At 38.3% G+C, this 127,964-nt stretch overlaps 1 protein-coding gene across 1 annotated transcript; it reads left to right on the top strand.

The window, feature by feature from the left end:
• The first annotated feature begins 37,136 nt into the window (after positions 1-37,136).
• Positions 37,137-107,206, top strand: LOC145992121 (ubiquitin-protein ligase E3B). The gene is made up of 18 exons (XM_083128370.1): positions 37,137-37,243; positions 43,046-43,257; positions 47,351-47,500; positions 50,245-50,572; positions 58,867-59,055; positions 60,686-60,877; positions 62,375-62,810; positions 64,593-64,764; positions 65,396-65,514; positions 67,254-67,426; positions 69,727-69,872; positions 75,018-75,154; positions 75,959-76,122; positions 79,485-79,747; positions 93,920-94,049; positions 95,441-95,605; positions 99,625-99,736; positions 101,685-107,206. Exons 2-18 carry the CDS (start codon positions 43,091-43,093, stop codon positions 101,855-101,857), a joined length of 3,216 nt encoding a protein of 1,071 aa, XP_082984496.1. The 5' UTR covers positions 37,137-37,243; positions 43,046-43,090; the 3' UTR covers positions 101,858-107,206.
• Positions 107,207-127,964: the final 20,758 nt, after the last annotated feature.

The following is a 127,964-nucleotide window of genomic DNA, read 5'->3' as shown; positions in this document are numbered from 1 at the left end:
GTGTGTTAATATTTTTGGCTTTGGTATTTATATAAAATTTCTTGGGGTTCAAATCAAAACTCTATACTTAATAAAAAATATCAGTTGGGTTCAGCAGTGTGATTTGTGTGTGAGTGTGTGTATATGTGTATGTGTGTGTGTGTGTGTGTGTGTGTGTTAATATTTTTGGCTTTGGTATTTATATAAAATTTCTTGGGGTTCAAATCAAAACTCTATATTGGATAATAATTTATTGCACAGCATGATGCAATATAAATAAACCAGAAATAGGCCACAACTTGGCCACAAGTGGACCGGAAGTAGGCAAACCGGAAGTGGATCGGAAGTAAATATGTGTGGGTGTATGTTGGTGGGTGTGGGTGGGTGTGGGTGTATGTGGGTGGGTGTGGATGTATGTGTATGTATGTGTATATATGTGTGTGGGTGGGTGTGTCTTGGCCTAGATTTAGGTGTAGCCAAAAAAATATCAAGAGGGGCATATTTTTAACAAATTTATGGACAACAATCTCACAGAAGTGCCTTTTATAAGTGTGGGCAAATCAATCTGAAGTGGGTCATACTTTCTCGGAAAATTCCCGAGGGCATTTTTACAAAAATCTTGGATTAGACAGAGTTCCACACTTGAGCAAAAAGCTCATATGGGCATGTTGAGCTAGTTTTAAGTATAGGCAAATCTGCCTGAGGGGGGTTCATACTTTCTCGGGTTTATAATATCACAAATCACACTACTGGCGAGTGCAACGAGTGACTAAAATAGGGGCGACGAGAGACAGGGGGCGAACAAAGGTAAGAATGACGAAAGATAGGGGCGACGAATGATAAAGAGGGCAACGAGAGACAGTGGGCGAACAAAGATAAGAATTAAGAAGGATAGGTGCGATGAAATATTACAGCCGACGAAAGATTAGAAGGAGACGACAGATAGAAGGCGAAGAGGGGACGAATAAAGGTAAGGATGACGAAGAAAGAGGGAGGGGCGAGGAAAGATAAGCACGAAATGAACTTAAGAAGGTGAAAGTATTAGGGTGGATCAAATGAGTCGTGAGGTGACCACCCCTTCACAGAGGATCTAGAAAATATTCCCGCCACCTGTGCCTCCTCACTCACATTTTCATGCACAGTCACTGTGGAAAGGCCATAGCCAGGGAGAGAGAACAGCTGACATATACCCCAGCGCTACTAGGGTGACAAGGAAAAAAATTAGGCGAACTACAAATATCAATCTTAGTAGCTTGCTGCAAGGGCGAATTAAAGGCTTGAGGGGGCGATCTTTCTTCTCCTGAGCCTCTCACAAGAGGTTTCTTTTTTTTAAATGTATTAATAAATTCACAGTTGGAATGAAATGTATTAAACATTGTGGCATTTTATGAGATACCAAAGAGCTAAGAATTAGCACCCATGGAAGGTGTCACAAAGCGCTCTTCTTGCCTGTTTGGGGCAAGACATAGGTTAAACTGCTCCATTGTTCCCGACAGTCACATCTATTGGAATCAAAAATCAATGTAATTATTTTGATTTTTGAGAAATCTATTAGTCTTTATTTTATTGAACTTAAACAAGTTAGAATGATTGGTGTGCTACACAGTGGCGTAAGCACAGGGGAGGCAGAGGACATTACCTCCCCAACTTTGGACGGAAATCAATTTTAGGGGGGCAAACATTGACGGCCGAGGGCAGGGGCGCCGACTTGTCAAAATTATTGGGGGGGCTCTGATCACTGAAATAAATTAATGAATGACTCACTCTCTCCCTTTTTAAGTTTTGGCCTTAGTGTTCGGAATTTCATAAAAGCCCATGAATTCCTCAAAAATATCAAAATTTTTATTCACAGTTCGAATGCAGAATATTAATTGTCCACGGATGGATATGTCACAAGTTTCGTCAACTATAATAGCAAAATATTCCAGACTTTTAATATCTGCTACCACGGAGCGCAAAACAGATCTCCCTAATATATCAATGATCTCGTTCTGAATGTCATGTGAGAGCCATTTGTAGCCCGAACGTCCCATACACTACCCTAGTTCATGCACATCGTGTTTTGAAACTTTTTTTAGTAAAAATTTTAACAATATTCATAATTACATACTTAGTATATAGTAATAAGTCATGTGTTTTGCTGTCTCTGGTCATAGCCCCCCCCCCCCAAAGTTGGTGGTTTAGCGGTCTCAGCCCCCCAAAGTTGATGGTCTAGAACATTTCAAATGTGTATTTAAAGTTAAGTTCATGTGGCACAATTCATAGTAAACTTTACAAGAGAAGCAAAATAATACATTAGATCCTCTTAAGCAAAATTATTTGAGGGGCTCTGTCCCCACATCGTTAACATTGGGGGGCTCGAGCCCCCCCAAGCCCCATGGAGTCGGCGCCTATGGCCGAGGGCACCTGCAGGGGTCAATTACCTCCTTGGTTTCAAATTTTATGCAAATGAAAATACATTTCGTAACATTATTTTCTTGCTCGCTTCGCTCACAATACCTACTCTTCTTAGTCTCATCAAGTTCAGAACCGTAGCTAGGGGCCGGCGGGAATCAGCCCTGGGTGCCGAACAATCTATTATAAATTAAAAAAGTTGTAAAACAGAGAATGTCATGGCGCCGCGTGGAATTATTTGCGCCCTATTAAATCAATATTGTTTTCAGTTTGCAAGAAAATGAATCTAAAAATTTTCTTCCTCGCTTCGCTCGCAATGTATTTTCCAGTGGCGAAGCTAAGGCGTAAATACTGGGTAGGCTGAAAAATCTGCTTATATATTTTTTTTTCAGCAGGTCCATGCGTCGATTCTTGTTGGTTGCAAAAGTATCAATTACTCTTTCCTTGAAGCCTTGATCAATAGGAAGTTCTTTAACCAGTTTTTTTCAATGGCTATTGTAGTGAGAGAACTTAATCTTTCATTTTTCATTGAATTACGGAGATAATTTTTTACTCTCTTGAGGGTGCTCATACTTCTATCGGAGGAAGCTGTTGTAACAGGGAATATCAAGACCAACTTTATAAGTTATGTTACTTCTTTGTAGATTGTTTGAAGATCATTGCTAACTATGATATTTAGACGGTCTGCAGGAGGTAAATGCTTTTCTTCATCAGCATAGATATTTTTTAAATCATTTTCTAATCGTTCTTTGTTGAAAAATGGATATGTGGACAGAAGGTTGTTTAATTTTATCACTGGAAAATGTAGTTTATATCGCCCAAAACTATTTTGGTCTAGCAATTCAACATTTTTTTTCTTTTCAAGATCTCCAAAACGTATTTCCATTTCTACAGTCAGAGTGTCCAAGATTTCGAAGATTAAGCATCTGAGAGCCACGAAGTCTTGTTCACTTACATTTATTTCACTGCAAATCCTCTTAGAGTTTTCAACACATAATTTCACAGTATTATATGTTTATAACATAAATACACTACGTGACACACACACATACACACGCGCGCATGCACTTGAAGTAAATTAACATTCAACAATGCAGCGCGTGAACGACGCACTTTGCACAAGAAGACTAGAAGCACAACAGGTTGGTTCTGAGTACAGCGCCTAGAATAACGTAGTGTGGAAAACGGCATGCTTCTGCGCTCTCAGGCTGGTTCCACTCGAAAATGATCCGCTAGAGGCGCTGGTGTTGACCCCGGTGCTTGGTGTTCGACTGCTTATAATGGAAGTAAATGGAGTTTTCGCTGCAACGTCTGATTCTTTTACATGAAGCATTTCTATGAACGTGATAATTACTATGATATTTGGTACAGTGGTCGCGAAGATATTAACGAACATTCTAGACAGTCGACCACGTCCTGTTATCGTCATACTTTCGTTAATAATACGGGAGAAAAATACGCGTGGAATGTTCTTGGCAACTAAATTTTTGTGTATGAATTAGGTTCATTATTATTATCATCATCATCATTTCTTTTAAAGATATACACACTGAAGCATTTGTATTTTTGATATTTACTGTATCTTTTCTTCCGCTTTAAACTAATCGCGGCGATGATGATAATGATGATTGCATGAAACGACAAGGGGAACCCCACAAAACTTTCTTAGTGCCATCGACATGAGTGTAAGGCAACTTTCAAACCAATGGGACAAGCGACACGGGATGTTCACACTGTCACACACACTTCCAGATTGTAAAATAGCATTCATTGCACATGAGGGTCCAAACAGCAAACGACACGTTCATATGGCGTATTCGCGTGCTACTTGTTACTTCGGTCGGAAAGCTCCTTAAAGGAAGGGTGCTGAAACCGAAGCGACGCGCTACAGGGGGAGTTCCCAACTAAGTGACAAGCGACATGGTGCCTTCAGTCTATTAGCAAGCGTTGCTTGCGAACAACAGACAGGCGACACGATAAATCGCACATTACAACAACAGATCTAGGCGACACGATAAGCCACACGTGTCGCTTTGTCGCTTTGGTGTAAAATCTCCTTGAGGAAACGGTTCAGTCAGAGCTTTTGTCCCTACGGTTCGAAAGGCTGCATTGATTTCCGACTGCTCGCTTTCAAGCGACATTTGTGGTTTGTCGCCTCGGTATGAAATATCTCTCAGGATACTATTTATATTCTAATAACATAGAAAAATAAACTCTAATACACAGTCCAAGACCTGACGTCCGGAATCACATTGCGATGTTTCTTCTTGTGTTACGCATGCTATTTATTTATTAATTTTATTTTACTTTTCTTTCCAAATTAATGCCATTTCGTGACTGCAAATCACTCCACAAATATAACTGTTTCCATCAATTCACTTACCGCCTTTCTAGAGAAACAAATCTACACAATATATTCAAAAAACTAACTAAGCCTCATTACTTTCATAACAAAATTAGCACCTGGGTCGATCGCACTGCCTTCTACTTGTCATCGTCTCGGGGAACCAGTTTCTTGGGTCGTTTTCCACACTACGTTATTCAAGGCGCTGTAGTTCTGAGGCTAGCCGCTTTCACCCAGCGAATCGGCAGTCCCCTCCCCTTACCCTCAGCGGCTCGAACGCGCTCTCTCTTTCTTGCTTGACTGACGAGATATCTGGAAGGATCGGCGGAACCAAACGTTCGGATTAGATAGTTTAATTCGTTTTAATGAACTTTGATTGTGACAGGGTACAAGAACATTTTAATTTCAACATTTTTTGGGTAGGCTAAGCCTCAAAAGCCCCATAGGAGCTTCGCCACTGGTATTTTCTTTTCTGTAACGCATTACAATTTACCAGAGAGAGAAGTAAGACTTCTCTTTATTGATTTTGTCTAAAATGCATGAACAATGTTTGGAAGAAAGGGAGAGAATTTTGAGAGAAAATTTATGTAATTTAGGTTACACATGTAGTGCGGTCGGAACACCGGAAAATATTTCACTTCCGGCGGAGAACGTGCCTTTTGGGGGGTGGATACTACATTAACTCCGGATCCTAAAACGCCCCAGACCTCAAGTTTTTAAGCCTTCGTTTGTCTGTAATGGCGTCTTCAAAATGACAGTCATGACAAAGATTCCAAACCTGAAACCTGATAGTTTATTGCAGTTATTTATCATTCACGACATCTTATTTTCAACTAATTTACAGTTTATAACTGTATTATGATAATAAGAAATTTAAAAGGACCCACTTTATCAAATAATAATAGATATGGCGGCTAATATGGCCGTGAAAAGTCTAAAAATAACCCTTTCAGCTATTTGATCATGTTTTGGATCAACCTTATGTTTTGTATGTGCCAGAACTCAACAGTAGCATCGAAAATAGTGTCAGACTAAGACCATGAAATAATAATAGTTCAATTTTTGACAATCTGTATATGTACAGGGTGTTTCAAAATTCTTGACACTATAGGACAACTGCGTTATTAGGGCAGATGGCGAAAAATGGAAAGAGGGGAAAGTTGTTGGAAATATGAGGTCTTAGTTGGGAACTCTCTCTTCCTTTAAGGAGATTTCCGACCGAAGTAACAAGTAGTACGTGAATACGCCATATGAACGTGTCGTTTGCTGTTTGGACCCTCATGTGCAATGAATGCTATTTTACAGTCTGGAAGTGTGTATCACTAGTGTGACAGTGTGAACATCCCGTGTCGCTTGTCCCATTGGTTTGAAAGTTTCCTTGCACTTATGTCGATGGCACTAAGAAAGATTTGTGGGGTTCCCCTTGTCGTTTCATGCAATCATCATTACCATCATCGCCGCGATTAGTTTAAAGCGGAAGAAAAGAGACAGTAAATATCAAAAATACAAATGCTTCAGTTTGTATATCTTTAAAAGAAATGATGATAATGATAATAATAATGAACCTAATTCATACACACAAATTTTGTTGCCAAGAGCATTCCACGCGTCGGGCCTCCCTCATGGCGCAGTGGTAGCGTCATTGCCTTGTAATCAAGGGGTCCCGGGTTCGATACCCGGTGGAAGTACAAGTGGTTCGGATCCCACTTTAAACTGTAGGTCCAGTCCCGATTAGCCTTACTGTGCATAAAGTGGACTTAAAACCAGGGTTTCGGAGCGGAGCGGATCAATGCTCCGGCTGTAGCCCACGCTCCGGAGCGAGGAGCGAGATTTTAAGAAATGGTTCCCTCCGCTCCGGAGCGGAGCAGCGGGAATCGGAAAATTTCTCGCTCCGCTCCGGAGCGAGGAGCGAAATTTTAGGAAATGGTTCACTCCGCTCCGGAGCGGAGCGCTACCTTGACACGCTCCGCTCCGGATCGGAGCAGAGGAAGTTGGAAAATTTCTCGCTCCGCTCCGGAGCGAGGAGCGAAATTTTAGGGAACGGTTCACTCCGCTCCGGAGCGATACCTTGTGACGCTCCGCTCCGGAGCGAGGAGCGATATTCAAAGAACTTGCCCACTCCGCTCCGGAGCGACTCCGGAGCGCTCCGAGGTTGGATAATACGAGTACGAGTGTATACAGAAAACCAACGATCAAAGGTTCCGAGTTCATTAGTAATTTTGTTTGTGGAATTTGTACGGCATTTGAAAATCACCCGTTATTGTTTTCATAAAACTGATTATTACTAAACGCCACGGAAACAGTCCAGACAAGATTACGTCACTCACCTACAGTGTTGCCAATAAGCAAGGAATAATCCTTACACAATACACCAGGGAAGGCACAATGAACCGCCCGCATACGTACAACGCGCAATGTGTCAACTGTGAAGCGTAGAAGAAGTGTGGCAAACCTGCAAGGAACACGGAATACGGCACAAAACTAAGCTGTCTGTTGTATGTGGGAGGTGGGTCGGATAAATCCGCAGAGCAGAAAAACTGATTGCTTGAAATTATTCGTAACCCATTCAACACATAACAGTCAAACTCTTATATCTAAGAGTCACAATACAAAATAGTACATCTCAATACAGAAATACTATTTACGTAATTCATATTTCAACTTACATCAAATGAACAATTTACGTACTATAGCTCTCTCTCTCTCTCTCTCTATTGAGCCAAAACAACATTCTTGTATTGTTTTACGAATGTTTAATGTGCATGATTGATTTCATTTTACTTCTCTTCTTTGTCGCTTTTGGCTAATCGTGAAGATGGGGATGATCGATGTTATGATTAAATTGATGAACGATACACACAAATATTGTACACTCGCCTCACTTAGTACTCCGGCAGTTTGTTTCTTTATACAGCATATTTGCAGAAGATACAATTCAACATACAAGTGTATAAAACAAACTTATTACTAACTTCGTTTACCCTGTACAAGCTCATGCCGGGATTTGAACCATCCCACGGATCCCTGACGTCATAGGGTGCTGTGCTGTAGAGCGACCACAAACAAAAAAACTTCGGCCAAAAGTCCCCGCGCACCTTCTCCTTCACCTGTTCACCTTCACCATAAGGAAGCATGATCCACTCTGTCCCTCCCCTCCAAGCGGGGGCGATCATACAGACAAACAACTAGAGTACGTGGAAACAGGACCGCAGGCTCCGTCACGGAAGTTGGTTTTAATGTGCACATTCCCATTATTCATAGTTGCATTACAGCATTCGTGTAAAAAAAAAACCTCCTAACCGGATCGGAGCGTGCTGTCAAAAGCACCACGCTCCGGAGCGGAGTACTGCTGTATCACGCCCCGCTCCGGATCGGAGCGTGCGACTCAAAAAGTCGAACCACTCCGCTCCGGAGCGGAGCGTGTCTCTCAAGAAGTCGAACCACTCCGCTCCGGATCGGAGTGCTGTCGTACCACGCTCCGCTCCGGAGCGAGGAGCGGAGTAGAACTGACGCGTCGAAGTGGCTCCGGAGCGCTCCTTTAGTACGCTCCGCACTCCGCTCCGAAACCCTGCTTAAAACACCAACTCAAACCAAACCATTCCACGCGTATTTTTTCTCCCGTATTATTAACGAAAGTATGACGATAACAGGACGTGGTCGACTGTCTAGGATGTTCGTTAATATCTTCGTGACCACTGTACCAAATATCATAGCAATTATCATTCATAGAAATCCTTCATGTAAAAGAATCAGACCAGGGAGTCGTAACGTAACGAAATGGAACGGTATTTTCAATTACGGTTTCCGTTACGTTACAACCAGAAACAGAATAACTTTTTTCGTGAACAGAAACGTTACCTCAGGTATATGAACATTACGTTACAGGTGTGCATAACGGTACCGAACCATAACTGATCTTTAAAGAAGTAGGTCTTCACGTGACACTTTAACGTTACATCCATTGCCGGCAACCAGTAACGTTACAGGGTAAGAAAGAGGTTCGTCACGTATTGACTAGTAACTTTAGTGTGTGTGGAAAGTGATAGTAACGTTACAATTAACCAGTAACTTAATTGAGGTCACTACTGAAAAAACGTTACACTCCTTTTTTCAAAGCAACAACGTTATTTATAGCTGGTATCATACAGACGTTCCGATGTGCAATACCGTGTCCGATGCCGTGTTCCGGAGAGAATAACATAGGTCTCTCGTATAATTGTGCTCGTTACTTTTGTAACGTTACAGTTCTTTTCTTCCACAAAAGTCTGTTTCGAAAAAGTGATACACATATCCGTTACGAATAGCAAATACCGTTATCGAAGGCGTTTTCGAAGAAGTCTCATAATTGTTTGATTTTGATATGCTTTATTTGACTTCGCTTTTTTTTTTGCCACTTTTGGCTAATTCTCGAAGATGGAGATTGGTGATAACAATATGAAATTGATGAATGCACACTCACAAACATCCACGCCCAGGCCGGGATTCGGACCCGGGACCCGTAGCGTTCTCATAATTGTGATCGGCAGCATAGTAACATTACAATATTTTGACACCTTGAAAGTCATTAAGTTATAATACGTATTTTCGTTTTGGATGTCAGTGAAAACATTAAATTGTAAAACAAAACGTTTCATTCGGCGTGACAGAATTCTGGTTATCGGAATTTACTGACTAACTATGTATTTATCACAAATATATTTCTTTTCTGCATACTTAATCACTTTACGTGAATTTGTTCTAATTTGAATATCTATGCAAGATGAATTTTAACATGTGCGTTCACTTTATACAATAGGAAAACAAACGTTTGTTGAAGGAAAACGTTTCTATCTATCTATCTATCTCTCGCTCTCGGTTTACATGTGTTACATCAATTAAAAAAAAATACATTATGTTTTTCGATGAGAATGATTCGTTCTTAGATTAAAATGCTGAAGGACGAAACATAAAGGACCAACCATGGTCGAGCCAAAAAGTCATCCGTGCCACGCGTTCGTCCACATAAGCGAGAGGCAAGCTTTTTCCTATCGGAAGACGAAAAATAATTGCTTGCTGCGCGACCTTGAGAAGGCGAACCGAACTGATAGCAGCAGCACCACGCAAATCGGAAAATCTGAAACTTTGTACACGTGACCTTCGATCACGAAGCATCCGAGTAGACAACGCCCTGAGGCGATATGAAAGGCACTTTTAGCCAGTGGCGGCCGGCGGGTACTGTCAACGTGATCAAGAAATCGAAGAAAAAAAACCTCCGCAATGCCTTGGCCCCCCTCCTTGAGGTTGCCCCACTGGCCAAGATGTATATCCTTGTTTGGTAACGTGGAAAACAGTGTGTTTAAGTAATAACACACTAATACGATTCATCTTCACTCACTAACCTATCTTTAAACACTACAGGACACTTCACTAAAAACACAATTACAAGAGGAAGGGAAAGCAAATCTTCTCACCTTCTCCTCCCCCATGCACACGTATTCCAACTGGACGTTGAAAATATTCTACATTTGATGTAAAAAGAAATTGTCGAAATGCCAAAGGAATTTTTACTTTTATATTTTTAAAAAGTCTGGATGGCCCTCTAGGCGCATCTATCTATTATCAAAATGTTCATTTAACTTCGGAAAAATACTAGGTTCGTTTCTCCAAATGTTGGCAGAAAAGTAGATAGTACCTTTTTCACGAATTACTTCCCCAACGGGTCGTACAAATCCGTCGTATTTAGCGACTTATCTCTGAAGATGGCAACGGTGTCAACACTGAGAAAGTTCCCTCGCTGTGCTAAACGGGCACGGCTGGTGTCTTATGGGCTAACCCCATTGGCTAACACCACCCCCTGCCACCTTCTTCCCGGCTTATGGTGCAAAGGTTACTCGCTGAGACTTCACCAACCCTCTGCACGCGTTTCAACTTGGTTAGGCCAGCTCTTGGGTGGCGCCGACCGCTGCCTCGCCGAGGATACGAAACAGCTGGCGATGCAGTGAGGAGGTTGGGGCGGTTCATATCTAGTCTGTGGTTGGGGCGGTCGTCACGTCAGCTTGACCGATTGAAAGATTCGAATCTCATTGTCTGTAAACTATCAATGTATTAATTTAACAATACTTGGGCTAGGGGCTAGGTATGCATTTCTTCTGAGGGTAGTGCCATGGCACGGCGGCTCTCCCCCTTGAGCCGCCGCTGCTTTTAGCAAGTAGAAAATACGTATAAAGGATGGAATTTGTGTACGAAACAAATGAAACCGCGTTTTCGCAACTGGTCTGTAGCTAGACAGGGCCTTTGGACTCTGAAGTAGGCAACAATTGTATGGAGAGTGATTCTCAAAACTAAGCGAATAAAAGGACAGTACACGTATTTTACAAGGGCCCTCATCTGCTTACAATTTTGAAAATTACTTTCAGTAATTCGTGCCTTTTTGGACAGGAGATGAATTAAACTTTTTGGTGTAGAAACAGACAGAGCGCCTACCACGTTTGAAAGAAGAGCATAGGCAGACATTAAAGTAATTTTCAAGAATGTAAGAACGACAGTCGACATGGACATTGAGCAACGTGTGACTGAGAAATACAATCGGAACAAAGGACAAGATTCTTCAAGAAACAGTAATTTTATAAAACTTCCTATCATTAACTAAGTTCATCCTTTTATCCTCTTTTGTTTCTTCTACTTTTGTATTGTTCTTGTATCGCTTTTCTGCCACTTGTAGATAATCGCGACTATGAACATTAATGATGATCATATTAAATCTATGAAGGGATGGTTACCAAAGAAAACGCTCATGCCCAGGTGTCTACTCGAACTTGAAATGTTTGGTAGAGAGTTTATGAGTGGATCACTCAACGACTTCGGCTTCGAGGATACTGTTTCAGTTGCAACATGCAGTATAATTACGTTTCTACTACTCTCAATTGACCCAAGCATGTGGTATGTGTCCTTCATTTTACTTAAAAAGCCCCCTTGATACATGAGATACTGCAAATAATTTCAGGCATGCCGTCGAATTCACATTGCCTGGCACTTTTTTTAAACTAAGTAATGAAGTGACGTGTATATTCATATTACGACTAGCTCGAACTAAAAACTCTTGTGGAATACTGTGTATATGTTGTCCTTGTTGAAGTGAGGAACTTCATATTTTGCTAAGAAAATATGTATGAAAAAATATGTTTGTAGCTACTAGAAGAATTCAAATTATTATGATGGAATTTCAACTTGCGTATACTCTTCATATAACGTGGTATATAGTTATCGCAGACGAGGTCTTGTTTCGCAGTCAATTTATTTTTAGTTGAGGAACTCGAGAGTAAGTTGCAAATATTTAATGACCCACGTTGTGGTGTGCTGTTCGATTAAGCAGAATTGGAGTGAGAGAAATCATTCAACACGTCAATTTGTAACTGTGAATGCAAGTTTTCTTTGATTTAGCGGGAAATCAGTCTGCTATTGTTGTAAGTAATAAATGGAAACATATACATTTTCTGCTCGAGTAGGAATCCACAGGCGTTATCCAATCAATCAGTTTCTGTGTTTGAAACTTCTGTCTAGGAAAGCTACATAAAATTTGCTTTTAATAACAGCAGCTTCAAAATAACCTATCCATTCTTGTCATGCCAAGTAATGTTTGATTTTGATTTGTTATATTTAACTTTGGTTTTCTCCCACTTTTGGCTAATCGCGAAGACGAGGATGGGTGATGAAATTACAAAATTGACGAAAGGACATCACAAAGAAAAATGAAAATGATGCATAGGCTGGGATACGAACTCGGGACCTGTGGCGTCGTATTGCGATGTGCTAACCGCTCCGCCACGGAGGTCTGCAAAGTTGTATTTGACCATTGTACATTGTTAATGAAATAAAAACATTACATATACAGTGGCTCACATTAGTAACCGAAACGTAGCATTTTGTTTCATTTCTTCACAATATTTCACAATTAACAACATGTACATAAATATAATCCATTGTGAAATATTTATACGCATTTATTAAAGCTATATTCCCTGTTACGTTTTTCTTTTTTTTTTTTTTTAATTTTGGGTGTTTCAGCACTTAGGCTATTTTGCACCCGCCACGTTATACTGGGTCCAGCCCCTTACCACAACAAATAACATAACTGTAAGGTCGCATAACTGAAATATGAAAATATTCTGACTTAGGTTAAAAGCTGAGGCTGTAAAGGGGCACTCAGCACACATGACAAAAAGCAGGAGAACATACAGAATTATACTGGCCAGTCGCCAGAGACTTGTTAGTCAGCAAAAGGCAGCCCAGGGTGTACTACGTGGAACTGATTTTGACGATCGGGTGTATGTACTGCGTGGAAGGTCACCCCTTACACCCCTGTTACGTTTTCAAATCTGAAATTAGTTATTTATATTTGGGTGTGAAAAAAAAGATCACTTTAATATTCAGACAAATCTTGAAAGCCTTCTGTTACTGTTACATAGTTTTTTACCGGTCAACTACAATGCGGGGAAAGAACAATTCATGCTACTTCCTGACTACATCTGTTATGAGTAACTGCATTGATCCCTGACTGAAGTACGAGAAAAATGGGTAACAAAACAAAAAAACAACATTTGACGAACGACAGCTATTTATATTTGCCGTATCTAACCAAAGGGTGTCGGTACGTGCAAGGAAATTGAAAATGTTAAGTACATGTAAGCGTACCGTGGGTAACGCAATAAAACGTAATGAAAAGCAAAATGAGGTAAATTCCGTATCTCAGAAAATTCAACCAAGATAAATGGGAGAAAGAAATGAAGGAGCTTCGGTATGAAAAATCAAGACCCTTTCCTCACCCCCACCCCCTTCTCAAACCAAGGGCTCTGAAAGCAGCTGTGCAACTTGGAGCAGACATTGGGACTGCTTTACAGACGGGATAAAATGAAATGTACTTCCGTTTTCCTACCAGCTCAGAAGCGAGTTGGAAACTCTTCATTGCTCCTGTATAGATAAGAAAGTGGGGGAGGGCAGTAGCAGACAAGGCCACCACGGAAACTTGTTTCCAGCAAGCTTTATGTTGGAGTCTTGGCAGTTTGTGGAAGGATTTTGTGTTCTGCCTTCCCCCCCTCCTCTCTCTCTTTGGATTGAAAAACAGGGTGCGACGATTATGCGATGAAATACGGTAATATATAACGATAAAGCTTTATTTGATTGAAGATGATGATAATAATAATAATAATAATAATAACCCGTGACGCAACGGTCCGTGAGGGCCACGTCCTACCTACCGACTGCCGGCTTCACTTCCACCTGCCGAGGTTGGAATTATGGGGTGACGCGTGGTTAACAAGACAAGTCTTCAGCTAATCTGTGGTCTTCAGTCTTTGCAGGTTTCCATGGCCGCGTCACGCTACTAATTTGTAGCTCCTCAATTTCCTCACGACGGTGGATGGCCACCAACCCCATACACAGGCCGAAATCTCAGAACCAGGGGTTCCGGGTTCGAATCCTGGCCTGGCCATGAATGTTTGATCTTTGCAAATTAGCCAAAAGTGGCACAAAAAGCGAAGTATAATAAAAGAAAATCAATCAATAAATTGTTTATTGTTGGTTGACGTGAATTGTTAATATGCCTAAACTATTAAAATACTCTAATATCAGGTTTTCTGTTGCAAATTATTATTTGAATTTTGAGGGCATCCATGACGAAGTGCTTTGCATACTGCTCTATGAAACCGGAGACCCTATGATCGATTGATTGATTGATTTGCTTTATTTTAATTCGCTTCTTGTGCCACTTTTGGCTAAACGCGACGATGAGGATGGTCGATGAAATGATGAAATTAATGAAGGGACACTCACAATGAACACCGAATGAACACAATGCCAAAGCCGGTGTTTAAGCAAGCTGTGCTAACCACTCTACCACGGAGGCCGGAATCCTTCTTAATGTATAGGAGAAATCGTTCTTTGACATCGAACTAAGAACAGTTAATATGCGTCACCTCGGAGTTATTATATTTTAAATTTCGAACAATCAATTGAGATTTATTCTTCACCATTATTTTGTCCACATCAAAACTTCCACACAATAAGATCAATTACACTAAGGACAACAGCATTAGAGTCTATGCTTTAAGGAATGATTAAGCACACAACGATGACGGAAAATAATTCACATGATTAAAGTGATGCATTACATCAGTGAAACATAAATTTTCGGTCATGAAGAAAGATTGAAAAACGCAGGGACACAATAATCGATGTGTTTATTTATTTTATTTCGCTTTTCTTCCACTTTTGGGTAATCACAAAGATAAGTATGAAAGGTGTGTTAAGATGAAATTTGTGAAAGGACAACTACAAACGTAAATGGATAGGACACAGTCCAAACCCCACAGACCATTATACTGACCTTATGTCATGACGCCAGATCCTCGTTAGTGTGCAAAATGCACTCCATGGTCACAATGACGTAAGCATTCGTAGAATTGATTTGTATATCATTCTTTCTTTTTTTCAGAAAAACGCGAGCTAAACTATTGCGCGTTCTGTGATATGTTCATTACTTCTCAGGAACACTCGCGGCCTTCAACCAGTTTTATCCTTAAACAAAATTGCGGGTTAGGATGTTAACAGATACTTCAAAGACAATATCCAAAAAATTACTTGTCACATACGCAGAATGTAAAACATTTTTATTTTCTCGTTTCTTCTACATCCTTGGGGAGTAAAGACGGCTGGAGCGTGGTGCTGGTCATATGACCTCCAAAATGTCCGAACTCGAGAATATGCGACACCCTACTGCCACAAACCCTTAAATGTGCCTTCATGGCACGGTTCTATACGCACGACGAACTTTACCTTACCTTTACTACTACTAAGTACTCATGCCCGGAATTTTTGTATTTTTGATCCCTCATTATGTCTCCATTGCTAACCTGTTTCATTTCCAGTCATGACAGCAATTAGTCGATGCAATAAAAATACGTCAAACTTAAAATGAAACAGGTGTCGGCGCGCGCACACACACACACACACACACAAACACAAACTCAAGGAGAGAGAGAAAGGCGGGGTTGGGGTGGGGGAGGAACACAAAATCCTTCCACAAACTGCCAAGACTCCAACAAGACGCTTTGCCGGAAACAAGTTTGCGTGCTGGCCTTGTCTGCTATTGCCCTCCCCCACTTTCTTATCTATACAGGAGCAATGAAGAGTTTCCAACTCGCTTCTGAGTTGGTAGGAAAACGGAAGTACATTTCATTTGATCCCGTCTGTACATCCGAAATGGTAATCTGGCGGTTAAGAAAGCAACGATGAGTATGAGCGACGAAATGGTGAAACTGATGAAGGGACAATCACAAAGAACACTCCTGCACAGGTCGGGATTCGAAACCGGAACCCCTGGCGTCGTAGCGTGCTGTGCCACTCTACCACGTAATATTTTTTATGTACTCATTTTTAGCTACTTCCTTTGTTCCTTATTTTATTAAGTGTATCCGAATATTAATGTTGCTGCTATGTAAAGTCCAACGTTCATAATTTAATATCTGACTAAATTGTATTTTTTCAAAATTGTTCCACTTTGTATCACACATCTACGATACCGAAGATATTTTTTTTAAAAAAATTCTAACGTTCCTTCATTTAAAATGTGTCTGACATGCCTTAAAATGAAAACGTCTTATCTGGCCAAATATTCGAGAGTCTACCTATTTAGCGAAGCGTTTTTCTGTTGTTTGCGACGTGAACAACGTAACGTCTCGAAGGTAGTGAAGTATAAAGACATTTGTAGACATGTGAGCACTTTTGTTATCATATTCACTGATTGTAAATGTCAAATGATGGGGAATTGCAGAATTACGCCTGTTTATTTGATGGAATTCTAAGTGAAAAAGAAGAGAGGAAATGGAGATATTAATACTAACATTTATTGAACGTTTTATCCTGGATGCGAACCCGGCTTCTTAAAGGTAAGTGATCTCACTTTGTATTTGTTGAATATGTATTTAGTGTACACATTTGTGCCTAATAAAGAAGTCCAAGAAAAATGTATTTTTTAGCTAATACGTTTTAGAATTATTATTTTTTTAAGTATTTGTAGGTGTGTTTTACAACAAAAGAGCATTTCGGTATCAAAGCAGAGGGACACAAGAAAGAAAATGCAAGGGCATTAAATGAAAACTCCTTAACTTCATTAGGGGTAACATCTGAAATAAATAAATCAATAAATAAATCTAAGCGTACATATGGTGAGACATGAATCCATAGGGACAAAAGTATATTTTTGGTGAAATGGATTAGAATCACTGCGTGCACCCTAGAAAGTTTGATAAAACACCTCAAGTGTTTTTCTTAAGAGAAGTGTAATACTACCAAATAGGACCTCTGGCAAGAAATCGCTAATAGGCGGTGTGTGCCAAACAAAGAAGACGACGACAACCTATCTCCAGTTCTCAAGGGCATTTAGTGGAATGAGTGATTATAAAGTTTTATTTTGGATTTGTTCAGTAATATGGTGCAGGCGATAATCGTTCAGGTGTGTATATGTATATGATTAATTGAATTAGGTTATTTTACTTACCTTTTTGTCATTTTAGTATATATATATACTAAAGCAAGATATATATATATATATATATATATATATATATATATATATATATATATATATATATATATATATATATATATATATATATATATCTTGCTTTAACCCACGGAAATAACTATTTCTGCTTCTGCATTTTTCAGCAGTGTACAAATACGCCACAAGCTGCTTCTACATGGAGCCAATCAGATTCGCAGTGTTCGATTTAAGGGAGGGGTAGGAGGTTAGAACTACATTTTACAGCGGAGGTAGATGAAGAAATTGGGATCCTTAAAACTAGCGTGAATGGGAATCTCGGTCTTTTACGATTGGTTACAATGGAAGGAGAAGGTTCTTCGCTATCCAAGGGAAGAAAGAGAAAAAATCCCGTTCGCATGTTTTTCTCCTTTGATGACATACGACGAGAATCTCACTGTCTTATTCCGGGCTGCGGAAAGAAAGTTGCGGTAAGTGCAATCTTCGGGCAGGTTGAAATGTTTCAGTTCTCGCCGTAAATTCCGTTATTTAGGATTTCAGGATGGGACTTATCTTAACTTGTCGAATCTCATAGCCGTCCTAGACCGAAGCCACCTTGATCGTGTTATTACTATTTAAACATCATAAGTGTTTTCTATCTTATAAGTTACATTCTTCCTCTCAATTGTTCTGCCAGTGAGGGTCAACGTAGAGAACGTGGTCTCGAAAAAGGAAACTGAAAACAGCTCGTCTAAATGTCGGAGAGCCTTAGTTTAGAGTGCAATGGGGTTATACGTCGTATAGAGCGACCACAAGGGGAAAAAAAACGCCGAAAAGTGTACGCACAGATTTTCCTTCTTCCATTCAGCTCTGGCCATAAGAAAGCATGCTTTACTGTGCCCCTCTCCTCCACGCGAGAGTACGGTGCACGCGAGCCGCGAGTCTGCTCAGGTTTATATCCTTGTGGTCCCACAGTAGTTTCTGTTCATTTCTGCAGGAATTCAATCTTATCATAAAAAACTAACTAAACTTTTTGCTCTGATTGTCGTGGATTAAAAAAATGTTAGGATGCAGGCGAAAGGAAATGGAAAATAATTAACGTTTGTAAATTACACGTAGGATTGTGCACGAGTGCACTCTTGCTCACACATCACATTCTGCTATGAGCCAGCGTATTTAAAGGTGCTTGAAGACTATGGGCAGATCTTTTCATGTCTGCAGGTTTGCCTTGGGAAAATTCAAATGCCTAGTTTCAATACATTAATTAATTTAACTTTATTTGGGATTCTATGAAATTATTTGCATGGAGGTGCATATAGAAACGTTCATTTCATCATGTTAACGTTTGAAAGCAACTGATATAGTCTGACCGTGGGCAATAGTTGCTTCGGCATTTCAAAACTCGGCTGCATATGCATGTGTGGGGGGTAAAGGAGTATTTTATTTCCTATTTCGGCAATTTTACGTAGCTTTCCTACCTCTTCAGTTATTTACTATGTTGAGGTTGAATAGATATTGGGACAAACTCAATGGTACGTCCATACCTTAGCCAAGGTTTCAAATAGCAGCTTAGCTGATCAGTCACGGAGCAGGCAACGACTTTAGTCTTTACGGTGTTCTTCAAGCAGCAATTTTAGTATGGTGTCTTGATACTAATTTTTTCATGGCCATTATTTTGTTGGCCGTGACGATATAAGTTGTTATTGAACATGGTATCTAAAACTCAAAGTTTGCTGATTTACGTGAATGCTGAACTCTTACTCCAAATTGAAATGAATGCAATACTCCTTGACTACTAAAAAGTGATAGCGATACTTGAAGTGAAGGTCGGCTTCCCCGATGTCGCAGTGGTAGCGTCGTCGCCTTGTATTCCAGGGGTCCCGGGTTCGATACCCGGTGGAGGCACACAGTGGTTCGGATCCAATTTTATAAACTGTAGGTTCAGTTCCGATTAGCCTTACTGTGCATAAAGTCTGACTCTTAAACGTGACTCAGTCTTACAGATAAGAATTAGAAGTGGAAAAATGTCGATTTACTTCAAATACCCTTCAGAGGATTTTTTTTTTAACAAAACTGAAAACCGCATTTTTGTAGTTACGTTCGTCTGATTCCCGTAGGACGATAGGTGAAATAAGTTTCCCGAGAAATATTTGAAAGGAGTTGTGTTAAGATGTCAAGCATGTAGCCCACAGCCATGCTGTATGATGAAAGCATAGAGGATAAGCCCCACACTTAATCTAGGTTCACAACAAAGATAGCGACTGAGAGGCCTAGCGTAATGAAAGGCAAGGAAAACTGTTAATCATTGGAAGAGACAATGAGTTTCATGTTTAGATCATTCTATCATATGTATAATTAATGAAATTGCTTATAAAAATAAAAAATGGTACAAAATGCTTCAAAGTAATTGAAAATATCGTCTCCAGGAAAAACCGAGAAAAGGAATACGCCCATTCAAACTGCAAACCTCGATTTGCATACTATATAGAAGGAATTTCCACCACATACTTGAAATTAGTTTGAGAAAATCTAAAATACGAGGAATCCCTATTCTCGTGTTGTTATTTCCTGTCAAATAAGAGGCTGTTGCGGTCTACTTCCGCGCTATACATTGAAGAAACAACGCTTTATACTCCGAAGTAGATACCAATGGTTCATGGACGCCCGCATTTTTTTTCAGGGAAGGGCAAGCAAGGTAGTTTTTTCCAGGGGGGGAAACAAGGTGCATGTCCTACACCATAAGTGTTGTCTTTTAAAAAAAAACATTACTTTAATTTGAAGTTATGTTCATGCAATAATTAACATATATTATTGTAGCTGAAATGACATTATATGTGTGATATATATATATATATATAATTTTTGGTTGACTTTCATTTTCCAGGGGGGTCGTCCACCCCTTGCCCCTCTTTCGGACGTCCTTGCAAAGGTTCTATTTTTATTTCGCGTCTACCACTGTTAATCGCGATGATAAAGGATGCGATAGATGATGGAAGTGGTATAAAGACAATATCTTCTAGTCCAGGTTCTAATCAGACTTTAGACTTCGCATTGTATTACGCTAATTAATTTGCCACGGGATCGGCTACTTTGTGTTTGTCTGCTCATCAAATGATTAATTAGTTATTCAAACTCTATAGGTAGCAAAGCGATATAAAATAACGAAACTGAAAAAATCCACTTGACGTCTTGTAGTACTATCATCAACGTACAATTTCATGCTCACAAATCCACACAGGAAACTTCTTGTGGCATTAGTTTTGCGGAATGGCCTTGGGAAATAAAGATCGCCCATTTCCTTGTTCAGCTCTAGACAATTCAGGTGCCTTATCGAAGCTGCTCTTGAGCACGCAGGGTTTCTAACCTACTTCGCCGTAATTCAGTTGTTGTATCTTGATCAATATGCTGCATTGAACATTCCACTCAGAAATCCCATCCTATTCAACAGGGCGAGCTCACTACCATTCACGATTTTCGTCTGTATAAAGTTTGAAAAAGAAGAAATTTTCAGAAAACTCGTGTCTAATGTATTTCATTCTTTGATGTTTGTGTACAATTTGTAATACTATTAGTAATTGTAATACAGCGCGTCATTTTACTAGATATTCAACTAGTCTCTGTAGAAATAAGACAAAAAAGGAAGGAGGCTACTTAATGAAAAGGTGCAAACTGCTAATTTATAAATCTAAAGTCACGAAAAGAGTTCAGTCAAGGTCACGCCGCTCACCTAGTCTTGCCAGTAAGTAGACACATCCATATTTCGTTTTTGACGAAAACACGAAATGTGAAATGACATGCTGTAATGTTAATTTTTCATGTTTCTGAAAGGTGAGGTGCATTTTCCTACCCTGTTTCGTAACGAAATGATCTGCAAAATAAGAAATACTCCTAAACACAAAATTAGTTTATTTACCGATGCGATACTTTCTGAAGTTTGAAATATCCTGAGTTAGGTAATTCACGGAGAAATGATTAATTCTGCTGTAAATATTTGAGAAGCATAAATTGACCCCTTTATACAGAATAGACTTAATACTCTCGTAACTACATAAATGCGTAGCGTTCCAACAGAACTGATATGCTACGAATGTACTATAAGGGATATACTTATTTTGTGTAATAAGTGCAGTTTTTTAATCAAATTTAGGATTATATTCAATTTGTCATTTTATACACCACTTTTGATCAGATTTTTCACCGCTATAACAACGAATTTTTATTTTATTTAGCGCATTTGAACCCGAAAATTGTACCGAAATTTTGTATTATTTACCAAAAATATATGCCTCTTCTACCAATAAGCAACAATTTCAGCTGACGCAATCAACCGCATACGTACAGTGCGATGCACTAATATTGCTCGGCAAATTGTCCGACTATTTTCGTTATTTTTCTCGTACATCCTATGTGTTTTAAGCGATGGATTTTTATGTATACTGGTGCAGAAGTTGTCAACAGCTTGTTTTGAGTTTTCTTTTAATTCTTGAAGCTCTTATTGGGTCAAATAAAATGCACTAACATGGTGATGGACAATTTGCACGGTAATACTCATGGATCCCACTGTACAACGCGCGAAGTGTCGACTGAGCAGCTAAGATGTGTGGCAACCCTGTAGGACCAGGGGTGTGGAGGAGACAAGGGGAAGCTCAGACTTTGACTGGACTGTTTTCGTGGAGAGAGCAGTCGTGGGAAATTCCTACTATCCATTAGCTAGTATATCCATATAAAATTGCGGAGGATGGTTACATTCTAACATTCCAAGTAGGACCTTTATTCCATCACTTGAATTGTTTAGTAAAATTTATTATTTTAATTCGTATATGCAAAATTGGACTAAATTGATCAATTTGATGGAGTGGTAAGTTAAATTTTACGTTTGGTACATACATTATATTTCGTCAGAAACCAAATGCTTTATTGATGGCGTTGCGGGCCAAAACTGAACGTATGAAAATATTTCAGATCAAATTGTGACTCTACTGGAAAGACAAAATATCAGGTTCAGGAAAGATTTCCGTGGGTTGTAGTTTATAAAACACACCTCTGAATGGGTGTCCAATATGTCCAGGATTGAATTGCAGTAATTGGTTAATATCAAGGAAATAGCGTTTATAACAGGGCGAAGCAATTAATGACCTAAAAATAAAATTTTAAAAATATATCATTTGTTATTAATTCCTTAACAGTTGATGAGTTAATTTTTGATAAATTTAATGGATAAGTGTAAAATGTTTAAATTTACTACAACTTGTTCGGAAAATGGAGTAATACACACTGTTAGCAGCAGTGAGATTAATGCAGAATTGGCAAATACGTGAGATTTATAATCATTTTTTTTTAAAAAATGATTTTATGTTGTATTGTTACAGAAGACAAAAGTTGCAATGGCTTTTCAGAATAAAGCTGAAGTAATATGATCAATAAACACTTGACGGAGATTCTAAAATAAAAATGATTGTCTGCTAGTAAAGACGTGTACAGTACGATACACAAGTATCGTGTGGGAAATTGACAAAGATTACTTTTGTTAATTTTTTTTCTTGCATCGTGCGTGTGTTTGAGAAATAAATGCTTGTGTAGAGATTCAGTTGCTTGTCTGGCGCTTTGTTCAAATTCGCAACTCTCATTGGGTAAAACAGAACAAACGCGATGGTGGATAATTTGCTTAGTAATTAATACTTATGCATCGAAATCAGCATGGAAAAGCTCCTCTATACTCTCATTGAAAGAACTGAAAGATACTGAAAGCAGTGTGTCCTAGGTTTACTTCAGTCAGCAAGAGGACATTATCACATGACAAAATTTGAAAAATAAGGGTAAAAGATATTCAATTAATAAAATGTCAAACTCTACAAAAAATCTTCAGAAAACTACTATAAATGTTCAAAATTACCTAGAATTGACAAAAGTTACTTATTACTTAAGCATTAAAAATTCAAAGCAAATTTGCCTGAACAAATTGGCTTTACTGAACAAAGTTTTTACGCACATTGTTCTTGCATTGGAGCAATCTTTGCATCCTTTTTTTAAAATTCAAAATCAAATTACTTGTTCTATTATTATAGTAAAAAGAGCAAAAGTGTGCCCCTTCATCATATCACTCATCCCAAACTTCGCAATTAGACAAAATTGGCAGAAAAGCGAAGTAAAATATACTAAATCAACTCAAATGCATATCCCAATCATTGACTTTCAATTTTTCCCAAAATCTCAAAATCCATAAGCACAACTTTCTCCCTATAACCTGTAGAGTTTATCTAGAAGTTAGGCGAGCTTATACCGCAAATTAGTCTTGTTCTGTCACTTATCACCACGCCCCCCTCTATAGTTGCCTCCAGCTCGTTGTCCTGTAAATTCTCCACACGCATTGTAGTCTAGCTTTCCCCATGTTCAAGAATTTCGACGTATTTTATATTGGGGAAGGTCCACTATGTGTAGGGTATTCTATAGTATTTTAATCAGGCGTAAAAAGTGCTGGGATTCCAATTTGTGACTAATCTCCATACATTAAGCATATTGTTATATAATGACAGTTAGTGGTCTCCATATATTTACGTATATGGGTATATTGTACGAATACACAAACTCGCACATAGATTTTACTTTGATATTAATTCTTTCAGTATGAATAAAACTATTTTCTTTATAGGGAGATCATAGTGGTAACCTAGAGAAACATATCAAGCGGAGGCATCAAGATAAGCTGTCATTTCTGCAGAAGAAGAAAATGAGAAATGCTATCTCTAGTAATCCGAAAGCCAATATTCTCCTAAATGTAAAGATGACCGCAGACATCCTCAGGCAGTCTTGCATCCGACTCATCTCGGAGCACGGACGTCCTTTTTCACTGATGAATGACCAAGCATTTCAAGATATAGTGAATCCTCTTTTGGAAGCGATGCCAGCTTCTGACAGGTGCGTATTTTCATCAATGTCGTCAGATTGTCCTTTACATGTATTCCTTAGTATGTTCACATTGTATACGAATGAAATTATTTTCATTGTTAGTAACGGACAGTCTTAATCAGTGTTCGGAAAGTTACTCGAGTCAGTTGCTTGGTTCAAAAAGTAGGTTCGGTGCAGCTACTCAATTTAAAGAATAACTTACTTTTGCAGTTACTTTCTGTTGGATATTTTATTGCGAAAAATTGAACACACCCAATGATCATTAATTACAAGAAAATAAATATTTAAGAAATTTTATTTTGGATTTTATGTCTGTGGTATGTCATCGCATTGTAATATTATGACAACAATCAAGATTAAACCAAACACTGAAGTTTTAATGAGCAACTAGAAATGACGAATTGCAACAAAGCGTGGATGTCCTAAATTCAAAATGGAACGAAGCCCAGCTTTCTTGCCTTAGTAGGAGATTCCGAAAAAAAAAAGGAAACAAAAGCGTCCAGAAAAGAAATAGTTGGAAGCTAAACTACCCCTCTAAGAGAAAGGCCCTTAAATCAATTTGACGTATACAAACAAGACTAATTATTCAAATGCCAACAACTCTAAGCTGATTTTTCAAAGGATGACGCTTGGTCCGCGCATAGTCCATCGCAGCTATTTCTGGCTTTCAAGACAGAACCCACTCCTTAACTAGCTCAACTACTGTCCTCGCGTAGCTGGGCAGGACTGAAATTTTGGAGGGCTCCCACCAGGAATTTAACCCTGGACCGCTAGCGCCAAATGTTAAATCACTAATAATTTGGCTACGCGGGAGCCCATAGTTGAAACAGTGTTGCCAAATTTAACTTTTTCCCCCAACGCTACAAATTTTAAAGTTAAAAATTTGTCTTAAAGAATAGTAAAAGTAACGTCATAAAGTTACATCTATTGCAAAAATGAAACTCTGCTACGGTTACAGCTACCTTCTTTAGTTAGAATTCCTTAGAAATTCATTTCAGGTTACTTCAAATACATTGATTTTATTGATCCAGCCTCATGTAATGAAGGTAGAGAGTTCTGTATATCCTTACAATGTTTAGAAGGAATGCAATTACGTTAAGTTAGTTTTTCAAATAACTGTAAAACTAGTTACTCACTGACATAATCATGAGTAATTTCAACTGCAACAGTTACTCTTTGAATAAGTAAACTAAGTATAACTGTCTGGAAAAGTAATTTTCTGAAGACTGATATGTATGAGACACATTTTTTCATCAAATGATATTTAACACACTTTTGTACACTCAAACAAAACTAATTAATATAAAGTTTTCAAATATTATGTCAAATTTTCCTCAATTTTACAAAGTTGTTACATATACAGTGCGTTCGTTTTAAACTCTTATAACACAGGTTAGGTCGGAATATGTAATATAAATACTGTATAATTGTCTGCATGCTAGACGTTACGGGACGAAAATGCGGGCATCTGTCCCATATCACGTGCTAACTCTGCGCAGAGACAAAACAAACTCACTGTACTCCATATGCCTAGAGACAGGTTATGCTAACATTCTGTAGCTTTCCAGTGCTGGATGGAACTGAGCATGCAGTACAACTTATTTAGATATCCCCTATATACTATTGTTAATATATTTTAGAAAATAAAAAAAATATAGGTGTCACATATATCCTTTTCACAGCCTTAGGTATATCTGAATGAAGCAAAAAGACCTATTGCCAAAGCCCAGTGCTGTGACCAGGGAGGGTGGTGTTATAACTTCCTCATTAGTTCAAACTTTACTAAAGAGCGTTGATTGCATCAAATAACACTGTTTATTGCATGCAAGCTGCGTTAGTTTCTAGACACACTGATAGAGGTTAACCTATTATGGTTTTAAATAACAATCTTTTTCACTTTCACCAAAAAAGTGTTCTGCTTTCTCATATTTGTAGCATTTGCCTAGTTGATGAAAGCTTGATAATATAATTAATTCATACTATTTGAAAAATATTTTTAAGAATTTTAATTCTATTTTGGGTTTGAAACAAATGTCTTGAAAATTTCAAAAATCAAGAAACAACTTATCAATTAAGGATTAAAGCAAATTTTATTCTCTGCAGGTTTATCGTGAACAAGGAAGGTGTACGGAACATGCTATTCAGTCAGGCCCAGCAGATCAGAGAAACAATACGCGGCGAAATGGAGGGAAAATTTATACATCTAAAAGTTGATTCTACTTCGAAAAATGGACGATCATTCTTTGGTGTCAACGTCCAGTTTGTTGTAAATGGGGCTCTCCAATTGCGTACTTTGTCAGTTCAAGAGTTATTTGTGTCTCAAACAGGTAGCAATTTGCGTTACGAATTGTTGAACATTCTGGATAAGTATAATGTGCCCGTGGAGAATATATATAGTTTAACTACAGACACTGGAGCAAACATGATTAAAGCCGGGAAACTTATTGGGGAAGATCAAGAAACAAAGATGTCTAATATTTCTCAAGACACTTACGAAGATGAAGATATTGAAATGGAATTGACGAGTAAAGATTATCGTCTCCAATCCGTTCGTTGCGCGTCGCATACTCTTCATTTAGTCGTGAATGATGCTCTCAATTCCATTCCTGAAGTTAAGGATATTATTGTGACATGTCAAGCAGCATGCCGTGTCTTACGATCGCCTACAGCACGGCGTCAATTGAATGCAGAATCACTGCCGGTACCATCCCTTGATGTCCCGACAAGATGGAACAGCACAAATGATATGCTCCAGTCACTTTTTACACTTAAAAAGTTCATAGGGGATTACTATCAAGAGCAAGTTAAAATAAAGCAAGAAGACTGGATATACATTGAGGCTATTTTGACGTCACTGGAACCAGCCAAAGTAGCCACAAAGAGGCTGCAAGAAGAACAGCTTCTACTTGGCGACTTCTACGGGATATGGCTGGAGTGTCGCCTTAAAACATCAACAATCAACACAGACCTTGCACGCCACATAGTAGAGGGCATGGACAAACGAGAAAAACAAGCATTATATGTCAATAACGAAGAGAGACTTCCATCATTATTTTAGTATCCAGGATTTCTTGCTTCTATTTACATGGATCCCAGGTACTTTTCTGTTTTAAGTGAAGAAAACATCCATGTGGCGAAGGTGTATCTCCAGAAGTTGTGGTTAAGACTTGAACACATGAAATCCTTATCAGTGTGTGGAGAGGTAAAGAAACAAGAAGATTCCAGCACTGAAGATGATGACAGTGACCATGTCACAAACTACTTAAAGAAACAAGATTTATTGCGGCGGAATACCATATCTGCACCAAAGTTTAATATTGCGTCATTATTGGACACTTACTTTGTTTCAACTCGAAGACTGAAAAGGACTGAAAATGTTCTAAATTTCTGGGAAATTAGAAAATCAAGTTGTCCCGAATTGTACATTTTGGCTTGTATTGTTCTCTCTACTCCTGCAACACAAGTTAGTGTCGAGAGACTCTTTTCATCTCTGAAATTCATACTAAACCCACTCAGGTGTAATATGGCAACCGAAATTATTGATGACATACTTGTTATTAGAAATAATTATATTTTCATGAAAAAAAATCTAACTAAATCTTCATTAAAAAGCAATCTCAGAAATAGCAGCACAGAATTGACTACAAACATTGTAGCAAACTTTGTGGAATCCAATGATACACCACAGAAAGATCTTGTACAACATGTTGAAAATGTGGGGAATATTACTGTCTAGATTAATAATGTATATAATTACTTGATTTTTTTTGTGATCTTATAGTTCATTATACATAAGTAGCTGTAACCAAAGAAAATCTTTTCAGAGGTTCCATAAGAAGTAATTTAATTAAAAGAACAATTTTGCTCGTACTTGTTTAATGTTTCCTAGTAATTAATACATTTAGTTTTGAGTAGCTGTCTTACCTGCTCACAAAATTGCACAGATATACTGATGTTATACAAGAGTATGAAATATATTTTTATTCATGTCAAATTTGTGGAATTCTGTTTAGTTTTAAATTGACACCTGAAGGAAATGACAGTGTATTTGCTTTGTTTTGAAAGATACAAAATTTCTCTAGTTTTTTAAGTAATAAGGTCTTTTTTTTTCCTTGTTTTAGAATTTACCTTGGAATGATTAAGAGAATAATAAAGATATTCAACAAAATTTTAAAAACTGTTTCAATATATACTTTTCAGAACCTCCGTTCTATTCTTATGCTTATACAGTACGAATGCATACTTTAAATATATGTATATTTACATTTTTTTAAAAAAAATTGAGCTTCGATGTTGTAGGGAGTTGAATATATGGCAAATATTGTTATTCCTTGGTTGGTGAACAAATCCTAATTTTTTTTTATTGTATTAATTCCCATGATATCTATTTCTTTGTGAGAGATTAGTGTAAATTTTTAGATTTTTTATGATAAATTTGACAGCCATTTTAGAATGTACCTCAAAATGTAACATTTAGAGCAAATTACTCAGGAACACCACTCAATAACAGACGTTACTGTTGGCCTCCTAATATGTAACCTAAAATCAATTCTTGTTTTTCAAACACGCTACTTCCTAAGGTTAAGTTTAGTTCTCTTGTTATAAAATTCTCTTAATAAAATATCAAAAAATGGCAACATCATTGTCATTATCTTGTCTAAGTAATTATTGCATGGCATCTGATAAATTATCAAAAGACGCACGCAAATGCAAATTAATGTACATTAATTACCTTGATGGACGCACGTGTCTGCCTGTGTGTGTATCCAAATCAGCATGTTACTTTCTAATGTTCTGGACAATGAGTTTTTGAAGAATGGAAACCGAATAGTCAATCACTCTACTACCAAATCATCCCGTGTAACAGCATGGAATGTAAATGGAGATGACAAATAGCATCCACATATCTTTTGAACTTGACTCATTTTGTTAGAATCAGTCGTTCCACATGTCTTATCGATACCCCAAAAATACTGAACCCACAATTGTAATATTAAAATGGGCTCCAATAACTATCAAAGTTTAATTTTTGCATGGCTGAGTTGGGGTCATGTAAATTCTTGTCCTCGCTAAAGTACAGTATGCGTACGTTGCACAAGACTATATAAAAACAAAGTAAATTTGTTACACACACATAAGTGCGCGCCCGCAATTGCATAGCTGAAAGTCTACTGAACACACACACACATCAACTTTCGAGCACTAACGATGACCATTGCCATAAGCACAATCTCTGGCGTGTGTCCAAACATGCACTTCTATGTTCACTATCTAGTAGTAGCAATTTATGGTAGAAATCAATGGTCACTAAAAGTGCATGTTACAACGTCTGCCCACACCTGGGAGTTAGGAATGGAAGACATCGCCATTATGTTATTAAGTGTCCTGTTCAAAATGTCCTTACTTTTATTTTTAAGAAATTTGCCAGAGAACGAAGCGCGATAGTTTTCAATTACATAGAAAATGATGCACCCCCTCAGAGGAGTAACCACAAATTCTTGTCTGCGGGGGGAGTACTTGGATAAACTATTAATAATAGTAGTAATAATGGCACTATTATTATACGTACACAATTTATATAGCCTATATTAATACATTACATAATGAATTCATTCGCCCCCACAACAAACAACAAAAAATATGCCTCTGAAATGTGTGCGCTTCTTCTCCCCCAAACAATTGTTCATACATTTAAGACTCAACTGTTTGTAATAGTCTGACGTACTTACTTCTTGTTACTTCTCCCTCTGGTAATTTACAATGCATTACAGAAAATAAATTGCTAGCGAAGCGATCAAGAAAACTTTTAGATCCAAATTTTTGCAAACTGAAAACAATATTGATTTAATATGGCGCAAAAAAATCATGGAGGCCCATGACATTCTCTTTTACATTTTTTTTTCTATTTACATCGTTCGGCGTCCAGGGCTGACTGCCGCCGTCCCCTATACATCGACCACAAGGAAAAAAACCTTGGGACGAAAAGTCCCCGCGCAGCTTTCCCTTCTTCCCTCCACCTCGGGCCATAAGGAAGCATGGTCCACTCTCCCCCTCCCCTACAAGCGGGAGTATGGTGTACAGGAGTCGTGGGTCTGCGCAGGTTGTTTTGCTCATGGTTCCACTATAGCTAAGGGTTTGAAATTGACAAGACTGTAAGAAAAGCAGATATTGCGAGCGAAACGAGCTAGACAATTTTATATAACTTTATTTACATTTGTATAAAGATATAAATCGAAAGGGGGCAATTGCCCTTCTGTGCCTCCTTGCAGATGCTCTTGACCGTCTGGAAGAAATAATGCACGAAAGACGTGAAAACTAAATCCGTCTTTAGTATCGTTTTGTCCTGCAACTCTTAGATTCTGCAACCTTTCTTTCCATAGTTCAATGTTTGCAACCTTACCCCTTAGAATTGATTTCCGTCCAAGGTTGAGGCCCAATCTCCCCCCCCCCTGTGGTTGCGCCACTGCACCTTCTTTAGCCGTAGTTGTTTTGTGAACTTTCATTGGCTTAAAAATACTTCATTTTCTTCAAGAGCATAATATAGTTTAATAACCGGCGATAAAATTCCTCTCCCCTAAATTTCTGGATTAAAGTATAATAATATAGGGGCATGGAAATCTGAAAGGGGGGTGCGGATGGCCACCTCTCTCCTTTAGAAAACGAATGTCAGCTAAAAGTATATATTTCACACGTATAATTTGATTCCAGTCATAGTAATTTACATTAATTATTATAATGGGTATGCAGGAATGCGATAATTTCGAATTCAAGTGGTGTTTCTTGAGGGGGCAACACTATTATCGGGGTAATATGCCCCATGGAAAAATACCTCGCTTCTCCCTCCGTCGAAAATATCTGCAGACGTCCATGATTAGGGCGGGGCATTAACCCCCCCTTTGGACTTCGTGCGCACGCCTATGGCTACTCATTTCTACACTACATGGAAGGTTTATTCAATTTCGAGCCAAAAATGTAATTTTCAAATCAGGGTTTTTAAACGTCCACGAACCCATCAACTAATGGGTTCTATTGGGTTCCGCAACAATACCGGAACCTGTTCTATCACAGTGTAAATTCGGTCCAAGTTGCGTATTGTTTCATTTCAAATATGGAACTTAGACCGTCTTTAAATTGATCCGGAACGAAGGACCCTGTGCCGTATTTCAATTGATCCAGAAAAAAGGTTCCTGGAACTTATTTAAATACCTTAAACATAAAAAGGCTCTTTACGGTCCAGATCCATTTATGCTTGCTAATATTCCCTGCTGAACCTGAATTGAATTGATTTAAAATTCCTGATCCTTTAACAACCCTGGTGGAAATTCATTAATTTACAAACAACCATATTTTTAACGAAACATTAATCCCACACAATATACTGAGTTATTTTTCGCAATGTTCCAATGAATGGCAAGAGATTTGGGCTATTCCTTTTTCTTCCTTGATGTTTAATAGATTATATTTGTCACGCACCTATAACGTTACTAGCAAACATTTGTGAATTGTTCTTTCCTTGTAACGTTAACATCTACCATACTGAATTTATTTACGTTCCTTATGCAGATGGTATGTACCCAACTGCATTTTGTTCCGTTCCGCTACAGTGGTTTACATTTTGTTACATTCCTATGTAACGTTAATTAACCATATTGCCTTTCACTTCGTTCCGTTACGGAGGATTGCATTCATTACGTTCCTATGTACCGTTATTTACTACCATGTTGCATTTCGTTACGTTTTTTTGTAACGCTAGTATATACCACAATGCATTTCGTTACTACGTTCCTTGTATCCTTGTAACGGTAGTATATACCATATTGCATATTACGTTATGTTCCAATGTGCTCATTTCGTTCCGTTCCTTTATAACGTTAATATCTACCATAATACATTTTGTTACGTTCTCTGTAACGTCAGTCTGTAACATATTGCATTTCGTTACGTTCCATGGGTACCAGCAGCTGAACCATACTCTTCCTCCTACAAAATGGAACGTACCGTGTAACGCAAATTGGGTACGTTACGACTCCCTGAATCAGACGTTGCAGCGAAAACTCCATTTACTTCCATTATAAGCAGACCAGGGCTGTTTCAGTATAATGGGAGATTGGTTGACCGTAGATAGTATTCTGTGTTTCTACTGTTCCTCGCGAACCGGCTGAAGTCAAATTCGTGTCCATATTCACGAACCTTTTCTTCTACTAAATTTTATTGCGAGAATGAGAGTAGAATACGTGTAATATTTACAAATAGTACCAGGAATGTACGTATTCTACAACTCTTTCATTTACACAATATTTAGTTTCTAATTTGGATAAGTAGCTTCATCCGGCCGACCAGTCTGTTTACATTTTGAAATTGTGTCGTCTGATTCTTGTAATTAGAATATTATTTTGGGGATGCGATAAGTGTTGCCTAATGTAGTTAATGAAATCGTAATTTAACATTGTATGAAATCACTGCGTAATACGTATCAAAGCTTTTTTCAAAAAGTGATAAAGAAGTATCGCCAAACGCGAACCAAATTCCGTTCATTTCATCTCTGTGGTACAGGCTTGCATTCAGTATCGAAATCGAACTTTCTGATTGTAATTGTGTATCATTTGTTGTTTAAAATAAAAACTCAGGAATTTTAATGAAATGGTAATAATATTATATACTGTTCTGTAAGGGCAAGTTCCACGTGTATAACTTATTCTGTGATGTTATGCTTCTACAATAACTTATTTTTTAATTCCTGTCGTATTTTCTTGCTTGAATGGTTTAGGTGGACCAGGTTTGGTTCTCTTACTTTTATAATTATACACACGCGCGGAAATAATCAGATAATTAAACCTAATGATCCTATCCTACTTATGTTATGATTCTGGTAATTATTTGAAAATAGTCGCAGCCTTTTCTATTTGTATGTAGCTAATGCTTAAGGATCATTTGAGGTAAATGCAACTTTGTATTGAAAGCAACATATTTTCAGTTACTATTTTCACCAAGTGGTCAACCTCGTTTTTGTGCAATTTTCACCTAAACTCATGATTCCTCACAATGTGGGAATTATTTTATAAAACAGTCACGTTCTCTTGTAAGATTTTGTTTTGCATTGCTTGTTAGGTTCTATGTCTCAAAAAATAATCATCTATACCATGTGATATCACTGCTCTCTCTAAAAAGTGGTAATAATAATCAATAATCATCATTTTTAATTTGTGTTAAGCTCTGTGGTTAGTTGAGTGATTTAACTTGCAAAAGTTGACAATGTGTGAAATATAATAGCATCTGTACTTAATAATAAAGGTACCAGTTTCATAGATCCGAGACACATTAAAATCAGATATTTTGTGTTTTGCATGGTTCGTACTTACCAATTGTGTATTGTGGAACATAGTTCAAGGTGCCAATATGCTTTTTACACGAAAAAAAACACTTTTTCTACTAATTTATCTAAGTGCTACTGAACGCACGTAACGGTGCTATATCGCTTACTTTGTGAATGATATAGCTTCTTTTGTTTTCGAATATCAGTGTTTTCCAACCTTCACCGAAAAATACCTACTATTGTGTTCGTCACGTGTGCAAATTGTACATTATGCACTGGTAGCTGACGGACAGACCCACGAACCATTCCGATAAGGTTAGGTTTGGTTAGGTTAGGCAAGAATAGTTAAAAAAAAGGGTGGGTTGGAAACACTGACATGATTTCCCGGTCAAATAGATACCACGATGAAAGAAAATACCTCTACTAACGTTGGAAACCTTAGAGAAACTCATTTCCGTAAGTAGTTTCTTCTGTAAAAATGAAGAAATGTGTCTCCGATGTATGAAACTGTTACCATAATAAAAAAAAATGGTGAAAATAACTTGTTCTGCTAGTCTCAACACCTCATGAATGTAGTTGCACATTTTTTTTTTATTTTGAGAATAATTACTGAAAATCATGGTTCCCATTGTGTGATTTTTTTTATTTTTTAGAAGCTATACAAGAGAATGAAAAGGTGCTTTCAGTACTGCAAACAACTGTGGGAATAACTTTGCAGTTCGGAGAAACCTTTCTGTGGGAAAAAAACAACATTTCCACAATTTATCTATTTTGATGAACATTTTTGTGTTCAGTAACATGCATGTATCATGCTACACGCAGTACAGTAGTTACTGATATAACAGATAATCAAGTCCAGTGAGATGTATGAAAGTAAGTAGTCTCTGCTGCACACTGTTTATGCTGTACTTCATTAAATACTAGTTGCTCATGTTATAAAACTATTCGTAATAACTACAGAAAGGAGGTATGGAGTAGCAAGGTCCAATATGAATTTTTCATTCTTGTAATGGTGCTCGTATGTCCTTAGGAAAAAGCAGCCAAAGTTGATAATTAAGTCATGCATTTCTTAAAGTGAGTACATTAAGTACATTATTTTTGTTTGTTTGCCATAGCGTCGGTCAACTTTATTTTTTCAAAGTGTACTCTCATTTATGTGGTGAGCATTCTAGCATGTTGGCTACTGAAATGTTAGTGTCACCAGGGAAACTATGTTACCCATTGGGCAATTCCCAGTACATAGTATTTGAAGATGAAAATGCAAGAAAATGAATCCTACTGTACGGCACTGTAGAGCATTTATTTAATTTCTAGGAATTATCCACCTGTGTGCGTGTTTTATGCACACATCAAGATAGAAGAGATACAAATGCAAAGTCCGGTATGGGACTTGGACGTGGGAAGTGTAATAAATATGGCACTTCTCTGTTTAAGTCTTGTATCAGCTGGCACAAAGTTCATCGTGGAGGGAAATAAATCAACATTTCTTCATTCATGTTCAGCTATTTAGTAAATGATGAGTATTTGGTTTTTAAATAAGCTGTTTTATGTGAGAGATATTGTAGATATCATTTTATATATATATATGTGTGTGTGTGTGTAGATATTATTTTTGTTAATATTTTCTGTTTTTTTAAAGTAGAAATATTAATTTTCAATATTAGGGGTTTTCATTCTTTCAATTGCGTTAAATGCTGAAAGAAGTCTTCAAGGAACAACTATTAATTTTCCAAAGTATATTTTCATACTTTTCTTTCAGTGTAAAAAGCATATATGTATAGTAGGTGCTGCTGCACTTGCTACAATAAGGTATGAAATTTCACTTCAACTTAATGGTCAGTGTCATGACAGTAAATTTGTGTTAAAAGGCTGAACCTTTTCGTAGCATTCAACCTAGTACTTTTTATTTATTTGATTTTTGAGAAAACTTCCGAGCATTCTCTTGGTAATTATTATATTGTTTCTGTGCAGACTAACCTATTTCTAATCAGTGCCATAAGCATGGGCATCCACAGGATTTTTTTCCAGGGAGGGGCAAGTAAGGCAATTTTTTTTTCCAGGGGGCAAAGGAGTCATATTTTCCCCCATAATAGTGATGTCCCTTCAAAAAACACTGCTTCAGTCTGAAATTATCATGTTCTTCAACGCCCTTATAATAATTAACATAAATTACTGACTGAAATGAAATTATGTGTGAAATATATACATTTTGTCAGACATTCATTATCCAGGGGGAAGGGCGTGCCCCTCCCCCCTTTCGGACGTCCATGGCCATAAGGTATGTGAACTGATCCCTGACAGTATTGAAATTTTTATTATCGAATGGAGCGTAGTTGCTGTAGGCAGTTATTTTTTTTCGTTTTAATATGTGGTAAACAAAATGTTTTATTGATCGGTGTAATATCTTGCAATACAATCCTGTATAGCAGAAGGATCAGTCAGTTTTTTTTTTTTTTTTTTTTTTTTTTTTTTTGCAAATATGGATTAGCATGACATAAATCGTTCTGAATTATTGTATCCTTATTTCATTCCATTTCTCCACCCAAGAAAAAAAAGTCACCTATTTTAAGACTGTCATTTTCGTATGATGAAGAATGTTTTTAAAAATGCCTTTAGAGGAAATTATATATTTCCGCTTAAAGTAAGAGTGCAATTTCAGGAAGTTTTGGTAATAGTACGTTTTCCATATAATTTTCGTATACTTTTATTTTTGTGATAGAAATCAATTTTAATGCGAAAAGTTTGTACTTAAACGAAAGCATTGCATATAATTAATTTCCGCCACTTCTAACTACGTTTAGTCAATTTGCGCGTATAATTTATTATACGCGCAAATCGGCTGAACGCGGTTAGAAAGTATCCGAACGCGAATGGTACGGAACACGATAGTGTTTTGTCGTTTCGAACAATCCGCGAATCCTTGCGCATAGCGTTCGTCTTCTGTTTTTTTTCCCCGACGGTGCTGCCGTCGGTGGTCGCGAGGAAACGACCTTCCAGTGCCGCCATACTGTCAACCATTTTTAACCCGCAGCTGTAACATCTTGTAGTAGTATGTCTATGAAGCAGACGAATACCAAGCACCGGGTCCAACACCAGCGCCTCTAGCGGTATCATTTTCGAGTGGAACCAGCCAGAGAGCGCAGAAGTATGCCGTTTTCCACACTACGTTATTCAAGGCGCTGTAGTTCTTAAGATTTGTAACATCCTCTTAACAGACAAATTACGTGGCAGGAGCAAATTTACGCTTATTCTTGCTGCTGACACGCGCGCGCGTGGCAGCAGACACGGTCTTAATTTAAATAGAAATTCCAAGTGTGTGAGGTGTAAATTTTGAGAGAGAGAGAAACCATTATTGTTCGGATAACAGAATTGTAGGGTATAGAAAAGGTCATAAACTTTGATTTGCTTAACTTCGCTTTGGACTTTGTCAGTGCCGGGGATAAAATCTTTTGTGAGGAGGATATCCACAGCATCTAGGTTAATTCGCACACTGATTTTAGGTGTCCGAGAGGAGGTATGGTCACTACATTTTCCGATAAATTTTTTCATGTCTTATCAGGTAGGAGCCAACGCTCCTTCCATTCTCCTCGTGTAGACGCACAGGCTGCTGAGCAATTACGCCGTACGTATTAGCAGATTAGGTTTAAAAAGTTTTCCGCAGGTGGGCGTTGCAAATGCAAGACACTGTGTTTTGGTTTTGTTGAATGTCGTAAATGGCTCCATCATCAAAATAAACATTTTGGACCAAGGATGGAAGATAAATAACGAACCGAAGACCGAATGAGTGTTAAATGCAAGTATTATAAATGACAATCGTGTTTCATGGTATCACGCACAATAGTTACAACATTTTAAAGTTATTGAGAGAAATTATTTCAGTGTTACATAATCTATAAATCTCGTATAGTGATGTTAAATGTCACAATTTTTTATTCTTAACGTTAACTACATTGTTTTCTTTGTTTTTTTTTATTAATGCGAAGTTTATTTTAGAACGACGAGTTGCCAATAAATTTGTGGTGCGATGATCATGTAGATGACTGTAGAGAGGACTAGTTTCAACTTGTAGCTGAAAAAACTTATGATATTGCGATTGCAACAGGGTGGATTGTTTGCTCACAGTTTGAGAACCATGTAGAGTTGTTTCCTTATTTCATGTGAATGTATCATAAGTTACATCATAATTTAATACTGGGTTGGGTTAGAGATGATGCTTATGCTCAGAATTTTAAATAGGCTTAAAGAAGAACATCTTTCCAAATGTGTCAGATAAACTTTAATTTTCAAATCATTGGCTTTATATTATTAACATTAACAGCTTTTGCATTTACGGTACTATTATAGTACGGGGGTGACACCTACAAATCATATATTTCGCACTTTTTTACATTGCTAACGTTCTATTTTGGAATGCGGAATATTTTCCTAAGGTGAAATAATGTATTTCTAAGATAATGTCTATTTCTTACATTTACAAGTACTTACTGTTACTTGTTATTTCGATTCTGTAACATTATGGCGGGCGATAGCATACTGTGCGAATGTTTTGTCGATTTATGCAGTTTTGCAACCTCGTTCACCGGAAAATATCTACTTTCGTGCCTGGATTTGAAATTATGTTAATACCTCGCAAACCATTGATGTTAGCCTCACAAACCATTGACGTTAGCCCTACAAACCATTGACGTCAGCCCCAGAAACCATTCACGTTAGCTCCAAAAACCATTTTCCGTAAGGTTAGGTTAGCCAAGCATAGTTAAAAAAAAAAAATACTCAACACGTCATGTTCTAGTGAAAATACGGCAAGTTTGAAACACTGACTATGGGGAACATTGTGCTCTCGTGCAGAAAGCAAATGGCGGCAGCAGAAACAGCGTGTCGAACAGAGATTTTCGCAGAAAACAACATGTATTTGCATTAAAATGGATGAAAACTACATTCACGAACTTCCACAACGCTACAGAAAATGATTTCCTTAAGTACTTTCTCCTGTAAATTTGAAGAAATCCGTCACCCCTATACTATAATGTTACCATTATTTATCGCAAGATTTTGCATTTTGAATACTTAAAGAACAATATATAGGCAACACTTTACTATACCGGAGATATTCCTGATATTACTACGACCCCAAAATTTAACTATGTTTGCCTAACCTAACCACACATCAATGGTTCGTGGGGCTAGCATCAATGGTTCCCAATTATTTTGCAATTTCTAGATTCTGATACTACCACGACACCAAATTTTAACTAGGTTTACCGAAACTAACCTAACCACACGTCAATGGTTCGTGGGGCTAGCGTCAATGGTTCGCAATTATTTTGCAATTTATAGACGTTTCCACCAAATTTTAACTTCAGATTTGTCATTAGCATGCCCCAATTAGTAAGTATGTGAAATAGGAAGATAATCGGAGAGGGGTCCGGTCATCTATTTACCCAACCAAACCTGACTAAAAAATGGCTTTTCCCAAAGCAAAACTTACGGAAGAAAATGGACATTACTTCCTTCCTTCCTTCAAAAGACACCATCTTCCTCACATGAACAACTGACGAAATTGAATGTCTCACTTATCGCACAACACTTTATCAACCTTCTTGTGTACTGAACGCAACGTAACAAATAACTGGTCTCACTTATCGCACAACACTTTAGCAACGTTCTGGACGCAACGTAACGAGTTGCGAACGTCACTTGTTCACATGAGAAAACATGGCTTCTTCGTTGTTTATGTATCGACAATCACCGTGGTAACTCACAATGCTATTTTACAACTTCTACACGTTAATTTACAATTTCTACATGTGACCACCAAATCTTAACTGCAGATACGTGATCAGAACTCCATAATTAGTGAGTATTAGAATTATTAACGAAATTATGCCTTTTTTGGTATTTTAAAATCACAACCTTCTACACGTTATTTTGAAAGTCCCATACGAGAGCACCAAATTTTAACTGCAGATTCATGATTAGGAGCCCTAAATTAGTCAGTATGCAAAATATGGACGAAATTGGAGAAGGGTCCGGTATTGTAAAATCATACCAAAGATTCTCAACAGAATAACTATGTAGATTATTGGTTTCTATGAATTATCAAATTATGACAGATCTGCATGTAATTGGGAGAGAGAGATTTTCGTTCACCCTGCATGATGTGATGAGAAAGGGCTTGGATCAAATTCCAATCGCAGGTTGCTGATCTTGTCATGGAGTAGTTTATCCGGAATTTTCCATCCGGTGGATGTTGTGAGGGTAACCTAAAATGACATCATTACTTGGACCTCTGTAAAAAATATGGGGGAGGGGACAAATTGTGGATAAATCACTTATTATACACATACCTGTTCTGTATCATATTGCCAACTGAATGCTGTTTTGTCGTATCTTCACATCATCAGAAATGAGTTGACGTTTTTTGTGTTCCATATATGCTAATGCATTACAATCAGGTGATTTATCCTGATGTTAAGTGCTGAGAATTATCAACAATAATAAAATGTTTGCCGTACAACATACGAAAACATAATATTCAGCCGGTGTTATGAATTTTCGGTACTACTTCCATATAGTGGAAACACCTAGAAATAATTTCTTTCGAACTTTTTTACATTGCTAACGTGCAATTCTACATTGCGGAACATTTCTTTAGGTGTAATAATGAATTTCTAATGAAAATAATGTTCTTGCTGTTTTTCCGGTTCTGTAACACACAATGTGGCGATACCGTACTACTTGATCGTGCGTTGTGGCAGTGTTTTCGATTTGGAGTGTGTATGCAGTGTTTTCAACCTTCTTCACCGAAAAATACCTAATTTCCTGGCCGGATTTGAAATTAGGCTTATACCTCGTTAGCCTCACAAACCATTGGCGTTAGCCCCACAAACCATCGACGTTAGCCCCACAAACCATTCACGTTAGCCTCACAAACCATTTGTTGTTAGCCCCACAAGCCATTTCCGGTAAGGTTAGGTTAGGCAAGCATAGTTTGAATTTTTGAAAAATAAAAAATCTTGCAACAAAAAGGCGTGTTTGGAAACATTGACAATGGGTTAAGTCATGAAACGCATGGACCATCCTTGACTTATAGAAGCAACAGGAATTGCTTGTCGGAGAGATATTTTTATAGAAAAAAAAAGATTTCACGCTAAAAAATATTACACGGCGAAAGAAAACACATTGAGGAACTTCAACAATGATACAGAAAGTGATTTCCGTAAGTAGTTTCTACTGTAAAGATGAAGAAATCAGTTTCCACTATACGGAAGTGTTACTCAATTTGGTAAATATGCGATAACGCCCGGACACCTTTAACTCATTTATTTCCTTAATTTTACCACTGGTACTTACCTTTTCTGCATTGCGGAACATTCTTTAAGGTGAAGTTATGCCTTTTTCCATAAAATAGTGTCAACTTCTCATATTACGAGTGATTATTTGTCTTCCTTGTTCCGCTTGGGTAACAGACAATATGGCATGCACTCATCATGGATCATCGTGCCGTGCTTGTGTTTTGGAGTGGGTATGCAGTGTTTCAACCTTCTTATCCGAAAAATACCTACTTTCATGTTCATTATGTCATCACAAACCACTGACGGATAGCCCCAAAAAACCATTCACGATAGCCCCAAAAACCATTTCTGGCAAAGTTAGGTTGGGTTAGGTTAGGTAAGCATAGTTAAAAAAAAAAATTCTCGTAAAAAATGCACGTTTGGAAACACCGATGAGACCGTGTGACTTTCGACGCTCTCGCCATCTGCACGCACACAATGGAAACAACGGCATAATGTGACAGGCAATGCAAGTTTCTTACGTAAAAAGTGATTAATTCGTGTTCGGCAGCATTCAAATACGAATTTTTTAGTTTCCCGTGAAACAAAATACCTCCAAGAACGTCCAGAATGCTAAAGAAACTCATTTCAGTAAGTACTTTCTCCTGTACATTTGAAGAAATCTGTCCAGGCGATATCGCGTATTTACCCTGAATTTTCTGCTAAAGGCTGTTTTACTAGGAAGTTTTTTTAAAAGTATGCTATTTTTCAGGAATATTGAAATCTTCAAAAGTGGATACGCTATAAGGATTCCCATTGACTTGGAATTCCTGCCAGTTTTTGTAAAAGCTATATTTTACTTTTGCGAGAATTATGGAATTTGCAGAATGTGTGTATAAGAACAACCATTTTGTATTATATTGTTCTTTGTAGTATTTTACCATTGGAATTGAATTAATAGGTGTTTAATATGGAAAGAATTTATGATGAATCAGAGGTAGATAAAATTGAAAATAATTCAGGTGCCAGTCCTTTTTTCTCAGGAGCCAGCATTTTTTCCTTTCTTTTGCAAATTCAGGACAAGAAAGTCATGAATCCAACTAAGAAAAAGCCACAGATTTTGAAATGTCACCTTAAAACACCTAATTAATTAATGCAAGGTTAGAAGTAGTGGTAAATTTAAGTATCCTTGAAACATATTTCTTCAATTTTACAAGATAAATTACTTACTGAACTGACTTTCCGTACACTTTTGAAAGGTCGTGGAAGTGTTCTTTCCCATCGCTTAATTTATTTCGCCGGTAAATCACGTATTTTTGAAGATTAATGTCTCTCCACTGCACGAAAGCTGTTGCCTCTAGGTCCTTCCACTACGTGAATCAAATGTTGCGTGTGTTCGATGATGTAACCCCCGGCCAGTGTTTCCAACCACACCATTGTTCTCCAAAAACATGACAATTTTAACTATATTTGCCTAACCTAACCTTGCCGTGCATGGTTCGTGGGGCTATTTATGAATGTTTTTAACAATTTTGAACATGACAATTTTAACCATGTTTGCCTAACCGAACCTTGCCGTGCATGGTTCGTGGGGCTATCCGTGAATGGTTCGTGGGGTTTTCGAACCTGGAAAAAAATACAAAATCAGTAACACGAAAGTAGGTATTTTTCGATGAAGAAGGTTGCAGCACTGCATAACCACTGATCATCGACAACGCTAGTCAAGATTTCTCCGCCATATTGCGTGTAACGCAAGCGAAAACGAACAAAGAAGAATTACTTGATATGTCGAAAATAGAGATTATTTGCACGAAAAAAATGAAATGGCACCGTCAAGAATCCTTAGGAATGTAAAATACGTAAGTACCAATGTGAGAAAGAAGAAAATAAAGGAATTTCAGACATTTCGGTGATACTTAACATTTAATAAAGTAATTAATTCTTGCACCAGAGTGGCCTTCCTAAAGAATGCTGTACAGATATAATTTATAAGTATGGAATACATTCTAATTTCTGGCCGACTAACCATATCTATAGAGATTTTACAATTGGCTAGCAACAGTGCAAAAATTGAATATAACATGTTTATTATTTTGATTTAAAGATACATATGATACAGAAAATACATATTCTGTTCTCGTTATTTAAAAAAAAGGTAATCGAAATTTTCATAATTGAACTCAATTTGTTAAAAAAAAAAGTAATTTTAGAACTGGGTTTCAAAATTCAGGCAGCATGGCAACTGAGCATCCTGCACTTTTTCTACCTCTGTGATGAGCAATTATAAAGATAAAGAATATGTTCTTATCCTTTCTTTACAGGAGAGTGTATGTCGATTGTAGACGTTTGGGTCTGTGTCCACAGCAATGGACATATTTGTCAAGACCGAGTCTAAAAAGGGCAGTTTCTTGGAACAAGCGAAGGCAGCCCGGGAAGAGAGGGCGCAAGAGAAAAAACGTGAATCTGCTGCGGTGTGCATTCAGTCTCAGATTCGAGGATGGTTGGCAAGGCAGAAGTTTGCCAAAGAAATCTTGTAAGTGTTCACAGTAAATTTATTGTTTTTAAGTTTGCGTAGTTGTTTTTTTCCTGTGTGTCTTTTAAGAAAATACTGATCATATAAAATAGCCAGTAGCCAATATTAATGTTTGTGATATATTTCACTCTATACTGCTTAACGTTGCTAACACAGTGGAAAAAATCTAATCTTCGTAAAGCAAGAAGTACTTGAACTTGAAATATGTTTAAGTGAGAATTTTTTTCAATTCGATAAACATTGATTGAATGATTTATTTTGTTTAGCATCGCTTTTCTGTCACTTTTGGTTAATTGCAATGATGAGGATGAGTGATGATATGATGAAAGGACAATCACAAAGAATGCCCAGACTGGGATTCCAACCTGTTACCATCGATAAACACTATTAACGGAGCGACTTTACAATACCGGAAGTATCTTCAATTGCTTTCAAATTCGGCATACTTAATAATTTTGGCCTCCTAATCACGAATCTGCAGTTAAAATTTGGCGGTCACGTCTAGAAATTGCAAAATAAGCCGAAATAAGTGGGTCCATGAATGGAGTAAACACCCTTGATTTATGAAGAAAAAAAACAATTTTTTGCAATGATTAGCGTTTCAAAACTATGTTTATGATGACCCTTAATTTTAACTTTGCTTGCCTAACCTAACCTTACCGTGAATAGTTCATGGGGCAAACATGTTTTCCACCTTTACGCAAGACACCATTTTCTCACATGCAAATCAATGCACCATGCAACAGGTCTCAATTATTGCACAACACTTGAGCAACAATGTGTATGATTGTCAGAACACAAGGTAGCAAGACCGTTGTGCGGAAAGGAAGACTTCTTCATATCAGAAAACATGGTTTCCATGTTAGTGTATGGAGAATCAAAGCGGTAACTGAGAAGGTTGTTTTGCAATTTCAGACATGACTGCCAATTTTTAACTGCAGATTCATGATTACGAGGCCAAAATTAGTGAGTATGCCGAATTTGAAAGCAATTGGAGATACTTCCGGTACTGTAAATTCATACCCTATTACCACCAACAAGAAGGACTAGTCATGTCTGAATCTTTGTATGCAGACGAGAGGAATTCACTATGGTATGTGTATGATTTCCTTATAATTTTTAGGGAAGAAAAAGATCTCCAAGCTGTGCTAAATTTTGAACACAGTACACCCTAACATTAATGTCACATATGAAGTGAGGAAGGATGGTTGTCTTCCAAACAAAATTCACCTAGAACCAACCAGGGGGAATTTATTTACACAGAAGTTCATGATTCCTATGTCTTTTGTGAATCGGACTGTAAACCTCTGCATCATGCAGATAAACACGGAAGAGGGAATCAATGTTTTGAAAAAGCATGCTGAAAACAAATGGATATTCCAGTTACACGATAGATTTTTGTGTGAGTATTTCTCTTGTAGTATGGTTTTTTGTACAAGCACATAAACACATGATTTTTGATGTAATGTTTTGGGAGAACACATGATCCCTTCATTAGACGTTATTTTTAGTTTCGTTAATGTTACAGTTTCCAATAAGCTTTTAATAACTAGGGAACGGATTTTAAGCTGCAGCACCTTCCCAAAAATATAGCTGTTCTCATACCGATTGTTTGAGATATGTATTTTAGGTCATGAAATCAAGCAACATGAACAAACTTTGTTGCACCTTTTTGTGAGATTAGCACATTTAGCCCTTTTTACCCCCTCTTAGATGCTTCAGCACCTTTTTCTTCCATGTTTTGTTAAAAAAAATGGACAGATATAAAATCCTATAGTCTCATTTTGTAGAGCAGAACGAGAGCTCTAAAATTATATAATATAATCATTGAAGCCACAGTAGTTCCCAAGATAATGTAGCAGAACACAAACTTCAACAAAACCTATTTGGCAGAATTAAGTTCTCTATGCAGTCTGCATGCATTACGTTACGTATCCCTCATTTTCATTTTCGAGTTACGTTTAGCTAGGCAGTCTGGCAGGAAGTATAGGAAAGTGTTAACTTCAGCGCCAGCTCAGCGAAAAGCATTCGCCAATATTTGCAAAGGAAAATTGATGAGAGAGAAAAAGGGGAGGAGTTTTGATGAGGAGGAATGCAAGTTGGATCTGGCTCGAGGGAGACAGGGAGTTGGTCTTGGGTTTTGAAGAGAAGAGGAGAGTGGTTCGGGAGTAAGAAAAGGGGGTTTGGAGTTTTGGAGAGAGGAGAGTGAGTTTGATTTGGAAGGAGATTCAGGCTGGATGCAGACTTTTAGAAACTTGTTTGGAAGTGGAGTGCAGCGAAGCTGGGTGACAATTTAAGAGGCGAACTTCAGCAAGCGAGTGAGAGTTACTTTAGAAATCCTTCGGTCCATGCTTCTAAAGAGAGACAGGTAATATACTTTTATAATGCCATCCTTTGCCAATGCAGACTTAAGGTCATAGTAACCCAAATCTAGAGAGTTGCCATTCTATAAAGGGTTCAGTGCAGTTAGCAGATGCAGCCAAGCGAGAGCTTACGGGCTACCGCTAACCCCCGATTGAAGAATAATTACTTTCATCTAAAGGGCTCCAGGTTCGATCCCCGAAACTTTCGAGGTTCACACGCTTAGTAAAAGTGTGTCTCAAGACGATTACATACAGAAGGTGCAAAAAAAGAGACCATTGAATAAAGGAATTTTATCAGCACCTATTTTTGCACCTTTTTGGAAACATTTTCAGAACCTTTTTTTTTCCCTTTCCCGACCATAATTTTGCACCTTAAAATTCCCTAGTAATAACCATAAGCTACAGGAGAGGTAATTCTACATGTGCATACAAACATATTTTTGAGTGGGAGAAAAACAAAAACACAAACTGGAGGTAAATATATACAACCTACTACCAACCATGCAGAGAACTTAAAAATGAAATGGATAAGCCTCCCTAATGTCCCTTGGGTGTCCAGATGCCTAACCATAATATTTAAAAGAAAACCTGGAACATTACCCGTAATGCTGACAGAAGCATGGGTGGCCATTTATCCAAATACAAGAATTTTCCTTTGTCCTTTAGATAAACCCAAAATCTACATTTCTGCTTGCAATTGCGAAAGGAATTATATTTGTCAGTCTTTAGACCCATTAAGAAGAGAATTAATAAAGTCCATGCTAGCTATATCAGAAGAAAAGAAAAGAAATCTAGTTTTGCTACACATATTCTGGACGAGAATCACAGCTTTAGTTTACTGGCAGATGCCCCCCCCCCCCAAAAAAAAAGTAAATTACCAAAAAGAATGTTAAAGACATTTATAGAATCATTATTACCAGCGATGAAACAGGAAACAATTTCTCATATTATCATGCAATAATAATACTCCACCCTATGTCACATGATTTGGCTTCCAAACTTTTCGTTAGTTCTTTTGTTTTCAATCTGATTATGCATGAATGTTGTGCAAAATTCCATTTTGATGTGTTGTGCAGTGTTCATTTTGATAGTTCTTAAATTAAGAATGTAAAAAATATATATAATAAATTAATTTTCATTAAACAAAATGTTTGACACTACAATGAAAATGCCATTGCAGACTGTGAAGAATCCAAAATGTTATTTTTTATTAGGGATGAGTCGATATGTAATTTTGATCGATACCGATATAAAATTTGCCAATAATTTTCTACCTGATATAAAACTCCAAATGGTCCTTGAAGACTTGAATGGTTCATTGACCTCCTTAATAAATGTATGTTTAGACATTTACTTTTTTTTAAAAGAATTAGAAAATGGAGATTATTCATAAAAAATATGGCAGAATGGTATAATTTTTCACTAAATTGTAATATATTCATAAATATATCGGATCCGTAAATTGATCTGTAATTTTACCGATGCACCGATATGCTTAAATCGACTGATACCGATAGAGTACCGATTAATTTGTCCCATCCCTATGTTTTATTATTTTTGGTTTAGGCAATTAAGGTAGTTTGTTGAACATCTTTGTTTCTCATGTTGATTTGTCTTTACATCAAAATATTTTTTTTTCATATTTTAAATATGGAATTAAATTATATTGGTAAGGGAAATGAATTAAATTCCAGCTGAATATTTTATTTTTCATATAACTTTTTTTACAGGGAGGAGTTTGACTCAGCTTTCTCCCATAATTGTGACGATGCCAATCCTCCACCTTTGAAACCTGCTCTGCAAGTGTACAAAGCAACATGCAGATTTTTACTCATCTTCAGAAGGGAACGGGATAAGGAGAGATTTGAAAAGTTGTGCAGGTGAGATACATACATAAACACGTAATTTCTTCTTTTGTGTAAAATAATTTGAGATCCTCCAATTCTAAATTAATCACTTGTAATAATCAAACTTTTTTTGTGCTGTTAACATGTTCAAGACTTAATTCCATATGTGAAATCGATCAAGCTACAATAATTGTCAGTCTGGTGTTAGTTTCTTCACAGTTTACACCCACTTTCTTGATGTAAAGAGCCTGTCGATGGGGCTAACTACATTGCTTTAGAGATTTTAAACAACTGACTTGGTGTTAGAAGAAAAAGAATTGCAAAAAATGAGATTGGTTTATTTTACTTCACTGTTCTGCTAGTTTGGGCTAATCACGAAGATGAGTATGAGTGATGATATGATAAAAATGATGACTGGACATCACAAAGAACATTCATGCCCAGGCTGGGATTTGAACTTGTGATACTTGGCAACGTAGCATGCTGTGCTAACCTATCAGCCACGGAGGTCGGCAATTATAAATATAATATAGTTTATTGATATTGTACTTTTGGTTTGAAAGCACCAGACGTTTATTTGGAGCTACAATGCGCAAAACTGCAAATGTCAACAATGGTGAACACTACTTTATCGGTGCAGTTTTGGCATGAAAATTTTTGGGTTCATTGTTTCATGTCAACATTATTCACCATTTCTTTTGTCAAGGGTTTATGACACACATATGGAGAACATTAAGCCAAGCGTCAAGCTAAATTTGCAGCATGTTTTATGTATCAATCTGCCCGAGAACTGAGCTCAGAATCTTCCGTGCAAGTCTTGCCTCAACCGGCGAGCTGCTTACATCGTAGACACTGAGAAAATTCACAGTATTGCCAACCTCACAACACATCAAAATCCGCATGCATGTCAAGCCGAATGTATTTTTGCTTCGTTTTGTCTCCTGAAACATAAAATTTTAGAAGTGCTTTCTGCGCATTGAAATAAATTATTTAATAAATGTATCAATACTTAATGTAAATGCGAAATAACTTCTAAACAGAGCATGTGTGTATATTTCGAGCACGCAAAAAGAAAAATAAACAAAGATAAAAGTAAACAACGATGGGCCCATCTTGAATTAAACGACAAATTGTTGTTTTTGATTTAGAAAGAAATACATTTATGAAAAACTTGGTTGCTTCGTTCGTAATACACCTGTTACTGTAAGACACATGCACTTCAAGTTATACCTGCAAAAAAAGCATGATTTGTTATTGGTGACAATCAGATGCATTATCTGCTGCTATTACTTTGGTTTCAATTTATGAATCACTTCACTAAACCAGGATTCAAATCTTGGTCTGTGCATTTCTTGAATCACCCTTCCCTTTCTTTGCTTTCTTTGCACGGAACAGTAAATATGCGCCTTCAACAAAGACTACATTGCCGCCAGTGGGTGAAACAATAAGCCCCACCCCCATTCCCCTCTTCTTTTCTCGTCGGTTTCTTCAGCCCTGGCGGTGGTTTTGTACGGTGGTGTCCTTCAATGTTTGATTCAATGTACGCCCCTGCCTCCTACCCCCCACCGAGTTAAAGCACATCTCGTCCAAATAATAAACATGTTTCTTATAACGGCGGTATCTTTTAATACCGCGAGAATTCTTTGGTCCTCAAACAACAAACAATCGTGTCCTCTTCCTAAACTTAAAAACCGCAAATCATTCATCACCCACGATACAGTTCGTGCGCACATTGATGGCAAATCACCTCACGCCCTGTTTTACTTTGATCATGTTGTCGTAAGGAGGATTATGCATTTCAAACAACTTGCTAGATTTGAAGAGCTTTTCCCTTTGGATGAAGCCAAAAATAACACTCGGGTGAAACCACGTGCTGAACCGGAGTCCTGGATTCAGCCATTCTCGCTGCTGTATAGCACCATTATTAATCAATCACATCACAATAAACATAGGGTTAAAATAATGGGATGTGCAACACTGGTATCACGGATTCCACGCACTCTGCAACGTATTCAGTCTTGCTCGACTCGCTCTTGATCTTCAGCGATTTTTCAGCGCAATACAAACTCCAGTTGGCGAATCTGCGGATCCTAGTTCGTCTGCACAGTGATTGCAACCGATCAAGTACATACCTGCTCATGGATGTATCATTTTGTCTGTATTTTACAACTTAAATAACTGTTTTCTTGCAAGTATGCAGTTGTGTCGGAATAGAACCCGTCTCAGTGGAACTATATTCTGCACGCACGTTTGGATCTACATATGCGAAAACATGCTGCAAAGTTGACTTGATGCTTAGCTTAGTGTCGTTTTTCAATGTGTGACGGCTGTGATACCATTGGTGAGATAGACTCAAGAACCAGACAAGCTTTAATTATACGCATTGTATTGCCATTTGTTCTACATTAGTTTAATTTCTAAATTTGAACAAGTGTCCTCGGTTTACCAGTCAGTTTAAATCAGCTTTAGCATCCAATGTTTCAAGTGCCTAGATTACTCTCATCATCAGGGATGCTAATGCCGATTTGTTTATTTGACTTATTTTTTTAAGTCCACTTTATGCCCAGATAGGCAAATCAGGACTGGACCTACAGTTTAAAGTGGGATCTGAACCACTATGCAATGTACCTCCATTGGGACTCCTTGATTACAAGGCGACAATGTTACCAATGTGCCACTGGCTACGGTAACACCGATTTTACCCAGCTGGTCACCCGAGAACACTTTGAATCATGTTGCCAAGATAGCCACAATTTCTAATTTCTACATTGTTACAGGTATCTTGCATCGAGCTTGGAATCAGATTCCGTGAAACTCAGCTATGTTGGGGTAGCTTTAAATAAGGACTATGCTCTCTTGTGGATCTCTCACATGAAGGCCATCCTCTGGAAGTGCTGCGAATGCATGGACGATCTGAAGCCGGAGATATCGAGTGACATGCGTGCTATCCTAGTGTTCCTCCATACCCTAGTGTTGTTCACATCAACTAACACATGGCATATATTGAAGATGAAGAACATGGAGAAGTTGAGGCCTGGGATGAATCAGTTGTGCGCGAATATATTAGGACATTTATTTTCTAAAGGGTTTTACGTGACGCTGAAGGTAAGCTGTTATTATGGTGGTATCCCACATGCATAGAAATTTTGAGTGTAATGAATGAAACCCTGTAAGAACAAGAAGAAACAAGGTTCGGTTCATGGTTGAACCCACAATTTTCACTAAAAGATGTACAGGGTGTTGCAATAAAAAGGTAACTCAAAGTATGCAGAACGCACATTGTTCAGTTACCTTTACTTTGCAACACCCTGTATATAATTGTTGAACATTTTGATTAGGAACTAGAATAGAATAGAATTTATTTCAAGTATGAGCCTTTACAGCTATACATCCCATACAAGTGAAAAATTTTTGGTACACTTTCCCTACACCCTTCCTCCTCTTAGTCTACTTGCACATTCACACTATTTCATTTCAACTCTTTCCCTATACTTGCACTGTTACCTAAGTGATTCCTAGATTTTTCTTAGATTTAGTTATTTATTTAGTAGCCCCCGTTTCACACATTTTCGCTTTCCCCACTGAGCTTCTTCACTCTGTTTGCCCAGACATAGTGTAGGAAAGTTCCCAGATTCCTTATTTGCACCTCCCCCCCCCTCTCAGTCTCTCCCTCCTAATAAAGGTTGTCATTATATTCTCAATGTTATCTTCATTTATTTCCCTGATCTATTTTTGTCTTGCCTCCCCTGTTTTTTTGCACTGGTGGAGAATGTGAAATTTCGTCTCGTCTTCTCCACATAGCTGGTGTTCTACGCCCGTCCTCCCATTTTAGTTTAACTTGTGCCCATCGCCCCAGTCTGAACCAGGCCAAACCTGACCTTTCTTTTGCCCCACACAAATCCACGTAGTTCCTCCTTCCCGATTCTTGATCCGTATCCACTATTTTCGCTGATGTCAACGATATTCTTGTGCCGCATTCTGCCAAAATTTTCTGTTTGTTAATGTCTTCCAGTCTGGCACGAATGGACCCTAGCATCTGCATTTTAATTCTCCCCTCTATTCCCTCTTCCCACACCCATCCCAGCCCTATACTGTACAATACCGTCTTTATTTTTGTTACCCATTGCCTCCCATTACCCCCCCCCCTTATCTGTGATTGTACACAGAGTTTCTTCAAATTTCCCCCCTCCATGGTGATCAGTTTTCCCCAGTATTTAATGCTCCTCATTTTGGCATCCACTTCCTCTCTTAATTTTCCCATTTCCCTAAGTGCCCCACATGTTGCCATACCCCTCCCTATTCCTAGCCCTTGTTTTAGGAATCTGGACTGTATGACGTTTACGGTTTCCCCTCCTTCCCAGACCCATAGTTCGATGTCATAGAACAGTGTTGCCTTAACTGTGGCCTCGAAGACCCCCTCCAGAATTTTGATTGATATATTTGGTACTTTGTATTTTATTTTTCTTGTTTTTTCTAATGCAAAAATTGCTTTACATTTATTCCTGTGTACGTGCCTTGCCCACCTGCCTGTCAATGTCATCACCATGCCTAAATAATCGTACTGTTTCACCCTATCGACACTTCTCTCTCCGTATTTCCATTGTTCGTCCTTACCAAATACATACCCATTCTTAAATACCATTATTTTGGTCTTCTTCATATTCACTCGCATGGCCCATTTTCCGCAATATCCGTGTAATGTGTCTAGACCGTTCTGTAGACCTGTTGTTGTGTTCGAAATCAGTACCAGGTCGTCTGCGTACAACAAAAGCGGTACCTTTACGTTGGATATCGTTGATGGATCTGTGTCCCTCTGTGTTATTTCCTCCACGATATCGTTGATGAAGAGGATAAACAGCAGAGGGAAGAGAACGCACCCCTGCTTCACCCCCAGTATTGATTCATTTGCCCCTGTAATGCCCTCATTCCCGCACTTTACACAAAACTTAACTTTTTCATATGCTGCTTGGAGAGATCTGATCATTCTGGCGGATACCCCAATGTCCCACAACTTTGCCCACAACATTTGCCTGTTAACCGTGTCAAAAGCCTTTTTGAAATCCACGTAGCAGCAATATAGTTTCCCCCTTTTGACCCCAAGTTTTTCTTGTATCAATGTCTGCAATAAAAGTACATTGTCTATTGTCTGAAAATTTTTCCGAAATCCAGCTTGCAGAGGGGAAAGAACATCAAAAATTTCGCACCATTTTTGTAAGCGTCTATATGATATCGGGCAGTACACTTTGGTCAGTACCGACAGTAATGAGACCCCCCTGTAATTGTTGGGATTGCTTTTTTCCCCTTTACCCTTGTAGAAGGGGCAAATGATGGTATCCGACCATTTTTCCGGAAACAGCCCCTTCGGGTAGAGCCCATTCTTAATTTCCCTGCCCATTTTCGCCATCTGTGAGTTTTTATTTGTGCCCTTCATAATCTCAGCGGTTAAACCATCCCTGCCTGCCGTCTTCCCGTTTTTTAGCGAGTTGATTGCTAGAGAGTATTCATTTTCTGTTATATCTTCATCTAGAATTGGTATGAAGGTGCCCAAGTAATTTTCATCGTTCCTAGGTGTATTTATTTCTCCCTCCCTTTCTCCCATTATTCCCTTAAAGTGTCGTTCCCACGTTTCGGGGGTAATCTCCGCCTCCGTGTACTCTTTCCGTCTTAAGTTCCGGATTATTCTCCATAGCTGTGCTGCGTCTCGCTGTTTCATGGCCTCCTCTAGTGCCTTAACCCTTCCCTCCTCCCATTTCTCCCCTTCCCTCTCCAGTATCGTAGCGTATAGTTTCCGCTGTGTCACATACGTTACTCTATTTGCCTCGTTGCTGAGTATTTTGAATTTTTTCAGAGCCTGTGTCATTGTTTTTTTCTGAATTTTGCATGCATCATTATACCATCCTCCCTTTTGAGTTTTCCCTCCCTCCGGCTCATCGGCCCATCCTGTATCATGTGCTTGGCTGCCCTCTCCATGCAATGATAGTATAATTTTAATGCTTCAAGTACGCCCCCCTCGGTTAGTAAATTCAACATTTGGTTCGTCATTAGCTCTGAAATGTTGTCGATTAATGTATCTGAGAATTTCCGATACCTCGATACCTCCGAACTGCTTTGGGGGCAGTGCCGCATGTTGCCCCTTCCCTACTCCTCTCGTTCATATTTCCTTCCCCCCCCTCTGTAGTTCAGAGTTGCTATTAACGGAAGATGTTTGCTCTCTGTTCTCGCATCCACCATAAATTCTGTTACGTTTTGTGTTAAGTCCCTCGACATAATAAAATAATCTATGACGCTAGCCCCATTATCAGTGACGTATGTGAAATTCCCCTCCCTGTCCCCTCCGCATCGTCCGTTGAGTATGACAAAGTTAAAAACTTCCACGAAATCCAATAATTTCCTCCAGTCTGCATTCACATGCTTTGTCGTGTATAAAATATCCAGTCTTCGTTTGATGCGCCCCTTTCCCCCCACCCCCATGATCATCCTCCCCGATTATATCATCTATCCCAATTCTTGCATTAAAGTCTCCCGCGACTAGCATGCTTGCATCAGGGAACTTGTCCTCAACCTCGTGCATAAACATGGTTAAGTTTTGAAAATGGTTTTCATCCCGATGTTTGGACCCCGTTGGTTGGTTATAAACCGTTACGAGACAAAATTTCAGACCCTCCAGCGCAAAGAGAGTCCCCAGAATCCCATCGTGCTTGGCATCCAGTAACGTTACTTTCCCCTCCCACTCTGGTCTGAAAAGTATCATCAGCCCCTCTATGTTACGCCCCCGTTTTGCCTTCCTCTCTACACATTTACTAAAACCCCTAAATTTCAGATTTTCAGGATTGTCTTCGGCAGCCTCCCACGTTTCCTGGAGGATGACAATATCGAAGGACCGAACGTATTCTCTAAACCCCTCTTGGTTCAACTTCCTCTTCAGCCACTCTACGTTCCAGCTCAGTATCTTTATCTTGTGCCCCCCCCCCGTTCCCCCCTCCCACGTTGGTTCTGGGAACTAACCTACACATACGAGGGTCACTATTTATATTTTGAGCCTAACAATGAAAAAACAGGAATTTGGCATTGAAAACTGCTTTATTGTTTTTCGAAGTATTCTCCTTTATGGTCAATACACTTTTGCATTCATTTGAACCATTTGTCAAAGCAGTTTTTCCAATCTTCTTGAGACACCTCCATAATATGGTTTTTGAACGCATCAACGGCATCTTCCGCCGACGAAAATCGTTGTCCACGCAATTTATTCTTTACATTCGGGAACAAGAAGAAGTCATTGGGTGCCAAATCAGGACTGTACAGCGGATGACCCATCAATTCGATTTTTTGACTGTTCATAAAGTCGGTTGTTAGACGAGATGTGTGACAGCTGGCATTGTCTTGATGAAGAATGATCCGACGGCGTTTGTTTGTTTTCCGTGTTTGACCGAAGACCTCTGGCAAACAAATTGTTGTGTACCATTCAGAGTTGACCGTTCTACGTTCCTCTAAAGGCACAGTTGCCACATGACCAGTTTTCCCGAAAAAACAGGCGACCATTTGTTTCGATGTGCTTCGAGCGCGAACAACTTTAGTTGGATTGGGTTCATCTTGAAACACCCATACAGTCGACTGCTGTTTATGTTCCGGCTCATATGCATATATCCATGATTCGTCACCTGTTACAATCTTATATACGTCTTTTGAAGCACCACGATTGTATTTATTGAGCATTTGTTTGCACCAATTGACACGAGCGTCTTTTTGAGTTTTTGTCAAATTGTGTGGGATCCAACGAGAACATACCTTTCTCACATCTAAATGATCATGTAATATTTTATATATGCTGGTGGAACTAATGCCTATGGTTGCCTCAATCTCACAGTATGTCACATGACGATCTTGCAGTATTAGGTTTTGCACAGCATCAATGTTTTCTTGAACAACAACTGATTTTGGACGACCTTCGCGAATCTCGTCTGTGAGCGAATGGCGGCCACGATTAAATTCGTTATACCAGCGTTTCACAGTGGCAAAGGATGGGGCTTCATCGCCAAATGTGGAAGTAAGTTGATCGATGCACACTTGTCTTGATAATCCACGTCGAAAATCGTAAAAAATCATCGCACGAAAATGTTCACGAGTTAATTCCATTTTATTGTTGTCGTGCAATCTCCAAGGCAACATAAACAACACAAATGAAGCTATTGACAAAACATTTGATGTACGTTATGGTCAATAATGCCAGACGATTCCGTTAAAACGTCAAATTGAGCCTAACTTCAATCAGTGTTGCCAAGGCTCAAAATATAAATAGTGGCCATCGTACCTGATTTCGACTGCAGCTCCGAAGGACTCTCCTTGTCCATCACCCTTGGCCGTCTGCGGTCCGAAACATCACACATATCGGCACAATTTAAGTCCGAATTTCTAGAACGCACTCTCGTCGAGCCCTTTCCCCCTCCACTACAGAGTCCGGAGGTCATTCTGTGCCTCTCCTTTGCCTGAGCCGTGGATCCCTTTTGTTTCCAGTTGCCTCCTGGCTGGATGATTTCGGCCTCTCGTTCTAAGCTCCCCCATCGTGCGCGACACGGTCACCCGTGACCTTTTTCCTCTGGGAAGCAATCCTTTCCTGGCCGTTGACCTCTCGTGGACCGTCCATTCTGCTGCCGCCGGGTTCACCTTTGTCCACCTCCCGTCCCTGGTTGCCAAGTGTCCGTCCTCCGTGTCCTCGCCGTTGTCCAATGCATATGATGTCAGAGCAGTCGTCGTTCGTAACGAAAACTTGGCCATCAACTATTAATTTATTATAACTAATGAATGCCCGTCTTCCCTCTCTCCTGGCATCTCTCATGTGTTCCGTGAAAAGTTGCCTCTGCCTCAGGATCTGCGGCGAGAAGTCTTCTCGGAGGAATATGGAGGTGCCCTGTAGCTTCTTCCGGCTTGCCAATATCTCTTCCTTCTTCTTGTAGTGGTGGAACTTAACGATGATCAGCCTGCAACCTGAGACTTTGTAGTTGAGCCTGTGCGCTCTCTCCACCGCCAGATCGTCGACGTCACGTTTTGAAGTTGCGAAATCTGTGGAAAAACTGTATGTTGTCATCACATTTTAATCTTCTCATGTAAATCTTTAATATTTTGAGGCAAAAATTACGATCAATTGATGCTTATAATTGGAATACAATACTTACACACTGATATTAATCAGCATATTGAACAACTTATCATTATTGCAATTTTTAATCATATGTATTGGTGGGAATCTGTAAGAGTATCGGCATTGATAAGGGTATCGGCTCAGACCGATTACTAAGCTTAATATTATATTTTTTAGCTTCATTTACACTGGAGGGAATGGCACAGATTAATGGCACCTACTCTAGTTAGATTTGATTGAATCGTTGTTTTAAGTCCATTTTAGGCACAGAAAGGCTAATCGGAACTGGACCTACAGCTTAAATTGGAATCTGAACCACCATGGGCCTCCACCAGGTATCAAACCCTGGACCCCTTGATTACAAGGCGAAGACGTTACCACTGCACCATCGGGGATGCCATCTCTAATTGGATAGAATGAGAAGAACTGGAGAATCCAGCCAAGCTCCGTGGCGGAGTGGCTAGCACAATGCTTGGAGTCGTGCATTCGAATCCTAGTCTGGGCATGGGAGTTCTTTGGTAGTGTCCCTTTATTGGTTTCATCATCTCATCACTTATCCTCATCTTCGCTGAAAAACGAAGTAAAATAATAAAGCAAGTCAATCAATTGGGAATGTGTGTGAAATCAGTGTTCGCTGAAGATTGTGCTTGGTGTTTACTCAGAAGCTATAAAAAAATAGTGAACCATGGAAAACTAGTGTTGATGACAGCTTGCATTAGCTTGCATAGTGGGTAAACAGAAGAAAGAAAGATAAAAACTTGTGTGTCATTGTATTTAGAACAAATATAGAACTAGGGAGAGCATGAATGCCCTTTGAGTATTTGCTCGAAGACCGAGAATGGGTGGATCTTCAGCGAATGAGAACCAAACCTGATCAAACACCATGAAATGGTGCTCACTACACCTAAGTGGATCTATTCTCTGTTGTTCATTTGCATATATTCTCCGTCTGCTAATATATCCTAACCTCTAATTCTCCTCACCTTTCCCTCCAGTTTTTTAATTCCTTGAGTTTGTGATTGCAACTTCTTAGAAAAAGAGGGTGATTGAAAAGTCCCTTAGCACCCTCTATAACATCTAAAGAAGCTGTGCTGGGTACAATTGGTCATGATAGAACAGGTTATGGCTGAGGACCCAAGCAGAGGTCCGCCATATTGGATTGAACTAAAATAAATTAAATTAAAAGGGGATAATGGATGTATATCAAATCAGGCTAGAATTTCAAGATATATCACACCACCCCTTCCCATTAGGTCCTCCCGGCCCTAACCTGTTTCTAGCATGACCATTTGTACCCATCATAAATCCTTTAGATTTTGTAGAAGGTGTTAAGGCACTTTTGACTCACCCTGTATTTCTAAGAGTCGGTTGTCAACATGGTGCCATGGCGAAAATCGTTCCTGCCTGTAAGTGTTGCCACCTATAATGGAATCTGAATGCTAAGGAGGATTCTTAAAATCGATCGAGAAAAATAATTTGCGACTCAAGAAATCATACAGTTTTTTTGAAGATAATTACTTTTAACACGTTGCGTGCTTTAGGCTGTCTCAATAGTAGAATAGTTATTTGCTGAGAATAACTCTATTTGCCCTGAGATATGATAATCTACACCATTCTACTTATTTCAGGGTTTATTGCACTCTTATTCAGGACCACTTGTAACTGTTTGCATATATGCAGTTTACTGCTGCCCAAGTGGTCATTCTTAATCTGGTCCATAAACTACTCGAGCTGGAAAGATTGTATGGACGCAACGGCGATACCCAACTCTGCCTGTTGATGACCTGTGAAGGGTGGAAAGACTGCTCCCTCAAAATGCCGAGAAACATGGAAGTGCTCGGTTCCTACACTGACATCCAGTATAAACTTCCAATACACTACGAATGCAGTCATAGTTCACATTCCTTATTGTCTCTGTACAAATAGAGGAACAAAAATATATAGATTGTTATTTTCACTGAAATTTCCTTCTTTTAATTTGATTCTTTTTCTGTATTTTCATAAATCCCATTGTATGCTCTATTACAGGGATGTCCAAACTTTTTACTGTACAACTTTCTTAGGTTGTAGAAATGTAGAGGTTATTATATTAATCTGGGCCACATTAAAAAACCATAGCAGGCCAGATGTAGGTTACGCTGTTGTTTGGACAGCCCTACTACATTACAGACCCATCTGTAGATGAAGGATAGCACAATACATATGTCTTGTAATTCTTAAGCTTTCAGTGATGCAGCTAGACTCCCTATTTTTTCTTTTCCAGAATTTGCTGATCAAAGGTCTGGCTCGATCCAAACCTGTTTTGAAGCATGTGTCGCTGGTTGCCATAGTGACTCTAGCACTTCGCCCGTTGATATCAGCAGGGTTCACAGAGAAGCTGGTGACAATGTTTTTGATAAATATTTTAAGTGTTCCCGCTCTTATTTTGCATCTCCAGAACCAAGCACCTGAAGTGAGTATAAAGTTATAAGCATTAATCCTACTTTTAAAATTCTGTAGAGAAATTTGAACTTAATATTTTTATTTCAGAATGTAGCTAGTAAATAATGTTCTTGTCTGCAAATAAACTCTAGACTGCAAAACTGTGGTGTTCAAGAATGCTGTGAATTTGAAGTCTTGGATCATCTGAATCTAGTGACAATAAAGAGAACTCCTTCCTTTATATAAACATGGAATAGAGGTGAATGCCCTCAGATTTCACTAATCATTTGTGTCAGTAGGCAACCATTGCTAACATTGATTTGTTTATTATCTTTCATTTCATTTGTAAAAAATAGCATGATCAACTTTCGTTCTAACCATTGAAATTCCTTGGATTCAAGTCCTAGCCAGGGCTTAAGTGTTCATGCTCATCATGATTACCCAAAAGTGGTAGAAAAGCAACGTAAAATAACAAAGATGCATACATACAAAATAAGTTACATCATGTACCAAAATAATTGAAGTACCTCATACATTGAAATATGCGTGAGTACGTATTACAATTTAGTTGTATATTCAGATGATTTGTTTGCAATATGTGAAACAGCAAAGCATTTTCAAAGTTTGTTTTAAGCTCATTTTATGCTCAGATAGGCTGATTGGGACCGAAAGTGAAGTTTAGAAATGGTGCTCGTACTACTGTGTAAAGAGCCTCAACCAGGGACCCCTTGATTACAACGCGAGATAGTTATCTACCATTTGTAGTGCCTAAAAATGCATGTTTTGAGATTTAGTTTCTACTCTGCTTAATTTTTGTCTAAAAATGCATTTTTTGGTAAATTTTTCTCATTTCCATTTTCTTGTCCTACTATGTTTCTCTCTACACTATACTGCAAGGTAATCTCTTGTGGGTCTTCCTGAACGAAATATAACCGTCATTCTTTACCATCACCGTGATTAGCCAAAAGTACCGGAGAAACTAGCCGAACGTAAGAAGAATTACATGGAATGCAATAGACAATAACTGGTCTCTGACAATGAGAATCAATACCGAGTTCACGTTCTCCGTTTCTTTTGATGCCTTTTTAAGTTTTATTTTATTTTGGAGAGCCTGTTTTCATTATTTTTGGTGTCTACTTTACAAGTTTTTAATGCCTATAAAACCCCTCCATAGTAATTTGCATATTAGACCACTTAAGACCCTTCACTAGTTAGAATAAATTGAGCTCATGCTTATACAGGGGAACGTAAATTTTAAAATTTTCAGGGTTGTTTTGGTTGTTCAAAGTCTAGGAACCCATAGGTTCTATTGGGGTCTGTAACAGGACCAGCACCTTTTTTCTCGCACAATTTAAATTCGGTCCAAGTTGTGTATTGTTTCATTTCGAGGTAGAAGGTTCCAGGACCGAATTGAAATACTTAAAATGTTCTTGACTGTTCGGAATCCGTTTACGCTTGCCAATTTTCTCTCCCGGATGGGAATTTAATTTTTTTACAATCCCTGGACGTTTAACAACCCTGTTTGGAACCATGAATGTGCAATGGGGAAAACGTAAAATTGAAGTTCCACTGTATTTCCATTATATCAAATTTATTGTATTTTTGTTGGTAATGTTATTAAAAAATAGTCCATGTTTTGATTTATCCATGCATATTTTCAGTCCGTTACAACCATAAGGAACCATGGTCTCTTTGCGAAGAGTTTGGATCTCTTGAATACGGAGCAAAATACTCGGATCGTTTTTAATGCATTGGAGGGGAATTACGCCTTGTGCCTGCTGGCTAATCTGATCCACCTGGGATACATTGAAAAGGATGATGTGCTGCCTGATGTTGCGTTCCCAACATTTACGGTGAGTGTGCTTCAGTAACGTGTCAGATAAGCAAAATAATAATTACAGCTTCCATATGTTGTTGTTCTTATATATATAAAATTTATTTATTTTTTCATTTGACACTTGAATAGGGTAAATACTAGTGCACATATTTTTACGCAGTAGCACCAACTTTTGAAAAACAATGGGTCAGCTTAACTCAGATTTGTTTTATAATTTTATACTATAATATCCTAAAATACCTTTTTTATTCCTTGACCAGAAAATGTAGGTTCTTACATTTAAAAACCCTTTCAGGCCAATTCTGAGAGGAATACATGTATCTTGCGGTGGCCATTTTTGCTTATTTTAGTCGTAAGTGCCTATTTTGAAGATTACTGATTTTTGAGTGTCTAATCCAGGATAATGATTAAAATTCTGCCAATGTTCATCTATTTTAGTGCTTATTTTGTATTTTGCTTGTGGCCTGCCTATTTTGAGAGTTTTTAGTGCCTATTATATAAATTGGTTGAACTAGGGGCATTCCACAAATTGATATAAAAATTGTAATTACTGATAGTGCTTGTTCTTTTAAACTTAATGGTTTGTTATTAATAATATTTCATATATTAGTTTTTATCGATCCTCATCCTGGTCATAAGCCTTTATCCTTCCTTTCCTTCCTAAGAACGATGTGACCACAGATAGTGTAAATAATATAGGACATGAAAAGTATATTGGAGATGTAACAAATTTTTATTAAATATTTTGACAACACAGTTAGTAAACAAGTTGAGAAAATTATTAAAATGTAATGAAATATTTGACAAGCAAATTATTGGATGGGTTGGAGCCCCACAGGCCCATATAAGTTGGCTCCGCTGTTTTTATTGTCAAATAGTAGAGCATCTTAAAGAATTTCAGCCATTGAAGAAGCAAAGTTCTTATTCTCAAACTCGTCAAATCGAGCAGGAAGAGTGGGATATGGTGATGGGGAACAAGCTTCATGCTATTAAGCCTACCATAGATGCATGGCATCCTTGTCCCATCCTCGTCGAGAAGAAGTTCTTCTCACTCGACTACATATTGGACACAGCCGTCTAACCCATGGCCACTTGCTGCAAGGGCTGGACAACTGTTTGTTGTCTCCACTGTATAAGGAAACAACTTTTACTTCATTCTTACTTTTTAATGTTTTGTGTTCGTCTTGTGCAGGTCCCTTTATAACCATGCACTTTTATCTTTTTCGCAAGGGGAAACAAACACCCTTTGTTTTCAAATTTTGAAGACATTTTTTTAGATCAGGAGATACTTCCCCATATAGATTGAAGGGTGCAAAATGGCCTAATGTGCCAACGCACCCACCTATGTTAATTCAATCAAACCATTTTTAAGCTACATATTTCCCATAACTCTTTCATTGGAAGTAAAGTATTGTTAATAAAATAGGGATGGGCTGACATGAAATTTTAAAAATTTTTATGGTACCATTATAAATTTTACCAATACCGATATCCAATATTCTATCCATTTCAGTTTGTGATAACGAAACTTCTCGAGAGTTGCCAGCATTATGTTGTGAACAAGCAGTCCAACTTGACTCATTGGCATCCGGTTCTGGGTTGGTTTGCGCAGAACGTGGATTATGGACTTCACGAAGCTATGCCTCATGTCAAGAGTCAGTTATATCTGTTGTGGAGTGGGCCGATGATAAGTGTCATGTTCAGCAACCTTTACGAACTATGTAAGAATCTCTCGCAGGACGATGCTTCGCCGAGTTGCAACGAGAACTTTTGCGAGAAGAACACGCCGAGCAATCTGTTGAGGAGAGCTCTTGAAAGGACCAATAAAACAAATGCAGCTAAATACAGGAAGCTTGGTAGTCCTGAGTGTACAAAAGTGGCTTTGCTGTCTTCGCTGTACCAGACGGCTTTAGGTACACTGACGCAATTGAAACTTGATATTCTAACAGGTAAATATGTGGTTCGGTTGTGCAAGGGGTTTTCCATTGTTGATTCTATAAATGTCAGAAGACGGATAAGCATTTTAAGTGAATGTCTGTTTAATGGCTTTATTTTTATACAGTGTCTTCATTTAAGCATTGTGCCGCTCGAATACTTGCCCATGTGGTTGCCGAAACTATGCTGTTCGCCGGTGAAACTGGACAACCGCAGCCCCTCAACTGAAGCATATAGATTTATTTAATTGAAATATTTTACATTTACATGTAAAGTAATTATGTACTTTTATCACGGGAGACATTGGATATGTTTCCTTGTACCGGCACACATTTTTGCAGTGCTCGAAGGTAGGGGGGATGCAGGGGGATGGTATTTTCCCAGCTAGCAAAGATTTTGGCAAAACATTCCCCCAGCTGTCTCACTGTCATCATTCCCCCAGCTAACTTCAAGGTTAGACCAAACAGCTAACATTTTTCACTTCAACCACTGCATTTTTCATATTATTTGATTTGATTTGCTTTATTTTACTTCGCTTCTTGTGCCACTTTTGGCTAATTTGCGAAGATGGGGATGAGTGATGATATGATGAAATTGATGAATGGACACTCACAAATATCCATGCCCAGGCCAGGATTCGAACCCGGGACCCCTGGCATCGTGGCGCGATGTGCTAACCACTCCGCCACAGGGGCCGGCTCATATTATTTGAGAAAATTAACTTCAAAAATTGCTGACTCACACTTTTGCATGAGTTTGTTTTCAGATATGAACTGTGCATAAAACATATTTGTTCTAAAGTGTACTTATGTTGTAGTATTCTAGCAACAGTAATAATACTTATCAACACTCAGCTCTTATCTGTTTATTATTTACCACCTTAGCAAACTGCACAGAAGCGAATATAAATTTTTCTTCTTGATACTTCCATCCGTATGAGAGCAAATACTGACATTCACGGTGAACAGAGAAGTACCACACTCCAGCAACAGGGACCTGTTGTCAATAACATGTTGAAGACCACAGTTATCTCTATTGCTGTCTTCCTGGAAAGCTACCAAATGCCCTGTACACTTGAGTTAATGCGAATAACACATCCAACCTTGCTGGCTGGCAAAGGGAGTGGTTTTAACTGCCACATAGGCACATGCTTGAGCGGCACAATGTCCAAATGATAGCGCTGTACAATATTGAAAGTCTTATTTATTTTTTATTAAAGTAGTTTGTTAGACATTAAAGATATATTGACTACTGTCATTCACCTATAACGAATTATATCTTACAGGCATATTTCACCAAACATCTTGTATTTTCCTCCCAAGTACTTTTCTGGTTTGAATGACTCCAGGTAGGCCAGCTCATTCAAATACCCAATGTATCATGATACCATTGGATTCCGTATTGGAAAGTTTTGGCTAGAATTTTATTACTGATAGTGATTGGTACTTTTATTGAGTCCTTGTGTCTCTCAGACCATAAAAATACTGTGTAGCACTTTCATGAAGTCTAAATTTCTTAGAAATTATGCAACATGCATAATGTGCATTATTTTTGCAACGACCATATGGGGAGAAATGATTTTGTGATTGAATCGTTATCTTGCAATTATGAACATTTTAAAACAAAACTCTGGTAGAATGCTATGGTATATTTGCAATGGAAACATTTATATTTTCAAATTTACTCTCAGTTGTTACAATTTTCAAGTATCCGTACTGGCTAAGCCATAATTGCAAGTAATAATTGGATGAGAGAAGCTTCTTGTACCTTTGCTTACTTTTTTGTTTGAATTTCAGGGCTGTGTTACCAAGATAAAGTTTTGTACAATTTGTGGCTGTTTCTTCAAACATTGGGTCCAAACTGTGGTCTAAAAGCATTCCTCGATCATTTGGCGATGAACACGAAGTGTACTGCACCAGAATTTCAGATGTTGATATTGTTCTGTGATTTAATGACACATTACGTCACGTAAGTTAGTTGTTGAGGTCATTGTAATGTTTGTAACATTTTATCTCTAATTTATGTATCGTGGTGATTGTGTAATATCAGTATATTTACTTTTTAGTTCTTTAATATAGTATATTAGCATAAGCCAGCCTTGGAGCCTATACCCACACTACAATCTGATAATCATTCATCCTTTAAAGTTATAAAATCTGAATAGTATACCATTTACTATAAAAAAATTACTAATTGTTGTGAAAGATTCTTCACAAAATACATTCATGACATGATTAAGACAAGTTTTCATTCTCATCGTTACAATTAATATATTGAAGTACAAAAGGAATGTAATTTGAACAAAACAGGAATAGGAACATTTGTTTGAATATTCACATAACCATCGTACCACAGTAAGGAAATAAAAAAAGGTGTAGTTCTTGTCCAAAAATAATATATATTTAAACATTTACTGTTCGCCTTATTTATAAACCATTCATTGAGCTACTTTTAATGTTTAAACCCTAGAGAAAATGTGAAGAAGGTCTGAGAACAACGGGTTGGGGACACCTTTTCTATTTTTTGTATTTTCAGAAATATAAATGCATTAATTTTCTTCCTGTTTTTATTTCTTAAGTGTACATGTATTATCTTCTAGGATTCTAGATGACCTTGAGATGTACGAACAACAGAAGCCTTTTAGGATAGCAGATTTTGTGCTGATGTCGAATTTTCTGAACCAGTTCATTTACAAAGGCATTCTGGGGAATCTATTTGGTAAGTTGCTCATTTATGAGTCACTTTTCAAAAGTAAGATCACTCTTGAAAGGACCTCTTATATTAGGTATGTTGAATAAGTTGTCTTCAAATATCTTCCATATTTGGTTAATTGTTCGTTAATTTTTTTCTTCTTTACTTCGCTATCCTGCCACTTTTGGCTAATCACGAAGCTGATAAGTTGAAATGGATGAAGGTACAAACAGACATAATTGAACCCCCACAGAGAATTATTCTGGCTGTGGATGGTTCAGGTGCCAGAGCCTTGTTGGCTTAGAGTATTGTTCCTGGGCGTACCACATGGAAGTGAGGGTCACACTGGAGTGCCTCTTACACCCCTGGTTAATTGTTGTGCTTGTTTATTAACTTTCAACGTTTTTACGTTGAAACATGTTCATTTTGTTCATTTCATATCTAAGGAACCAAATTTAATTGATTCATAAAAATATTGGTAATTCTTATTGTCCAGTAAATATGTCCCATCCATACTATATAATAGGATATGCATTTAGCAAAACAGTAATGATTAGTGCAAAGTATCTGATGTTGAGAAGTTGAAAGCAATTAGTTCAGAACCTGAACAATGTATACAAGCTTCATGGTAAATGCATATAAGCAGGTGACTTATGAGTTTTACTTTAGGTGGCAAAATGATGTACTAGCACCAAGATTTCTGAAGCCTTGGAAAATATACAGGTTTCCCATGACTTAAACGCTGCTCCCATGCCAGGATTTCAAATACGGTGCTAGATCTATAACACTGTCTTCATGTAATCAATACCTGGTGGAGGCATATTCTACAATGGTTTGGATTCGTTAAGCTATATCCAATCCTGTTTAGTCTTATCTGAGGATAAAATGGACTTAAAATAAACTCTGACAAAACAGTAAGTACATGCCAAAACTAAACTTCATTACTTAGTGAAAAGATGGCATGTGGTGTAATTTATGCCTTATCTAAACTTTTTGGTTTTACTTTAGAAGAGGAATTGTTGTGCTTAAAGTTACAGACTATTGAAATCTCCAGTCAATAAAATTAACTGTGAATTTGCCGACAACTCAATATTCCAGTGTGCTATTGTTGGCTGTTATCAGTTCAATGGCGTGCCCAGGATTATCGAAAGGGAGGGGTTATGTACACTTTCTCTGGTAGACAGCCTTCATTTTGTCATCTTTCCCTACCTCTGACGTTCTTTTTTTTTTTTTTTTTTTAGTAATACTGTGTTAAAGGGTGGGTTATAACCCCCATCAACCCCCCCCCCTTTTTGGGCACGCCATTGTATCAGTGGTATGGTAGTTGAAGAAGAATTAGTAACATGTGGTAGAAAAACTACACGAAATAGCCAACAAGTAAATTCTCTCTCTCTCTCTCTCTCTCTCTCTCTCTCTCTCTCTCTCTCTCTCTCTCTCTTTCTCTCTTTCTTTCTTTTACCTTTATACATAGGGACAAATTCATGCTCTGTTATATAGTCTGTAGCAGTAAGCAGTATCCATTCTGACCTTATTGAAATATATCCACACCTGGTGCGCAACTGTCACTCTTTCCCTTAAAGGTAGTGAAAGAAATATCTTCTTCTCTTCAATATCAAGCTCGAAGACAAGGACTATTTGAGGAAATGCAATAATATTCCATATCATTGTTTTGACCCAAGAGGAAGAACAACAATGTAAAATAATTAGTATACAAGGTAATATTGCTGCGATCCTAAATTTGAATCTTTGCAAATGTTTTGTTGCAGATGTGAAAAACCTGAATTCCAATGCACTGTTTCCATCGGTGCATACTTTACTGATGGTGTTGTACCGGAGGGACTGCAGACGGAGTTACACCGCTGATAACCATTGGCTGATCAAAGATGTCCGCGTGAGTTCCTTCATGAATGACCTGGAGAAGGGAAAGAAGGCCAACCAGGTAAGCTGATATCTCACTTGGACCAGAAATTGTATCAGACATTTATGTGATGTGATCATTTTTATTATTTACTACACTTGAATCTCTACAAAATCATTTTATAATAGTAAGTTTTAAAACATTTTGCTATGTTGGGACCATGATGATCAAATGCACGGGGGTTATCTTTTAAGTAAGGTCCGTTTTAAAATAAAAACTAAGTAAGTAAATGTGTTTCAAAAAACATTTATTTTCTGAATGCACATACACTTCTCTATTTTTCTACATAATTTCCTTGCGGTTTAAAGATTTATCGTAACGAACTACGAGTTTTTGGATACCCTCCTCATAGAACTCTGCTGCCTGTGATGATAGCCAGTTACTCACGGTCATTTTCACTTCTGAAAATGGCTGAAGAGGTGGTAGTCGCTAGGCTCCCTGCATTCTTTGAGCATCATCATGGCAACTGTGTTTCGGGACAGGCAGGGTGTTTTGTTAATGTACTGTTTGCCACAAGGAATAACAATTAACTCAGCTTCCGTGAGTAACTGGCTATAATCACAGGCGGCAGAGTTCTATGAGGAGAGTATCCAAAAACTTGTAGTTCGTTATGATAAATGTTTAAACCGGCAAGGAAATTATGTAGAAAAATAGAGAAGTGTATGTAAATTCAGAAAATAAATGTTTTTCTGAAAAACATTTACTTACTTCGTTTTTAGTGTAAAATGGACCTTACTTAAAAAATAACCCTCGTATAATGCGGGAAAATGTAAAATGTGGGAACGTAAGATCTGAGTTCTACTGTATTAAGATACTTGTTAGGTAATAAAAAAAATACAGTTTTTCACACAACTTGTGCAATAAAAAATTCAAATTTTGCATCATTTCCAAGATAAGTGTCGTGTAACATTTTTGCAGACACTGTGAAAGACCAAAATGATGGAAAACTATCAACTAAGGTCTAAATCACCATCCCTGAGACCTTCTGTAAACAAACGGTCTCACCGATTCGATGTATCACTCCGCGTCAGCTGATCCATGACCGCAATCATCTGCTGTTACACTCATAGTTCGCCGCACCTATTCATTTTATATAAGAGCCTCTGAATGTGAGAACCCGTTCTCAAAACATCAGACGAATATGCAGCCGCATACATTGTTACTCTCCCGGTCATTCTCTCTTTCATGACCCTTAAAACTGCAGACACTGACACACCACTGCACTGGGATACCAACTTAACCACTTCATTTACTGGTTTCTCAGGATACTACTGACAGAACGTTACATAAATATTGAGTACAATCTGTTTCTCACCTCTTTTCAAATTCTGTCCTTGCTGGTGTTTTGAAAGCAAGCTCGGAGTAAACGGAGACTTTCCCTCACGCATAGAACTCGGCATGTTATTTTTCTAAGGCTAAGTCAGGCAATATTACTAAGTTGCACTACTTCCTTGCTGTTCACATGATTATTTTTAGAAAATAACCAATGTTATAAAATATCATTATGTACACAAATCTCTAAGCTCATTGAAAGTTATATTACTACAAAATGTTCACACTAATCTTGCCTTGCCATGTCACCAAGTTATTTTACGAAGTGCACTATATTTGGCGGAACAAAAATCGTTATTAGGATGCTTGTCAAAGTTTCCAACCGCAATAAATTTACGAACTTTTGTCTTGTTTTGATCATCATCAATATATTTATTGGACTTACAGCAATGCATATGGCTGTTTATGCCCATTATATATTTTATTTACATAAGATACAATTTACATAAAATGTACAAATAAATTTCAAATACACTCCTATCTATATCAAACCTTAGAAATATGCATTACCATGTTATATCATTTTGTCTAAAAAAATGCAAGTCACCAAGTAAAATATATTCAAAGAAAGAAGACAAATTTATGGGAAATGATTACTGGTGCAAAGAGTTAACCATAAAGGTGAAGCAATAAGTAAAAAAAGAAAGAGCATTGGGTTTAAAGTGAGACGTCATTTGCGGCAGCGTATCCCATACTACAAATTTGCCATTGTTTTACCTTACGTAATGAATCCTGTAACAACGCTGGATTTTCGTGTGGATTATTTTACTTCTATGAGTTTGCAATGCTTTCTGCATGCAGGTGGTTTTGTTTACAGAAGGTGTCAGGGTTTGTGATTTGAAGTATAGTATCTGTAAATAAATTCTGACCAATACTTTTCGATACTGATACACCAGTTTATGAGTTCTGTTTATTTCATTTTACTCGTGTATTAATTAATTTGCGTGCTTTTCTGAGTGGGTTATATGTATTTGTGTGCATTGCTTCAGATTTTACTGCAGAAAGTTCCACACATAATACCTCATGAAGAGAGAGTTCTGCTGTTTCGCAAGTACGTTGCGAATGAAAAGATGGTTCTTGGCCTCACAGAGTCTGCGTGTGCATCACCACAGTCAACACTCATTACTGTTCACAGGTATGTTCTCAAAATGCAGTACAGTTTTAGGAGTGTGTGTGTGCATGTTTGTGCTTTTGTACTTGGCATTATTTCAACGAGAGACTCGTACAAATTGAAGTAGCTATCAGAATAGCTTTGGCAAATTAAATTTCTATGGCACATAACCCCTTTGAGGGTAAAGGTATGCCAAACAGTGTATAGAAATGTATTTAAAAATGCTGCAGAACTGGTTGTGTCATTTTGTAAGGAAATACGTCAAGTTTGACTAGTATTGTGGAATAGATCCAAGATGGCTGCCAGGAGTAGAAAGCTGTCAGATCACGCTCTGAAAATGTCCGGCTTTTTGGCGATCGTTGTTTATTTCTGTGTTATTTTACTGTGCACGAGTGTCAGGCTTCTGAACAGTGTCCATGGCAAAAACAATAGCCTTAGTGAATGGAAATGCAGTGAGAGAAGTTTTGTTTTTCCAGCGGCAGGCATCTTCCTGGCGAGCTTTCCAGCCTCGCCGAGGGAGACACATTGTATGGACAGCGGCCAAGGTTAGCCCTCGAATCACCGGCTGTTGAACTTTCTCTTCCTTGTGATGTTGTGTGGAGACATTAAGTTGAACCCAGGCCCAATGCCGATGGGAAACCGATTCGACGCTTACTATCAAAATGTGCAGAGCATTAAAAATAAGCTCACTGACTGCACTATGGAGATTGCATATTTCATGGAACAAGATTGCATTGCAATCACCGAGACGTGGCTTAATGACAGCGTTCTTGATTGTGAACTGCACTTTTTGCAAAACTTCAACATATACAGGAAGGATAGAGGATCAAGGGGCGGGGAAGTGATGCTTTGTGTGAATAGCAAGTGGAAAAGTGTGGTGCGAGGTGACCTAGAGCGTGATTGTGAAATATTATGGGTGGAGTGCTTCTCGCCAAAAAAAGCAAATTATTCATTGGCTGTTTTTATAGACCGCACAAAACTTTCCCTCCGGCAGTTCTAGAGGCTTGCTACCTTTCAGAGCTGTCAGCATCCTCTATGGGAGATGTAATTCTTTTCGGAGACTTTAACCTCTCTCTCACATGGACAGACTCCACACACGGCATTGCAAAAGACAACCAGAACAGCTATTTCATGGATTACTTCATTCATGGTATCGCACTTCACCAGCACAACTTGCACAATACTCGGAAAAACAGCAACCTTGACTACATTGTTTCCTCCCTTCCTTCAGTGCACGTCACCCCTTCAAGAAACCTCATCCCTTCGGACCACGAATCACTGAACGCTGAATTCTGGCTTCCAGACCACCTGAGGAGTCAACGACCTACCACCCCCGGATGCAAACACCTCGTTTGGGACAAAGCACCCTGGAGCGACATCCGTTCGGTGCTGGATTCCATCCCCTGGACGATTCTGGAAAGTGAAAGTTTGGAGGATGCGTGTGACGTGCTGACAGATGTGATTCACGCAGCGATAAAAGATTACGTACCACTTAAGAAAACTAAATCATGGAAGTTTCCTTCTTGGTTCGACTCTGAACTCCTACTTGCCCTGGGAAACCGTAAAAAAGCATGGGATCTCTGGAAACAATTTCCTAACAAGTACACTCGAAAAACCTTCACCGATTTAAGATGCCACTGTAAAAAGCTGCAAAAAATTAAGTATAGTGAATACATCGGCGCTATCGCAAACAACATCAAATCAAATCCCAAATGTTTTTGGTCACTCATCAAGTCTAGGAGGAAAAATTCCGGAATACCTTTCGAAGTTAAGCATGGAACAGCACACGCAGAGGGCCCTGACAGATCTGATCTCTTTAACTTCTTTTTCTCTAAAAATATAGTGTCAAATACACCGGCTTCTTCTCTTCCTAATCTCGCTCCAGTTTGCTGTCACACTCTGACATCTCTCTCCACGTCTCCGGGAGAAGTTCTAAGCATTCTATCTTCGTTGCCTGAAAATCGCACAAATGGTCCTGACGAAATCCCTTCTATTTTCCTCAAAAACACTTCTTCTTCTCTCGCTATTCCCTTCTCAATTTTATTAAACAGATGCTTCAATGAGGCAACATTCCCGGATTCATGGGAAAAGGCTAATGTGGTGCCGTTATATAAATCTGGCGACAAGGATGCTGTTGCTTCTTATAGACACATTTTGCTGTTATCACCACTTTCTATCGCCTGTGAAAAAATAATAAAGGACCGACTTTACAAATTCACCTCTCCATACATACATACAGCACAGCACGGCTTCTTACCAGGCAGCTCCTGCTTAACTAACTTGAGCATTGTATTATCTGACGCTATCAACTGTATATCTGAAAACTCTCAACTGGATGTAATTTATCTTCATTTCTCCAAAGCCTTCGACTCTATAAACCACAACTACCTCCTACACAAATTATCTCATCGTTTTAATATTCGTGGGAAATTTCTCTCTCTGCTCAAACACTACCTCCGAAACAGACAACAAAAGGTTGTACTTTCCAGAACCTCTTCTTCATGTCGAGGTGGATCTTCTGGTGTTCCCCAAGGCAGTGTTCTTGGACCTCTTCTCTTCATCCTCTACCTTGATGATCTTCCATATCTCTCTGACTCTTGTAAAAACCTTCTTTTGTTCGCCGATGATTGCAAAACATACAGTAAAATATCAAATTTAAATGACATGACACTTTTGCAAAAGAACTTAGATTCTCTAATAAAGTGGTGTCAAATATGGAACCTGAAAGTTAATCCTCAGAAATGTACCACCATGACCTTCTCCTTAAAGAAAAACACATTTAATATGCAATATTTCATAGAAAACAATTGCGTTCAAAGGGTTGCCGCACAGAAGGACTTAGGCATCATATTTGATGAGAAACTCTCCTTTTCTGAACACATCTCTGCAGTCACTAAGGGTTCCATGCGTACGCTGGGTCTCCTCTATCGTTTTACTGAAATAAACAACCTGTCTGCTCTCGGCACGTTTTACAAATTTTTCGTTTCACCTAAACTTGAATACTGTTCTCCAATCTGGTCTATGGCATGCCCCTCAAAATTAGATAGACTAAATTCTGTTCTAAATTTCTTCCTGGCCATTGTTCGCCACCGAATTCCATCCACAAAACATTTACAAAAGTCCATCCTTCTGAAAATGCTAAATATCCATACCCCTAATGATAGACACATACTTGCAGACCATATTTTCCTCCATAAAATAACCAATGGGAACATAAGAAGTGATCGCCTTCTTCAGGAAATTCACTTTCGAGTACCATCTCGCACCACAAGGAGCATTCAGCTTTTCACGTATCAGAAACCCAGATTAAGTCTAATACAACGTTCTCTCTTCCACAGACTACCCGGCCAATACAACACTCTACCAAACCAAGTTGATATTTTTGAAACCAGTCACTTTATCTCATATGTATGTATGCACAAACGCGAAGTATGAAGGGAAAAAATGAGGTATTTTAGTTTATGTTATTATTATTTATTGTTACTTACATCGTTATTTTTTGTTATTTCCATTGTTATTACATTCCAATGTAAAATGGCCAAAGCTGTATTTGGAATTCTCTGGTAAATAAATAAATAAATGAATTCTGCAAGCACCAGCGGCAGTTCCATTAAAAATGACTGCTTTCACACATCAAGAGCGAGCTTGCTGGGTGTTTTGGTTTGAAGGCTGCATCCACTAACAACACAATGGTGCACTACCTCACTACCTCATCAAAGTCCAGTGTATTCTCCATAACTAGTTTCCAGGTTGATGAATGAAACCCCCCCAAAAGTAAAAATCAAGGGGTGTGCAAGTCAGGCGAACAAGGTGACCATGCAAGTGGCCCACCTTGACCTATCCATCGACTTGGAAATCATTTATTGAGGATATGCCAGACTTCAATGAAGTTGTGCACCATCTTGTTAGAAGTGGATGTGGCCAAAACACACAACAAGCTAGCTCTTGACTTGTGAAAATAGCTATTTTGAATGGAACTGCCACTGGCTCATGCAGTGGTGGAATTTGGTACTATTTTGTACAACGCTAGTCAAACGTGATGTATTTCCTTACAAAATGACAACAACCCAACACTTACAAAGTTGTAAAGTCTTTTGGACCACCCTTTATATGTATTCCTTTATAACCATACCCTAATTGTGCATATTCCATAATTTCCATAGTATTTAGACTCCTTGAAAGTGTCATGTGGTGATAACATATTGGGTGTTATGATTAAGAGGAAAGAAATCTCTGCTACACTTACTAGCTTTGTACATCAACATCTATTATTTTTAAACCTTTCTCAGATGCATCCATGTATTTCCAGAACTTTATATAAAAGTGCTTTTTTCTTCATGTACTACATGTACTTGAACAACATGAAAGTGTTAATTATATTCATTATCTGTGTGTAGTTCATTAAATATATTGTAAAGAAGGAAACATAAAGCTAAATCATGTGAAAACTTCTGTATCAGGAATGGCCAAATGTGGATAATTTTCTGATATCTGGATAGTTTTGTAGTTTATCCATTTTACATGTGAGGATATTTGAACGTTTATTCGGTAATTTTTTCATAAATTTCAGAAACTATGCTTACCATAATAACTTACTGAACCTGAAATAGTTAATAGTAATCAGGAGATTATCCGAATACCTGAATTATCCATATTATTTGGATGTCGGGATTATCCAGATATTCAGATATCCAGATTATCTGTTGCTTCTGAAATATATCAGATAATTTGAAATCCAGTCCTCCGTGGCCATGCGATCTAAGGTGCTGTACTTTGGACTCTGTGGGACGGCATGGGTTCGAGTCCACCTGAGTTCAGTCTCTGGGTTTTTGGCCTGTGTGTAGGCTTGGTGGCAACCCACCATTGTGAGGGAATTGGGGAGCTACTAGTGAGTAGCGTAACCCTGGTCTGGGAAATCTCCTATAACAGCTGAGGGTTCAACGTGCTGACCATATCACCCCATTTCCATTTGCAAATCTCCACACCTCTTGGTAGGATTGTGGGAGGTAGACTGGCAGTCGGGAGATAGGCCAAAGTCCTTCCATGGGTTATTGTTATGTTAATGTGAAATCCAATACTCTGAACCCATGTTAGGTTTTCATGAGGTTTTTATCAATGTGAAATATTTTCTTGTGGGTGGTAGGAAATAGTTTGTTATATTCTTTGCAGATCCAGAATTGTGGAGGACGGTTATAGGCAGCTGGCCCTGCTACCTCCCCAAGCTTTGAAAGGTGTTATTCGAGTGAAGTTCATCAATGAACAAGGGTTGGATGAAGCTGGCATTGACCAAGATGGTGTGTTCAAAGGTAGGTCAATTTTCAGAATTTCAGACTAAATGATTTCCAGATGCAATAGAAAAATTAATCCTAGGTATAGTTGAAATAACATTATTGTGCAATAGAGGAATAGAGTCACGTTAGCTACCAAAAGCTTGGAAATCCTTCCAGAATTCAGCTGACAGACAGCCCTAGAGAGTCTATTCATCATTGTCACCAGAGACTTACTTCAACTATAGATGTGTTTAGAAAAGATGGAGTGAAAGATTTGTATTTATGATCATCAAAAAAGTTTGTCAGGCATACCTCGTACACACTGATTCAAACCAAAATCAAAGAGATGCACACAGTTATGCACTTCGATCTGAACATTGACAGTGGTCAGGCACATCATGTTTGGCTCCCGCTATTGCTACAACTTAAACAAATTGCACGCAGCAGACGAACTGGCTACACTAGCGCTCCTAGTGGAAACGAAGGGAAACAACAGGAACTGGAAGCGAATCTAGCAGTAAAGCAATGAGTTCCCAAGCGAATGGTGACAAGAGACCACCAAAATTAGTAGAACTTCTACAAGTAAGTTTCGCAGATATAAATTAGTTACTCGCTTTAATTTTTATCAACCACGTCTTTTAGTCCCCAAACATGAATAGAATTTGAGGACCCTAGTGAAACTTTCATGCGATGTCAATACCTCAATCATAGTATGATGCAGTGTACAGGGAACATCTTTTTTCTTTGCATTATTTTTATCGAGTGTGATAAGTTTGTAAATTGGTATTTCACATTGTCAGGCAGGTATAGTAACATAATTTGTGTTGAACTTACTTTCAGAATTTCTTGAAGAGACTATAAAAAGAGTGTTTGACCCATCGTTAAACTTGTTCCGTGTGACAAGCGAAGAGCGTTTGTATCCTTCTCCTACATCATATCATCAGGACAACCATCTTCAGCTGTTTGAGTTTGTTGGGAGGATGCTAGGGAAAGCAGTCTATGAGGTAAGCATTATGAAGTATATTTGTGTTTTTCTGCAAAGCAAGCAATCCTGGAATGTGTGTGACATTCTTTGGAATGGGTTTGAAACCAGAGATTATCTTGATAATTTGGTGCCAAGACCCAGGTTCAGTCCCTCACATTTTTACTAAATTTTAGAACTTTAGCACATTCTGCAAAAGCAACGGACATAGTTAATCATACAGCTACTGTCCAATAAGACAGGCGACCTGACCTGCATAGCCTTCCCTTCGCTATACACTCTTATTGTGAATGAAGGACGGGCTATAATCGCACCATGTCTCTTGTGAACCTATGTTGTAACCACCCCTTTCAAATTCCAAACACTAGATGTCTCATTTTCTTTGTTGTTGAATTTCACGTGCACTTGTTCCGAATTATGTTGCTCTTTTGCTTATACTCGTGAGAATAGCATTGAGCAAATTTTTATGCACATTGTGGAAATTCTTTACAAGGATCCCCTTTGAATTTCGCAGTTATAGCCTGACAAGTTAAGTCTCGATATGCGCAGATCGCTGCGGAGCACTTCCTATTACGTCATCTCCCCACCACTCTTCTATGTACTGGTATGGACTTGAGAGTACGAGTGGTGCCACCTCAGCTAAATTAAGCTAAAACATATATAACAAACGATTTTTACTGTGTGGTGTGACCGTGCAGGTTCATATCAGTTTATCAGTGGTTCATTTGATTTAATCCGGTCTTTGAAAATGCGTGCGGTGCGTGGATCGTAAACTGTAGTATTACGCACGCACGTTAAGGTTTATAACGAAGAGAAACTTCTGGGCGAATGACTTCATTTTCTGAATGCGACATCGAGCAGTGGCCTGGTTTTTTTTAAAGCCGAGTGGGGTGGGGGTTCTTTTGTTTATTGTACAACAAGAAAGCAATCTGATAACACGCTTGCCTGTGTTATTTTTTATAACATTGAAATGTTCTTGCTCTTTACTCTTGGCTGCATATTTTTCAAATGCAAAAATCAAATCATACCGGGTCCAACGAAATCCACAATCTGCTCTGGAAAGCCCCTTAGAGGACAGGCCAGATAAATTATTTACAATGTTGCAACATATTTGCAAAATCAGAAGGAGTTACATAAACTTATATCAACTCTAATCAAAACGCATACAACCAAAATAATAATAGAAATAACTCCAATAAACAAGTCTAATATCAAGATTCTTATTTCTATTCATTTTACTTTTAGGACTATATCATGAATGGACATAAGCGCCACCACGGGAGTATCTAAGTGGATGGTTTCTCAAGTTTTAAAAGAATTGGATTGGATTGATTTGTTGTTTTATGTTTACTTTATGCACAGTAAGGCTAATCGGACTGGACCTACAGTTATTTATTTATTTATTTCACAAATTGAATGCAACAGGTATATTACCCATTAATGGCATTCATTATACAATAATTTTGTGATAACATTATTGAAATATTGCACAGATGAATGTAGTATATAGACAGAAAACATTTAACAAACATACAAGTCTTCTATCGTAATTTATGTAATTTTACTATATTCCTTTTCAAAATTGCGGTCGGGCAAAATAAGTCCACACTGTTTTCACTTTTGATGGTATCATTAAATGTTTTACACATATTCCAAATTGGGGATAGTGTCAGAGCGTTGGTTCTATTATGACGGAGGCTGAAGAGTTGCCTTCTTGGTCGTAATTTGCTTGAGGGGACATAGAAGCCGAGCTGTGACAGGGCAAAAGGAGCTTCAATGAGATTATTTAAAATTTTGTGGAGGAAAATGAGCTGATGCATGATACGTCTGTTGTTGAGAGTTGTTAGGTTAAAATATCGAAGGTTCTCACGGGATTCCATTTGAGGGTATATACCATCTAGTTTGTACTTTAAGTGTCTTAAGAATTTACTTTGAATTTGTTCTATTTTGTTTATATCTTGCTGGGTTTGAGGGTGCCACACTATGCTTGCGTATTCAATTTTCACTCTAACGTAAGCATTATAAAGCATCATTAAGCTTCCGACATTTTTGAATTCTTTGCATGTACGCATTATAAATCCCAGAAGTCTATTAGCCTCGTTTGTTACAAAGTTAACGTGTGCGTGAAATGTAAGTTTAGAATCAAACAGAACTCCTAGATCTTTGATTGTTTCTACCCATTTTAATTTTTGTTTATTTATGCAATAGTCGTATTTTATTGATGTAGTGTTTCGAGTATATGACATTTGGTAACATTTTTCGCTATTTAAGATTAGTTTGTTGCTTTCACACCATCCAAACCACTATGTGCCTCCACATATTATAACCGGGATCCCTTGATTACAAGGCGATGATGCTACCACTGCACCATCGGGGAGTTCAAGTTTTAAAATAAGGAAAAGAGTCTGTACTCCGACAGGTAGAAAACAGCCTAGGAAAAAGCGAATACAAATTTCGTTGAAAATCCTCGGACCATTCCTCTCCCTCCAGGCTGCAACACTGCAAACCACCGTCGCTGCTGAGAATAGAGTGGTTAAATGTGGTGTGAGCTGCGCAACAGCAATTTGCAGCATCTTGTTTTTAAACTTGTCAAGTTATAGTGATGATTTCGATCCCAAGAATAAGTTTATATGTTATTTTTCATTAATTATTTCTGTATTATGTATTGAAAATATTTTTTCATGAACTTTTATTACAATGTATATTTTTTGATCCAAAAATTGTTACAGAAAAACATTAATAAATTGAGAAAATGTATATAAAATGTTATATATTATGTATATGTGGGAAAAGGACGCATTGTAGATTTCAGAAAAAATTGTTAAGAAATACCACACAGCAACACATTTTCTATGATTTTCTGAATAACTGCAAGAAAACCATTGCCTAGGAAATAACCCAATATTTTCAGGCCAGTTTTCGAGGACATGTATTCCCCAGCCCCAATTTTGACAAAAAAAAAAAAAAAAAATGGAAAATACACAACTACATTTTTAACAAAATAATAATTTTTGGGTCAATTTGAAAATTGGAAGTCTCCCGCTGGAACCCTAATTTATTGCACATTGTGAATATTTAATTTTTGTCATTATTACATGTAAAGCATTTAAGCCAAAAACGGACGTTGAAAAGTATGTTACATTTTAAATAACATTGCATAATTTATCTTAGAAAAAACTGATATTTTCAAAATGTATGTGTCAAAAACACTAACAAAAATGCATTGTTTTGTCACTCCTGTATATCATACCTTGATATGTATATAAATGAACAAGCAAGAACTGAAATACTATCTGCAGTGCATAACTTGCGTGGTTTTGTTTTTAGCCAATCATGTACTAAGGGTTATTGGCGATGGTTAAAATCGGGTCATTTTTGTTCCAGGGCATACTCGTAGATGTTCCTTTTGCATCATTTTTCTTGAGTCAGTTGCTGGGCCAACAGCATCAAGCATTCTACAGCTCAATCGATGAGCTTCCATCTTTAGACAGAGAGCTGTACAGAAGCCTTACCTTCATCAAGCACCATGAGGGAGATGTACAGGATCTGGATCTCACATTCTCCGTTGACGAAGACTGCATGGGTCGCATTGTGACACACGAGCTGATTCCGGGAGGCAAAGTGATTCCTGTAACCAATGAGAACAAGTAAGTTTCTTAAGTATATAAGTTATATAAGTAAGCGATTGTTATATTTTGAATCATGTCAATGCACTAAACACACAACTCAGAAACACTTTGGTTTTCATGGACCCACTTTGTATTTATAAATGCTTAACATGCCTTATGTGTAATTCTGGTAGGGATGGGACAATATGAAATTTTGGCCGATACCGATAAAGTACCGATATAAAATTTACCGATACCGATAACCGATATTCTACCGATCCAATATAAAATTAGAAATGGTCCTGGAAGAATCTGAAAGGTTCATTGACCTCCTTAAAAAATGTGTGTTTCAAAGTGACTGCAGTGCAAGAGAAATTGCGTATTTAGACATTTACTTTTTAAAAAAAGTAGGGCATGGAGATTATCCATAAAAATTACATGAATGGCAGAATTTTGCACAAAACTATCAGATATTTATCGATATATCGGATCGGTAAAATTATGGGTAATTTTACCGATAAACCGATACACCGATATGCCTATATTGGCCGATACCGATAGAGTACCGATTAATCGGTCCCATCCCTAATTTCTGGCCTACATTTCTTTTATATACATTATTTAATTTTCAGTCATCTTCAGGTTAGCAGAGACAGGAAAACCTCGTTAATACAAAGTTCAAGGGACCAAAAAATGCCAACTTCAAATTAAACAACTTCAACTGATCCAAACTTTTCAGGATGGTGCCTGTTTTTCAGGTGTAAAGTAGAGTATAAATTACTCCCATAACAGATGTTTTATACTTGGTAATAGCCCATAAATTTAGCTTTATATGTACCATATAATAATATTGTAAGTTTTAAAGAAACTGTAAAAAATGTTACACAAAATGAGGGCACGGAGTTTACGGGGACACTAAGATTCCTTGGAGACGGTAATGCCATTTATCATTCAACCTGTTATGCACAGGATGCATGTTGTGGGAAGGAAAAGGGAACATGAAAACGTTTTCACAAAAAAGGATTTAAAATAATTTTCTTTTCTTTTAATTGTGCACAGTTGTTGCTCTTCCCCAAAATTCTTACAATTCTAGTTCATGAGAAACCTGGAACGTTGTTAGGGGGTGCATGGGGGCACTTTCCCCGGCAAACGTCCATGTGGCCCCGGGAAACTGTTCTGTATTTGCTGGAAATTTTACTTTGTTTGATGACAAATATTGCAAAATTATTCTTCAGTAAATTTTGCTTGCAGTTTGAAACACTTCTTCAATTTTCAGTAGTACAAACCCAAGCAAGGCATTTCTTATTTCCCTGTTTTTTGCTTGTTGAACAAAAACAGATGTATTGACAGAGGATGCAGTTAATGGTTTTATGGTCTGCCTCAGTCAGGGAAGTCAGAGACCTACTGAAAATGCACTTTTCCTCCCTGCTGCACACCAGATCCTGAATCCCCCAAAATGCACACTTTCTCTTCATCTGGCATTGCACTGGCACCATGGTGACACAAACAGGAAAATTTAGCTGCAGGTGGCTAGAACATTCTGGGTTAATTATTTTATGGCTCAGAAATGATATGCCCATGCATTTCCAATTCTCAAGAACAGAATTCTATTGCTTGTCCCTTTTTTGGCACTGGAATGAATGACAGCGGTTGTTCTCACATGCACTCAACCCTCCTGCTAATAACCTGCCATACAAAGGAGGAAAAGGCAACTTTCTGAAAATTCGGAGAAACATCGAAGCGGTCGGTTCATCTGTTGATTTGGTGGACAATTGATGTCAGTCAGATAGTTTAAAGTAGGGTTTGTGGTCCGAGCGGTGGTTAACTTACTGTAAACGCGAGAAGATAGAATCACGAAGTGTTTATGATCTTGTTTTCCTATGTCGCGAGTGAAATGTTGAATGAGATACTGCTAGATTGTCTTCCTCTGGAAACAATGGATCAGGATCGACTGATCAACCAAATGTCCAACATATTGACGTTCGAAAAGAGAGTCTGACTACCACACAGGATCCTGGGTTTGACTCCCAGGGTGGTTGATCTCATGTACACTGCTGTTTGTGAAAATTGCAACACCAAGAAGGAAACGTATGATTGAAATGAACTTTATACAAAGGCTGTCGCATAGAAGGTGAGACTAATATCTGTATAGGAAAACAGCGACCTCCATTGGTTAGCAAATGTACTAGGGTGAAACTTTAGTTCATTAGCTGCCGATTGATACCAAAATGAGCGCAATAGGTCAAAATGTCGTGACTGCGTAGCAGTTAAAAGACAAGCATGTACATGGACCCCTCCAAGAATCATGAAAATGAAACAAAAAAATTACAAACCACAAAATTTTTATTCAGAATCAGCCATATCGAGTAAACGTACATCTTTTTCAAAATAGGCACCATTGACAGCTAAGCAAGCATCCATACGCTCCTGTGAAAATTCGTCGTCAGGTAGCGAACTGAAGAAAACTTGTTCTGCCTTGATCACTTCTTTGTTTGCCATGAAATGACGACCACGTAAAGCGGTCTTTAAAAGTGGAAATAGCCAAAAGTTGCAGGCTGCAAGGTCCGCGCTGTATGTTGGATGTGGGAAAATTTCTATTTTTCTCTTCGTTGTGTAATCCTGAAAAGCCCACGCGGTATGCGCACGTGCGTTATCGTGGTGCAATTTGAAGGAGTTCTTCAAATGCGGCCTCTTTTTTGCTACGTGCTGTCGCAGAGTCTCAATGACTCCTTGGTAATACTGTGGCTCTACTCAGTCTGTCTTGATCGGCATATGCCTGTTGAAACATTGCATATGTTTCCTCAGCACTTTTCCCTAAACGCCAACAAAATTTTATGGCATGTCGCTGTTCATCTTGAATACTCATCGCGAAAAGCAATGTTATACACAAAAACCTGGAGGGGCAAATGAAACACGTTCCACGTAAATCAACACAGCTGCTCACTAACGTGGTTTCGCAACATGTGACAACTTGCTACGGAAACAGAATGAGTCATACTACACGACACGACTAGTGCCGAAACAATAGGCAGTGTTACCAAGCCAGGAAAAAATCTGTCTCACCTTCTCTGTGACAGCCTTTGTATCACAGGTTAGGTACATGCCAATACACAAATGATTAGGGTTACAGACCTGTACATGGTCTCTGACCTTGAGAATTCAGTATGGTGTGAAGCCCCCACGTGCTGCAAACAGAGCCTCTACACGTCGTGGCATGGAATCAAGGAGGGCCTGGATATGTTCCTGGGGAATCTCCCTCCATGCAGTTTGTATGCGAGTCCACAAACCATCAAGAGGGGTTGCTGGAGGACCATGATGAACAAGTTGCCAACCAACCATATCCCGGACATGTTCGATGGGCGACATGTCAGGTGGACGTACAGGCAAGGGAAGCAGTGGTACCCGTCGTTCTTCGAAGACTGCTTTCACATTCCTCGCCACATGTGGTCGGGCATTGACCTGCTGAAGTATGGCATGTGCAGTTGCCTGAAGGAGGGGCAGTACCTCAGGCTCTAAAACCTACCTGATGTAGCGGTTGCTGTTCAGATTGCCTTCAATACGTAGGAGGTGAGATCACATGTTGTATCCAATGGCACCTCAAACCATCACATTTGGCTTTTGTCTGCTATGCCGCTCAACAATGCAGGCTGCCAGATTGCATTCACCACGGTAGCATCTAACACGTATGTGGCCATCACTGTAGGACAAGTTGAAGCAAGAATCGTCTAAAAACACTACATTTTGCCATTCATCATGCCAGCGAGGGCGTTCACGTGCCCATTTCAGTCTGAGGCGTTTGTGGTTTCTGGACAATGGAAACTGACGCATTGGCATGCGTGCCACCAGTCCAGCCTGCAGCAGACGGCATCGAATCGTCGACGCAGACAGGTCCACAGCCGTTGCAGTGCTCCAGTGTCGAGCCAAGACTGTGGATGAAGCTGTACAGTCCGTTACAGCCATGCGGACAAGATGGCGGTCATCCTGTGCTGTGGTCACATTGCGTAGTCCAGTCCTGTCGCTGTGTACGACCCTCTTCTATCCACTGGCTCCAAACACGGATCACTGTCGTAGCAGCATGCCCTGTACGAGCCGAAATGTCATAATATGACAAACCCGCTTCCAGGAGACTTATCTTTCTGCACCATTCGAACTCACTCACATGCTGATATTGCACCCTTTGACGTCAACGAGGCATACCAGCACTTGCTTTCAAGTTTCCACTTCCTTTGACGGCTCTTCACTGACTGAGCTTGGCGTAACACTGACCTTTCCGGTCGCACAAGAGAGGGCGCTGCTGGGCCTATGTACACACCATCTCTCTGCAATCCTAATCACTTATTGCTGGTACACTGTTCTACACTTCCTCCGAGTTTGGTTTCATTTGGGCCATTATTTCTGGGTGTTGCAATTTTCACAAACAGCAGTATACAATGAAGAATAAACCACGTTTCAATTAAGGAAGAAAACTAGGTATGTAGCATTTTTTTTACAGCCGTCTGCATGCTCTGTAAGTACTACGAGGGACACTATTTATATTTTGAGCCTTGGCAACACTGATTGAACTTAGGTGCGATTTGACGTTTGCACGGAATCATCTGGCATTATTGACCATAACGTACTTCAAATGTTTTGTCAATAGCTTGATTTGTGTTGTTTATGTTGCCTTGGAGATTGCGCGACAACAATAAAATGAAATTAACTCGTGAACATTTTCGTGCGATAATTTTTTATGATTTTCGACATGGATTATCAAGACAAGAGTGCATCGATCAACTTACTTCCACGTTTGGCGATGAAGCACCATCCTTTGTCACTGTGAAACGCTGGTATAACGAATTTAATCGTGTTTCAAGATGAACCCAATCCAACAAAAGTTGTTTGTGCTCGAAGCACATCGTAACAAATGGTCGCCTGTTTTTTCGGGAAAACTGGTCATGTGGCAACTGTGCCTTTAGAGGAACGTAGAACGGTCAACTCTGAATGGTACACAACAATTTGTTTGCCAGAGGTCTTCGGTAAAATACGGAAAACAAACAAACGCCGTCGGATCATTCTTCATCAAGACAATGCCAGCTGTCACACATCTCGTCTAACAACCGACTTTATGAACAGTCAAAAAATCGAATTGATGGGTCATCCACCGTACAGTCCTGATTTGGCACCCAATGACTTCTTCTTGTTCCCGAATGTCAAGAATAAATTGCGTGCACAACGATTTTCGTCGGCGGAAGATGCCGTTGATGCGTTCAAAAACCATATTATGGAGGTGTCTCAAGAATATTGTAAAAACTGCTTTGACAAATGGTTCGAACGAATGCAAAAGTGTATTGACCATAAAGGAGAATACTTGGAAAAACAATAAAGCAGTTTTCAATGCCAAATTCCTGTTTTTTCATTGTTAGGCTCAAAATATAAATAGTAACCCTCGTATGTTTCAAAATTTGTATATATTTCTGACTTTCTGTGATTTCTCTTCATTTAGCCTCCACCTGCAAATGTGGAAGCTGCTGCTGCTTAGGTGGCAAGGTTGACGAGACATACAAATATAATTAATACCTAGTCATACAGCGAATAATACAAGGTAACCAAAAAAGTTCTTACCGTTTTAGAGCAGTGATAAACAAAGAGCAATACAGTGGACGGTACGTACCATTAGGTTTCGAAGTAATCTCCATCAGCATCCAACACCGTTTGCCAACGTTCCTGCAGCTGCACAATACCCTGGTGATAAAACTCGGCGGCCTTGGATGCAAAGAAGTCCGTGAGTGCGTTCCGCAGATCTCCCTCATTTGCAAAGGATCTACCACGGAGGTGGTTGTCAAGGGAATGAAACAGGTGGTAATCTGTTGGTGCAAGGTCCGGTGAATATGGTGGATGGCACAGTGTCTCCTAGCCAAGTTGCTGAAGGGTCTCCCGGGTCCTCTTTGTCACATGTGGCTTGACATTGTCGTGCAGGAACAGCACACCCTTGCGATTCACCAATGCCGGCTCCTTCTGCCACAATACACAGTGCACCCTTTGCAACTGCTGAGAGTAGAGGTCAGCAGTGATGGTCTGACCAGGTGGAAGGAGCTCGTAATGCACCACTTGCCGACAATTCCACCATACAGAGAGCATAACCTTTCGTGGGTGCAGAGGTGGTCATGAGGTGTGAGGAACAGGGTCACGTAGAGACAACCAATGTCTGGTACGCTTGTGAGTGTCATAGAGGACCGACCCACTTTTCGTCACCAGTGAGCAAGCCTTCAAATATGGGTGTGTTCAGGTGCCGAGTGAGCAAGGACAAACAGGCTGTTCCTTGTTGGCTGCCGACAATGTGTGGGGTACCCACTTGCTTAACTTGTATGACTTCCCTATCCCATGCAGGTGCAGTCTGACTGTTTCAGTGGAAACATGGGACCTTTCTGCAAGTTCATCACACATTAGACCACTGTCCTCTACGATGGCTGCTTTTAGGGCCTCGCCATCCAACACATGTGGTCGTCCGCTGCGGGGTTCATCCGAAAGGCTCACATCTCCCGAACGGAATTTCTGGAACCAATGCCCGGCAGTGCGTTCATTCACGGCATTCTCCCCAAATGCCTGGCAAATGCGGCAACTTGATGCGGTAGCTGACAGGCCCACTTTAAAGTCATACAACAAACATACGCGAACAAGCTGCTTTGATACCTTCATTTCTCTTCAACACTGGACGAGCTATGTCTGCTGTGTGTGCACAACGTGCCTGTATTACTGACAGTCGATGGTCAGACTAACTCCCGATCGCTTGGCAGGCACGTGCGTCATTTCGTTTCCTCTCTGTGAGCACATGATTAATGGGACGTCAAAAACGGCAAGAACTTTTTTTGTTTCCTTGTACTTATATAATATAATCATGAGTTACGGAGAAGCAAATTACTTATCAAGCATTTTCTGTTTCTATTTGTTGTGCAGTGGTTAACAAGGTGCACTAAAATGCCAGGGGTCCTAGGTTTGAATCCCGGACTGGTCGTGTGTGTTCTTTATGATGGTCCTCTCATCAATTTCACATCACTCATTGTCATCTTCATCTTCACGATTAGCCAAAAAGTGTTAGAAAAGCGAAGTAAAATAAACCAAAGCGAAGTAAAATAAACCAAATCAATCATTTATATATTTCTATATTACGCTGCTTTTCTATCTCTTGGGTTAAATGCGACGATGAGGATGAATGATGAGCCGAAGGAATGGCGATGGGACAGATATGATACAACCATACCTGTCCAAAGTCAGAACCTTAGACCTCTGGTTTCGTAGCGTGTTATGTAGAGGAATTCTTAGGAAGAAAAACTGTAAAATTAGGGTAAAAAGAAGCAAAGTTGTACGTTGCATAAAAAGCCATGTTTAGTTCTTCTTAACCTTTAGGATCCCAAGCGTCTCGATCGAGATACCCAAATGTAACCCTCACGGTAGCCAAGCGTCTCGATCGAGACGCTGTGTCAAGGTCATAGTTTTTATGTTATAACTTTTCTATTTTTGGCTAGAATTTCGATTTTTTTAACATTGTTCCTAACACATGTATTTAACAGAAATGTTTTTTGCATTTTTTTTTTGTCTTCATGAAATGGAGGGGAAAAGGCAGGAAAAGGGACTTCTCTTTTGCCTCTCTTTTCAAGGTCAATTTTTTGCCGACAAAGGAAGACCGGCTTTGTTGTTCTAAAGCAATTCTTTTCACTCCCTCCTGTTAACTGCATTCGAAGGAAGCTTGTTTATCAGTATCCGATGTCAAAATGAAAGTTCTCCGTGAGGGCGCAAGCAGGGGGAGGGGGAAGACTGGTTGTTGAATCTGCATTGTGAGAATGAAATTTCGAAGCGCGCTGAAGGAAACCTTTGTTTTTTTTTAGCACAAGTGTCCACAAGTTGCAACAGGGGTTACCTTGCATTGTCTAAAAATAGAATTTCAAGCAGCTGCAAGAATCGGTCACTCATTTTTCACTGCGTTCTAGCTTTTTGTCCGTGAATGTTGTGCATAGGTGTCGTTTTGTACCCAAGTGCGAGGACATTTTTTGGGTGTAGTGACAATTTTTTAAAATAATTTTTGGCGGTTTTCTCCCTTCGCCCTCCATATATATGCCACATTTGCATAAATTATATATCGTCTGAATCTGTGATTCATTCTGCATACAACGGTATATCTTTCATATCTCTAGGGCATTTAGCTTCTGAGCTATAGTCATTTCAATGTAACTCTGCAGTTCGCTCAATTCCGAAGCTTGAGACAGTGGCGTACAAGCCTTTCGTTTCAGGGGTACAACTCGCGTAATATTGGTCATATGACAAAAATGAAAATATTTTTCTGTTTCTTACATGCCAGCAATAATTTCTATGTGCATTTTGAACTTTTCATATCCTTTTTTTCGGGGAAGGTGTGGGGGAGAAACCCCATTTTTTTTTTAAAAAAAAAGTATTTTCAGGGGATTTCCCCCCTTTTCCCCTCCATATATACGCCGAATGTGCATAAATTATATATCGTCTGAATCTGTGATTCATTCTGCGTACAACGGTATATCATTCATATCACCAGGGCAAATAGTCTCTCAGCTAAAGTCATTTCAAGGTACCGCTGCATTTTGAAGCTTGAATCAGTGGCGTGCCGACCATTCCTTTTGGGGGTACAACTCAAGTTACATTGGTCATATGATAATAATGCAAATATTTTTGTGTTTCTTACATGTCAGCAATCATTTCCATGTGCATGTCGACACTGTCATGTACTTTTTTCTTGAGGGGAGGGTGGGGGAAATTTTTTTTTCCGAAATTTTGGAATTTTGAGATTTAGCCCCCTCCTCTCCGCCACATACATGCCGAATTTGCATAAATTTCATATAGTCTGAATCTCTGGTTAATTCCGCGTACAACGGTATATCACTCATCTCTCTAGGGCAATTAGTCTCCAATCTACACTCATTTAATTGAAACTCTGCATTTTGCTCAAAATCGGCTCGGGACTGAGAGGCTTATATTTGAAAATGACCTTGGGACTCAAAAGGTTAAACCTTCCAATTGTCGAGTTTGTGTTTTAAGTCCACTGTATGCACAGTAAGGCTAATCGGGGATCCGAGCCACTATGTGCCTCCACCAGGTATCGAACCTGGGACCCATTGATTACAAGGCGGCGATGCTACCCCTGCGTCATCGAGGAGGCCCAGAAAAGCTTACAATTAGTAAGTAAAATTAATATTGAGGGACAATGCCTGCGAAGAGTTATTTCATTCAGTTGCACGTGGTCATCACATCGAGTCCCACACTTTCAAGAGTAGAATTTGCTTCCATGTCGCTTTCACGTATTTTCCAAATTGTCCTCACGATGTTGGAACAGCACAGAAATTTTGGAACTAATACAAGCAGCCACGTACCCAGGGAAGGGGCTCGGGGTCTGCAGTCCTTTCTCGAAATCCTACAAATGTCTGATTTAAATAATGTGTAGTAGTAATTAAATTTACTTCATTAACAGGATATATGGTAAGTTGCAATATACCAAGAAATTCACCTTCAGCGCATTTACCCCTCCCCCCAACCTTTTCGCCTTTAGATGGTGGCTGCCGATAAGGGATAAGCCCCTTCTGAAATCAAATTCTGGCTACCGGCCTGACAACCAGGGATCGAACCTTGAACCTTTCGATTGATTGATTAATTGAACTGGTGTTTTAAGTCCACTTTATTCACAGTAAAGCTAATCGGGACTGGACCTACAGTTTAAAGTGGGATCCGAACCACTATGTGCCGCCATCAGAAATCGAACCCTGTACCCCTTGTAGGACCTGCCAAATCAAAGATGAGGGTGAAATCATTTGAGCGTGTGGGAACTTTGTTTTATCCAGTGACATCATATATTCAGTTTTCCACACACAAATAAGATTAATTTTAAGAAATTAGACGTGTGCATACAATTTCTTATCATCATCATTCTCCAAGTGAACAATCAGATGCCATAGAAGACTCGGGCCCGTCTCGAGCTAATTTACAAATCTAAAGACTAATAACATTGTTCTTGGTGTATCAGCCATTAAGTTAATGAGTTCATTCTGCATTTAGTTTCCCGAATAATGGCTGTGGATTTGACCAGTCTATATCCGTAGACTGTTGGGGGCTACAAAAGAAAATGCTGTTCCTTTCCAATTTATTCATTGATTGAGTTGGTGTTGTAAGTCCACTTTGTACACAGTAAGGCTAATGGGGACTGGTCCTAACGTGTAAAGTAGGATCCGAACCACTATGAGAATCCACCGGGTATTGAACCCGGAACCCCTTGATTAGAAGGCGACGATGCTACCATGCGCCACCAAGGAGGTCCTTGCTCCTTTCCAAGACTATATATATACAGTATATACTAATGTCCAAAATTAAAGCAACAAACGGAAATTCTTTCCCTTGTGTCCATTTGACCACATAATACGATCAGGTGATTAGTAATATTTATGATGTCATAGACAACTGGTTTAAGATAGAAAATAAACTAACCTTAATGTGCCAGGATTTATCAACAAAAAAATCACCATAGCAACAGGTTAAACTTGGCAAATATATATATAAAAAAATCACTCGAGGCAAGGATTTCTGTTTGTTGCTTTAATTTTGGACACTAGTGTGTGTATATATATAATGTATGTATACAGTATAGGCCTATATGGTGTATAAATCGTTTGTTAATTTATAATAGTTTGATAGAAAAAAAATCTTACGTTTGGGCCCCCCGAAACTGATCAACCTAGCTACGTTCCTGTGAGAAACCCGTTTGCATGGAGACCTACGGAATGGGAAACAATATCTTGTTTATTGCAAGCGAAACTTGAAGAATCTTGAGAGCAGTCACACTGGCACTAGCAAAAGCTGGAGATAATCGGACAGAATGAACGTTGGTTTTTATAGTTTGATTTTATATGAGTTTACTACTAAAGCATTGTCCATTACAGGATTAACTGGTAAGATAAGATCTATTAGGAGAGACAACACAACCTTTCTCAGCACCAGATGAAAAAAAAGCGGGGCTGTAATTTTTGTTCTGGTTCGGCTGTCTAAAATACATTGTAAAAAATAAGTCACGTTTTCTTTGCTTCAGTCATCTTCATATTTATCCCCCTCTCCCTTGCTAGGGAGCAGTCCAAACACTTCGTCGACTTGCATTGTAATCTGTCCTGAAAAAGAAAACGTGCAACTTGCAATCTGTTTGCATTGAATGTGGATCGAAGGACACATTAAACAGCACCACACTCAATAATAACTCTGGTTTGGATTCCACTTTAACTTATATATTTAGTCCCTATTAGTCCATCAGCATAAAATGAACTCAAAATAAGCTTTATGAAACTTGCGCAGTTTCAGATATCAAAATGGGGGATTTTTATTTACTCACACGTTAATCGACGATTTAGTGTTGGATTTAGAAGTATTCTTGTTACCTCTTGAATAACTTCTTTTTTTTTATCGGTCTCTGTCCATTCCTACATTGAGCATTGTATGGTTTATTTTTTATAGAACTCGAAAAAAGCAGCGATTATATTGTATAGAACGTTGTGTGCATTTCCTTCTAGCACTGCTCCGAGTATTGAAGATGTTTATACTTGGTGTCAAGTCCAAAATAAAAGTTACAGTTTTGCTTGGCGCAAAACAGAATGTCGTTTTAACTCTATTTTTTCTTTCTGAAGATCAAATTTAATTATCGTCAAATCAAAACAGCTTTGCGAGATTCAAAACATGGACTTTTTCCTTCATGCTGGATGAGTCATGCTGTTATCGGCTTTGCAGATTCTAGACGAAACACTGGCGCCAGCTGCAGCATAAGCACAATGAGACTGGCTGGAAGTTCGAGCAACAGGTGGCGGAAGAGAAAATTCTCAGCATTTTAAAGATAACCCAAGTGTCAGAGACCGAACTTTTATCAGCAGTGTGAAGATGAAAGAAATGATCCTTGCTTTACGTTTTACCATGCAACAGACAATAATATGGGCAATATTTTCCATGCAGACAGCTGCATTCAAACAAATAAAAAGGGGGGACCTGAATTCTGCAATTATCGCATTGCCGTGCACACCAGTGGCGGAGAATGAGTTGTAGAAGAGGGGGTGACTTTTTTTATCTTACGGTTTTTGTTAGTTTTGAAGTATGTATCCATAACTGGCTGCTTCACTTTAGACACCAAAGGAAAGGAGGAGGAATCCACTACCATCCTCGCCTGTAATCAGCCCATGTTCCCACACGAGTAAGATATTCGTGGCTGAAAGAATTAGCAACGCCCCCCCCCCCCCCTGTTTGCCGACAGGAAATGAGGGAGAAGTCACACAACCAACAGATCACTTTTTTGGCAAATTTTATGACCAGCACAGTTGGGTAACGTATAAACTGGAGTTATGATATATTTTAGATTGAGGTAAACTTTTGTGTAAACCTAGATGACACTTCATTAACAGTGTCCCCCTTTTTATGAAGTGCTACAGTGCATTAAGAGCACGTTTTGAATGAGAGTGGTTACCGGAAGTTGCCGGCTATCAGGCCAAGAGTTGCTCGCTCATGGGAAATTGCTGTATCTTGAGTTCAGAGCTAGACAGGTGGACGAGTCTTTCAGGTGCTACACGTCTTGTATTAAGGAACATTCCTGTGATCGTATCTCACATTTCTTGTTTGGCACTGGTGAATATTTGCAAGGCGGTGCATTCAGCAGTGAAAGATCTTGACCTGCCATGCAGATTGACAAGGAATTAAAGTTCAGTGAGCATTTTGGACTGCTTCATCCCAGTTGTCAGCTGCTCTTAGGACAAGGAAACATGTCAAGGTTAAGTTAAAATAATATCCAAGCTCTCAGCACATTCGATATTCTTTTCTTGACTTACCCAGGTGTCTACTTCGAATTAAGTGAAACCAGTCTTCCCGAAGGATCTTGTAAACAAATTTGTATTAAAAATAATACATATTTCGATTTATCCGTACCGAAATACATTAAAAATCATAACTTATTGGCTGGGGAATGGGAAGATCTTCGGATTAAAGTGTACTTTGTATTAATCAGTATAGTATTAACGAGGTTTTCCTGTATTTCCCTTTTTCCCCTTCGTCTGTTTCTCTTCGTAGCCTTTTATTATCATCAGTTTACTATCTTGGATTGCAATCGTGCTTATCTAAATATTTTCTTACATAGTATATATTCCATGTGAAGTTTCTCATGTTTATTCTATACTGTGACGTTCGCAATTCAATCATTTGCACGATTACATTTCGTTCATAAATATTTAAAACTAAAACGCGAAGGTGAAGATACAACTTCTATGGGTTCTATGGGTCTATTCTATTAGTGAAATAACTGAGCAATATGCAGTTCACTATTACCTATATTTCCATTTTTTTTTTTTTGTCACACACATTACCACATAAACATCGCGCTGCGACGCCAAGGGTCCCGGGTTCGAATCCCGGTCGGGCTTGGTTGTTTGTGAATGTCCATTCATCAATTTTATCATTTCATCACTCATCCCCATCTTCGCAAATTAGCCAAGAGGCACAAAACGCGAAGTAAAATAAACTAAATCAAATAAAAAAAAAAATCAAACATTACCACATAATGACTATTGATTCTCGTTGCTATAGTAATGTTAGAATTCCAAATATCTGGTTTATACAGCATATAGTGCAATAAATAACATAAAACATAATTAACGTTGTACAAAGTAATAATTATACATATTTTAAACGTTAATATAAAGTGATTTTTATAATATGAAATTAATAATTTCAATAAACATATAATTAATTATATTGTGAGGATCCACAGGACCGTCACAATGCAAATACCATTTCTCTCCTGTAATTTTCTCAAATAACAGTCACATGTCCAATCAAGGCAAAATCATGTTAACCAAATTTATACATTTTGTTAATTGCATTCTAAAGCTCCATAACATACACTAAATTTACCAGAAGAATTTGGTAACTATAATGTTGCCAACATTATTTCATTTACACTAAGTTGTTGAACATCAAAGGTATTCTGGCTGTATGTTCAGTTCTTATTTATCTCCGTCACTATTTCTGCTATCACAAATACTGCTTGTGATTCTAATCATATATTTTTGTTGTTGTTTTTTATTGTATGCTATCATTTTGAGGTCATGACGTGGCACCTTTTATCTTTTGCAGATCAATTTAAAATATGGCGATGTTTTTTTAATTTTTTTTATTATGTATTATTCCTCTGTTTTATAGGATCAACTACATCCATCTAATGGCCCATTTTCGAATGCATACACAGATTAAGGACCAAACGGCTGCATTTATCAGGGGATTCCGATCCATTATCAACCCCGAATGGCTATCATTGTTTTCTACCCCAGAGGTGAGTTACATGATAGTGAAAACTTATCTGGCATGGGAGAAAAGAAAAAAGTTGATAAGTACATGTGCGGTGGAACAAACTACTAAAATCTTTACATGGTGATACATAAATACACGTGTGTCAGTAATTTGGAATATTTGTGGAGTATCAATCATGAAAATGCAAGTAGTTATTACCTAAGGTAGTTTTCAGGCTGATGCGACATGACAAGTGTTATGTGACAAGCGACACATGACAGGGATGGTTCACACTGAAGTGACAAGGGAACTGAGCATCTTTAGTCTATAAGCAAACATTCACTGTGTGAGTCATGTGTGAATAACAGACCAAGGCAACATGGTGCACATCATTGAGTAGATGGCCCGGTCTGAGCAACATGCAACCGACAAGCGACATATGCAGCTTGTTGTGTTGCTGTTATTCAAAAGGTTTGTTTTCACTTGACATATCATTTGTCGCCTATCAAATGTTGCTTGTCCCCTGAAATCCCATGCTGATTTCAGTGCAAAATTGTGAGTTTAAAATTCAGTAGTTTTCCTCACTTCATATTATGACATATAGCTTGTTCATCAATAGAAATATGATGATTCTCTTGAACATTATTTGAGCCACATTATATTCTCAAAGTCATGCAAATACCCTATTGGGACAGGTGGTGTCCTGGCTTGTCATTTAAGGGTTAATATTCTCATAAAGCAGAAGCTATGCTATATAATCAGAAGTGAGCTCATAACTTAGTTTTCTATCTTGAATAGACAATCTACTAAATAAATATGAATAGATGCTAATGGGCATGCACTCTGATGGTAGCGAAGTAGGTGTTCAAGAAATAACCATGTTTTCATATGAATTAAGTCACCACTAGCATAGTTTCCAACTTAGTAACTTATACATATGTAAACACTTGTATGACCTGGCAAAGTTGTCTGTCAAAGTTTGTTTGAAGTCCACTTTATGCACAGGTGCTAACTAGGACTGCACCTACAGTTTAAAGCAGGATTTGAACTACTATGTGCCTGCACGGAGTATTTAAACTGGGACCCCTTGATTACAAGGCAACATCATTGCCAGTATGCCATTAGAGATCATGACACTGTATACACACACATGTTCACGAGAGTATGGGTGCATTCATAAACAGCTGTTAATTTTCTGAGAACTTGCTCTTTTATTTTTGACATTACATCTGCTATAGTGATTCGTGTGAATAATGATAATACAATTGTCATTTTTTGTAAGGAATGCTCAAGATAGCTGAGAAACAAGTAGAAACTTAATTGTTATCCATACAATCCATTAATCTGGTGATTGATATGTAGCAAAATTTTGTATTCTGGGTTACCTGCTTACATGGACTCAATGCATTTGCTTCTTTTCCTGTGCACTTTCAGCTCCAGAGGCTGATATCAGGCGACAACGTGCCTTTGGATCTCAGAGATCTCAGGCGCCACACACAGTACTACGGAGGCTTCCACGATTCACACAGAGTGATCAGCTGGCTGTGGGACATCCTTGAGAGGGACTTCACTGAAGAAGAAAGGAGACTGTTTCTTAAGGTAGCTAATGCTGTTTTATCCTGACGATCACTTTAGTTTAGTCATTATGCATGTAATCATGTTGATTCTCTGGTTAGCATCATCATATTAGTAATGCCTCCCATCCTCACCACCATGATTATTCATCACTACAGGTATATCTTTATTTCATTTTATTTATTGTAGTGTACTCTTTCACCAAAATCTTACAAGTTATCATGTTGAAATTGTCTAACTTATTTACACAGTAATCACTATATTTTAGTAGGAACGAGACTGATTAATCAGCTATAGTGATTCACTAATCTGCTATAGTGATTTGTGTGAATAATGATAATGCAATTTATCAGATTTTTTGCTGATAATTTTTCTAAAGATACTGTGACCGACTTCGCCCTTAGAAATATATGAACAAAATTCATATTCACTGAGCTTTAAATAAGTTATAGCTTTCTACATATGTACAGCTGTTGTCAAATTTTCAAGTGAGAGAAGGGAGTGTGGGCGATGCAATCAGCTGTTTACCATATAATCCTGCCCTTGCATTACCAAAATGTGCAACATTCGGTGCTAATTGTTTGTATCATCATGAAGGGGAGAACCGTACATAACAAAAGCAGGGACGTAATGTTCAACATTGTTGCAATTTATGTCATTCAATCAAGGGGGGGGGGGGTAGTTATTCATATGGCAACATGTGGGCACAAGTGAAGGGGAAGGGACAGGGGAAAACAAATGACTGTCCACTTTAGTTCCTGAGTTTGCCAGGGTTTTTATCATCTTGGTTGAGCTGTGGTTTCCTTCTCTTTTTTTTTGGCATGGTCTTCCGTAGTGGTCCAGATATATGTATGCTTAATGGGGAGTTCAATGTATCATTGTGAGGCTGCAAATTGATTGTGTGCTGCTTTCTATTAGAACTTTGCACCAAGTGCTTAAGAGTGTTGCAAAATTCTGTTCAGGTTCTCCACAAGAATTTAAAAATTGGATTAGTACATTACTAATCTGCTCTCTTAAGCCAAAATTCCCTGACTCCATTTCAGAAAATTTCAAGAAAATGAACAAAATACATTTCACCCTTGTCTGCACCTTTTAAATAAATTACAGGAAGACATAAAATGATCATAAGGATTCATTCATTCATTCATTGTTTACTGCCCAGGGACAGGCCTTTTCTTGCAACCTCTATGCTGTTCGATCCTCAGCTCTTCGTTTTTTGCAGCGTAGGACTCATTTATTTTGACGTCTTCAATCATTTGGAATCATCTTCTTCCCTGGATCTTCTTTCCCTCGACCATTCCTTCAATAGCATCCCTTAGGATACAGATTCTTCTCATCCAGTAGCCCAACCAATTTCTTTTTCTCTTCATGATTATGTCCAGCATTGATCTCTTTTCCCCAACTCTGTCTAGCACTGTTTCATTTCTCAGTGTTTCTGTTGATTTCTCCCGTTCCATTCGTGTCCATAACCACATTTCCAGAGATTCAAGTCACTTTTTCTTAGTGTCCATATTTCCGCACCAACAAAGCATTTCATTAGTCTTTACCTCAGTTCATTGTTCATAGATCCACAGAAAATATTTTTCTTTCTATTGAAGGCTTCCTTCGTCGTCGCTATCCTTACTTTTATTTCTTGGCTGCAGTTCATATTATTGCTTGTGATGCATCCAAGACATTTAAAGCGATCTACCTGATCGATTCCCTTTCCTCTGATACTCACATTTGCCTTCCTCTGCTTTCTTCCGATCACCATTGCTTTCGTCTTATTCACATTCATTTTCATCCCACACTGTTCACAGTGGGTATTCATTTCTGCTAGGATGGCATTTATGTAGGCTTACCATATTTTCTTGGGTCCAACCCAGGACATATTCGCGATCAACTCGTTACTGCTGAATTTCAGTTTTTTTTACAAAAATAAATTGAAATTACGTAAATGCCATAACACTTTATTGGAACATAAAACTATAAATTGTACAAGAAAGAATATTAACAGTAGCTAATAAGCAGTAGCATTAATAGCACTCCTATGTATAACGGTTTTCACGTGGTCTTCAATATCACCTCTTCCTTTATGTGCAAGAGAAAATACTCCAGTACAGAGTGTACATTGCACACGTTCACTGTCACTGTCGTTACACAGTTTCAAGAATTTGTATTGCTGCTGCAGGTTAATGTTAAATACACACTTTCTTTTGCCCTTTGCCAAATGCAAAGCCCAACACGTGCAGACGAGTTATTTCACACGCTTGCAAGACCACCAAGATGCTCACAGAAGTACAGAAACGGAACCGCTCGGAAGTCGATATCTCGAAGATAGAGAAGGTATAATCGATCCTTATAATTGATTGATCCTTGCCGGTCATAAATTCTTGTAGTGAATATTCAGTACTGGTAGGTATTTTCATGTTCAGATTCTCATAATCCCGGACATTTTGCAATCCAGGACATAACCCCGGACAGCACTAAAAAACCAGGACTGTCCGGGCTAATCCCGGATGAATGGTAAGCCTACATTTATGGTTCTTTCATTTTCTGCTAACAGGGTCATGTCATCCTCAAATCTTATACAAGATATTTTCCTTCCTCATACTGTTACCCCTCCCTTGTTATGGAAGCAGTTTCTGACTATTTCTTCTAAATAGATGTTGAATAATATAGGGGAAAGGCAGCAGCCTTGTCGAACCCCCTCTTCCAATTTCATTTCCCTGGCTCATTTCTTCTCCTATTTTCACTTTTACACGTTCTTTCATGTATAGGTTGAAGATAAGCCTCCGTTCCTTCCAATCTACAGTAATATTCTTCAGGATCCCTGAGAGCCTGGTACAGTTCACTCTATCAAAGGCTTTCTCCAAGTGTTCTCGGTAGTCCTATGACATATCTTGTATTGTAAGGATATTGATTGATTGATTGATTTAGATTATTTTACTTCACTTTTTCTACTAATTTGCGAAGATGGGGATGAGTGATGATGTGATGAAATTGATGAATGGACACTCACAAACATCCACGCCCAGGCCGGGATTCGAACCCAGGACCCTTGGTGTCGTAGTGCGATGTGCTAACCACTTTGCCACGGGGACCGGCGTATTGTAAGGATGTGTCTTCTTAAATTTTAATTAAAGATACTGCCAAGGGCAAAATTTATTTCACTCATTTTCTCAAAATGTTGTACAATTGAGTTAGGGATTTTTGTCTTAGGAGAGTAGTAGTAATAATAATCTGTTTTTTTTTTTAAGGGATCTATTTTGCCATGCAATTTTAAGTTGTGGACTCTCTTGGTTTAGCTAATACTGATGATTTCAAACTCATTCAATACTTTTTCAATAGGTCAGATTGGTGGCTGAACTCAATAAGTGGTCAATTTTTGCCATTTTCGTGGTTCGAGTCCCAACCTGGGCATGGGAGTTATTTGTGAGTTTCTTCTAATCATCACTCATCTCCATCATCACATTAGCCAGAAGTGGCAGAAAAGTGGTGCTAAATAACAAATTCAGAAGCAATTGTTTCAATATCCATATATAGTGTATTGAGAATATGGCACTTATATGTTACTGTGTTGTACAGGGTGTTCATAAACTTGCATTACCATGTGGGGAAACAGCTTCAATTCCATACATTTATGTATTCATCAAGGATATGTAAAATGACTGCAAGTGTAGACTGTCTTGCAAGGCATCGCATATGCAGCTTGCATGTCGATTAATTTTTCCTGTTAACACCTTCACTCAAAGGTGACATTTGACACTTTGACATTTCTTGTCTCGTGGCCACATGAGGGAGGATCTGTCCGGAGTAACTGTTCAATGCTTATCTTCGAAGACCTGCTGTGTGTGAGCATTAACTGCCAGATCAGATGTACTGCATGACATTGAATACAAGCTGCTGCAGTATGCACCCTACGGCTACTCATTTTTCTTCTCCACCTGGAAAGAAGAAGACGATTACAAACGTTTCCCCATAAGGTTGCGTTTGTTTTGAACACCCTGTATTACTCGGTTAGTCATAGCTGTTTAATTTTGCCGTTGCCCCCTACAAAACAGTTCGTGACAAGCTGCTCCAAGCCACCTCTCCTGGGGTTTGCACATCTGGAACCTCCATTCTCCATAAGATGCGTTGAAGTGGGCGACGATGAGGACACTGGAGACACAATAGGTATGTGCAATCAAGAACTTATCGTAAGAACTTTAGGGAGCTTTCAGACTGAAGTGTCACGTGTCGCTTTCAAGGGAACCCACAGTAATCAATTAAAGCTTTCGAACCGAACAAGCTGCACATGTTGCTCGGACTGGGCTGTACATCGTGTGGCCTCAGTCTATTATTTGCACATGCGTGGTGATGTTCGTCAATAGAGTAAAGGAGTCCATGTTGCTTGCAGGGTGTTTACCACCCTGGAAATGACAGGAAAGTCAGGGAAATTTATCGTGTTTTTCAAAAAAATCAATATTTTTGTGGAAGTGAACTAAAAATAAGATCGTGAACGAAGAAGAAAAGGGCAGGCAAGAAATTTTAAATTTGTTGCGAATAAACTGATAAAAATTACTGGCAGTTACAGTAGAAATTGCATATTAAAAGCTCTAGGATCCTGTTTTGAACTATTTCCAACTTGAAATCTACTACAGTGACTGTTGGCATTCACCACGTTCTTGTTGCAATTTTTGGGATTAATACATATATTTCTAATTTTTACTACAATTATATGAGCAGCTCAGTTGTAAAACTTGATAACTTACACTCCATTCAAAATTGAGTTAACTTTGGAATTGGTTGCTGAACAGTCTAAAATTGCTGTACAATAGTGAATGAAGTTCCTTCAGTAGCCAGATACACACGGGAAGATCTGAGTAAGCCACAATGCAATAGACGAACTTCCATCTGTATTTTTCTCAGTTTCATTCTTTTGGGGGTTATCAAATTTTACTCCCGAACCACTTATATATTATTTATGCTATGATTGTCATGATTTTTCTTAAGGAATTCTTTGTTTATCATTTGTCAATACGTGGCAGGTATTACACAAAAGCTCACCCCCTGATCCAACAGTCAATTTCTGTTCAGTTTTCCTTTTCATTTTTTAAACTTGTGTTTAGTGGGTCTCTTAAGTGTGGTGTTTAGCAAAAATGCAGTGTCCTCCTTACAGCAAAAGTGTAAATACATGTTACTTAGTAAAAATTCTTGTTTCATCTCTCCACACATACCGGGTGTTTCAAAAAATTTGATTTAATTTTGTAATCTTATAACGTTACCAATTCTCGTGCAAATGATCTGAAAATTTAACAGTATGTGTAGAAACACCTCAAAAGTCTATATGTAATGTGGCATGAAGACAAATTGGATACATGTCTTGTTATTAGTGATCAGGCCACATCCCACACGAATGGCAAAGTCAACAAGCATAAAGTTTACATTTGGGGTGAAGAAAATCGCCATGCCACACTCGAGCAACTGAGAGACTCACGAAAGGTGTCTGTCTTCTGTGCCATCTCCAAGAATCATCTTCATGGCCCATTTTTCAGTTGCGGGAAATGTTACCGGTGATGATTATCTGCAAATGCTTCAGACCTGCAACAGGTCGGGGCACCATCTCACTGGAAGCTCACTGTGCAGGTAGATCTCAATGAGACACTGCCAGTGCAATGGATCAGGCATGCTAGTGATGAAGATAATGTGCTTTTGAAATGGCCACAACACTCTCCAGACCTGACCCCTTCTCTGGGGGCTATGTGAAGGGCCTCTTCTATGTCACCCCTCTTCCTACAAGCCAAGAGAAACTCCAGCAGAGAATCACCGCCACCCTGGAGACTGTTACCACAGACATGCAGCAGCGTGTTTGACCGGAACTGGACTACCGACATGGCATGTGCCGTGTCACAGATGGTGCGCACTTGTGAACAATCATTTGTGACATCCACGTACCTTTGAATTTCTTATTAAATTTTTTATGCATAAATCGTATTGAGTTAAACATTACACCTTTGCAGTTTCCTTTACCTTGACTATATAGTTACTAAGATATTTACATCCGTAATGATATCAAATTTTTTTGAAACATACTGTATAACAGCTGTATCGTACTCTTTCCTGTACAATGTGTTTTTTGCAGGCAGTGTCATTCGAGGCTTCTTCACAATAAGGAAAAAGGACCCACTAAACCGTCTGCCAACGTCCTCCACATGCTTTAATCTGCTCAAGCTTCCCAACTATCAGAAGAAAAGCACGCTCCGCGAAAAGTTGAGATATGCAGTATCCAGCAACACGGGCTTCGAATTGTCATAGTTCATAGTGGCTGTAGAACTTCCGTTTTTGATTTGTTTGTAATTGTAAATATTGTTTCTGTAAACATATCTGCATTGTCAGTGCACATTTATTTAAGAAAGTTTCATACAAGAAGAGTTATGTATATTTATATATGTCATATATATATCGAAGAAAAAATGTGGATTGTATGTGTGTTAATGGATACACACCCTTGTAAATATATATATATTGTATTTTGGTATGCTCATCTGAAGGTTTAGTATCTTTAGGATATCATGTTGACACTTGCATATCTGGTAGAATTGTGAATTGTGATGTTACTTGTTGTGTTTCTATGGTTTATAGTATCTTCCACATACAGAGACTGAGAGTGTATAATGACTTGTGAATGTAGGTAGGTGACATCATATTGGAAACTCTTGCAACTGGGTATGTTTAAGCATTTTAACCTTTTTTGTTAATTTTTTTTTAGAAGCAGGACATCTGCAGAGAGACTTGGTATTCATTTATTTTTGTTTTCTTATTCAATTTTGCTGTAGTATGTTGAGAATGGATTGTGAATTCAAGAAACTTATGAAAGGACCACATCTTAACTTGTATGGAGTAGTACACAGTCTGCTACCATTGGAGTTGGCTGTTTTGTAATTCATTTTTTGGTGTGTACATTGCATATTAGTCGCGCACCGTAGTTATGCAGTCTAAGGTGCAAGCTTTGAGCTCCAGCTACGGAATGCATGCAGGTTCGAGTCTTCTGGAGGAAGCATAACAACTTTTCCTGAGATTTTGGACTGTGCATGAAACCAGTGGCCACCACCCTCCATCGTGAGGAGCTACGTATGAGTAGAATAACCCGGTCATTAAAAACCTATGACAATGACTGTGGGTTCGTTGTACTGACCTCTTGTCACCCCGTAACTGATTGGATGATCGCCCACCTCTGCTGAGGCATGTGGGAGTGAGGACGACAGTCAGTAAATAGGCCCTGGCATAGGCGTAACTTGGCGGGGCCAAGGGGGCAAATTAAGGATACATTTATTAACCTCCTGGGTCCTGAGTAGAAAAGTATTGAAGAGTATCTTTTATGATTGCGGAAATGTAACTTATTTAGCAAAATAATTCTGAACTTTTTACAAGATTGAAAACTTGTCGATCCTGCCTCCCAAAGTCCCAAGTTTGATTCTGCCCCCTAAAAGGTAAGTCTCAAATTCGATTCTGCCTCCCCCTGCTAAAAGCAAAGTCCCAAGTTGATTTTGCCCCTCCCTCGGAGTAAAGTCTCAAGTTTGATTCTGACCCTGCAAAGTTAAGTCCCAAGTTTGATTCTGACCCTGCAAAGTTAAGTCCCAAGTTTGATTCTGCCCCTCCAAAGTTAAGTCTCAAGTCAGATTTTGTCCCTCCAAAGTTAAGTCTCAAGTTTGATTGTGCCCCTGCAAAGTTATGTTCCAAGTTTGATTCTGCCCCTCCAAAGTTAAGTCTGAAGTTCGATTTTGCCCCCTACAAAGTTAGGCTTCAAGTTACGCCGATGGGTCCTGGCCCTCAAGAGCTGTTGCACTATGAGTTATTATTATGTAAGTATTCCATTGCAACTGTATTATATCAAGTGAGAGAGTTTGATTTAAAATATTCATGGGTTCACTTTTGAGCCTAGGCATGTGAGTAGGAAGAATAGGGGGGGGGGGGTAATGGATAAGTAATGATATTAAAGTAATAAATAATGGTTTGTTTTATTATTATACTTAAATTGATTTTGTGAACATTTCATGTTCATGGGGGAAGGGGGCTCAATATTTTCACTTAGGAAGCATAGAGGTATTTTATACCAAGAATATTATTTAAAAAAAGATGAAGGATTTTGAAGTAGAAAGTTCCAAGCAACAAATAAGGCATTACTTGTTATGTAATAATTGGATGTGTCATTAACAGAGTGGAGGTGTTTAAAACTCTTGTATCAATTGAACAAAGACTAACATTCTACGATAGGATATTTTCATAAGACTGTAGAAGTTCATTCTAATGTTGGACCAAACTGCTTCATTTGCTATCCAATATTTGTAAATATATATATATGCATTCAGTTTGCAAGCTTGTTGTGTAGTAAAAGTTTTAGTTTAAGAAGATCCGGAAATTTTATTTTGATTCTGCTTTCCTTTGGAGTAAATAGGGGTTCCATTTTCACACCAAAGTTATGACATGTGAATAATTAAGCCTAAAAATACACTGAAGGTATACAGGAATTGAATTGTTGTGGGGTCTTACAACTCTATTTTTTCTCAGGACTGAATGTACCTTTTTTTTATAGCTATGGCTGGCTGGTGGTTCATGTTGCAAATATTCAGTTGCAAGATAATCCAGATAAGAGCTACCTATCTGTGTGTGCGTAAATGTTTACGAGTGCGTGTGAGAGAGAGAAAAAGAAAGAACATAAAATGCACTAACTATAAATATTACATCACCATTCATCACTGAGTAATATTAACAGATTGTACATTGTTCCTTTTGTTCTTCAGTTATTTATCAGCAAATACAGTTTGTAAATATTGTTGCTAGAACTAATATGATTTGTGTCTTTTTTTTTTATATATGTATTGTGTCAAACTGTTATATAGTTTTCCAGGTGTGCAGGAAAAAAGATGTTTATAGCCTCCACTGCTTGTGTGTCTGTAGTAAGTTGGCTCGTAATGTGGTCGTCTGATTATGGCAAAGTGAATACATGTGTTGAATGGCCCACTGCTAAGTTTGTGAGCAGTAATACCCTAATTCGATATTTTTTTCTGTTATTTTTCTTTACTGGAGTAACTGGGATGCCATCGAAACTTGAAGGTTCATTATTGCAGTTCTGGTGAGTAGATTCATACAACAGTTTTTTTTTCTTCTTACAGTCCCATCTGTATTAGTCTCATCATGTACTAATTAGGGCTCAGCCGATGCTTTGAACCACTTCCCACCCATACTGTTATTGATGCTTGAAAATTGAAAGTTGTTCAAAATATTATTATTAGTGAATGATTAATTTTCTCCAATGATAAGCATCAGTTTACCATAGTAATGTTTTGAAATATCAAAAAATTACATCAGAATATGAAAGTACCTGGTATAAAGGGTGAACCAAAAGTAGGTATGTAGTATATAGTATATTTGTGGTGGGATAATGGATAAATAATGATATGAAAGTAATAAATAATGGTTTGTTTTATTATTATACTTAAATTGATTTTATGAACATTCCATTGATGGTTCTTTCCAGATATTGCAATTTAGTTAGTTGAAACTTCATTTTCTGTGTAATACTTTTGGCCCACCCTGTATAATCACAAAATATAATTTATTCACATAATATTGGTACAAAATCAATCGAAACATCGAATTTTGCATAACTTTAAGGATAATTGGACTCTGCCAAATTGTCTTGTGACATTTTCTGCAGACCCCAAATGCTGTTAAAGTATCGGTCGTTATCGTTAAATACAGCCAGTCGATACTTTCTGATACTGATACATTGGTATCTGCTCAACCCTAGGGCTAATTGAAAATGAATTGGTTTAATGTTTCTGTTCAGATATTCTTATTATGTCGTCAAATTTACGTGTTTTACAATGTATGGAGCATCAGTAATCTGGCCACTGCTACACTTGGTTTTCTGTATGGGACAAATTGGTAGACACCAAAAACCTTTTGTATTCTCTCTCCTTGTATTACCTTTTAGAGATTCACAAGCAAACAAATTTGAAGTCATTTACTAAGTGGATCCGTAAAACGTGACTAAGAATAGAATACTGTAAGTTAAGAGTAATTGCACATATACCAAACACACATAATCATTAAACATAAATTTAAGTGCATACAGCCCAAGATAACTCGGGATAAAAATCAGTACTTTTTTGGACTTATACTTCTGCATATTTTGACCAATTTTTGAAGAGATAATTGAAATATATGTTATTCTAGATTAAAGTAGTAAAAATAAGAATACAAAAATGTGACCCTTCCCAAGGAATAGCGAATTTGTTTTGTTCCTTAAGGGATAAAATCAAAACAAATTGTACAGATATACAGGATGGTAAAATCAAATTGTGTCAATTTGTAGATATAAACCTTTGATAATATGTTCAAACTTCCTCACAAAGTTCACCATATATGAACATTGGAGAAGTTAATCTCTTATAAATCTCTTATAAATTAACCTGAATGCACTGCAAAATTTGTAGATATTGTAGGCCTTTTACAATCTGTTATTTCTCACAAAGTTCACCATGCATGAACGGTGGAGAATTACTAATTTCCAAAAAACATTGCTCTTTTTCACAGCACAAATATTTCACCAATGTGCAGGAAAATGTAGGTTTGGTACCTTCACTGGCGGCAGTTCCACTTTCAAATCAATTGTTCTCTTCTGGTTCCCTGATTGTGTTTGAAACTTTTAGACCTCCTAGTTGCTAGTCCTTAAGGGGTTAAATATGTGGAGTGGGACCTTGCCTGCATTTCGTGCTCAACCGTAAAACTTGTAAAAGTAAAATTCAACATTGATTTTGCCAGGGATAGTAATTTGCAAACATGTTACTTTCACATACTAACCAGCTGAATACTATTTTGTCGTATGTCCATCTGCACTACAGGAGAGCTGTTTGAAGTTTGTCGTATGTGGATTTTTGAATACGCTAGAAGATTTGGGCAAATATCTTACTGTTAAATTATCAACATTTTATGTTGATAATTCACACCACTTGATAGCCAGATAAATTGCTTCGAAATTGTGATCCATTAACCTGACAAAAAGTGGAGGTATGACAAAAGTGGAGATACGACAAAACAGTATTCAACCAGCAAATTATTTTGTTAAAACAATGAAAGATACATAATGGGCCAGGCAATACATGTAATCACTATTGATAAAACACTTTATTCATACATTGTTTAGATGTATTATATGGCATAGTTGATGTTTCTAACATTTAACAAAGAAATATTATTTATGAGTTACTCAAATCATCCTCTTTTTAATTTTCAGTGTTACAAGTATAAGTTTTAGCTTTCAAGATATCCGATTGTGTGTGTATATAATACCTGTGAAAGAAGTGTAGGTTATTGAACTAGCTGTGATAACTTTTGTAACTTCAGAATATCAGGAGTGAATGCCTTGTGTAAGATAGAACCACACGTACACACACCTTCTAAATTAAGGTATGTTTTCTAAGTCAAATTGTATAGATGAATATATATATATATATATTTACACTTTTCTGAGTACTCCTATACAATTTAGTGTTTAGTAGCTAAACAAAGATCAACTGAGAAGGAAAGAATGGTGCACTTGTTCTAGTTAAGCAATATGAAAAAATGTACTTTTCAAAGCGAAAGATAATAAAATACCAAAGATTGTACTGTATTCGTTATTGTTTTCATGGTCAAGTGTTGCTTGTCAAAGTTAATTTTTTATTGTGCGTTGTTAGTGGATCCGCAGTGGTCTAGTGAGTAGGGCGTCTGACTAAAAAAGAAGACGAAAAAAGGGGGGAACCCTCACCCACATACATTTGAGGGTATATATACCAGGACGTCAGTTGCATGAATTTAACAGTTCCCCCGCCATTTAATTTCTCTCATTTATTGGTTATTTATTCATACAATATACATGAGAAAATAACCATGATAGAATAATACACATATATTACAACAGAAATAAAATAATATATTGCATGGTACTTAATTTATTGTAATTGTTTATTTTAATTGTAATAATTAAGTTGGTAATTGTTTGTTAAAAAAACTGCAACACGAGAGACCTGATTCGATTCCCAGGGTGGAATTTTTCCGGCCTTGACCCCCTGCATAAAGTGGCTCTGGGGCTCACCCAGCCTCAAATCAATGGCTACTTAGGGGGGAGAGGCATGGTAAAGGCAGCCAGGGTGTGGTGCTGATCACATCATCTCCAAAATGTCTGAGATTGAGAATGTGTGGGGTCCTACCACCACATCTAAATGTGCCTTCGTGGCACAGTGCTTTATGCATGGGAAATGTACTTTGACTTTTTTGGGTAGTGGTTAACAATATGTTGCAAATCCAATGACTATGAGTTCAAATCAAAGTTAAGGTGCAGGGAAAAATCACTAGTGAATGGTCGTTTTTACTTGAACCTATCTCCAGACTTATTCGTGAAGATTCTTCCCCGACCAGGACCAGGGACCTGGCAAGTATTCTACTAATCTTCTGAAGTGGGCTTCTTTACCACAGTATCATATGGTTGATTTTTTTTCTTCTTTGCTCTGCTTTTCTGCTACTTTTGACTAATCACGAAGATATTTGGATGCCTTTTCCAACCAGCTCCATGCCAATAACGCCCACATAGACCAGTGCCAGGGTGATGTGAAGCTGTGTTTGTACGTTCCCCTTTTCAAAACCCACTTTCGACCAAAAACGCAACCCCTGCAGTGTCATATTACATTATGACTTAACAAAACAAGGTGTTTACCAGCCTGGAAAACTTGGAGAAGTCAGGAAAATTTACTGTTTTTCTGGAAAAATCAACATTTTTGAAGCAGTTCACTCAGGTTTTTGAGCAAAGAGAAAAGGAAAAGCAAGATTGTTTTTTTAAAATAAATTTGTAGTGGACAAACTATACTTCAATTTAGTATATTAAGTATAGCTGGTGGTTACAGTAGAAATTTCATATTAAATACCCAGGGAAAGGTCGTGTTTTGAACAATTTTTAAGTAGAGATCTGCTACAGTAAGTCGCTATTGGCATTTACCAGTTTCTCGTTGCAATTTTTGGTTTATTTTTGGTTGAATTTACAAGTGAAACATGTGTTACTAAATTCTACTCTAATTATCAGACGAGTATACGAGGTGGGGCTAGAAAAATAATGGATTGATGTTGCTGTCGACAAACAGCAAGCATGTCAAGGATAAGCGGTGCATGGGTGTATAACGTGATATTTTGCCTATTGGCTGTGTGATTGCCCAGGGTGCGCGGTGCTCAGTTCTTCTTTAGTTTGTGGACGAAGTGAACCGTACATCTGTGCTCCATCGGAAAAGAAATTAAGTGTGAAAGTGGAACAGCGTATCAATCTGAAGTTTCTTGTCAAACTCGGAAAATCTGCCACAGAAACTTATGGTTCTGATGAAGGAAGTATAAAGTATACGGAGATGAGTTTATCATGCACTCAAGTATTTGAGTGGTTTCAAAGGTTTAGAGAGATACGAGAAGTTATTGCAAACGACAAGCATCCTGGACAGTGTTGTGCGATGGAAACACATATGTTAACAAGATTAACTGCATTTATTACACAAACTCACAAACAAAGTAATACTTTACATTATAACGAAACTACGTTCACCATTCCAGGTCCTGTTTGCACAGACTCATGTCTAGCAACAGAAGCTTGTTTCTTTTTCCTCTAGGAAGCAGCACTACATTCCTCCCAGAGTTACAAAAAAAAATTAACAAGGGTACCCGTATCTGTCAGGGGGTACCTTAATCCTGGTCGATCTTCTAGGCACATGAGGAGTGGATGTTGGTCGTGGAGCAGCGTCAGCATCTTGGGGTTGATGGACATCAACGTCTGGTTGAGGTGGGGTAATTTTGGAATCTGAATTTCGATTCTCCGCCGCGCCTTCTGGTCCGGGTGGACTATCATCATCCCAGGTTTCTGGATGGTTTTGTTGTCTGTGTGTCCTGTGACGAATCCAACGTGAATGTACCACTCTTTGAGTTCCATCGGCAAAGCGCACTTTGTATAGGTGAGTGCCACCCAACCTTTCTACAATATCTGCCTCGTTGAAGTTAGGTGACAAGTGCTTCGGTGATTGAACCCATATGGTTTCGGTAGGTGAAAATGTCCTGTATGGTTTGCTGTGGTTGCTCCTAGGTTTCAAGAAAGGAGGAGCTTCTGTCCTCTCAGCATCTCGGTTATGATCACCACGTATACAGTTCCACCATGTTCTTGGACTGAAGGTGAGGACTGAGGCTGCAGGAAGACTACGTTCCTCTCCCAACCGGGAATTCCTCAAAAACAGCAGGTACTCCGCTAACTTTGCATCGAACTGTAAAGAAGTCAGATGTGGATGTTCATGCAACACCTTCAACATGCCAGTCTTCACCGTGCGTACGTACCTCTCTGCAAGCCCGTTGCTAGGACTGTGGTACGGCGGTATTGTGATGTGTTCGATTCCGAACTGCTGGCAAAAGGAACGGAACTTTAGGCTGATAAATGCCGGACCATTATCCGAAACTATTGTTTGTGGAATTCCGAGAGTCGAGCATGACTGAAGAATCCAGCGTATGGTCTCTGGTGTATCTAACGACGATACTGGCCAGACATCTATCCAGTGACTGTAAGCATCCACAAGCAACAGAAACTTCCTCCCAGCCAAGAAGAAATGGTCTACGTGGAGTCTTTGTCCTACGGATCTAGCTTCTGGCCACCTATTACCTGAACTTTTCTTGACTTTCGGACTTGAGGATCCACAAGTTTCCTCTTCAACTGATCTTTCCTTGATAGAAGACAATCCGCTATCCGATGTATGTGCAGCATCTTCACTTAACGGCACGTGTATGGTGTTCGACATCGGCTTCATTACGACTACACCAGTGTTAGAAGAAATGACTGGATCTGAATTCGACTGCGAGTGTTGAAGTTGCTCAATATCTGTAGATATCCCTACCATAGAACTTGCCGACTCTGAGCGTAACAGTAGCGTTCTCCAATCCGGAGTAACGATATCTAACCAGGTACGGCCTATGAGTGGATAATTTAGATGTTCCTTGCACAAAATAACAGGAAGTGAGTAAGTCGATCCAGAGTGTGTAAGTTCCAGTTCAGCTTGTCCTTGCACTGAAAGAGCATGTTTCCCTACGCCATATATTTTTATAGAGGAATGGTTAATATCAGTCATTGGAAACCAGTTTCTGAATGAATCCGCTTGGAACAGAGTTACGGCAGATCCTGTATCGAGCTCACATTGAATAAACTTGCCGTTAATAAGTAAATCCTTTAACATTGGATTCCTTGATAAAGAATAATTGGACGTAGGTGACCCGATGATGTGTGAGTCACAACTGTATGAGACGACACTAGGTGACCATGTTGTTTGCTCATCAAGTGAACTTTGAGATGTTGACATCTGTAAATTTGTGTGTTCAGTAATTTGCCCTACGTTATTACTATTAGGTTTCCGTTTAAACTTCTCCCTCTTCCTACACCGCTTTTGCCAGTGACCACGTTTCCTACAGAATGAACAAACAGAATCCTTGGCTGGACAGTTGTCTTTAGAATCATGTTTGTATGTACAGTTAGGACAGCTGTAATCAGTATATTTCATTCCGTGAATCGTTGGATTAGACGAACTATAAGTATGTTGTTTTGTATGTTTGTCCCCTGACACTGTTCTTTTTGGAAATTGGGTTGAGGTGCGTGAAACTGCTGACTCTTGCTTTACACTTTCTGATCGTATTAACAATCGGGTTTCTTTCTCTAACATTTCATTTTGTAATGTCAGTTCCTGACATCGCTGAAAGGTTAGTGACTGTACTGAAAGCAACTTTCTTCTAGTAACTTCAGATCGTATGCCCAATACTATCTGTTCAACTAAAGCTTCGTCCAGATAATTGCCGTAGTTACATTTTGTGGCTTGTTCCTTCAGCCTTATGACATAATCAGAAACGGTTTCACCTTCCTCTTGTACACAACGTCGAAACTTATATCGTTCAACAAACTTATTAGTTACAGGTTTGTAGTGTGACAAAAGACTATCCTTTAGACGAGAATACGACAGATTCTGTACAAGGTCTGGTGCGACTACATTTTTCAAGACTTTAAATGCCTTTGCACCTATAAAGGCGATGAGTATAGGAACTCTCTGATCATCACTGAACTTTTGAATGATACACAACTGTTCGAAACGTAAGAGATAATGTTCAATGTCCTCTGAATCTTCGTCGAAAGCGTTAAATGTCAAGTTTGTGTACATATTTATGACTGTAAATCCAAACGTTTAACCTAACAACTATGAAAAGTGAGTTTTCACGTATAATTATACTTGATCTGCATCGGATCACAATGTATCTATGAACGTGACAAAGCCTTTGTACGTTTCAAGATTATAACTTGTTTCCACGTTAGAAGGAATCTTGATATATATATTTACACCACACTATTTTTTGTAAGACTTAAACAATGTAGACGGTAATTCTTACTGTGTTATGACAAATTGCGTCAAACCGACACGTTTATGATTGTTCCAACAGTTTGTTGTACGAATGAGGACAGTCCGTCCGAGATGAAAAAAAAACTTACGGAAATGTAAGGTTCTTGCAAATCCTGCAAACCATGAAGAGTAAAGTTCTTTTATACCGACTGCGCCATAATGTTGTGCGATGGAAACACATATGTTAACAAGATTAACTGCATTTATTACACAAACTCACAAACAAAGTAATACTTTACATTATAACGAAACTACGTTCACCATTCCAGGTCCTGTTTGCACAGACTCATGTCTAGCAACAGAAGCTTGTTTCTTTTTCCTCTAGGAAGCAGCACTACATTCAGTCTTGCACGTCAAAAACGGAATCAAACATTGCAAATGTCGGTGAATTGATTCGAATTGTGTACCCGAAGGTCAAACTGTCAACCAACAATATTTCATTACGATGCTGACGACCCTTCGTGGGCGAGTAAGAAGACGACGACCTGATTTGTGGAAAAGAAAGTCATGGATTCTTCATCAGGACAATGTTTCTGCCCACACAGCATTGTCAGTCAAGGCTTTATTGGCCAAGTATGGGATCCCAATGTTAGAACATCCACCCTATTCACTGGATCTTGCTCCATGCGACTCTTTTTTTTTTTTACTCCCAAAGGTCAAATCAGCACTGAAAGGAACCAGATTTAAGACCGTAGAATCTGTGAAAACAAAAGTGACGGAGGTCATGAACATGGTTTCGGAAAATGATTTCCAGCACTGTCTCCAGCAATGGAGATTCGTATGGAGCGGTGTATCGATAGTGCAGGGGAGTACTTTGAAGGGGATAATGCTCATATTGTACAAAATAACTAATAAAAGATTTTGTACCAACAGTCCGTTTTTTTTTCTAGCCACACCTTGTATTCTAGGCTAGCTTCAAAGCCCAAACAAAAATACAGGAAATAATTGACTAGCAAATGTGACATGCTTCACTCTCACATAACGACTGCAGGGAAAAATCACTAGTGAATGGTTGTCTTTAACCTATCTACAGACTTCTTCGTGAAGATTCCAGCGCCTGCTTAGCAAGCTACCTACCAGTGACATATTTGTGGTGGCTTCTAGCCCAAGTGCTGGACAGAAAAGTCTTTTCGTCATTCGTCGCCAGAAAAACTTCAAGTCTTACTTCAGAAAAGTCTTTAGTTCATCCTGGAGATGTTCATCCATCAGTGTTGCCAACAATTTGAATGCAAAATCTGCTAAAATTCAAACTCTGCTAAATGAAATGTATATAAAAATGTACACATGCTTAATTGAGGACAGATCATATTTTCCATGTTGACAAACATACATGTAAAAGTTTGCATGAGGAAACATCACACAAACTTTAACTAAATGATGTAGATGACAGCCAGCTGTAGCACTTGCTGTACCAGATTTAGCGATTTTATGATGAAATTGGCAAATTGTTCCCACCGCCTCTTGCAATTCTGCTTTTGTTGCCAGACAGAAAGAAGACTTTCCCCTTGCGGTTGGGGTTCCTTTGGTAATTTTTTTTTTGGGGGACCCTCCACTCCATGGCTTTGAGCCTGTCCACAGCCAGGAAATTATAAGAAAAGTTGAAGTGTCGTCTTGAGTTCTACAAAACTGGATGGAGAGGAATTTTTAAAATCTTTCCCGTGACAAGAGAGTGAAGTATGGCCTGTGTTGTTCTGTCCTGTGCTGTATGTGTGTGTGATAAGGTAACAGTTGGGCTGAAAAGTTCGTAGGCTAACATAGTAAAAAATATTTTTTTGACAAAATTCGATTTTATTATTCAATATAGTTGCCTTCGAGGGCGATACAACGATTATAGCGGTCATACAATTTTTCGATGCCATTTTTATAGTACGATTTCTCTTTAGCCTCAAAATAGGCCTCAGTTTCGGCGATTACCTCTTCATCAGTGCTAAATTTCTTTCCAGCGAGCATTCTTTTAAGGTCTGCAAACAGGAAATAGTCACTGGGGGCCAGATCTGGAGAATATGGTGGATGGGGAAGCAATTCGTAGTCTAATTCATATAATTTTGCCATCGTTTTCATTGATTTGTGACACGGTGCATTGTCTTGATGAAACAGCACTTTTTTCTTCTTCGAATGGGGCCGTTTTTTCGTGATTTCATCCTTTAAACGCTCCAACAACGCTATGTAATAATCGCTGTTGATGGTCTGGCCCTTTTTGAGGTAATCGATGAATATAATACCATGCGCATCCCAGAATACTGATGCCATAACCTTACCAGCCGACTGTTTCGTCACGTGCAGTCCACTCGGCTGACTGTCGATTGGACTCTGGAGTGTAGTTATGGAGCCATGTTTCATCCATTGTAATATATCGACGGAAAAATTCGTGTTTATTACGGTTGAATATCGCTAAACATTGCTCCGAATCATCAAAACGTTGTTGCTTTTGATCGATTGTGAGCACGCGCGGCACCCATTTTGTACACAGCTTTCGCACGTTCAAATATTCATGCACAATATGTCCAACACGTTCCTTTGATATTTTTAAAGTCTCAGCTATCTCGATCAACTTCACTTTACGATCATTTAAAATTATTTTGTGGACTTTTTTGATGTTTTCGTCGGTAACAGCCTCTTTGGGGCGTCCACTGCATGCATCGTCTTCGATGCTCATTTCGCCTCGTTTAAATTTAGCAAACCACTTCTCAACGGTTGATTTTCCTGGTGCAGAGTCCGAATAATGTTTATCAAGCCAAGCCTTGGCTTCAACAGTATTTTTTTCGCCAAAAAGCAATGCTTTATTAACACACGAAATTCTTTTTTATCCATTTTTTCACAATAACAAAAGCTGCTTCACTCACAATGCTATATCTCACGAACTAATTATCCGGCAGCTGTGAAATTTATACACGTATCTTTTGAAGGTTAGTACTAAGTAAAAATCACATGTATTTAATTCTAGTAACGCCATCTATGAGTCAGCCTATGAACTTTTCAGCCCAACTGTTAAGAACAAATGGATATAATCCATGAACTCGTGGAACTCTTTATGAGGATATACTTTAAATAAATTTGTTTAGCGTTCATAAAATGAAAAACACCTCATCTGAAGAAACATTTTGTGAAAAAGTGACCCAGAAATTCACAGACATGAAGAGAACAATGGAGTTTATTTTCAAGTAATTGATATAAGGTAAGAAGTTATAAGTATACCACGTGAGGCACCTAAAAGTACCACCTGAAATAGCGAAGAAACCAGAAACAGTAGCGATGTGAGGTTTGCGGGAAACAATAATATCAAATGGGGCTCGTAAAGCGGAGGTATGGGGTGGGTCGAAAAATATCGACAAATGGGGCATCTGCAGCAAAGTCATATTTTTTTAAATGGAACGATATACAATAACATGCTATAAAAGAGCACACGCAGAGAAACACAACGCCGTTGGTCTCATGCATCTACTGCACATAGGAACGAAGATATGGCCATGTGAAAATATGTAAACAAACTAACAAGTGGCCCACTTGACCGTCAGTACCACGGCATGTAAGACTTCTCAGGTGCCTGACAGAACTGCCTTTACGCAGAGCAAGTTTTGATAGCAGGTCCACGAGATCACGTTAGTTCATAGCAAGCAGTCGTAGTGGTAAGAGCGAAGATTATGGTGTTCACAAACATAGAAAAAGCGGACATGATCCTGATTTATGGGGAATGCCGAAAGAATGCCTCAGAAGCCTACCGTGTGTACGCAGAGAGATATCCGAACAGACGACAGCCATCTCGATGTCTGTTTGGTAAGTTATTTATTAAATTAAGAGACACCGGAAGTGTAACACCATGAGCACGTGTGCGGAACAAGCCAACTACAGGTGAGGCAGGTGCAACAAATGTTCTCGCTGCTGTTGCTGTGAATCCGCACGTTAGCTCCCGTAAAATTGCCAGGGATGCTGGGATGAGTCAGCGAAGTGTATTGCGCATTCTGCACACACACACAAGTTTCACCCATATCATATCTCCCTCCATCAGGAACTTCACGGGAATGATTTTGTGGACCGTGTTCGGTTTTGCACATGGATGTTACAACACGACACACCCGATTTGTCACGTATCCTCTTCACTGACGAGGCAACTTTTACCAATCATGGAAATGTCAACCTAAGGAACATGCACTATTGGTCGGTGACAAATCCACATTGGCTTCGCCAAGTGGAACGCCAGCACCCATGGAGTGTGAACGTGTGGTGTGGTATAGTGGGTGAACATCTCATTGGCCCTTTTTTTAAACAAGGGATACTGAATGCTGACCGATACATACAGTTTTTACAACATGAACTGAGTGTACTATTGGAGGACATACCACTTCAGACAAGGAGGGAAATGTGGTACCAACATGACGGGTGCCCAGCTCACAGTGCAAGATGCGCTACAGCATGTGTGGAAAATACATTTCCAAATCGTTGGATTGGACGTGGAGGGCCTGTCAAATGGCCGGCTCGTTCCCCAGATTTGACACCGTTAGACTTTTTCCTGTGGGGAAAGCTGAAGGACATTGTCTACCGGGATGTGCCAACAACTCCAGAGGATATGCAACACCGCATTACTGCGGCCTGTAGGGACATTCCCTACGAGATGCTACATTCTGTGCAACGATGTTTGCGTGGGCGCCTCGTTGCCTGTATCGCAGCTGACGGCCACCACTTTGAACACACACTTTGACAGGTTTTCGCTTCTTACGCAGTGGTTCTTCGACATACTGTCATGGTCATTTTCATTATGCTGTAACACTGTGAAATACATGGTGCTGACGATGTCTAATGTATTTTTTCTTCCTTTAACACGTTCTGTCTTCATCTTGTCCAATGGCTTCCGACATCTCATACTTGTACATGCCGTGGTACTGACGGTCAAGTGGGCCATTTGTTAGTTTGTTTACATATATTCACATGGCCATATCTTCGTTCCTATGTGCAGTAGATGCATGAGACCAACGGCGTTGTGTTTCTCTGCGTGTGCTCTTTTATATTATGCATGTTATTGTATATCGTTCCATTTAAAAAAATATGACTTTGCTGCAGATGACCCATTTGTCGATATTTTTCGACCCACCCCATACCTCTGCTTTACGAGCCCCATTTGATATTATTGTTTCCCGCAAACCTCACATCGCTACTGTTTCTGGTTTCTTCGCTATTTCAGGTGGTACTTTTAGGTGCCTCACGTGGTATAAGTCTAATGTAAATATTGCATATAGTAGGCTGCTAAAAAATTGAAAACCGTGATTTAGGAATATACTTCCAATTCATGAAGCTTTCCTGATGAGATTCTCTCAGGCTATCGAGCAAGTGAGTTCTGGAAAGATTTCCGAGCTTTCTAGAGTTAATGCCACTCATCTTCAGGGAAGAAGTGCAGTGCTGAGCATCAACCCCGTTTGCATGTATTTGGTGTGGGAAGTTCCCGATGTAGATGGCAAACCAATTGGAAACCATGTCTGCTGTGTCCATGCTATTGAATGACTGTTGCTAACCATTCTGGGTTCAGTTCAAGCCCCGTGTCATGATTGCAATTCTTCTTTTGTCCATTAATGACTATTGCTTCCTTGGTAATATAGTTATTCAACTATTTTATTATAAGAATTAAAAGTTGTTCAAAATATTGAACTTATGTGACTGTTTTAAAAAAATAGAAGTCATAACCACCCATATTACTCCTTCACAAATTCCTGGCCTCGACACTACAAATGAAACAAGGATGACATCATATTGCTGAGAGAACCTTCACGTTGAGTATGTGAATTGTTGTGTCACTCACGTCAGACAGAGGCTTGCCAACCGTTGAACTGTGCATGCTTAGCTCGCAGTCTTTTGTAGGTAAATTATGCACGACATGAATCCTGTCTGTGACCGAATTCTATCTTCCTTCATTTTCAATATGTAGAGTTAACAAGAAAACAATGTTTCGCAGTTTCTAAAGAAAACCCCAATTTAATTGTAATATTCTATTACTATGAATAGCAGATGAAATAGTGCAATGTATTTTCAACACATAAATGGGTAGGAGCATATAAGCAATTCATCAAGAAGGGTGGTGTGGTCCATTCGTTATGATAACCTCCCACCACATGAGGGGTCCCCAGTTCGAATCTCCTCTTCGGCAGTTTTATTAAATGATAGAATGCCAACTAATGTAAGTCTGTGAAATATCACTGGTCTACAAAAAAAATGTTTGTGAATGTTACAAGAACAAAACAAGCTGTTTCTAGAAGTTGCTGAGCTCCTGAATGCAGATCTGATTTCAGAATTTCTCCATCGGGCTCAGATTTCCTGTAAAAATGTTTTTTTGTATTTTCCTACCTCAGCCTATGTTCTATATGTATTGGTCGAAAGGACTCGCTTTCACAAAAGTGCTACAAACGTAAAAGGTAATAAATCTGTTTCAGTATACAAAGAAATGAAGTAAATGAGTAACATGAAAGTGTATAAACATACCTAAAAATGTTTCCTTCCCGATTTCCTACGAAACTTTGCCTCAGGAACATCTGTTCCATTTACCTTGATACCGCTTTTCCATTAGAGAAATGTCTTGGTGAAACTGTTCATCGTGTTCGTCACTAACGGCACCAAGGTTAGTTGGGAAGAAGTCCAGGTGATCATTCAAGAAATGTAAATTTTAGAGACATGTTGATACATTGATATGATCTAATTAGTCCATGTACAATATCGCAATACTTCTTTGCTTTATGGTTGCCTAAAAAGTTTTTACATACACTTGTAAAATACAACCATGCCATTTTTTCAACATCTGTTAATTGTTGAATGAAATTCTTGTCATTCATCAATTCCCTTATTAGAGGCCCTACAAATATTCCTTCTTTAATTTTGGCATCGCTGGTTCTTGGGAATTTCTGTTGCAAGTACATGAATCCACGTGAAGTTCTGTCCATGGCTTTCACAAAGTTTTTAATTAGTCCCACTTTTATGTGCAGAGGAGGGAGATACACATTTTTGGGATCAACAAGAGGAGTGTTTGCCAAATTCTTCTGTCCAGGCACTAATTCACTACGAAGAGGCCATTTTTTCCCACAATAGTGACTTTTTCTGTCTGCTGTCCCACTCGCATAAGAAGCAGCAATGCTTTGCGTACCCAAGCAGAATTGCAATTACCTTCAGATCTCCGCATATAATTCCATTTGTATTTCTCATATTGGATATTTGTCAGAAGCTGTTTCAAGTTCTCATACGTCTCCTTCATGTTAACAGCATGAGCAATTGGTACCGATGGGAATTTGTTTCCATTATGGAGAAGTACAGCTTTCACAGTAACTTTGCTGGAATCGATGAAAAAACGTCAATCGTGTGAACTGTATTCATGGCCAAGACAATCCATAACGGATGAGATGTCATTACAAAAAACCATGTCTCCTTCTTGGGAGAAATATTCTGAGAAAATAGTATGGCGGTCACGAAAAAACACACTTTCGTATCGCAAGCGAGGAGATTCCAACCTTTCAGTCGCGAAGCTAAAAGTTCAGACTGTTGCTTAGACAAATTTAAATCCCGCGTAAGGTCGTTTAGATCCCGTTGTGACAATAAGTGTGGCTCCATTGATGAACCGGACACTAAATGTTGGGTCGGCAGTTTCTTCACCTCTTGCACTTTCTTCCCCGTGTTGGTCACGACAATCATTTTCATTCACAGTCACATTCTCAGGAGGCATTGATACCGGCAATTCTTCATTATGACATACATGTCTCATGGCTGATAGTAAATTTGGGTACTGCACAGTGTTCCTTGTTTTCGACGTGATTCCAGCTATTTTGGTCATTCAGAAATAACAGTCTGTTGTGTGATCTGATGGTTAACTCCAAACGACATGTGACGTGATCCTTTTAACCAGCTTGTCAGAGGTGTAACACAGGTCAAACAGCATATGTGGGGGGCCCATGTTTTGTCCTGGTCCCCAACTTTACACCCAAAATAAAGTTCGTAGCACTTCTTTATAAGAGGGGTAATTCGTCGCTTTTCTGACTTAAATGTCAACTCTCCACATATATAACAAAACGAATTGGGGCTATTTACGCAGGTACGAGGCATTTTCTTATGCACTAACACTACACACTACTTCTGAAACTTCGAATCACAACCTAATCAATTCAGTCACTTCCCACTCTGTCAGAACTCACAATGCCGAGACGCACGTGACAACAAACAACACTGCGATTCTACGTGTTCGGGCATGGCTCATCGACATTGTTGCCATGCCTCTCTCTTATTCACGATTTGGTTTGTTGCAATTGGAGGAAGGTCCCTGGCCTTAGGAACGTGCTGGTCATTCTATGATCATATAATGACTGTTATTCAACAATATATGTAGAGTAAATATAGGATAAGCCACGGCCCAATAGGCAGAATTTTCATGGATTGCATTAGGTACAGGTTAGTGTGTAACAAGAAAACTGAGCCCGATAGGAAAAAACTGATTTCATTTTCGAATTCAGCACCATCAACTTGCCTTAGAACACCATTCACATTCCTTGTAACAAATTTCATGTTGACCAGTGTATTTATTGCATATTCAATGACAAATATTTTTATTTAATACAAATTTCAAATAGTTTCGAGACTACTCAATACAAACTTACAATAAAGTTGAATCCATGAAATGAGATCTAATTAAAATAAATGCTGAGTGTATTAATAAATCTAGTGTTTTGAATGGAATTGATGTCACTATATTATTTGCTTTGTGCATTATGAGTTTACTGATGTAGCTATGCTATTAAATACTTACCATGAAAGTATAGTTTTGAGTTGCAGACCTTAAGTCTATTGCAGCTTGTACAATAAACAAGTGTATTTTCAATATTTAATTTCTGTACTTGGTAAGTCTTTCGGACTTACTGGACCCCCTCTAAATATGCCCTTGTCGAGAATCTGCATAGTTGCTGCTTTATTTTAAAAGTTACTGTCACACTGTGGATTCAAACACATCCGTGTTGGAGCTCGAACACACAACCTTCACACTAACCACTCACCTAGACCTTCTATTACAAGCCAAACATTTACTTATTATGTAAGTAGCTTTGTTTGTTCCATCGCTGGCGATGTGTATTTTTTCTTGCTCATTTTTGTTCAAAGGTAGATGTTTCTCCAGACTGCTATAACTTATTACCATCTCCCACCCATGGAATCCTTCTGGACTATATTATTGGGACACAACTCCCCGAAAAGGTACCTTACTTTCAAGTAACTTGAAGTGAGAATCACATGTTCAGTCACATATTTGACAATAAAGTTTTTCATTTTGAATTTTTGCTTACAATGCTACCATCAACCAAGCATTTACTATCTAGACAAAAGACAAAATCCAATTTTCATAAAATTGGGCAAAGTAAATGACACACAACCTTGAATTTTCCACAATTTCCAGGATTAATAGTCTCTGTGAAAGTGTTGTGCAGCATTCCTGCAGATACTGCAAGATATCAGAAAAATATCTGGTGGTAAATAAATTCTAACCAATTTACAGATACTGATTCCATTGCAGGCGTGGTTGGCCCTATAGCACACAGGATCAGTGAAACCATGGGCATCACCAGAAAATTTTGCAGGGGAATATAGCCCTTTCTTCCTTGCTCTAGTTCGGATAACAATTTGTTTTAATTTGGATTAAAGATACCCTTCCGTTTAACCGATGAAAGATAGCTATGAACCTGCATACTGGACCCCAGTGGGATATCCTGGATTTTCATTAATGGCATGCTGTACACAATTTTTGTAAAACATAGTATATTATGGAATGAGGGATAGCATTATATGTATGCAATGGTTGACGATTTGCACATTAACATTACTAAATATTGCATAACGTATAAAGTAATGAAATATGGATAATAAAATTCAAAACTCACCAGGTTTGATGTCTGATGTGGAAATCTTCATAAAATTATAAAATCACTTGATATTTATTGACATGTAACAGTGTTTCTTTTTCGAATATTGCAGTCACTCAACAGTCCTTTTTCAGCCGCCATGGATAAAAAATGTGTTGGAAATTGCTTATTGTTTGTCTCTTTGCTGTAGTAGAACAAGAACATTCTTACAGGTATTATTGTGAAGGTGGTTAAAGAATGTTATGTGCAGACTAAATTCCATGAAATGTGGAAAACTAAGTAAACTAGAAAGGTTTTGTGCCACCACTTGAAGGTACAGTGCCTTGAAAACAATGATACCATGTGACTGAGAAAGTGCAGTTTTTATTTTCATAAATAACTTGAACTATTGTTTACATTCGCCTTACAATAAATTATGTATATATCAGAAAACAAACGTATCCATTCTTTAGTTTTCAGTACGTTGGCCCAACGTAAAAACCGCACGTTGGCCCAACTTTGGAACCATGGCCAAAATTACCGTTGGCCAACAGTATGTATTTGCGTTGGGCCAACCATTTTCAGTACGGTTGGCCCAACCACTTTTGGTTACTTGAGACAATAGGTGGCTATGGGAATTTACCATTTCTTGTTGCTTTTTTAGTGTTTGTTTGATAGTTATTTGGAACAGTACACGCGTTATTAAATTCTACCATAATCATGTATTATTTAAGCAGTGATTTGATTTTTTTTTTTAAAAATAATTCTTTGTTATCATTAGGCAATGATCAAGTGAAGTACCACATAAAAACTCACCTTGATACTTGCTTTCCACCCCATATCTAACAGTAAATTACTCTGTTGAGTTTCCCTTCACGTTATTACCTTTATTTTTGAATTAAGTATTCCAGTATTAGGTTTAGTTCCATTCAAAGCATGCATTTAACTGAAATATAGTGACCTTCTTCCATGTACACTAATTGTCCTAATGGTTTGGTCTGGAAGTCAGGAAATTTCATTTTTACAAAATTGTAGACACCCTGTAAACCATGATTTCTTGGGTGTTAGTATTGAATGTTAGGTATTGAAGTGAGACTGCTATTATTACATATAATAAGCCATGATCCTAACTTTCCTGCATATCTGGTTGTTGTGGTCAAATTTAGCAAAAATGAAGCAAGGAAGTAGTACTCGTGACGGATGCGGTAAACGTGGTTTAAGAATTACTCACGTGAAGTGTCATATTTCCACATTGCACATTTTAATGGATATTTCCGATTAATTTCATTCACTAAGGGAACGGCATCTAGAGCCGAGATTGTACCATGTCACTGCTTTGTTCAATTGTGCATCGCAGATTTCACCTGAGTAAAGGAAGTAGTAGTGTTCAGTTTCATTGCCACATTTTCAGAGAAGCCCACCAAAAGTTGATTGGCATGTGATGTAGGTGCATTTTTTGTTTTTCTTTTTTTTAAATTTCAACATTGCAACTTCATTCTGCACCCCCTCAGCACCTTCTGGTGCCATTACTGGGTTGGAACCAGGAAACATACCTACTCCATTGTAATCCACTTATAGTTCATTTTTCTGTGGAGTTTTTTAATCGCAATTGATTTTGCCACCCGTCTGGTAGCTTTGTGCCTGACGAAGACAGGTGGCGAAATCTATTGTGATCAAAAAACTGTGCAGGAAATTGAACTATAAGTTCAATGCCACTTTGAACCAATACCCTTACAGATTCCCACGGATACAGATACTTCAAAATTGCAGCAATTAATTTTTTCCCCAAAATATTGATCAATATTGGTGTGTAAATATTCCTTCTCCAATTACATGCATTTTATTTGCCAAGAAATTTTCTTCAAAATATTCTTCTGGAAATGATTTCCCGACTTTTCAGGATCCCCAGCAGTCGGGGAAATACCAAATAGTCATTTTAAAAATTCGTTAATTCTATATGTTTTCTGCATTGTAAGTGTCTGGAACTTCTTGGAAATTGTTAGTTTTTATTCCAGAAATGAAGAAACAATCACTTGAGGTGAAAATGATGTGTACAATTCGAGATTTCCAGAGCTTTGGGAAATTTCGAAAATTTCCAGACTTTGTCGGGAAATGGCAAATTCTTCCAGTCCCGAATGTCGGGATTTAAAAAATTTCCCATCCCGATTAAGAAAATTCTGTCCCGCACACTCCTAGCCAATACTGATACATTAGCATTGGTATCGGCTCAGCCCTTAAGTAGACTAGAATGAATTCTTCTGACAAATGGATATCTTTGGATACAATGTAAACACCTGCTCAATTTGCAGGACAAGGGTTTCTTCATGTTGCTCCCTCACCAATGCACCTATAAATACACAACACAATTATCAACAGACTCTCTCAGTTCGATATTTTGCCTTTTAAACAGTATTTTGCTGATGCCAGTTTCAAGTATGTTGTTTTTCAAACTCTTCGCTGTTCTCAACATTCCCTGGTTACAGTACAATTCACAGGATCCGTATGAAGTCAATGTGTATTCTAATATTGGCATACTGGACTACACATGTTGCTGTGGTATACCGTATGTACACCATCTTATTGAGTAGTGAGTGTCTGCTACTTATCTAGGAGCCAATGGTCCATAACTAGACCAATTTGATGGAAGGATTACAAAACAACATCTGTGAATTTTCAGTATGAACGTAGGACACTACCATAAATCTGTAAACTTGGTAGCTCATCATGTATTTTCAAATGTGGGAAGTAGCTCAATGAGTTTGGAGACCTCTGCTCTAAACCAACCAAACTGTCGTTTAGAGACATCGGCCAAAGTGAACTTCTGGGTAGACTGTAGCAAAGTACATGTATGTGCTAGGCTGCCACAACAATGCTACATATCCCAACTCTTGTTAAAAAATAATATCATCAATCCAAGAAGTTTTTGAACAACCCTCGTGTATGCTTCAGAAAAAAAAGGCCATTCATTTGAAAATAAAATAAAGTATCAACAATGTAAAAATAAATTATCAATTATTATTAATTTCATCTTTTAGGAATTCCATTTTGGAATACTTACATTCAACTCACACAAATACAATTTGAAAAGCAGGCAGCACAATTGCCCGTTTGACAAACCTTCAGTATACAACAAAACTAATATTCATAATTTTACAGTTGGTCATAATGTCCAGATATAAATCAGCACTTGGATATATATATATTTCCTATTTTTTAAAATGGAAAGACACAAAATACCAGTACCATTTGTAACAAACCACAACTTATTAAGAACCAACAACTCAAGATGATTGGCAACACTGAAATAAAGGTGAACACACTGAATCATGATCATCTAACAAACATGCATGTGTATCTTACCTCATGGATACAGGAAACAAGAACAAAACACAGTTTCTAACAGACCCTTAAAGAATTCAACAGAAAAAACAAATTCTGGATTGGATCAAACCACCAATAAATTTCAATTTAAAAGTTTCGTGGAACACTGCAAGACATTTATAGCTGCTACGATTTACCATTTGAAATGAAATGCTTACTTCAGCATTTTTATATGTATATGGTACAAAAATACTTGCACAATTTAATCACTGTACATGCAATGTCCATTACAATTACTTGTAGTCATTGTTTGTTAATGGAGGTATACTTAAATAAATATATACATATTTTCAGTTGTTTATAGTTAGAGGTGACACAACACACAGCAATTATCCAACGTGAAGGATCAGACACAATTTAAGTAAAATTTTCTGCATTTTAATGGTTCATAACTGAATGCCGAATTACCAAAAGGAATGCCATTCCGTTGAAGCCAAAAAACACTATAAACTTCCACTGTCAACATTTTTTGGCAAACTCCATTCCTGAGATAAACAATAGTGAGCATTCAATTTGGAAACTTCTTGTTTTTTTTTCATTCAACAAAAGTTTCTGCACAAATACCAATTTCCTTTTCAACATATGTTTAAGTGTGGATACACTGAAGATTTTTACTAGTTCACTATAACATTAAATATCTGCTATCTGGAAGAAGTTTGTTGTTTATGGAGACTGGTGAATGTAAAGTTTCACAACCTATTACAGTATTTTGGAAGCAGAATAGAGCCAGCATGTAGTGCATTTTGCATTTCCAATCTTAAATTTTGTTTTTATTTGTTAGAGAGCAGAGAACAGGAAAGAACTCTCTACAATGCAGGTATGACTCTATACATTAGGATTAGACACACACAGGAGATGTACTATGTAGAAATTTCAGTGACAAAAGCAGGTTTGACCAGGAATCAAACCTGGGTCTCTGGCATACCGTGCCATAACACAGGTAAAATAGCAATGCGAAAAATAAGATAGAGTCAGGGCTGGCTCGTTGGCTCAGTTGTCGTTCTTCGTGGTGGAGTGGTCAGCTCAGCATGCTACATAAATGTTTATGTTTATCCGCAATGAGAAAACAGACAATTTAGTAAAAAGTGACAAATGTGAAAACTGAGAAAAAGTGAACCTGTTTTTTTTGCTGAAATTTATACTAGGTAAGTTTCTGTTCCGCCTCACCCTAAGTTTGCATATCCCACTGTAAATTGTAATATTTATTAAACTCTCTATGTCCTCATATGCCTCTCAAGTACCAGTAGCATGTTGGTTTACCAAACACCTTTCTTCTCTATTACAGTTTTTATGGATTCTAAATAGCGGCACAAGATTTTATGCAATCTTAACTTTGATCATTAATAAATGCAACAATACAGTAAATGTTACTATTAAAGTGGTGTCTATCCTTGCTGCAACATTTCAGAACTGTTTTCAAGCTTACAAGTGTATAACTTGTTAGTGTAGGTTTGAAAACGTTGTGGGAAACAGGAGTGAATTGTCGCAGCAAGAATAGAAACAAGTTTAATAATAACATTTACCATATTATTTTGTAATATCCCACAGTGGCTATGCAAACTTTTAAGATCAACATTACAGCAATTTCCATGAAAGCATAGGGATTATATATGCCCCCAGGGGCTAAAAAACTGCAACCAGAGGGGATTCACCTTCATAACCCCTTACAAATACCACCCTGGATGGAAGACTCTGTTTCTTCTACTGTAATAAGGAATGGATCTTTTTCACCAAAATCTTACAGAGAAAAACAAACACAAGTTGTACTAAAAAAAGTGTGACTATTACTTGTGATGCATTCTGTTCTAAATTGGAAGCTACCTTATGCATATTTTATCATGGTATTTCAGTTTGTTCCAATCAAAGTATGCATTTATTTATGTGTTTCCTCAGCTCTTCTGAGAAGTAAGTGGAAGGGACAACTATACAAATTGTGATGCATTATATAAATCATTCTATAACCTTTGCCTGAATGTGTGACTGTAAATTTACAGGAAACAAATTAACATTGTCACATAGGTAATTCCATGGTCACTTATGTTACACTTTGACAAAATGGACACTTCTTGGTATCGAGCCTTGTTGATGTTAGATCTACAGGACTTCCACAGAAGAGACAGATAAACATTACCACTAAATTAACACAGTAACAAATTTCTGTTCTGTCTTTCCATCTTCTGAAGTATAAATTTTATATGTTGTAAAAACAACATGCAATAACATAGAAATGCAGACACTAAGATTGCAGGCTCGTTACTTTTTTTTTGTTGTTAAAAACAAGGTGGTCACTTGCATTACATAGAGCAGGATGAACATTTCTCTGGCCACCATTATGGTACCGGCCCCCATGGCAGAATGGTTAGCACATCGCGCTACGATGCCAGCCTGGGCATGTCCATTTATCAATCTCATCATATCATCACTCATTCCCATCTTCGCATTAGCCAAAAGTGGCAGAAAAGCCAAGTAAAATAAATTAAATCAATCAACCATTATGGTAAACAGTACCACAGCACCATTGCAAATAAAGGCTATGTTAGGTGTTCATTATATGTACTATTATCAACCCCCATTTCTTTTAAAAATATGATGCATTGTTCCTGTTGTCATGGAATTACGCATTCACTAATATTTTGGCTTGGAAAACTTATAAGACGTTTCACTATGACAAAGATGCAGTGGCATATCTTGAAAATTTGA

This window comes from Lepisma saccharinum, chromosome 9 (genome assembly GCF_977018435.1).
Source record: "Lepisma saccharinum chromosome 9, izLepSacc3.1, whole genome shotgun sequence".
Taxonomy (NCBI): Eukaryota; Metazoa; Arthropoda; class Insecta; order Zygentoma; family Lepismatidae; genus Lepisma; species Lepisma saccharinum.
Note: the sequence above shows the minus strand (reverse complement) of the source record. Positions and strands in the feature narration are given on the sequence as shown.

Bases quoted from the DNA above. Each gene is read 5' to 3' on its own strand.
- LOC145992121 (XM_083128370.1), top strand. From the start codon at position 43,091: ATGGACATATTTGTCAAGACCGAGTCTAAAAAGGGCAGTTTCTTGGAA. The intron at 47,501-50,244 runs GTGAGATACATA...ACATTGTTACAG, and splicing joins AGATTTGAAAAGTTGTGCAG to GTATCTTGCATCGAGCTTGG. The intron at 50,573-58,866 runs GTAAGCTGTTAT...TTTCTTTTCCAG, and splicing joins GGTTTTACGTGACGCTGAAG to AATTTGCTGATCAAAGGTCT.